The sequence below is a fragment of the Perognathus longimembris genome, chromosome 2 (assembly GCF_023159225.1).
Source record: "Perognathus longimembris pacificus isolate PPM17 chromosome 2, ASM2315922v1, whole genome shotgun sequence".
In the NCBI taxonomy this organism is placed as follows: Eukaryota; Metazoa; Chordata; class Mammalia; order Rodentia; family Heteromyidae; genus Perognathus; species Perognathus longimembris.
Window position 1 is genome coordinate 87464223 of NC_063162.1, and position 144179 is coordinate 87608401.

Here is a 144179-nt window from a genome sequence, read left to right on the forward strand (position 1 = left end):
TGAGCATATTAATTCCTTTTTCTTCCTTTGGCAGTTCTGGTGTTTGAACTCATGGCCTTATGCTCATTACTTGGGTGTTCTACTGCTTAAGCCAGACCTCCAGCCCATGAATATACTAAGTCTATGACTGAAGTGGTATTCTTATGAATGTTGGGTACTTCAAATTTGTCATCTACTGTTTTTGATCAAAGGAAAGATTGAAGTGTGTGTTTTGATGGCTGTCTCTGAGGGCTGCCAATCTCTGTGGCAGGGGCTGTATGCGCCTTCAGGGATTTAAGGCCCTGGGAGGAGTGGCAGCAGCAGGAGCACAGTAGTAGGTTTTCTTTTCCTTCCACACCACCCACGTCCACCCTGTTTCCTTTCATATTTTAAGAAACATGAAGAAGGATGAAATAAAGCAAATAATGCTTCCATCACCTCTTTGAAAATGAGGCCAGCCTTAGGCAAGTGCTTATTATATGTGGGGGAAAGGATCTAAGTTGCACACTGTGGTAGTGACTTTAAAAACCATTACCTTCTACACAGAGTTGAAGGAATATACAAGTGAAAGAGTTGTGCTAAATTAGTGGCACCATAGGTGTCTTTTTGTCTGGTTCTCTGACATCAATATAAAGAATAAACTGCAAAGAGAATGTATACCATGACTCTTCTAGTAGAAAATGTGTGTCACAAGAAACCTGGCAATGTTCATTTATGTTAAGGGACTTAAGATATTGGGATAAGAGGCAAAGGAACTCCTGCATTCCTCTTAGACATCTCCTGAATTAAAGAACAAAAATTGTAGATAAGGCAGGGTAGAGTAATGAGCAATATAAAAGTTTGGTTGGAGACATACTATACCAGACTTGCACTTCAAGTGTGACATGGACTCCTGGAAATCACTGTTTTGTAAAAAGCCCTTTCTGTAAAGAGCTGCCCATCTCCGCCTGCTAGCCAATGCTCCTCTGCTAGTGGATATTCCTCTGCTAGCGGCTACAGGCCCAGAGCTAAACCACCTCACAGCAGGGTCTACTCTTTTCCCAGCCAGCTGGGAAATGGCCACCATAACTAGGCTATCTATATATGCAATCTCACTCTTACATCCCCCAACTCTGAAGTCAAATTCTCAAGTCAGGCAAACATTTTACTTAGGTCCGAGAAACTAAACCACACGAGAGACTATACAAAGATAAAGGGCATCAAAGGACATTGCCACAGCTGATTTGATACCCTGTCCTTGCTAAGTCCTAGATCTACCTATAAATTAAACACTCCCCCCAGCCCCACCCTTGACCTTGGGGCTTGATCACTGTCTCTGAGTTCCTTTTTCCTCGAGGCTAGCTAGCACTCTACCACTTGAGCCACAGCTCCCAATCTAGCCTTTTTTTGAGTATTTTGTTGGAGATAAAAGAGTTTCCTGCCTGGGCTAACTTCGAACTGCAATCCTCAGATTTCAGCCTCCTAAGCAGCTAGGATTACAGGCTTGAACCACCAGGGCTCAGCAAAACACCATGTTTTAGTAAATAATCTGTACAAAAAATTTTACCAGGGTTCTCACAAATTGAATATTTCAATCAATTTTTTCATGAAAGATTTATAGGAAACTTCTGAAAAATGCATGCTTAATTGGACTGAGGGAAAACTTATACACGGGCAGTAGTATTTTTCTTTTATACAGGATAGTAATACAGTTACTGGGACAGTGGCAGTACTGTTTTTAAACTTTTTCATCAGAAATCTGAACAGTTTTGTTCAGCTTTGATTTTTAGATGATGAATGAACATTTTGCCTCTTATTGTGGAAAAACAGTTCTTAAAATTTTGTTTTTGGAAAAACATTTCTGCAATCAAAGGGAACATATATTTAAAAGAATGATATACTGAAATGAACTGGGGGGGAGAGGCAAAGATTATTAAGAAAAAGTAAAGCCACATCAGGGTTTTCACATCAACTAATTTTCACGAGCTCTAAGAGAGCTCATGCTGCTACACAGAACACTGCACAGTCACTGGGCTCTACTTGTGGCTGCAGACCCAAGAGATGGCTTAAAAAAATTTATAGACGAGACAGGAGCTGTCATGTCAGCAGTATTTTTCAAAGAGGAAACATAGCTTCAGGAAATATTTACCTTGTACTTCAAGTATAGATGTAGATATGCTGTGACATCCCATCTGGTTCTTCCTGCAAAGACTAAGTTAACCATTGGACCGTATTTATAAGCTTTATACATGTCTCCCAAACAAGGTTACCAGCACCACTGCCCACTCTCCTATTAAGGAGATCAAGACCTTATGTTTTAACTGGTGGTGATTTTTGGTATTGTGTTAGGAATTTATTTCTGATGAGATTCTATTGTGGTGGCTGCTGCTCACAGATGGAACTTAAGACCTGGAGCATGATAAGCATTTTAGCATGCAGCTGGACACTGCGTCCCCACCCTGATGATTTTGTGTGTATACGATGTAACTGGGGCTTGAACTTAGTGCCTTTTCTCACACAGCTTTTTTGCTCACAGCTGGCACTATACCACTCAAGTCATACCTCTACTCCAGCTTTTTTTTTTTTTTTTTTTTTTTTGGTTAGTTGGAGATAGTCTTATGGACTTTTCTGCCTGGCTGGCTTTGAAGCCAGGACTCCGTCTCCTAAGTATGGATTATAGGTGTGAACCACTATTAATGGGCTAGTGATGAGCTTTTCATGCTGTGCTCTCTTCTCTCTTTTAACTTAGGTCATTAGGTTTCAGAAGATTAAAAAGGAAATTTTAAGTATCGTCTCATATTTACATGAATATTGTGGTCTCTGGCTTGTTGCTGGCTGAAGTGTCATAATGACAGCTGTTTTTTTTTTTGTTTTTTAAATCAGGGCCTGGGGTTATTGCATACTTAGTATGTGAAAGATCTTGGGTTCAATCCTCAGTACCATAAAAATAAGATTGTATCTCTGTTTTGTGGTAACACTAATGACTATTTCATGACATTCAGAGAGTTGTTTTAGAAACATTAACTTTCAAGCTATAAATGGCATTTACCTTCACTATACTCATTCAATTTGTGGTGGAAATGAGCAAGCAGTGTGGCTAGCAGGAAAAAAGAACTGTTGCTTTTGACCTTTTGTGTGTGTTGATAAAAGTCAGATTTATCACATCACTGAATTATTAGCCAATTGTGGAGAAGCAATTAGAGATATAATTCTCACCTGGATTTTGAGGTTCACTAACTTGACTGAACTGTGACTGTGTCTTCCTACCTGTTAAACTTATTATGGCTTTAACAGTGGGGCTGCAGCAGTAAGGACCAGTGTCTGGATTTGGAATGGTATTCTAGAATGGAATTCAGTGGTCCTATTAACACTCCTGAAAGAGCAGAACCACCCTCACCTGGGCTGGACCTGCATCCCTGGGGCTTTTTTTTTTTAATTTAATTTATTTATTAATTGAACACAAATTTTTTTGACAAGGTGTTGTGCAAAAAGGGTACAGTTACATAGTAGGGCAGTGTGTACATTTCTTGTGATATCTTACACCCTGTTTTTCTTTCCCTTCTCTAGGTCAGGTAGACATATATACAATATACAATGTATCAAGAACATATACAGTAGCCACGTGGCCAAGCCCAAGAAAATTCGCCTAGGGCTTTAAATGTAATGTCGATATCAGACAATATTAGACAGTAGTCTTATATGAATGTACATACATAGCTTTTGAGCTACTGTATTCCACTGAGAGGTCAATTTTTGACCTTTGTATGTTGAGTAGTTGTTTGGTTTTAGTTACATACTGTTGGGTCGCTGCCCCAATCCTGTGGGAAATACCATTTGACAAGCAGTTTTTGGTTTCACAGACCTGGTCTCTACTGTACTGGGACTGTCTTAAACTCCAAGACAGGGCCTGAATATTGTTTACCATCCATCGGCTGCATCACGTCAAGATGACATGGACTTTTACAGGAACTAGAAGATAAGCAAGCTCAATGTAAGCGAACATATTTAATAAATAGCCTAAAAGATTTACCACATCATAGTTACAAGTGATTCCTGGTCTTATAACTTAAAGCTATATTAACAGAAGCTCTATGCAGTATGGGTAAGAGTAAAGATAAATGAAGGTATAAATTTTCACCAAAAACCAGAGTCAGAATTAGGATGCTACCAGTGCAAATACACTGTTTTTATCATGATGGTGTGTTTAAGACAGTCCTGCAGGGTGTTGTTCAAGCTGTGTGAACCATGCTCCTTAGCTGGCAACTGGGCCACTACCATTCTTTGTGGTACATGTTAAGGACTCATGTTTGATCCTGGGCATTTCACAGATGGTAACAGGATGAAATATGAGAAAAAGAATATAACTTGTAAAGAGTTAAAATAAAAATGCAGTTTAGAAATAACCCTACCTTAAAACACCAGAGAACTGCCACCTGCATCAGGCCTATCATACATACTTCCATAAAAACTGAGACGATGCCGAATTATTGGGGAAGTGTATTCTTACATGCTTGTGAATCATATATCCAGTTACGCTACACATAATAATGCCATCATTTAATATACTGAGTTTTCCCAGGAACTCCAGATACATTATACATGTTATTACAAAAGTTCTCACAGCAAATCCCTTAGAACAAGAGGAGGGCAGATATTGTAATCTTTTAAGACTGAATCATGGCACAAATTCATTTGAAATTTAAATAAGCTTTTCCCAAGAGGCTTCTATCTAAGAACTCTGTATTTTCATAAGGAAATTAAGTTAGAACAATAAAACGTTTTCTGAATTTAATTTCTCATATATTTTCCTGAAAGGAGATTAGTATCAGCTTCAAGGTAGGACCAGAGCCTTTAAAAACAATCAAACTATTTCTACTAACTTAAGGAGCAATGAAAAAATTTATGTGGGTGAATATATTTATATTATTCACATACTTTTGGAGAATGTCAAATATTCTACGCATAGCTATGTATATATATGTACATATGTATCTATACACATAGCTACAGCTACTCAACATTTTAAAATGAAATACTTATGTACATAAAATTTCAGATTTCCATTTTCATACTTAGTACAAAGACTGATTATTCTAAAATTATTGACTCTATAATCTGCGATTCTGAACAAGAGTTTTTCAGAAGTTATTCAAGTAAAATCTAAGTAGATTATTCAGATTTTGAGTGTGCCAATTCAAAATAATAGTTCTATGCCGATCTTACCCTAAAACTTCAATCTTTGTATCATGACACAGGTTATACATAAAAAATTTAAAGTAAGGATTTTATTGTCATTAGGTTATTAGCATGGGCAAAACAGTATCTGGTCATGTTATGCCATTGGATTTTATTGCTGATTTGGGTTAAACTGTGGGTGTATCCTAATAACCAATTTGCAGTTTTAAAGAAAACTTCTCATGGGTTGTTACAAATTTACTAGATTCTACAATCTAGGTTGTAGACTCCTGCTGCAGTAGTCATATTGGGTTTCTGATCACAATTTCTGTTTTGGAAAACTATAGTCAGCTTCTGAATGAAGTTGGTCAAAATAAAATAAACACCTGATGTAGTTAATATTGGATATTCCCTAAATACCAAGAATAACAAGAATGGGGGTGTCATAATAAAAGCTGGGCCATAATGAAGGTAAAAATTCTACTTAAATGGCATCAAATATATTCCACCTTTTACAGCTAAATGTAGAGTTAATGCAGAGGGTCACCTCCAAGGTGATTTGAAAAAGAACACACACAGGAACAGTCATGCCGAGTGTTGGATGTGGATCTGGCCACAGGAATCCTCAGGTGTTATGCACCAGCACACCTTCTTTACCGATGATCAATTATTCAGTTATCACTGTGAACCACTTTCTCTTCAGTAAAGCTATCATAAGGAAGTCTACTATCTCAGACTTTTCCTATAAGAGGAAGACAATCCCTTCATCACATTACCTGGAAAAATCCTGGTGGGGCCTCTGAGCCCCTGGCCTCAGCACAGCACTGCTGTAGGATGCTGTGTGGATAAGCTTCCGTGCTGCCACAGGCATGCCAAGGCTGTGTGAAAAGCTTTCCTGCAGCAGCATGCAGGTGTACCAGGGAGACACAACCCATTTCCTAGGTGTGTAACCGATAGTTCTCTTAAGCATATGGTGTGTGGAAACATTAAATCACAGGCTTTCACCTCACTACTGTGCTTTGATTCACATTGTTTTGAAAAGCCAATATTAAGGGCAAATACAGCTTAGCACTTTCCAAAGTTATCAAAGGGGAATGATCTACCATGTCACCAATTTTCAGGTTTTGGATAAATAATTTGCATTCTGGCTATAAAACCAATAAAAACAAAAATCCTACAGATTTAGATTTCCACTTTAAACAAATACAGTAGCCAGGCATCTCTGTCACCAGAGTCTCATCAATATTTAAACACCTAACCCCTTTTTAAAGTATGAAAACTGTATATGAAAAGCTAGAAGTGATACCGAATATGGTTATACTAGGTTATCAACGATTTGGACCTCTAAAGGTTTTAGAAAAAAAATTATACTATGCAAAAGTCCTAAAGGAAAACAGAGGTGAATGTGGGAATATGTTATATGCATCTCAAAAACTTTATCCTAGTCATCAAGAAAAAAGTACATTTCCTAAAAGAAATGTCAAAACCCCTCAAACCATTATTTAGTACATATTTTATAATATATATAAAATATGACACAATTTATATAATGTATCTACTATGTAAGTATATATATAGACAAATATTTCTAATTTTTGTAAATTATCCAATGAATTTGATTTTCCCATACAACAAATATAACAAGTACCCTAACACTCACATCACATTCAAAAATCATATGGATCCTTCACAAAAACACTTCCAATGGTAAACTTAGAGCCATCTTTAAACAGCACAGAAATTTGTAGGCACAGTTTTACTGACCATACCCTTAAAAAGTGTGAATTTGTATTTTCCAGGATAAGGCACCTCTCAGTGTGCATGACCTGGCTTGAGATTCTATATACGTCAGTTAGCATCAGCATGTCACAGCAACAAATGAGAAGAATAATCTCGTAAGAGAGTGCAAGGGATTGCTCTTCAATTTTTCACTTAAGTTAGAAATGAGGAAAAAAACCCCACCTACTTACTGTATAAATTAGACAGTAATAAATCACTGAAATAATGTAAAATATGTGACACTGGCAAGACTTTGGATATCAGATTTAGATGGTAGGAGATTAGCCATAGCACTGATTTTAAAATCCTGCTTCTGTAAAAATTTGATTAAGAAGGAAAGGCTGATAACTACTATTTTCTTCTAATAAGAGCATCTGACCCTTGACTAGTTACTGAACTAGATGACAGCTTTACAAAACTATTTCAAGTATTCATTATCACAGTGAAAATGTGAGACCAATGTTAAGAGTGAATGATCTGAAAATTCCTGATGAAAAAGGGTACTAAATCAAAACATATACAAAATGCTTCAACGCATTTCTTTATGTGATATGAATAGAAAGATTATCCATAAAAAGTTAGAAAAATTAAGATAAATTATATATTAGTACACCTTCTCAACCACATTTTATATAAAAATTCAGAATAGTGTACTGTTATTTCAATCTACACAATAAAAATGCCTTGACTTGGCAGATTATCTTCTATCTGTGTATGTATTTTCTCAGCAGAAGGTTTATTTGTTGAGTCACTGTTTAAGTTTTATTTTAACTGTTAACCTGTTGCATTATCAGTAAACCCAGCTGATTGGAACCCACTGTGGCTCCATTCTCAGTTTCTCTGTGGCAGTTTGTAGTTTCTCAAAGGCTTTGTCAAGATTGTCATTTACAATGATCAGATCAAAATAATGGTTGTAGGCTCTCTGAATCCGGGCACTTTCATCCACTGTTTTCTTCAAGTCTGAATCCTGTAAAAGTTTTAAAAGAGAATGTTCATACTATAATGTATATTTACTCAACTCAAAAAGCAAGTAAGAAATACATCCAGTGGTTGTTTGCTACAATCCTTTCTAAAATTGTACTTTTTAATCTTTAAATAGTTACACAAAGGAATTTCAATGCAAGTGGTCAATTTGTTTATTATGATTCTGATATTAATCTTCAAAATCTGTTCAGTATAAAAAAATAACATTTGGGGCTGGGAATATGGCCTAGTGGTAAGAGTGCTCGCCTCATATACATGAAGTCCTGGGTTCGATTCCTCAGCACCACATATATAGAAAAAAGCCAGAAGTGGCACTGTGGTTCAAGAGGTAGTGCGCTAGCCTTGAGCAAAAAGAAGCCAGGGACAGTACTCAGACCCTGAGTCCATGCCCCAGGACTGGCAACAAAAACAAAACAAATAAACAAAATAAAAAATAACATTTGTTCATCTCAGTTTTCTCCATCTACATTCATGTTTGTACTTCTGGGTATGCCTTACCTTCTGTTTTGCTGACAACATAGGATTCCTAGGTAAAAGACTGCTGACTATAATCTTGGGGTGTATGTAAGGTAATGAATGAATTATTGAAGGTGAGAGGTTTCTAAGCCCTTTCAAAAGTTTTTTTTTTAATCTTATGGGCTATGTAATTCATAGAAGTCACCTAACTAAACTAATGGATTCTGTACGAGCAAGTAGACCTTTTTGTAAAATTCCATGACTCCATAGCCTACAAATATTTACTGAGTTCCTGCTGTTTCATAATGGGCTGCAATAACAAGGCAGAGAAGGCTCCTTCCTGCCTCTGTCGAAGAGACATAATGGACAAATAAACACATACAAATTGTGAGTTGTAAAAGGTATTATAAAAGAAAGGCATAAAGAATTTTAAGAGATCAACTTGAGACAAAGTGACTGGAATGACAATAAGCAAAGGGCAGTTCACTGAGAAGCAAAAGAAAATGTGCAGTAGAAGGAACATTCCAGGCAGAGGGCACAGCTGTGTCAAGTCCAGAAAGGTCATGGCCCTAGAGTACTTAGGAAACTGAGATGGAGGTTTGGAGGTTGAGGCCAGGTGATGAACAACTAAATGTGATGTGGGTCTTGGATGGGAATGTGACATGATATGAGTGAATGCAGGAAGACTGGTGGGTGTGATCTAGTCAGAGCAAACGGTTACCTGGGCTCAGAGCGGGTGGCTCACACCTGTAAACCCAGCTACTCTAGTGGTTAAGATCTGAGAATCACAGTTCAAAGCCAGCCTGGGCAGGAAAGTCCTTAAGACTTATTTCTAGTTATCTATACATGTGTATAATTTTCACTTATATTTATGTATTTGTAAAATGAATTAGGTTAATGTCATCAGAAACCAAGACTTTCAGCATAAGAAGTAAAAATGCACATACAGGGTTAAAGAAATAACGTAAAAGTAATATGAAATCAGAAATGAAACTATGAAGTTGAACTAATGATGTACATTAAAGCAAAAAAAAGAAACAATTTCAGACCACAGAATAGCCTAGGAACAATGCCAAACTGAGTTGACTGCACCCTGAAGATTATCTCTGAGTACCATTTCCCACTAAAAGGGATCAGAGTATTTGTATGGCTAATTCCAAGTATGGGCCAGGAACTGCCTAAGAATAACCTAAAACAGCCTGTTATTCTTGGAAACAAAAAATCATCAAAGAATAATAGAGTTGTGGTTAAACACACCCGAGCTGAAAACAGGATAAACACCAAAAAGACCTAAAAAATACAGAGGAAGTACTGCAAGCCATACTAAAACCAGATTATTTGGCTAAATATAATTAATGGGATATATATCAGAAAGCATTCTGTGTGTGCATGGGTAGGGGACTCTTCATAGTAACCATACCATTGAGTGGTAGTGTTGATGTACTTACTCTCAGACAGTTGTGTTTGTACAAGGCATAAAGCAAGTAACCTCTGTGATATTTTAACAGTATTGAGAAGAAAGAAGGAACTGGAATTATGAAAAAAGTTTTGGGAATATCAATATGAATTGAACAAGTATGATAGAGAAGCATATGTCAAGCTCTGTCTACATGAAAAAGTCTAGTTAAAAACAATGATTAACCCTGTGACAAAGTGCACTCTTCTTCTTAGTCTTAAAATAGAATTTACTCTAGCAGGAACCTGAGCAACATGGGGAAATAGCCTGGTCTACAATAGGAAACATACAAGTAAAGCATGACATATCTGTCATACAAGGTAGTAAGAAAGTTAAAGTCATTAGGTTGATAAAGGTGTCAAGTCAATGAAAATATACTTCTAATGGTCAATGACAGGACAATTTAGCTGGGTGCCAGTGGCTCATGCTTGTAATCCTGGCTACTCAGGAGGATGAGATCTGAGGAACACAGTTCAAAGACAGCCCAGAAAGAAAAGTCTGTGAGACTCTTATCTCCAATTAATCATTAAAAAGTCAGAAACAGAGCTGTGACTCAAGTGGTTGAGCACTAGCCTTGAACAAAAAAGTTCAGGGACAGTGCCCTGCCCCTGAGTTCAAGCCTCAGGACAAGCAAGGAGAAAATTAAAAAAGATAGGGCAATTTGAATATCAGTAAGCATAGTAGCTACAATAGAGTATAGTATAAAGGAAAGCATATCAAGTAAATTTGAATCCATGTACTCCATAAATGAAAACCAAAGAAAACTAGCCATTCAGGCTGAGGGAACAAGTTTATTATTCTGAAAGATAGATGACCTATAAAGCAACAGTATCAGACGTACTCTGCTTTTCTCCTATGAATTGTATCTCAGAATAAGAAACGCATTGGGAAAAACTCTTCCTGGTTTTAAGAAGTACTCTGCTTGGATGCTGATGCCTCACTCCTGTTTGCTACTGAGGAGGCTTCAGAACCGAGAAGGTTTAAATCTGGCACAAATCTTTAAGACACTTATCTCCAATTAACAAGCCAAATAAAGCTGGAAGTGGAGGTATGGCTCAAGTGATAAGAGTGCCAGAGTGAGTGAAAAGTTGAGTAAGAATTGAGTTGAGTAAGGTCCTTAGTTCAAGCTCTAATATGGGCACACACATAGACACATATACACACATACACATACATACACATACACATTGTGCTCTGATTTATAAATGAAGAAAGAATGACAAATTTAGAGTATTACTACTTTGCCACCCCTAAAAAAAGTAACTGATTGAGGTAAAGCTTTAAAATTTGCTAAAATCATTAAATGAAATGCTATTAGGGAACTTTATAGATCACACAGACAATATATGAACCCATGGCTTGACCTTACTATAGTAGAGAGCCTGACATATGCCTAATGATTTAATAAAACAAGTGCTAATAATGAACGGATTTTTAAAAAACCAAGAAGCAAACTTGAATAAGCATCATGACCAAGTCTCTCTGTCTACCAGTGAGTCAATGGGAAACAAATGATAGAGCCCAATGACACTAGGGGGACAGAATGAGGAAGACTCTACAGGACACAGGACTTAATGTTTTGAAAAAAATCAATCACAGTGTCCAAAGAGAGGACAGGGAGGAAGTTAGTGGGAATTTATAGATTAAGAGATTGAAATGGTGGAATAACAATAGCTAGACTAATGCTGCCACTTGACAACTAAAACATAGGCAAAAATGTGAAACAATAGCTTGAAAGAACTACATCAGGCAATGAGGGGCAGAGATAAGAAAGAAACAAAGGAAACTCTGAGATGACTCCAGTTCAACTATGCCTTGAAAAGAGTTTCCACAGGGGGAAGTCCAGGAAGAGCCCAAGGTAGTTGAGAAAGGAAGATAGTTAAGAACAGAAAACCAGAGGTAAAAAAAGCACCACCTAAGAACACATTTGTTCCTATCAGAATAGAAAGCCTGAAAATTTATTGGTCTTATAGAAATAGAGCATCAAACAGGTTTCAACCATAATAGAATACCCTAGACTGAGACTCACTCATGACTTACACCTCCTAAATTTAAAAGCTAGACCTGAAAAAATGGGCTAATTCCAAATAACTGCATCTTAGAAAACTCATACCTAGCATAAAAAAAAACTATCCATAGACAGAAGTGCAAAGAAGAACTGAAATTCCTCTATACAACTACTTAAAGATAATAATATTAAAAAAAAGTAGGAAGCCAGGTGCTGGTGGCTCATACTCCTGTAATCCTAGGTATTCAGGGGTTTGAGATCTGAGGATTGTAGTTCAAAGTTAGCCTGAGCAGGAAAGTTCATGACACTTTTAGCTCCAATTGACCATCCAAAACAAAAACAAAAACAGAAGTGGAGGTGTGGCTCAAGTGGTAGAACAATTAGTGCTGAGCTAAAAAAGCTTAGGGACAGTGCCCAGGTCCTCAATTCAAGCGCCAGGACAAGCATGGGAAAAAAAGTAGGAAAATACAGACCACAATTCAACTGTTCATTCTAAGTGACCCAAGAAATGATAACATTAGAATTAGTAGTAGGCAACAACATTAAGCATTTATTGTAAGTATATTTCATATATTTCAGAAAGTAAAGACATGGAACAACTTAAAAGAGCTAAAAGGACTTAGATCACCTAACTCCAGGGCACATTATCAGCTCTATAGGATAGAAAAAGGAAACTGGGGGTGGGGGTGGGGTGTAAGGATTTTTAAGGTGCACAGGGAAAGTGGGAAGGTGATGGACATCAGTAGTTTGGTTGACAAGTTTTGTAAATGCATGCATATGCCCAAATTTATCAAATTGGATACTTTTAGACAAACAAGAGATAACTGTAAATCAATTATACCTCAATCAAGCTGAAAAAAAATGAGAGACTAAGAAGACACTAAGTAAGTGCAATGTGTTGATCTTGTTTGGATCCTGATTTGAACCAATCAACTATAAAAAATTCTAAGATTTACAAATTAAAGAAGATATATTAACATTAAAATACTGGCTATTTTTTTTAAATCAGCAGTGTTATGATCCTGTTCCTAAAGAAGTTCTTGTGTTTTAGAAGTAAATACTCAAGTATGGATGGCTTGGATATCAGAGATTTGCTTCAAAACAACTCAAGCTGAAGAAGAAAGCAGGGAGAGAATGGAAACAAGAATGACCAGATATTATTAACCTAGGAGATAGGCACACGAGGGTTTTTTTTTGGCCTTTTCCAGAATATATCTTTATATTCTCTAAAATATGAACAAAGAACAAGAGAAAAAGAGAAACCTGTCACAGAAATGAAACGACAGAACATGGGACCTTACTAGAAAGAAGCCATCTGATGAACATGTTTGCTAAATGTCAGGCTGCATTTCCTTACTAGTCAACTGAGAGGGTTGAATTACTAGGCATATTTTAATATGGTCCTTTTCATTTTATAAAATACAGACAACTTTTGTTTTAAAATTAGGATTCTCAAGTGAAAACAACACTTTCAAATTCCAAGTCTAGTGAATTAATCTTTAGTCTATAATACCTTGTTCAGTAAGTTTAACTTCCAAGTATGATTGGATAGAAGGCAGCGTACTCAGGAGGAAAGAGAAAGGAAACTGGGGAAAGTGAAAGGGCCTGCCTGCCAAGCAGCACTCACCGTCAGAAGCTTGGTGGTGATCCCTGCATCCACCACAGCCTTGTGCATGGCACGCAGTGTCTCCAGCTCAGGGGCAGCAATAAAGACCACGTATGGCATGAACTCCGAAGTCCTCAACACTTTCAGCGCCTGTGCAGAAGCACAATTAGAAACCAACTGATAAAGCACTAGAATCTAAAGTATATTACCATTTAGTGTGAATCAAAGTCTACTTGTCCTCCTTCTAAGAATAAAGGATATAATTTATCATATCATTTACCATCTGCCCTCATTCTACCCTTCGGACTCCAACTACTTCCCGGAAGCAATGGTCCATTTTGTTGTGAATTTGGTCAGAAAAATAAGTGAGTGTTATAAACTCTAAGACAACTGTCAAATTCTGTTAACATCGAAAAAACAGAAATAACTTCAGTACAGAACTGACTATACATTCAATGAAGCTCTATGCAGCAACTACTATTTAAAGAATAAAAACAGCTTTTCAGAAACTGGCAATGACGAGATCAAGAAAACTGATTAACAAAAATGCTGAAGAATCTACATGTAATCTTTCCACTCTATAAAAAGTGACAAAAAATCAATTACAGTATGTATGTATCTGCATTTAAGGCATACTAAAATGACTAGAAAGATACACACCAAGTTCTTATTTATCTGAGTAGAAAGGCTAGTCTGAGTGCAGAGAAATAGGAAATGAGACATATATATGGAAAGAGAATATTCCTTATGTTGCAGCTTGTAGTTTTAAATTTAATTTTTCCTGACATATGCACTCATGCATTACATAAACAAGTGAAACACTGAAATTTTATTTAATCACAAGATTTCTATTGCTTTTAAGCCCCTATTGGCTAATCAGAAATTTATTTACTTAACTAGCTATTGGTGCATAATGATGTTCTCTTATTACCAAAAGTCAAGAGAGAAAGAGTTGTCTTTCCTCTTTGAGAAATCAAACACTCCCATCTAGCATATGCAGAACAAAAGACTCCCCAGGAAATAAAAATTAAAAAATAGCTCACTTGTGGGTTGACATCCAAAATACATGTCCGTCCAGTTTGGACAACTTCAAGAATAGAGTCGATCTTGGTTCCATAGAGATTTCCTTCATATTCCCCATGCTCCAAATACTTTCCAGCTTTAATATCTGCTTCCATCTCGGATCGGGACACAAATTTATATGCTTGGCCATCTTTTTCATCCTCCCTTGGCTTCCGTGAAGTAACTAAGTAGAATAACATTCCAAATTTGTATAAAGATTATAAGGTGTAAAAATTAAGACTAATATACACAAAGTAGCCTGTATAGTTTTTTTTTTTCTTAGTACAGGGTTGGCAAATTACGCATTACAGCTAAATCTGACCAATTTTTTATTTTTGTAAATACAGTTTTATTGGGCCACAAGCTATTCTCATTTATGCATTTTCTATAGTTTTGTTCCCATTAAATTAGAGCTTTTGTGATAAAGACTAGATCGACTACAAAGTCTAAAACGTTTACTAAGTGGTCTTTACGCAGAAAATGTTTGCTTGTTTCTGAGGTTTCTGCTGGTTTAAGAGGTAGTAAACAGTATAAAATTTATATAAAAATGTGACTTCAGAGGGAGAATGGGGAGAGAGAAGGGCCAAAATACTTCACATTCATGTGTGGAGATGGAACAATGAAGCTTGGTGAAATTGTTTTTTGAGGAGGGCTAAGGAATGATGGAATGGTTGAGTCTCATCAAGGGGTACTGTATATACAAATATGTCAAATGAAATCCTGTTGTATAACTGATGTTAATTAAATTGTGGGGGGAAAATAATTTTGAAACTTAAAAATTATTGCCTAGAAGCAGTCATAATTAAGCCCACTGTTAAGTGAATCTTAGTAAAAGTTTGAGGTCAATTGTATGTATCTTTCCAACTGGCTAGCACACTTTTTTCCCCTAAGAAATCTCCTTTTTTTCTACTTTACTGTTTCCTAATTGAGTACCCAAAAGATGAGAAAGTCGCCCTTTCTTAGTTTGTAATACCAATTTTCGGAAATGTAATTCTATCTACAGATCACCTGTTCTTTAACTTCCTCAAGACTTGCCTTTTACCTTCCCATTTATTGATCTTTCCAAACTTCAAATATTCTATTCAGAGATGGAGTTAGCCACCTCATTATTGTTATGGCCTATTAGCCTTCCCTACTGTTCCTGACATGTGCTTTCTGAACTAGACCAAGTCCAAATTCAGAAAAGGATCTCTTTGTATATTTTAGAACTTTGAATAATTTTAGACATGTTAGTCTGTGGTGGGATGGACTAGTAACCATCTTCCAAACTATTGCAAAGATGTATTCTCAACCAAGTTTGGCTTTTAGAAGGAGATTTTTATTGTGTATTATTTTAAGCTTATCTGGACCTGGCTCGATCAGTTATGTATATTAAAAAGAAATCTGGAAGTGGTGCTGTGACTCAAAGTGTTAGAGCACTAGCCTTGAGCAAAAGGAGTTCAAAGAGAAGTGTCCAAGCCCCAAGTTCAACCCCATGACCAACCAAAAAAAAAAATCTATCTTATCTATATTAAGTGCCTAAAAATGCAGAATGTATATCTGAACAAATCCTTAAGTTCAATAAATTAAAATTAGAAAGCAATCTAAAAAAGTTGGCAGTTTCAAAATGAAAGACATCATAAAAAGTTTTATATGAACAAAATGACGCTTCCAACTCAGACTCAACAATAAGGCTGGAATTATAATAAGATCATTTGTACAGCAGGACTTCTTTTTGTCTCCCTTTGTTCTACGGAATAACTAACTTCAGGAATCTGCAAGATGCTATGATAGCTTTTCATTCAAAATAATATGATCCCTGTTTCTGGAATCCATTCAAGGCATTATGATAAAATTTCTAAGGCAACTTGAAATTACCTAAGTAAATACATATTGATACATGGCTCATCTGAACATAATCTTAAAAATGTTTTTGTTGTTTAATTTTTGTGAAGCCCTCCAGTGAAACCATGTATGGGAACGTGATGCTTAAAATCAAAACAATGTATATTGTGTAGATGTTGATAGCTCCCCCTCCCCTCCCTTCTGTTCTGCTTTCTTTTTGCCAGGACTGGGGCTTGAACTCAAGAACTTGCTATATCACAGCTTGCTTGCTCATGGCTAGTGCTCTACCACTTGAACCGTCCCTCCAGTCTGGCAGTTTGCTGGTTAATTGGAGATGGAGTGTCACTAACGTTTCTGCCTAGGATGGCTTCAAACCAAGATATTTTGATCTCAATTTCCTGAGTAACTAGAATTATGGATGTGAGCCATTCATCAATGGCAAGAACCTTAATTCTTTGTAAAATCTTTTACAAATGATTTTTAAGTACAACCTCATTCTCTACTGAACATACCCAAACAAACAAAACCTAACACAAAAACTTAATGTGCTTTTATAAAATCAGGAAACAAACATTTATACATACCATTTGATCTAATAATTTTATATATGCATACTTTGTAATCATTATCATTTGTAACAAAAAACTCTTCCTATCTGCCAAGCACACATAAAAGAATAGCAGTAATTTTTTTTATAAAGTGTAGCACATGTTGGAATATTAAGAAATGATTAAAAATGTTCAGTTTTTTATGGTAGTAAAACATACATAAAAGAGACCACTCTAACAATTCTTATTCCAATTCAGCACATGTAGTGCATTAACTTTGCTGTGCAACCAACAGCACTATTCATTCCAGAACCATTTTAATACCCAAACGTGGCCCCATGAATAATTAACTCCCTAGTATGCATGCTCCCAGTCACTGGCCAGCACTATTTCAGCTTTTATCTCTATTTCACATACTCTAGGGACTCACATATAGGTGGTATGAGAGGTTTATTTCACTCAGCGTATTTTTTTTTTTTTTTGGTTGGTTGTGGGCACTATCTCTTAGCTCTTCAGCTCAAGTCTCGTGCTCTACTACTTGAACCACAGGGCCACTTCTCATTTTCTGATGGTTAATTGGAGATAAGAATCTCATGGACTTTCCTGCCTGGACTGGCAATGAACTGATTCTCATATCTCAGCCTTCTGAGTAGCTAGGATTGCAGGCATGAGCCACCGGTGCTTGGTCTCACTTAGCATCAAGGATCAGAATCCCATTTCTTTTCAAAGTTGCATAATATTTTTATAATATACACATATCATATATTGTTAATCTAATAATCCATTGATGGTCAGTTGGATTGCTTCTATTTCTGACTACTGTACATTATAATGCCATGAACATTAGAGTATACATAGTTATTTGAATCCTACTTCTCTATTCTGTTCTGAGAAAAACTACTATATCAGATAGTAACTGTATGTTTAATTTTATGTAAGTTTTTGGGCATATCCTTAAAAGTAATGCACAAAGGTTCTGATATTTCCTCATCTTCATCAACATTATTGAAAAATATAATTATCATGCTAGTAGGTATGTAGTGGTATTTCACTGCAGTACTGATTTGCATTTTCCTATTTCCATTAATGATACTGAGTATCTATCTTTTCAGGTGTATATCTAACTTCTTTTTTTTTGCCAGTCCTGGGCCTTGGACTCAGGAGGCCTGAGCACTGTCCCTGGCTTCTTTTTGCTCAAGGCTAGCACTCTACCACTTGAGCCACAGCGCCACTTCTGGCCGTTTTCTATACATGTGGTGCTGGGGAAATGAACCCAGGGCTTCATGTATACGAGGCAAGCACTCTTGCCACTAGGCCATATTCCCAGCCCTATCTGATGTTTTTATAGTTTCTGAAGAAATGTCTATTTAAGCCCTTGTCTCCCTTGCCCTTTTGTGCCAGTCTTGGGGCTTGAACATATGGCCTACATGCCATTCCTCAGCTTTTTTTGCTCAAGACTAACCCTCTATTACTTGAGCCACAGCTCCACTTCTAGTTTCTTGGCGGTTAATTGACAATAAGAATCTCAAGGACTTTGATGTCTGAGCTGGCTCCAAACTGCAATCCTCAGAACTCAGCCTCCAGAGTAACAGTTAGGATTATAGGCATGAGCCACTGGCACCTGGCTCCCTTCGCCCATTCCTGAATTGGGATTTTTGTGTTATTTTGTTGTAATATTAATGATTTCCCAGATACCTTAATGACATAAGAAAAATACTCATGCTTATTCATTTATCAAATATTTTTGGGGCACATACTGTATACCCATGTTACTACAGACCTTAGTCTAGGTGCATGGTTTAAAGAAGTATAAAAGATAAATTTTACTATGGGATCTTTTTTTTTTTTTTAACATAGAGACAGGGGAGTGATTAAAGAACAAATAGGAATCTAAGTCCTTTGTTAGCTGTACTAGAGACTACGTAAGGTGAATGGTCAGTGAAGGCCTCTGAAAACATGACTTGAATAACAAGCCTGGCATACAAACATCCAGTAGGCAGAATGTTCCTAGGAGAAGGACTAATAAAAACCAAAGGCATGGATGACAAGCTTGAGGTGTTTAAGGAAAAATGAGTACACTAAGTAGGGAAAAAAGTATGCAAATATGATTTGGATAATGTGATTATAATTCTGTAATTGTGAATTCCATAACTGGAAGATGTGAATGTTTTCTTTATGCTTATAAGCAGAATGTTGAATTGTGTCTCAATTGCAGTCTCAGAATTTCACTCACATCTTAAGAAGGTACTAGAGAATGTCAAGAATCTTCAGTCTCATCTTTCTGAGTTATCAAGAGGTAGTCAACCCGGTTATGGGTCATTTACCTAACCCCTCTACTTTATGTATTTTCAGAAAGAAGTCATTGAGGTAGAGAGTCATAGGTTCTTGTACTCTTACTGTTTAACAAAGAAAGAATGACTTTCCAATAGGCTAATAAATATATGTATGTGAGTATCCAAAAGATAGCATGTATGGATTCTGCTGAAGGTGCTGTGTATGGAAATATAGTAAAACCAAGTTAGAAAAAGGAAACAGTCCTCTAAATCCACAGGCTCTTCAACTGCATATTATACTAAGTATAGGAGGTAAATACTTAGAGGAAAAAACAATCTCCTACAACTATACTGATCATGTATAGATTTTTTTCTGCCTTTTCCTTAGCTGCTTGCAGCTACACTAGAGTATTACTTATAGCTATAATAAACAATCAAGAGACAATTTCAAGAATACAAGAGGATATGCATAGAACATATGCAAATACTGTGGCATCTGAGCATCCTGAAGATAAAGTCTGTAGAAATGGAGATGAGGTGTATCTTGGAACCAGGGCAGGTATAATTCTAGGAGTAATGGGCAGAAGCTTTGGCAAAACTCCAAAGAAACAGCTGCAGAAACCAATATTGCTTGAACAATAACACAGTATAGAATTCTCCATGGAGTTTCTAAACAACCTCAGAATTGGCCACATTGAAGAGAAAGTATATTCAAGACATGAAAAAAACTTCAACAGGCCAGGTCTCACAGGACAATATTTTGTCTATTGTCCTTTAGTGCCCACTTCTTCCTGGTCTGCTCTTGGAAAACCAAAAGCATTAGAGGAGGATAAAAAGAGAAAGGGCAAAGCTGATCAGGAATGAGCTGTGAGGAAAGCAGAAACTGGGTTCATGACTAAAGTTTTCAATGAGTCTAGCCTTTTAAAAAACAACTATCATTTAACAAAAAACTGAAAATGAATAGAAACTTATAGACTCTCTCAGGGGCTAAAATAAAAAAGGAAGGAAAGATCTGATAGAATATCTGTGTTTGGATAAGAACTGGGCCTCTTGCTGATTGACTTCAAAAATTCAATGAAATAGTTTCTAACCATCAGAGAAATAAAGTTTATCTATGTGTTCTAACAGGGTAGAAGGAATTGTGGTAGGTAGATTGAAGCTGTTTCCTCAAATACAGAGAAAGTATTTAATGAATTATGGACAGATGCTAAAATCACTGGGTGAAGATTTGTTGAGAACAGTTACATAGTTTCAAAGTATTTTTAAAAAGATTACTCGTGGGGCTGGGGATATAGCCTAGTGGCAAGAGTGCCTGCCTCGGATACACGAGGCCCTAGGTTCGATTCCCCAGCACCACATATACAGAAAACGGCCAGAAGCGGCGCTGTGGCTCAAGTGGCAGAGTGCTAGCCTTGAGTGGGAAGAAGCCAGGGACAGTGCTCAGGCCCTGAGTCCAAGGCCCAGGACTGGCCAAAAAAAAAAAAAAAAGATTACTCGTCAGTCACATAAGAGAGTTACCTTTCACAGCGGAGAAAATTACTAAACACTAAACTTAAATCAATTGTCAACATTAATATTAATAGGACACACTGACAAGATATAGTCCAGATAAAATATTGATATTCAATAAAATGTAATTTTTGTATTTCCAATAATCTATCATCTGAATCTACTTATGAGGAAACAATCAGGCAAATTAACATTGATGGAATTTACTTAATCAGTATTCATATTGAACCAATACAAATTCTAAAAGGCAAACAGTAGTAAAATACATTAAAAAAAAACCCAACCCAACTATATGCTATCTACAAAAGACACATTATATTTAAGGACACAGATATTAGACTGCGAATCAAAAGATTAAAAAAAACACAGGAAAATGGTAATATAAAGAGAGCTATATACTCTCATCAGAAATAGACAAAAAAAGTTAATAGAAACAAGGAATATTTTATCAAGAAGACACAAAACAATTGTAAGCAAATATTCCTCTAATAGCAAACTGCTGAAAGACTGAAGGATAAAATAAGCTATAGAACTTAATACCCTATGTGTATATATATATATATATATATATATATTTTTTTTTTTTTGGCTAGTCCTGGGCCTTGAACTCAGGGCCTGAGCACTGTCCCTGGCTTCCTTTTGCTCAAGGCTAGCACTCTGCCACTTGAGCCACAGCGCCACTTCTGGCCGTTTTCCGTATATGTGGTGCTGGGGAATCGAACCCAGGGCCTCATGTATACGAGGCAAGCTCTCTTGCCACTAGGCCATATCCCCAGCCCCAATACCCTATATTTTCAATGGTGGAGAGAACAAATAGGTAAAGGAAATAAGAGAAAATAAAAGACTTAAACAATACAACCAACTAGACCTGACATATCCAAAGAGTAACACACCGTTCAACAATAGAATACATATTTTCCCCCTTCTCCAAAACATACAATTCTCAATGAATTTAGGAGAAATAACCACTATGAAACTGTTATAGATAATAGGGGAATATTAAAAATTTAAAAGCATGGAATATGAATAGAGGGTGAGTAAATTCAAAGAATTGAAAAAAAAAGTATGTGGAACTCAAATGATATATTCTCCAAAATAACCAACGGGTAAAATCACAAATCATAAGCAAACTTAGAAATTACTTTGAGATGGAGTTGGTGCTGCCTGCTGTGAAGCTGCCCAGACTCTAGCAGAGACCGAGCTGCTGGGCAGCATGTCCATATCCCCTAAGAAGGAAAGTTTCTTTGGAGGCCTTTGAGCCTTGAGTGTCTTAGGAAGTACTGTAGGGAACATGGTTAGCATTGTGGTAAGTTCCAATGACATGAGCAAGTATCAGGTGTCTAATGGAAATCTACTGACAGCTGTGGACCAGCTGAAGAACAGCAACAAAAGGAGCAAGAGTATATGACAGAGTAAATCACTCAGTAAAATCTCAGGAAATGGCTGGAATTTCTTTTCTTTTACTTCTGACCAACAAGCTAGGTCTCTAGTTCCTCTATATAACTTCTCCCACATAACTGTTTTTAGGTAAGATAAGTGTCATTTTGAAGGGAGGAGGGGTTGCAGCAGGGTAGTCATAGTGAGAAACCAGTTTATTATTAGATCTGGCTAATTAGTCTGTGTTGGACTGTTATATATTCCCAGAAAAATTTAAAACTTTGTAGTCATCTATGTGAGGAGAAAAGAAAATCCATTTACTTTTATCTATTTATGAAAAAGAGAGAATGGACAGAGAGTATTTTAAGATGAATGAAAACAAAACCACAGCACATTATGACACAATAATAGCAATGTTAGTAGATGTTTAGTGGGAAGTACAGTTTAAAATGCCTATTAAAAAAAAAATAAGATCTCTGAGGATCATGGTTTGAAGCCAGTCCAGGCTTAAGAAAGTCAGTGAGGCTCCTATTTCCAGTTAGGCACCAAAAAAGCTGGAAGTGGCTCAAGTGGTAGAGCATTAGCTTTGAGCAACAAAACCCATGCACAACACTCAGTGTCAAAATTCAAGCCCTAAGACCAGCACAGAGAAAGAAATAAGGAGAAAAACAAACAAGATCTCAAGTCAACAACCTAACTTGCCATCAAAGAACATAAAAAGAGCAATCTACATCCAAAGATCAAGTAGAAATGAGGAAATTATAATAAAGACTATACTAAAAATGAGTCAGTCAAGAAATAAGAAAAGCATATAGAAAATTAAGAAAAGCAGGTTTTGTTTTAATTACAAAATTGACAAATATTTAGGAAGGTAAGAGAGAGAAAGAGAGCAAATTTCTAAATTTAAGAATGTAAGAAGCTATTACTCTGGATTCTGTAGCAATCCTGAAACTGTTTGAAAAGAAACTGGAAATACTTTAATAATTCTGTGAATATATGACAAACCACTAAAGTGCACACTTAAAATGGATGGCTTGTAGGTTTATGAATTATATCTGAATGAAGGTGTTAAGAAAAAGAACCAAAGCTGGGAAGCTGTAGGCTTATTCCTGTAATCTCGCAACCCAGGAGGCTGAGATCTGAAGATTGCAGTTCAAAGCCAGCCTGGGCAGGAAACTCTGAGACTCTTATTTCCAATAAAGTTTACTCAAGAAATAAAAATTAAAAAAGCCAGAAGTAACGCTGTGGCTTGAGCAAAAGAAGCTCAGAGACAGCACCCAGGACCTTAGTTCAAGCACCAGGACTGGCCAAAAAAAAAAAAAAAAAGAACCAAGAAAATTGGAAAATAAAAAAAAAAACAGTAAAAATGTACAGTATGTGTGAAGAAAAATTGTTAGCAACATAGTTCTGCAACCTTACTACCTCTAAATTCTGTGGAAGTGAAAGCATATAATGGAAATTTTAGTTTTTGAAAACTTATGACACCCTAAGACATGCTATGTTAAAGCTAACTTGAGATAAGTGATTTCTCAGGCAGAAGCCACAAAGATGGGAAAGGGGAGTTATGGATGAGAACTAAGTGGATTTACTCCCTAAGAAACTTGAGGAAACAGTACAAAACTAACAACTGAGAGGGATTTATTGTGTACATGGAGCAAGTAATCTTCATCTTATTCCCTTCTTTATCCTCAGGATTATTATCTGGAGAAATTCAATAGTTACAAAATAAAATTTCTTGCACAAACATTTTGTATTCCTCCAGTAAAGCAGCTAATTCCTTATCTCTTCTCTAAACTAAAGCTCAGCCAACTTACTCCAAAGCATACAGAACTGCACCACTGGTTCTAATGTTTTACTTCTAAGTCTGGATATACAATCTGGGATCAGTCCAGCATAAGAGGAAAAACACAGATCTGCCATGAATAAATAGAAAAAAAATAGTGAAAATAACCAGAGACTTTAGCCTATACAAGTAATTAAAAATTAAGTACTATATTTAGTATTGTTAAAGGTGCAGAGAGATAGCACAACAAAAAAAAAAAAGGAATGAAAAAAGATAACACAGGGGTAAGAGAACAGTCAGAAAATGAAAAACATCATTACTACTGATTGTCATGTAATCTTTCAAAAGGCAAAACAAAACCCTAAAAGGATAGATGATGGCTTTTTCCCCCTTAAAAGTACAGATTGAGAAGAGAATCTAGGATGTTCAATATCTAAGGCTAATGAATCTTCTAGAAAACAGGGAGAAATCAACAAAGAAATAATAAGAAATTTGTCCAAGATTGAGGGACACAAAATTTCATGCTTGGTATGTTCACCAATCATCATAGTAAATGAAAAAAGATGCAGCATTTAGGTGTATTATTAAAATTTTAGAATATTTTGAAAAATAGTAAAATACAACAATGGAGCTTTAAATATCTGTGAAAGAAAAAACTGATCATGTATGAAAAAATGAGAACTAGAAGGACATTAATTTTTCAATAGAACTGGATTCAGAAATAACATCTTTTAAGTTTTCTAACCCCAAATTTCTATTCTCAGCTAAGTAATCAACTAAAGTGAGGGTAGAAAACATATACCCTAAACTACAGATAATAAAATTATATTCCATATACTTCTTCTGAGATGTACCCAGGGGGGAAAATGATGACAAACCAAGCATTTGTGGGGTTTGGGTCTGGTGACATGCTCTAATAGTCATAGCTACTTGGGAGACAAAGATTAAGGAAGATTTAGTTTCAAGGCAAATGAGCTAATAAGATCCCTAACCCCAATCTCAACCAATAAGCTGAGAATGGTGGCAGGTACCTACAATCTAAGCTAAGCAGAAGATAGAAGTAGGAGATAATAGTTTGAGGCCAGTCTCAGGCAAAAACATGAGATCCTAGCCCCAAATAATGGAAAAGAGGCTTGGGGTATGGTAGAATGCCTGCCTAGCAAGTTATGAACCCTAAATTCAAACCCTAGTCCTATCTCTTCCTCTCTAAAAAGGCCATCTGTGAATGACAGCTTTAACCCAAGACAACAAAAGGAAATGCCTCAGTGTTAACAGCTGGGCACAGAACACACAGGGTTCTGACACAAGTGTGACTTAGTGGATAAATAAATCTTTGGGTCACAGAGCAACAACAAAGAATTATAACACCCATTCACATAAAAGTCAAGTAAAGAGAGAAAGAAAAAAATAAAAAACCTCTAGTGACTGCTGGGTAGAGGGGAAAGACTATTCAAGAAGTAAAATTGAATTAACCAAAAATAAAGTTATCTCTATATCTTAAGAGTAGTTAGGAAGTCAATAGTTAAATCGGAACTGGATAAAGCAGGAAATAGCAGAATAAACACACTAAGAAGAGATATGGAAAACTACCAAAAGAAATAGCAAAAAGAATGAAAAGCAAATGTTCTGCTAAGTGGGTCAAATGCAGTCTAAAAAGACAGGCAATTATTTTTTCCATGATATGTCTTTAAGAATTAGTTGTTAAATGGACTATGAATGCATTAGTTGATAAAAATAAAACGTCTTTTTTCCCACATTTAAACCTTTAAAATACTCTGGACACAGTGAAGTTTTATTTTGTTAACTACTTAACTGAATTCAGTAATTGGCAAGGTAAACAGTGGAATGCAAAGCCTGAACCTGAGGGGCTGTATAAGTATACCAGAGGGTACACAAGCTTACTTCCCAAACTGCTGATAAGTTCAGCAACAAAGCTGCTTATTCACTGATAATTTATTACATCTTAAAACACACTGGTGGGGCTGGGGATATAGCCTAGTGGCAAGAGTGCCTGCCTCGGATACACGAGGCCCTAGGTTCGATTCCCCAGCACCACATATACAGAAAACGGCCAGAAGCGGTGCTGTGGCTCAAGTGGCAGAGTGCTAGCCTTGAGCGGGAAGAAGCCAGGGACAGTGCTCAGGCCCTGAGTTCAAGGCCCAGGACTGGCCAAAAAAAAAAAAAAAAAAAAAAAAACCACACACTGGTGGACAAAAGAAAGTGTTGCCTTCCATAGGGGAAGTATAGACATTAAGAGACCTAAAAGAATGTGTGTTAAAGGGAAGCCCAAAAAAGGGACTTAAAAAGGCAAATGGCTTATAAATTCTCATAGCAAAAGCTCGTGCATCCCATAACCAAGAGACAAATGTATAGTAATCATTACTATGTCAATGATATAATTCGAATTCCAGTCTAATCATATACCTATCATTTAACTTTCCATGTAAATATGTGAAAAAAATTATGAGTGCTTGATTTCCTTAATGGCTATACTTCTCATAAATATTATCTCATTTTACACACCCATCCCTGCCTTTAATGAATGGTGTCTACTGTGGAGGATAAATTGCTCTTGATGTGCAATCACATCAAGATCTTGCTTATGATCTTGCAGGACTGAGAGCCAGACCATGAAAACTCACAAAGCTACTGCCCCACAGATTAAGTGTGTGTCGGAGGATCTAGTAGGTTTTCTCTTTTGACTCTTTGCATTTAACTCTAATATTTTCAGGTTAAATAGGTTTTTAGTCTAGAGAGTTAACTGCTATCAGGAGCAAGCCACAAAGCTAAGTACATATAGGATTACTAAATTCTTCAAGTATTGCTTCTCCTTTAATTATTTACTTAAAATCAAATTCTAACTTACTTAAAATAACAATGAGTAATAACAAGAATTCCTCCATCTCCAGGCCCACACTCTTTCCTGGCAACAAACAGAAAACACACAAGACTTACATGGCACTGTAGTTCCAAATCGACTGGGATTCAGTACTATGAACCTGTTTTTCAAGCTTCGTCTGCCCACACCCTGAGCTCCTATCAATACTAGTGTTTTTCTCTGGAACGGGGGCATTTTGGCAACCTCCTCATATATCTGGATTTCATGACGATCAAATTCTAAATGAGCAACAAAACAGAAAAAAAATTCTATTCAGTTTCTTTTCCTGTATATGAAAAGACTCCACTATCTGTCTGATAATGGTTTCCTTGTCTTGATTGTTAAGTATCACTGGAATTGTGCATGTGAAGCCCCAATATGTTTTTATAAATTTGGTAAGGTATAATAAATTTTGTCTTTAGATATATATACCTGCTCTCATGTACTTGCTCTTAAAAATTTATCTAATCAAGCTAGAAAAATCTCCATGTTTTCTCCTACCTTACCAAATATTCTAGATCATTCATGGCTCCTTATTATCAATTTGGCCATAAAAATCACTGCTTCCATACAAATAAAATACAGATCAGTGTATGCAGATTACTCTAAAACGCATCTATGAAGCCTGGAGAACAAAAGCCTATTTTACAGAGCTACTTAAGTTGCACAGATGAGTATGTCATTCTGGAATGCAGTATAAAATGTGTACAAACAACATACTGGTATTATCTCCTTTAATGCTAAACTTTTTTTAAAAATATTCCACTTTATTAACAGTGCAGAACTGAAATATTTTCATATGGTGATTTCCACAATTTATCTTCTTCCTTCCTTCATTTATTTATTTATTTTTGAGACAGACTTTAACACTAAACTATATCCTTAGCCCCTTGGTCTAAGGTTTTGTTATTTTGTTTTTTTAAACTACTTTTCAGCTTTTAAGTATACCTGACAAATAGGATTGTATTTAAAAACTACACAACTTGATGGTCTGATTTATGAATGCATGTGATCTTATAATAAAGATAATTAACATATTACCTTATAGGTTACCATTTCTTTCTTTTGAAAAAAATGCATCCTTAAGACCAAAAAGTTTAAGAAAGAATCCTACTAATCTACGATTCCTTTGATCTAGTGCTATTTTCCAAAAGTTGCACAGACAATGATATGGGAAATTTGTCCTTAATCATAATTAAAACTATTCATAAAGGCGTTCTGTCCTTTAGAAATGGCACATAAAATTAGTATTTCAAAATAATTTGAAAAAATATAGTATTTACTACAGTGCCTCACATTGAACAAGCAGAAGCCCTAACCAAGTTATTTTGTTAACTATACCCAAAAAATAAGGCCCACATAGTATTATACAATACCAGTACAACATTGTATTTACTATTTTCTTGACCTTCCTATGTAGCCTAGGTTGGCTTCAAACTTAAGATTTAAATAATTTCTGCATCTTATACTTTCCTATGTATTCATATGCCACACCTGCAAATGGGTACTATTATAAATTACATTCATTTTTTAATTTGTATTAAATTATGTATTTTGAGTGTGTACCATATAAATTGGTGACATAAAGATACTTAGACTACACTGAAGAACATTTAAAAGTATTTACCTGCATTTCTGGTTGTGAGATACATCATCTTTTTCTTTTTTTTGCTACTTAAAGTTCCACAGAAAGGTCCTAAAGATGATAAGACCAATATAGTTTAAATAATCTATCAAAATATGATAAACTATGTTATGGGGGCAGAATGACTAAGTTCCCAAGGGTAGCAGGGTGCTGATGTTACTCTACCATGGGGGCAGAATGACTAAGTTCCCAAGGGTAGCAGGGTGCTGATATTACTCTACCAGTAGGTGGTAGAGGGGGATAAAAAAAAAGATGAGTTTCAAGCTGGGCACATGGGTGCTATCATGGTTCAAGACTGGAAGCCAGCCCAGGCAGAAAAGTTTGTTAGACTCTTATCTCCAAATCAACCACTAAAAAGTCAGAAGTAAAGCTCTGGCTCAAGTATCCCAGGGCTATCCTTGAGCAAAGTAGCTTGAGACAGTGTCTAGGCCCCAAGTTCAAGACCCAGAAAACACAACACACACACACACACACACACACACACACACACACACACACACACACACACACACTTTCAGGAAAGAAAGTAAAATAAAGCAGACAGGAGGGATAAAAATCTACTTATATTGTAAAGAAATGCCTTTGTACATTTAGATGAAAGAGGCAAAGGAAGGTAAATACAGGGTTAATAAAATGTGTGGACTTTATTACCTGAATTGTCCCAGTCTCTTCTAACAAATGCCTTTCTCTTTTCTTCCAGGAACTGGCTTGGAATGAGACCAGCACTGCCTCCCTCTTTCACATGGCTAGCCTAAAATCAAATTAATGAGTTATATACTTCAGTGACGAAAATCTGAGCCCATATTCTCGTAAAAGAACAAGCAATAGTCAGTTCAAAAAAATTACACTTACTCTTAGAAACAACTATTAAAATTCATGTCATTGTTGGTTAAGCTATTTAAATACTTCAGCATTGAGGAACTAACTGGCACCTGAGACTATATCAACTGGTAGCAACGTTTTGAAACCATTTTGTTATGCAGGCTCTGTAAGTTACTAAAACTTGAATTCATAGTATTAAGTTTGTAGAAGAAAAGGAAAGAATATATGCTTTCCACAATGTATGTTAAGAGGACATTTTATCTAGTAGTGTTAAATAAGATATGTACTAGCACCCTAAATCTTACTATTACTGGTATTTCCTGGGGCACATCAATGAAAAACTGCCCATCCTAGGAGGATAGAGTGTAGAGCCTAGTTGTTCCTTTTCTTCTTTACGTTTTTTTTTTTTTTGAGACAAAGTCTTGCTATGCAGCTAAGGTGTTGGTTGAACTTGAATTTCCTGCTCTAGCTACCAAGTGCTGGAATCATAGGCACTATGCCTAGCTGAGAGTGTAAATTTTGACTATCCTAAGAGGAATTTGAATATCTTGAAAGGTAGTAAAATCAAATAGGCAAAACTTCATCTAGTGCCAAAATATTTTCAAGTAAAACTAAAGTAAGTGATATTCTTACTGACTGCTAGAGAATGGAGTGCTAGAGGTTTAGTGTCTTTATCCTTAACAACTGGCACAGAAAATCTGGTCTTATTTGCAGTGGTCCTGAACATTAGAATTCAAGTAAAAGCTAACAAAATGCAGGTAATACTGATAGGATTTAGAAAACTAATGAAATGGCACTCACAGAAAAGAAGGAGAAACTGGAAAAAAAAATCAAGACAGCCATAGAAAGCAGATTTTAAAAGAGAGCTTTACATTGGATTTCTTAATAATATCAAAATTATGAATTCTAATTTACCTATGTCTTAATCTTTGTACCAATATGGTCTTAACTAAGAAGTACTAGTAAGTTTGTCCTCATTCTGGGACTTCCTACTACTTTCGGAGATTTCTGAAAGCAGTCATTAGGAGAAAGGAAAAGGATCATCATCACAGAGACCTAATGGAAGGGGACAAAGTTTGATAGCACAAATCTCTTTCTATACTCACAGGTTTCATCTCAAGGCCAAAGCCAACGCTGAACAAAACTGATAAAGCTAACCTTCATTTCCCAGTAATTATGCTTTACTTGCCATGAATGTACACAAGGCAAGGACTACTATATCTACCATAACAAATTCTTAGTTAAAACAAACCTAAACTGAACACTGGCAAGGGATAACCCCAAGTAAATTCTTCTTGTCCAACACCATATTTTAATGCAATCATCCATGTGTAAGAATCAATTAGTCTAATCCCAAAGGGGATAGTACCACAGGTGGGTTAATTCTGCATTTATTAACAGCTACTCACAAATTCCCTCTCAATTTGGTCTTCTGTCATCAAAATTAGTAGCCATGAAGTAGGAGCTGTTCATGCGGGAAAAATCATTGGAACAAATGCTAATACTTTCTTCCTGCATATTCAGATACTGGCCAGATCTAAGATTAAAAATAGAAAAGCAGTTGAAGAACTTTTGAGAAGCATACTAACCTGCCACCAATTTGGATCTTCTCTGTTTACAATCTGAAGAATTTCTCCTTTGGAAAACTTCAATCCTGCTTCTTTGCAGGGTATCAGGTTATCATTGTATGGATTATAATCAAAATGACACTTCACAAATACCTAAAACACATAGTACAATGAAAAGTACCACATATGTATCATTTGCCACTGGACTTTAAAATCCTTTACAAGCCACTGTGATGTATTTAGTACTTCAGATAAACTGTTTCAGACAAATAAAAATCATGTTGTTAGAATATTAATAGAATTTGGCATTACATAATTAAAAGTACTAATGCTATATTAAAATTTTGTTTGCATTTTAAGTTCTAATCTTAAATCAACAGTTTGATAATCATTTCATTCCATCATTCTTTTGCCTTCGCCTATCTTCTCACTTGATTCTCCAAACAACTGCATACTTTTTAATATAAATAAATGTACTTTCCAATTAACATCCTAAAATAGCATGTAGTTATAATAAGGCATGTATTTCAGATACGTTGGGACTGAATTGGAGAAGGCATCCTGAATCCAAAATTAAACATAGAAGTTCATGTGTATGTCAGACCTAAAATATATTTAGTAACTTTTAGAAAAAGCTAAAAACTCAACTTTCACCTCTAGTATTATTTTTAAATCAGATTAAAATATATTTTAAAAAACCTATTAGGTTTATTCTGATTTTTATGATCAGTTAAATTTAAATAACGATCACTTGAATTTAAATAGCGTTAAGGGGCCAGGAGTTTGGTCTAGTGGTAGAGTGCTTGCCTAGCATACATGAAGCCCTGGTTTGGATTCCTTGGTACCACATACACAGAAAAAGCTGGAAGTGGTGCTGTGGCTCAAGTGGTAGTCTGCTAGCCTTGAGCAAAACAAGCTCTGGGACAGTGCCCAGACCCTGAGTTCAATCCCCAGGAATGGCAAAGATAAATAAATAAATAAGATAAATTACAGTGTTAAATTAGAGAAGACAAGTACTAAAGACTTGTAAATATTTTCCAATTTCAAGTCATTTAAACATATACATCTCTTGGTTTTGCTTTATTAATAAAATTAAAATCAGTTACAACTGTTACTTCAGATCTCCAATATCTGAAATATTTTGCTTATTCACTTTCATTTGAATCCTACTTAAGTGCTGTCAACATTTGATGGCAAATTTAGACCAACTGTCTTGTTAGAATTAACTTGGTTCCATACATATTCATAAAAATTCAAATTTTATCTTCTAAAGAACAGTCTTAGCATTAATCAGCAAGTACATTTTAGCAGCAAAGCACACAATTAGTCAAACAATGTTATTTTCATATTTATCACACTTCTTTAATCAATTTATTCAAATGACACAAGTAGATACAGTACTTATTAGTATGATGAAAAACTAATGATTGATGTACAGTAAAATTATTTAAAACTACAGTCTAGGGGCATGTCATAAAATTTTAGTTATTTACAATTAAGTAACTAATAAAAAACATTGTGAAGTTTTACAGTTACTTTGAAAAGGTAAAAATCAATGCTTAGAACTGTAAGCCAATAATTGTTTCCCAACATATAGTTTAGGAAGTAACTTTATAAGCAAGTATACAAACAGTATTAAAATTGCTAAAATGTGATATTGGCTAATATCACAACAGCATGCAGCTCAATGTTTTGGCAGTGAGAAAAATCCAAAATAACTAAGTAATCAGTGTAAATTTAGTTGACTAATAAGACAAGAAAACTGAATACCAGAGATTTTGGAGCAATATCATACCTGACGGACACGTGCTGGTTGCCTCTCCATACTGATGCAACTCTAGAAATATATATTTTAATTGCATAAATAAAGCCAGGTTTTTAATTTATAATAAACTAAAAAATATAAATCACTGGCTCATAGTATTACTTTACTCACTTGTATTACTGCACGCATTTCGACAGATGTATAGTGAAATGATGGTTGAATTCAATTGTACTATCAATGTACATACGTGAAAATGGAAATAAGTAACTTGATGGGGGGGAAAGACGGAGGGGGCAGAATGATGGAGGAGTGATACTGATCAAGATGTACTATATTCATAAGTCAAGGGGCTGGGGATATGGCCTAGTGGCAAGATTGCTTGCCTTGTATATATTCATAAGTCAACAATGTTGAACTGAAACCCCTTAGTAACTATTTAATGAAAAATAAATTTTGGAATTAAAAAACCTACCTCCCTAATTAATTGCCCCAAGGTTATGATGCCTGCAAATTATAAATGACAGAAACAATAAGTTGGAGGCATCTGAGATGAGGCAAAGAAAAGAGAAGCATGCAAAGTCATAAAAAGACCAATACACTCCTCAAGGCCCAGGACTGGCAAACACACACACACACACACACACACACACACACGCATGCACGCACACACGCGCGCGCACACACTCACACAAAAATCCAGTATTCAGCCAGGCATGATGGTACACATTTATTATCCTAACACTCAGCATACTTAGGGAGGAGGATCTTGAGTTCAAGGCTAGCCTGAGCTACAGTGAGAACTACCTCAAAACAAAAAAGACGCAATCGGAATTTAAATAAAACCCAAATGTCTGATATAAAAGCAATCAAGCAAGCATACACACAGGCATACACACACACACACACACACACACACACACATCATGTGTGGTTTATTGAATTTATTTCTTCTGCAGACTGCAGGAGATGAGTGAACTTTTTTTGTTGATTTTGTTTTTCTTTGGTACAGATCTTACAAATTAGCCCAGAATGGCCTCAAAACTCCCAATCCTGTTTCAGCTTTCGGAGTACTGGAATTATAGGCATGCATCACCATAACACACTAAAAAATTATCCAACATGGAAAACTAAAATCTACAGTAAGAATAGGCTATCTATAGAAAAATAAAGAGAAGGAATAAAAATAAAAAGTCAGTTATCTTCTTCATGCCTTATATAAAAATGAAGAGTAAATGTATATGTCTAGAGGTAAAGCACCAAGCCATAAAATTCTAGAAAAAAAATCTTTATCACACACTATTTCTTATGAAAACAATTTATAAAAGGAAAAACTGATCAATTTGTACTTTCTGAATGACATTGATAGAGACAGAAACATTAGAGAATGGAAGAATATCTCTGCAAATCACAATACTGATGAAGTACTTGCACCCAGAGTACATAAAAACAAGTAATTCAATATTTACTATTGAGTTCAAATGTTGAAAGCACAGTAAATTAAAATCACAAGATAACACTGTGTACCTAATGCAACAGCTAACTAACTGTAACAATGATGTGAACGAAGTAACTCCTTTTCATACAATACCTGTGGGAATGTAAACTGGAAGAACCATTTTTAAAAATCATTTAATTTAAAAAAATATCAACATATATCCACTAAGACAATCATTTAACTTGTAGGTATTTACTCAAGAGAATTACATTTAAATGTCCATAATAAATTTATCCATAACAGCTGCAAATTGGTAACAACAAAAGTATTCATTAGCTGCTTAACTACCACAATAACCTAGCTCTTACAATTACTAAGCTCCTGCTTTTCTGCCTCAAAGGTAGAAAACAAATAATTGATATAAGCAATAACTAAAAAGTAGCAGCATACCAGGGTCCCTGAATTTTAAATACTAAAGATAGTGGTGTAATTCATATTCTACATAAAAAAATTAAAGACAGTAAAAAATTTGAAATTTTATTTTTTTAGAAGTTGAATCAATCTGTTTGCTTCCTTGAAACCTCATCAAAATTCCGAATGAGATCACCCTCCTTCTCTAGTAGCAAGTGGTGCTTTTCCATCCCGCTTCTGCCAGTGTCCTGAAGCTTTTCGGTGCCAAGATGGTTTAAGATCCTGGGGGACAGGACATTTCTGTCAGCTGCTTTGTTTCAGCATGGATTGAAATGGTTCAAGTTTGTTTGCCAGAGATGTCTTAATGCTGGTGATTTTTATCCCCTGTAAAGTGAGAGGTGGTCCATTCCTAATTTCTTTAAGGAGAACTGAAGACTTTTTACTATAATTTACAACAAATACTTTAGATCTTATCATTTGAGGGTAGTTCCTTTTACCAGTGCACAACTGTGTCTGACAGTTGGCAAGTCTCTTGGTTAATGACGGGCTCTTTTATTTTGTACGAAATAGAACTTCAGCTGGCACTTGAAGTTTCTAACAGAACAGAAGAATCTAGTTTCTGATTTTAAAAGGAGAGCTTCCAACAAAGGCTACTCCTAAGAATATTTTCATTTAATGTTTTTTTTTAAATAGTATTAAGGAGATTTTCTCCTGTTCCTAGTTTACTAATCTTTAAAATAAAACATGAATAGGTATTAAAACGAATCAAATTCTCTATTGGAGCTACTATTCATGTGCATACACAGGGATTTTTCTCATGAAAAATGATGCCACTATACCTGCAATAAAATCAACTTAGAGATGGTATTCTCTTTCTCAGATTTGCTAATACACTGCTAGAAATTTTTACATGTATATCCTTGAATAAAAGAGACCTATAATTTCTTTTGCTATAATGCTTTTGGTGTCCAGATTTTGATGGCCTTAAAAAATGAGTGAAAAGAATTTCTATCCAGTAGGCTCATGTGCTAGATATTCAGTCCCCAGATGGTGAAGCCTCTCATTGAGATGTGACTGGATCACCACAAGGGCACTTTGTTAATAATTACTCCACTGATAAATTCATATTGAATGATCTATTAGGAGGTAGGGTAGGCTGGAGGAAACAGTCACTAAGGGCTTGTCTTTGAATAGTTGATCTTGCCCTGAACCATTCCTGTTTGACTCTGCTTCTGGGCCCCATGAAGTGAGCAACTTTGCTCCTTCATGTCTTTTTGTCATGATGTTTTGTCTCACCACAGACCAGAAATAATGGCAACAAGGAATCATAGAATGAAATAACTGAAACTATGAGACGAAATAAATCTGTTTCTTTTAAATTTTCTTTCAGGTACTTGGCACAGTGACAGAAAACAAATGCCGACCTTAAGATGATTTACTGACATCCTTTGAAAAACTATCCAAAAAGAGAGCTCCAAGCTTCTCTCTGCTCTCATAGCAATCCAGAGCAAGAGATGTGAGAGGCAACACAGGATTACACACTTTTTCCATGGTGAAGTAGTCAGTGTGTCTTTAAACCTCAAACAATACCAAACTTCATAATTTAATGAATTTTCCATTTTAACTAAGCCCTTAATATGTAATATGGCCATAACTTTTGCCTGAGGTGAGCCTTTTTTAGAGGAGGGTAGGTGGGTGGGGGTGCCAGTCAGGGGCTTGAACTCAGGGGCCCGGTGTCATCCCTGAGCTTTTTGCTCAAGCTTTTTTGCTCAACTGGTGCCACAGCTCCACTTCCAGCTTTTGGTGGTTAACTGGGGATAAGAGTTTCAGACTGTCCTGCTGGGGCTGGCTTCCAACCACAATCCTCAGACCTCAGTCTCCCGAATAGCTAGGATTATAGGTATGAGCCACTGACATACAGTAAAACTAGCTTTTATTTCTTTCATGATTATATGGACAAAAGACCCATTCTTACTATAGATTTTAGCAGTCTAGGAATAAAATTTTTAATTAATTTTTAATTGGGTGCTTTCCCCTTTTTACTTTAAGGAAAAAGCATTTCATGGCTTCTGATCCTATGTGTTCCTCTTAAGCTTTGGAGCCATTATTAAGCAAAACAGGGCTAATCTACATACTCACACTGTATTATCTTGACAAAGTAGACAGGTATTAAGAGATTAATGAAGGAATGTATACAGCACGGATACAGTGAACAAAGGGATGATTCAAGTACTGAGCAGTACTGAACTATTAATAGTTCATTACTCAGAATAGTGTGCAGCTTAAAATTTATGCATTGTTTACCTCAGGAATTTCCCACTGAAGAGAACATCTCCATTGGCAATGAGGGAAGGAGACTACTGTACTACACAACAGAGGTGCTAGTAAAAGATGTGAAGAAACTCAAAGCCCTTCCTTCCTCATAGAATCTGTTAGTAGGATGCTCTTGACTTTCCCAGGACAGTCTTGGTTTATGCCTAAGCTCCAACATAATGAGTTCTTCTGTCCATTTGTTTTTTAAAGTCCTACTCTGGATATGTCTTAGCTTACCTTCAGAAGTCTATCTCTAGTCAAGTACCTTTCCTTTTTCCTGGGGCTTCAACTCAGGACATGGGAACTGGCCCTGAGCTTTTTTTTATCCAAGGCTACTGCTCTACCAGTTGGGCCACAGATCTACTTTTGGTGTTTTGCTAATTAAGAGTTTCACAAACCTTTCTGCCTGGGCTGGTTTCCTACCATGATCCTTAGATCCCAGCCTCCAGATTAGCTAGGATTATAGATGTGAGCCATTGGTGCCTGGCTTACCTTTCCCTTTTAATGGTAGACTAAGCCTGCTCCTGATTCACAGATTTACGCCTGTGATTTACACAGATATACATCCCCCTTTGTTCCCAGCTCTAAAGGCTAAGTGAAATATAGAATATAAGACATTATGAGATGGGAACGATTTCATGCTTAAGCCAAGGCTTAAATAAAATATCCATACATGTCATGCAACCTCATTCATTAGACACAAACTCTACCTAGAATCAAACATTACAAAATTTATTTTGCCTATAAAGCTCATCATAGCTACAGACTATAGAGGGGAAATTTTTTTTCTACTGTACCTATAACATAACAAAAAGTAGTACATATTAGATTTTAATCTTCCAGTCTTCTCAATTACAATAAGTCTTATGCAGTTATAAAAGGAAATAAATGTGTCAACTGAGAAACAAAGACAACCTCTAAGCACCAGGAGTTCTATTTATATGCTAAAATATATAGTTTAAAATAAGCATCCAAGGAATATTACTTTCCTTTCCTATCTCTCCCTTCCTCCCTATCTCTTCCCTACTTTCTCCTCTTTCTCTTCCTCCCCCCTCCCTTCCTTCCTCCCCTTTCTCTTCCTCCCCCATCCCTTCCTTTCTCCCTGCCCTTTCCCTCTCTTCCCCTTCCCTCATCTCATCTGATGATCTCACCTCTCCTGTCCCTTCCCCTTTTTCTTTTCTCTGAGACTGGGTCTCACTATGTGGTATAGGCATGTGTCCATCACTCAAGGAATATAATTTCAAGTAATTGTATGTAAACAAAATGAGGCTTTTCAACTCTCATATTATTGACATGCAAATAAGATACACTAACAAAAGTTAAAAATTCACACATTAAATAACAAATTTCTGGAATAAACCTTAACATTTGAGGTACCAATCTAAAACACTGATAGATAACTCCTATTTGTATCTGGACTTGAAAAGCCTCTCTTCAGTGCCAATCTTCCTTCCATAATTTTCTCTTCCTTTCAATTCCTTTCTTTTTTTTCATTATAAGTCCATTCTTCTTCTGTTCTGTCATTATCACCACACAAAGGCACTTGTTGACCCAGATGGTTTCTATCACTAGAACATTCCCTAGTTCAATTATCTATTCTATCTAAAATACAGATCAAATGTGTAAAAGACAAGTGTCCAACATTTTCTTCAATCCATTTTTCCTTCTGGCTTTATTCTTCCACTAGCCTATTATAGGAACACAACCCTGGAGGCCCTAGTACACACTTAGAACACCACATGTTAAAAATGTTCACATGACTAATAAAAAGTTTTAAGGTTTTTCTGAAATCTAGCTACAGGCTATTATAATAACAGAGTTTCTACTGTTTACAAAGAAATGACATTATTTCTTTCATAATAGTATTAATTGCTTAAAAATTCAAATATTCACTCATGACAAAATAAGCCACTTCAGAATAATTAATTCAGACAGTTGTTCTGCTCTTTAGCCAAAGGGAAAAAAAAAAGCAACTGATGATTACATCCAATACAATGGTTAAAGGAACAAAAATGTTAATATGATCAAAAATTTATTACTAACCTGTTGAGGAGTAATGGTATCTCTGTAACTTGGTAAAATTTTTAGGGTGACACTTCCACTAATATTTTTCAGTAATTCTTGTAATTCTTTTGGATTATTTCCAACCTCATGGCCATTGACTTCTTTAATGATATCTCCCACATGCAGCAGACCTTGTCGATCTATCATTCCTCCATGAAGGATTCGGGCAATTACTAGATCATTATTTTCAACTCTGAATGTAACACCCTTTAGGAATAAAAAATAGAAATAAAAACCATTTATTTTTTAATTTATAACCAGTATGTAAATATGCATGAGTATATAAAAGCCAGTTTAAAAAAAAAACCGAATTGTTTTTACTTTCCTCATGATTTCTGTCCTAATAGTTTAATCCTATCAGCTTAGTTTTAACTGTGACAATGTATTATGCCAATTAGACAAAAGGACTTCCATAGTAAGGTTAACCCTAAAAATGAGGCCAATACCAGTATGTGAGCTATATTCTACAGGATAACAGGAAGCTTGATACTGAGGCATTCAGATACGCTTATCCCTGGCTTTTCCTTTTATTTTACATCACTGTTCTTTGTTACAGTCCATTAATGAAAACATTAACTAGAAACAGTAAACTTCACTATTCACAGTATAACATCACGGCTTTAAGTTTTAATAATAACTTTCTTATTTTTTTACTCCCATTAATAAACAGTTCAATTCTTCAAAGAGCAGAAAGAAATGGAACATTTATCTTCTAAACTTTTTGCTACTCAATCACTTTGGTTTAGTTTCATTGGCTAAAAATCAGTTGAATGAACAAGAGCTATGTATTTATACACAGGTCTGCTAAAAGAAACATGAATTCAATTTCACAGTAATATGTATAAAAGACAAAAGAAAAATAGTGACTGAACCACAAATTATATCTCAGATTTAAAGTGGCACTAATGTGTCTACTCACCAATGGTTCCCCAGCTCTTTTGTGAATACCAAGAATACGTATGGCATCGACTGGTAATAACTGATTATTGATAGAATTATTCATTTCTGGACTTGATGGAGGTGAATCATAACACTTTGATGCCACAATATCGTGGGCTTCCAAGAGTGACTATAAGAAGTCAAAACAGCCGAGGTTATTAGCTACTGATGGAACATGTTACTAAAAATAATTTGTTAGTTCATTATCACCATGGAGCACCAAAAATTTCAAGGTACACACACATGATTAAATTCCCAAATGTAAATCAAATCAAATATATATAATTTTAAATTATATATGTTATCATCAAACAATTTGTATTCTTATTTTAGATTTGAAGGGACACATAGGATTCAGTAACTCATTTTTCAAGCAGCATGCTCACTGTAAACTAAATATGGGTTTTTAAGTCTGTTTCATGGAGGGCCTTGAATTTCCCTGCCATCAGTGTCATTCTCCTCATTCCACATTTATCATTAATCTCTATCAATAAGGTACTGTAAAAATTTAAGTGACAACTTTTTAATATTATGTCTCTATGTTAGTACATGTTTCAACCATACACAATGTCTGTTAAAGAGCTGTTTAAAAGAAAATAAAAGTGGGCTGGGGATATAGCCTAGTGGCAAGAGTGCCTGCCTCGGATACACGAGGCCCTAGGTTCGATTCCCCAGCACCACATATACAGAAAACGGCCAGAAGCGGCGCTGTGGCTCAAGTGGCAGAGTGCTAGCCTTGAGCAAAAAGAAGCCAGGGACAGTGCTCAGGCCCTGAGTCCAAGGCCCAGGACTGGCCAAAAAAAAAAAAGAAAAGAAAAGCCAACAGCTAACATCAATAATAGGAAGTATTACATGTCAATAAAAGTTTTACTCTGTTAAAAACACCTTTTTAGTAGGACAACTGTAAGTCAAAATAGGCATGTACTGTCATCATGGATGACTGTATCTAGCTTTTTAGGAATTACTTGAAAAATCTTGTATACTAAAATTTTTTTCATTTCTTATTCTAAAGGAATAGGTTGTACTATAATCATACATGCTCATCATAAAACTAAATTTAAGTCAAAGTGAGGTGATACATTGGGGAGGTAGAGGCAGTAGAATTGTGACTTCAAGGCTAGTCAAGCCTACATAACTAGAGTTTACCTAAAAACAAAAAAAATCAAATAAACCCAAAGTTAAAAATATTTTCTTCAGAACAGATAAACTACAAATTAAAAACAATAAATCAAATAGAACAAATATCAATAATCTAGATTTTGGCTTAATTAGTAATGCTGGTCATTTCATAAAGTCATTTGCAAGAGACTAAAAAAATTCAAAGAGGGGCTGGGAATGTGGTTTAGCAGTAGAGTGCTTGCCTAGCATGTATGAAGCCCTGAGTTTGATTCCTCAGCACCACATAAACAGATAGGGCTGGAAGTAGTGCGGTGGCTCAAGTGGTAGAGTACTAGCTTTGAGCAAAAAAAAGCCAGGGATGCCCAGGCCCTGACTGAGTTCAAGTCCCAATAGAAAAATAAAGGGGGAAACAAATCAGAAAAAAAATTCAGAGAATGAACTGAATAATTTATATGGAAAAAAACTTCCTAAGAATGTTTAAAGTCATTTAAAGTTCCTATAGGCAGTATTTTTCACTTTTACAATCTGAAACCCCACGTACACATTGATAACTTCCAATTTTGTATCTCTGGCCCAGAACTCTCATGTACTGCAGATTCATACACTAAAAATATATCCTCTACTGACTAAAGTCATGACAATTTGAAAATCAAAAAAAAGTAATTATGGAAGCTTGCAACACTGAACTAATGAAAACTCTGTAGGTTCACAATGCTACTTTAGAAACAGAGGGAATAGGGAATCATTTGTTATCATTTGAAACTGCTATTTTAACCAACTTGACTTTGAAAACTGGTAACAAGATCAAGCATTTCTCTGCTTTTTCAGTAGGAAAAACACTACTGTCTAAGCCTATTTGATGAGTAACATTAATCAAACAGCACCTAATGCAAAATGAGAGAACTTGAATGAGATATTTTTGTGACTTTTAATGAAAATATGGAATTAGGCAAGGATTATTAATTTGTGTTCATTATAGGGCAAGTGGTTGATAGGACATAAATTTCTACACTGTGAGAATAACACACGAGATTGTTTTCTAGTAGAGAAGATTTTAAACAAAGGATTAGACTGTCATTTCCCTTAATAAAGGGACCATTTTTAGCATCAACAGTTGTGTGGCAACCACTTGTTATATACATCTGATAAAGTCCAACACATCTTTCATCATATCACGTAGGATGTATTCTAGCTCCAAATAGTAAACTTTAATCATTGACCTTTTAATTAGAACTTCTGCATATAGGAATGAAAAGGATAACAATATAGCAAGGAGCTACCAGACAAATTTAGGAAGGGCATCAACCAGACAATGCATTGGTCTCTTTGATAGGTCAATATAATAATCAGGAGGGAAAGGAGTAGTTTAGTCAGATACCATACAGATTATCTGGGTTGGAAAGTTATATATACCCTTCCTGCCGGAAACAGATTTCCTACTGCCTTCAGGATAAAATCCAATTAACTTTTTATGCCTTGTGAAAATTTAATCATTTGGTTCTTTCATAAAGAGTGTATCTGATATGTGTCCATGTTTTTTGTACTTAAGACAATGGTTTATGTAAGAGCCTATACTTTTATATTTTGCAATAATATTACTGGGGGTCACAGAGTCTTTAACCAAGTCAAAACAAAGGGTGTTGGCAAGCCATTTTCAGATTATAGATCTTATTCTTCCATACTACCAATACCCTTTCTCCACTAAGATGCAGTAACAGTTACAAAGTTGCTATATATGGCTGGATGTATTTCTAGGGCTTCTATTTTCTCCTATTATTCTATTTTCCTAATACTCCCCAGTACCACATTATCTTAATTATTACAGGTTTAGAGTAATTTTTCCTGTTCTTTCTTCTGTAAAGTAGATTCTTCCTTGGGAAACTGATTAACTCATTCAGAGGGAAATGCTTCAATTCCACTTTTTTTTTGTATCTGTGGAACAAAGTACGTTATGCAATGGTTTCTATCCTTACTTCTTTTGTTCCACAGTCTCCAACAATACCCCCATCTTGAAACACAATGCTAAAAAAAAAAAACCAGTTCATTAATGGGCCAAAGGAGGAACGGCAAAGAGTGACAGTAAAAAAGAATAAATCTGTTCTAATGAGGAACATACTGCTGTCATGTGGTCCCATAGTGAATCAGGCTTGCTATTTCTTAAATTGTACAAAGAAAAGTCCAAGGTGATGAAGTTCTTCCTAACAGATACTATACATTTATACAGTGTATCTGCTTATGTACCTTCAACAAATAGATATAAAAACACTTGTTGGAATTTACAAACTTATAAAATATGTTCATAAGTCAGCTTCACAAGGAAAATGACCTTCAGCTGGAGCTTAACTACTTCAAAGAAAATTTTGGGGTGAGGAGTGACTGGGAAGTTTTACCTGGAAATGAGGCTCTTTGAGTATACCAACCAGCTCTGCTGCATTTTCATCCACATTTACCAGAGGAGTGATATCTTCAAGAATTTCATTGACTAATTCCAAGTTATTGTCACTGACAGCTTCTAATTTTGAATCTTCAAGCCTCTCATGAGCCTGAAAAGACAAGAGAATTACTCAAGCAAAAGTGTTTGTTTGGCTCTAGGTAACAGTTGCTTGGCTTATTTCTTTTTCCTAGTTTCCAATACCAGTAAACACGGTTTACTGGTATTGGAAGTAGGAAATTCAAAGGGAATACCAAATTCGAGAGACACAGGGTAAAAAAAGAGAAATAACTACAAAAGCAATACTTGCAAAACTGTTTGGTGTAAGTGAACTGAACACCTGGGGGGGGGAGGGAAAGGGGGGGAGGGAGGGGGGCATGAGGGACAAGGCAACAAACAGTACAAGAAATGTATCCAATGCCCAACGTATGATACTGTAACCTCTCTGTACGTCAGTTTGATAATAAAAATTTGAGAAAAAAAATAAAAATAAAAAAAATAAAAAAAGGTATTGATTGGGATTTGATTAAAGTCAAATTTAATATTTTAATAAGAGGAAATATTTGGATTTATAATATGTAAAATGATAAAGCTTAGTTACAAGTCACAAAGGATTCAGTTTTATTACTACATCTGAGAAGACTGATCAGATGACTAAATATGAAGCATGCTATAGCCTCTATTCACCAACAGGAAATTCCTAATGACTTCCTAGCCAAAGTTTGAATTCTAGATATAATTGTTTCATTAAATAATTATCCATATCAAAACAAACAACACAGTCATAATCATTATATAGACTTATGCTCGCAAAAATGGTAAAGATCAGTCAAATGTGCTGGTACATGCCTATAATTCCAGCTCTCATGAGGTTAAGGCAAGAGAACTTTTAACTTAAAGTCAACTTGCGTTAGATAAAAGACTGTTTAAAAAAATCAAAATGCATAAAAAAATAAAGATCATTTAGGAAATCTTAGGATCATATTTTTGTTTTGAAAACCAGAGCTTTAGTTTAGTACCTGCCTAGCATGTGTGAGGCCTTAAGTTTAATCCCTACAACTACAAAAAAATTAGAGCCAATTCAGAACAGGTGGTTCTTGAGTATGGCTAATAGACCTCATAATTTAAGTAGGGGAATGAGCCCTTCTGTTTCTGTAATGTTTTAAATAACACAACCTTTCCCACAAAAATGCACTGTGAACTTGAGTATCTTTTTTTTTTTTTTTTTTTTTTTTGGTCAGTCCTGGGCCTTGGACTCAGGGCCTGAGCACTGTCCCTGGCTTCTTCCCGCTCAAGGCTAGCACTCTGCCACTTGAGCCACAGCGCCGCTTCTGGCTGTTTTCTGTATATGTGGTGCTGGGGAATCGAACCTAGGGCCTCGTGTATCCGAGGCAGGCACTCTTGCCACTAGGCTATATCCCCAGCCCTTGAGTATCTTTTTTAACAGGATAGTGAAGCAGACTTCTAAATTCGAACAGAATGAATGCTGAGCAGTCTCCATCTTTAAGATGCTTTGCTTTTCTAATAAATGGTGGTAAATTTGAAAGAAAGAAGATACTTCATAGTTCACATATATTCTTTTTTAATTTTTTTTTTTTTTGGCCAGTCCTGGGGCTTGGACTCAGGGCCTGAGCACTGTCCCTGGCTTCCTTTTGCTCAAGGCTAGCACTCTGCCACTTGAGCCACAGCGCCACTTCTGGCCGTTTTCTGTATATGTGGTGCTGGGGAATCGAACCCAGGGCCTCATGTATACGAGGCAAGCTCTCTTGCCACTAGGCCATATCCCCAGCCCTCTTTTTTTAATTTTTTAAAAAATATTTTATTTTTATTGTCAAGGTGATGTACAGAGGGGTTACAGTTACATATGTAAGGTAGTATGTACATTTCTTGTCAAACTTCTTACTTTCTCCCTCATTTTCTCCCACTTTCCCTCCTCCCCAATTCCCCACTTATTTTTAATATCTGAAACTATTTATACATTTCTTCTTCTTTCTCCTTCTTTTTTGTCAGTCCTGGACATGGACTCAGGGCCTGAGCACTGTCCCTGGCTTCTTTTTGCTCAAGGCTAGCACACTGCCACTTGAGCCACAGCGCCACTTCTGGCCATTTTCTATATATATGTGGTGCTGGGAAATCGAACCCAGGGCTTCATGTGTACAGGGCAAGCACTCTCACATATATTCTTTTGTCTCTACCCCAAATATGGTTTACTCTATTATTCACACTTTGCATTAGTGTGGTAAATTTGTTGCAACTGATGAACCCAGAATTATACATTATTACATAAAACCAATAGGACATTGGAATTCACTCTGCATAACAATTCCAAAGGCTGTGACAAATGTCATCTGTGAACTACTACAATACAGAGTAAATTCACTGCCTTAAAAATCCACCATTTTAACTATCCATTCCTGTTTATCACAATTGTACCATCCAACTACTGATTTCTTTAACTGTCTCAAATTTTTGCTTTTGCAAGGTCAAAGTAGCTGGAATAATCTCGTATGAAAAATTTTCAGACTAGTTTCTATCACTGAATAATACATATTTAAGGTTCTCTCATGTCTTCCTATGGCTTGGTAGCTTATTTCTTTTTATGGCTGAATAATAATCCATTATATTTTGTTTATCCATTCACCTACCGAAAGACGTATTTCACTCACTTCCCAAGTTTTGGCAATTACAAATAAAGCTACTATAAACATTTATGTGCAGGTTTCTGGATATAAATTATCAAGTCATATGGGTAAGTACCACAGAGCACAATGATGGACAGTGTAAGACTGCTTAGTTTTTTAAGAACCTGCCAAAGGCAAATTAGTGCATCCCTGTAATCCCAATGACTTGGGAGTTGGGAGACAGAGGGAAGAGGATCCTGATTCAAGGCTAGTCTTGGTAGCAGTTATTATGAGAACTGGGGGAGGAGGAGGGGGAGAAGAGGGGCAGAGAGATTGCCAAACTGTCTTCCAAAATAGGTGTATCATTTTGTACTACTACCAACAATAAATGAGAAGATTCCCTCGGACTCAGGCTTTTGAAATATTGTTTCTAGTGTATAGCTTGGCTTTTGATTAATGGTATTTTGTGAAGTTTTTAATTTTGACCAAATTAATTTACAAAATTTTTTTATTATGCAGCATGCTGTCTTTTTTGAAGTAATGTGGATGTCAGCTGTATTTAATCATTTTATTATATATACATGTACAATAATACAATTATTTGGTAATTTGTTAAAACAGCTTTGTCTGATCCTAAATCACAAACATCTTTTCTTTCCTTTCTTTTTTATTGTTACTGTAGAGTTGATATACAGGCAGGTTAGTTACATGAATCAAGTAATGAGTACAATTCTTTTTGAAGCATGTATCCCCTTCCCTCCGTCTCTCACAGTTTTTTTCTCCCTTTCCCACCCACAGTCTCTAGTGAGTACCACTGTTGCATTTGACCACCTTTGTTCCACTTTTTCTGTGCCCCTCCCCTAACCCTCTCAAATACAAATAAAAGGAAAAGAAACAAAACCAGCAATGTTGGGGCTGGGAATATGGCCTAGTGGCAAGAGTGCTTGCCTCGTATACATGAAGCCCTGGGTTCGATTCCCCAGCACCACATATACAGAAAATGGCCAGAAGTGGCGCTATGGCTCAAGTGGCAGAGTGCTAGCCGTGAGCAAAAAGAAGCCAGGGACAGTGAGTGCTCAGGCCCTGAGTCCAAGCTCCAGGACTGAACAAAAAACAAAACAAAACCCCAAACAAAAAACAGCAATGTTGGCAACTAAAAGTCTCATTTCCTTTACTTTAATAAAATATTATTTTATATGATCATATGCACATAACTATCAAGCCTTTGTCAACCACTCCTATGCATATCCTCCATTGGCCTCAGTGTGTGAATCTCTAGAGTCCTATATAATCTATCATGTCTCAGTGTATGTGTGTATTTTAATCAATCATTATGTTTATTCATAGATTTATAGGCACCTTGTAGTTACCACAAATGAGGGAAACCATGCAACCTATGATTCTTGGGCTCTAGCTTACTTCACCTAATATAATTTTTCCAAGTCTTTCCATTCCTTACTAATGGTACAGTATCATTCTTTCTAATGGATGAGCAGAATTCCATTGTGTATATATACCACATTTTCTTGATCCATTCATCCACTGAGGGGCATCTGGGTTGATTCTATATCTTGGCTATGGTAAACAATGCTGCAATGAATGTAGTTGTGCTAGTGGCTTTACTAGCTATGCATCTGACAGGGGCCTCATATCTAAAATATACTTAGAGCTCAAAAATTCAACCCCCTCCCCCCAAAAAAACATAAATCCTCAAAGACTCAAGAACCCAATCAATAAATGGGCTAGAGACTTAAAAAGAGACTTGTCAGAGGAAGAATGGCCAACAGACAAAGTGTTCAACATCTCTAGACATAAAATAAATGGAAATAAAAATTGAGATACCATCTCAATCCAGTTAGAATGGTCATTATCAGGAAAACTAACAACAAATGCTGGTGGAGATGTGTCCAACTACACTGTTGGTGGGAATGTAAAGTTGTTCAACCATTCTGGAAAGTAGTATGGAGGCTCCTTAACAGACGAAACACAAAGCTTCCCTATAGCCCAGCAATTCCATTCCTGGATACTGTGTGTGCACGCGCATGTGTGCATGTTGTGTGTGTGTGTGTGTGTGTGGACGCACGTGTGTACTTGAACTCAGGGCTTGAGAGCTATCCCTGGGCTTTTTTTCTCAAATCATACCACTGGAGCCACAGCTCCATTTCCAGGTTTTTCATTGGTTAATTTGAAATAAGAGTGTTATCTCAAGGAGTTTCCTGCCTGGGGTAACTTGGAACAGCGAACCTCAGCGTTCAGCCTCCTAAGTACCTAGGATTACAGGCATGGGCTACCTGCACTCAGCCTACAAATACCTTTTCTGTATGTGTTCTTTTAAAAGGTTTGATGGTCTTAACTCATCCTTTCCGATCAATTTATTCTGAGTTCCCTTTTCATTCAATGTGAAGAAAAGGAAAATATTCTTTTTATTGCATATGAATATTCAATTGTCAGTTGTTCAAACAATTTAATGTGAAAAGATTCTCACCTGCCCACTGAATTCCTAATGCATTATTCAAAGAAAAACTGGTAGAGTATGCACATGGTGGTCTCTTTCTGGACTCCCTTTTCTGTGCCCTGACCTAGGTCAATACTAAATTGTCTTTATTTATCCCTAATTTAAACTACAATTTCCTTTTTATTTCATGGTTAATATATACATGATAGGAAGTATTTCCTTTTCTTTTCTGTAAGGAATAATGTAAAAATAGTATTATTTCTTCTTCAACTGATAGAATATTAGTGAAGACACCTGAGGCTAGAGCTTTTTTTGCAGAACAGTTTCAAAATACTCAATTTTGAAAAAACAAAACTTACAGAACCTTTGTAGTTATCCTGTGTGAAAATTTGTCATTCAATTTCATCTAAGTTGTCATATTTATTGTCATAAAGTTGTTCATAATATTTCTTCTTACCCTTGCAATGCCTGTGGACTTGTGATATGCTCCCTTTTATTCTTGATGCCAATAATTTGGGACCCAAATCATACTAATTTTTCATCTTGTTGATGTTGACTATTATACTATTATTTACTTACTTTTTGTACTAGCTAAGACCCCCTAGTGTGAAATGATGCAAGCATGCATCCTCATCTTGCCTCTGATCTTAATTAAAAGAGCAGCATTCTATCTTCACCATTAATTAAAACTTCTTTCTGCATATTTTGGTTTACACTCATTCTCTTTCTATATTCTTCAGGATGATATCTAGAGCACTGATTTGTGACATCATTGTTCTTTTCTAATATAGGCATTTTCCTCTAAGTGTTGCTTTGTTGCATACCTCACAATTTCTGATGTATATTCTCATTCTCATTCATATAAAAAACAGTTGTTTTTTTTTTGCCAGTCCTGGGCCTTGGACTCAGTGCCTGAGCACTGTCCCTGGCTTCCTTTTTTGCAAGGCTAGCACTCTGCCACTTGAGCCACAGCGCCACTTCTGGCCGTTTTCTACATATGTGGTGCTGGGGAACCGAACCCAGGGCTTCATGTATACGAAGCAAGCACTCTTGCCACTAGGCCCTATTTCCAGCCCTAAAAAACATTTTTTGTGATCTCTGCTTTTTTTTTTTTTTTTTGGCCAGTCCTGTTGGACTCAGGGCCTGAGCACTGTCCCTGGCTTCTTCCCGCTCAAGGCTAGCACTCAGCCACTTGAGCCACAGCGCCGCTTCTGGCCGTTTTCTGTATATGTGGTGCTGGGGAATCGAACCTAGGGCCTCGTGTATCCGAGGCAGGCACTCTTGCCACTAGGCTATATCCCCAGCCGTGATCTCTGCTTTGACTCATGGTTACTCAGAAGCTTAATTTCTAAATATTAAAGGATTTTTTCTCACATGATTTTCAGTTTACTTTTGCTATGGTCCATATTAGTCAATAAGATCAGTCTACTATAGCATGCTGGGTATGGACTTTGTTCAATAACCTGCATATTGTGAAGGCCTATTACTTAGAGGAATTCAAAGGATTAACTGTTCTTTGTGGACTATGGAAATTTTGTTCAGCATATTGATTTCTAGTACATCTTTCCTAGGGGGCTAGAAGTTTATTTTCCATATAAACGTTTAGTTAGGTTAGTACTCACCAAAGCTCTATGTTCAACTACTTCCTCCTTGCATTTTATACCCCACAAATTCCAATTACCCAGGACTTTCAGAATTTCAAGTTCTATCAAGACGACAGTTTGTGTTTCCTCTTCTGCTTTTCAAGCTAAAAGTATCTATAAATATTTATAAATATTTTTACAATTTCTTTCTCTCAGGGGTCATAGGCCTATACTATCTATTGTCCAATGTCTGGAGGTAAGATATTCTCTTTAGTATGGTACCCTTTCTAGGTGTTTCTGGAGAGTAATTTTAGCCTTAATTTTTTTCCTTTTATGGCCCAGGTAAAATGTATTCATTCTTGTTCTTTTACTTTTGAGAGTTAATTTTAAAAGATTTTAATATGTTTCTGATATTTTATATTCCACTTAAGCTATTACTTTTACCACTTCTGAACAATTAGGTCTATCCATCCTTTTGGAGTAATATCTTCACCTACTTTGTATATACATATATGCATAATATCCATATAAATGTAAATATGTGTGTATTCAAAAACATATAGGCAAGTAATGGGACATGTCATTTTAAAATCGGTATTACATTTACCAATTAATACTTTTTCTGTTATTCTTTCCATCAAAAAAGTTTTTCTTACATTCCTTGTTGAGAAATGATTACAAACTTTCTCCAACTCTGGAAATAGTGTATTTTGTTTAATCACTGAAGGTTGTTGGAGGTTGCTTTTGCGGGTTAGAATGCAAAGTTGGCATTGTTTTCTTTCTGGCACTTTAAAAATTTCAAACCACGGTGTAATCACTTTCATAATTCCTATTTTATTGCTACCCACTATTCTTATTTCTCCTTAAATATAATGTCTTTTTTCCTCTGATTGCCTAACAACTTTCCATTTTGCCTTTGAATTTCAGGAGTTTAACTAGGATGTTTCTTGATTATCTTGCCAGAGGGTTCATTTGGCTTCCTAAATTTGTCAGTTAATGTTATTAATTAGTTTTGAAAATTCTTGGGGCATTGTACTTTTAACTATTTCTTCCCCTCTTTCTATTTTTACTAATTATATGTACCTTAACTCTTTCCATTATTTCTAATACTGGTGTTGTTCTATTGTTTCTGGTGTTCCATTATTTCTAATACCGGTGCTGGTGTTATTTTGATACAGATCTAACAGTATTTTATATATTTTCACTCTTCTATTAAAACAATTAGCAAATTATTTTAAGATCCATGTTTACAAATTTCAATGCAAGTATTTATGTTACTGCTTCTATTATTTTCCCCCAACTACTGGCCATATAATTCTGCATCTCAGGACAGCAATATATGCCTCTCTTTTTTTGTTGTTGTTTCCTACTTACTGCACTGAAAATATTGACCTGCGGTGATTTATTTTCTCTTTACAAGCAGAAGTCTTCCTTACTACTGTGATTTCTTTACCTATAACGTGGGGATATTTACTGATAATCTGCTTGAATGTTGGCTACTATTGAGTGATTCTGTTCTTCATTTAATTTATTCATATTTTTATTGTAAAGGTGATATACAGAGGGGTTACAGTTGCATAAGTCAGGTAATGAGTTTCTTTTTGAACAGTGTCACCCCTTCCCTCGTTTTCTCCTAGTTTTTTTCCTCAACCCTCTTCCTTCACATAGTGTATAGTTCATTTTCAACTTAGTGTCTAGTGAGTATCACTATTGCATTAGTTCACCCTTTGCCCACCATTTCTGTGCTGCCCTTTATTTAATTTTAATCAACAGAAAAATACAGTTGCACCTTACCTGATCAACAGTGGTTAAAACATTTAAACTGTGAAGAATAAAGAACTAATATTCTCTGAAAGGCCACTGCACTATCACAAATTCAGCTTTTACTCAGTTGTTATGAATATACATATACACCAACACTGTTACTGGAGAAAGAACACAAAATGTGAAAGCACAGTCCTGACTTGAGTGTAGGAAACCTATTCTAAATTGTATCTGTCATTATTAGCAAAGTGACCTTAGGTATAAATAATTTTAAGTTTTAGTTTTCTTTACATAAATATATCGCAGGGCTAGGGTTGTCACTCAAGTGGTATTTGCCCTGAGTTCAAATCCCATTCCTGCCCAAAACAAACAGGCAAAAGAAAACAAGTTGTTACAAAGATTCAGAGTAAGGCTTCTAGTTCTGAAGCATTTTTGAATGCAAAATAGTATATTTAAAAAGACCTTTGTAAGTTATAAAGTAGGTTGTAAAATGCTTTATATATTATGTTTCTACACCTACACATCAAAAGTGTGTATGAGATAAACAAACATGGGAGCCAGAATGAAACTGATTCATGGAAAACAAAATCTAACAATAGTATGACACCAAAGGAAGAGGACAAATTATTTTACAAGTACCAATGAGAACCCAGGACAAGCCATCTAAATACGGGTTTAAAAAGCTCCTGCTAATTTCTACTGGTTCTGAAGGGATCACTTATCTCCACACAGACAAAGATTAATGTCTATGATTAAAAGTACAATGTGAAAGTAAATAATATACTACATATTATTACTGAAGTAATATTATCTAATGAGAAGATTGAAATAAAAATGGCTAAAATAAAAATCCCAGTTGAGTGAGCTGAAAGAGGATTTCTTTTTACCTATGATCCTTTGTTATCACATGACATTAACATGAATAATTATGTGAATAAAATGAAGACTATGCATTATTAACACACTCTTAATAATAGAAAACTTTGTAAAGGGCATGATTTTTCCAAAACACTTGACAAAAATAGACTAAAAGAGATCACAGGAAAAAGTGAAAATAACCTTCTAGGAATGCAGAACAACAACAATAAAAATAGTGGCTAGTGCTGGTGGCTCACACTAGAATCCTAGATACTCAGGAACTTGTATGAAAACAGACAGGTGTCATAAAGAAAATGAGTACCCTGTTATTGTTGAAAATGGAGATAAGTAACCTGAGCCCATTATAACATGATTGTGCTGCTATGATTTCTCCAAAAATCAAAATCGTCATTTAAATTCTGTATTTATAAACAAAATAAGTTAGGCACCGGTGGCAAATTCCTATAATCCTAGCTACTCAGGAGGCTAAGATCTGAGGGCTGCAGTTCAAAGCAGGTAAGACCATGACACTCAAAATGGTAGAGCACTAGCCTTGCACACAAAAGCTCAGGACAGAGCCCAGGCCTTGAGTTCAAGCCTCATGATCACTCCTCCCCTGCCAAAAAAAACAAAACAAAACAAAACAACAACAACAAAAATAATAAAAAAGGTAAAAGTGTCCATATTTTTCCATTCATTAAAATTACATTTTGTGGTATTAGTATTTGCTAACTATGCTTAAGGTATATTAACCAAATTCTAAGTAATATTGAAATGACTGTAGAAAAAATTTTCAAAACAATTCAGTAAACTTATAAATAAGCCGACATACCTTAGCAAGTGATTTTACTATAGGATTCTCCATAATCCCTTTAAGGAAAATGAGGTCTATTTCTTCTGCTCCTGTAGATGAGGGCAGCTCAGTAAGGTTTTCCAAGACTTGCTGCATTGCTGTTGAGATAAAAACCACATTAAGAAAAAAGAAAGAAATAAAGCTACCTAAGCCACTATAGAATAAGACATTAATAACACTTTTGAAAGTATTACTCATTTAAAAAACTGAACAGTTAAACAATACTCATTTCAAATTAACTTCCCATGAATTAGTAGCAGGATAGATTTTTATATATGCAAATTAGGTTTTATTAGACTACAACTTGCACTGGCCCTATGTTTTTCAAATTTGAAAGCAGTACTCAGTAACAAATACAAAACTGAATAGACTAAACAAAAGTTAAATACATTGAATCAACAATTAAAAGTCACCACAAGTGTAGGATCAAGTTTTACTGGTAAATTCCACCATTTATCACAAAAAGATACAATAAAAGTGAGTACTTCCTAACTCATTCTATGAAACCAGCTACCTTGACACTAAATCCAGAAAAATCAGAAAAATTCAGTCAGTATCCTTCATATATATGAATATATATACAGTTAATATCCTATGTATTTATGCATTCAACACAAATATCTTTTATGAAAAATATGACATATATATACTATATACCAGATATTACATATCATATATTCTTTATGAATATGTATGACATATATATGGTTTTATATCATAATGTATATAATAAAGAATATATAATACACACGTATGTACATATATACATATATGTGTGTGTGTACGTGGTACTAGGGTTTGAACTCAGGAAATCATCCATGCTAGAAAGATATATTGCCACTTGAGTCATGTCATGCCCTCTCCCCCCGCCCTTTTTGCTTTTTTTTTTTTTTTTCTCAAAAGGGCCTTGATTTTTGCCTGGATCATGATTCTCCTATTTTTGCTTTCCATATAGCTAGGAACCCAAGTGCAAAATACCACAATCAAGACTCTTGGCTGGAGGAAGCTCAGTAGCAGAGTGCTTGCCTAAGCATGTGCAAGATGCTGGGTTTGATCCCTAGTGCTGCAAAAAGAAGGGTGAGACATTCAAACAACATGAAACACTGTTAACAAGCTTAATGAATTAATAAGTCCTTCATGTTATGAAACATATCATCAGTGTTCAAGTATCAGTTGTATTTAAGATTTCTAGAAAATGTATTTTCTATATTGGTTCTTAAAAGAGATTATCATTCTTACTTGTGTTTAACTGGTAGAAAAGTGATGGAGATAGACTCTTTTAAAAACTGTCATACAGTGTTACTGATTCTTGGTCAGATGGAATTTAATTCAAACACTGACAGGAATGCCAATATTCCATGTTCTGGAAAGGAAATCTTGCAAGCTGCTAATCTTAGTTTTTAAATTTGGTAGACTTCTAATAAAATGTACAACACACTTTCAATATGATTTTAGAATACAATAAGGAGAAAATGTGAGAAACTTTTCATAAAGTATATGACAGGACTACTTCCAACTTACTGAAAGGGAAGTTCAGCAGAACTCTTTATCAATATTAAGGACAACAGAGTCTAAGCTATTACTGGGAAGTCCCTCCTGCTGTTCCTTTGCTTAAAATGGAAATGTGTCGTTTTATGTTCTCACATTTCGAACAAATTACTTTCATGGTTTAAAAAAATAAGACAAAGACAACTAATGAGAATTAAGACCACAGAATGTTAAAACATGAAATAAATGCATAATAATGACTCAGAAACATGTATCCACAGGGCAACTCCAAGCACCAGTGGCTCATACCTTATAATCCTAACTGCTAAGGAGACTGAGATCTGAGGATTTCCTTTCAAAGCTAGCCTGAGCAGGAAAGTCCATGAGACTCACTTTCAATTAACCACTAAAAAGCTGGAAGTGGCACTGTGGCTGAAGTGGTATTCCATTTGCCTTGAGCAAAAACACTCAGGGACAGTACACAGGCCCTGAGTTCACAGGAAGGGCATGAAAAAAGAAAGAGAGAAAGGGAAGAAAGGTGGGGGGGGGGGGGAGGGAAACTAAAATGAAAATGAAAAAGAAAGTAGCTCTGCATTGAGAGGCTTGTGAAGTTGGGACAGATGCAGACTGGTAAGGAAGTGTGCTCAAATTACTCAGATTCAGAAAAAAGGAAAGTCTCAAAACTCAAGTTAGATTTATTTGCAAGTCATTCTTCTCCGTGATTACTACAGGATAAACTCAGTTTGATTTGGTAACACAGATCAGTTATTATTTGTACTACAGAAAACATTTAATCTAGAGTCTTCCACTACAAATATGAATAAACTAAGAGTCTCCATACACATGAAAACTAGCACCACAAATGACATCAAAGTCAACAAGCAGAAGCACTTTCCTCCAAAAATCAGAACTAAAAAGGGGAGGGAGGGGGTAAGAGGAGAAAGAAAGATTAGGACTACATTAAAAATTGCAAAGATAGGGCTGGGAATGAGGCCTAGTGGTAGAGTGTTTGCCTAGCATGCATTAAGCCCTCTCAGCACCACATAAACAGAAAAAGAAGTGGCACTGTGGCTCAAGTGGTAGGGTGTTAGCCTTGAGCAAAAAGAAGCCAGGGACAATGCTCAGGCCCTGAGTCCATGCCCCAGGATTGGGGGGAAAAAAAATGCAAAGATAAAGTTGGAGAGTCCTATTTTAAAAACTGGCAATGAGGCACACGCCTCTAGTCTTGGCACTTAGGAGGCTGAGATAGGAGTGCTATGTGAGGAAAACCTGGGCTATACCCCAAGTCCTTCCTTCCTGCTTCAAGAAATAAAAATAAAACAAAAACTAATTTTTTAAAAGGTACAGAGGCTAGGGGTGTAGCTCAGTGGTAAAACACTTGCTTAGCATGTCTAAGCCCTGGTTTCAATCCCAAGCACTGCATAAAATAAACTAATTAAATTTTAGAAAAAGAACTATAATGGAGAAAACTGCTGTGCTTCATCAAAGACCAAGATGGGAAAGGTAATAAATGGCAAGTCCAGAAATACAAAAAAAATTAATAAAATGGGAAAACTCAATCAAAATACAAATAAGTGACAAATTGAATCAATAAGCCAAAAAATAGTGGCTATTTCAAAAAATCAATAGAAACAGACAAGTACCTGGCTAGTCTGACCAGACATAAGTAATAAGAATATGATGAAAGATTAATAGTAGGCGTTTTGAAGCTTCAAAGGAAAACACAAGTAACCATTTGATTTGAAAAATCTAGTTAATACATGCTTTCTAGGAAATTGCCAATGATCAGATTTTAGGAAAAATGAAGAAAATGGCAATATATCGCAGTAGAAGAAATTGAGAGATTATCAAAAAGCCACTTTGAAAAAAAAGACATGAGGTCTGGACCGATTTAAGGATAAAACTGAGAAAGAAATAATTCAAGTTTTAAAATCAAAGCATATAAAGAAACCCAAGTAGGGGCTGGGAATATGGCCTAGTGGCAAGAGAGCTTGCCTCCTATACATGAGGCCCTGGGTTCAATTCCCCAGCTCCACATATACAGAAAACGGCCAGAAGTGGCGCTGTGGCTCAAGTGGCAGAGTGCTAGCCTTGAGCAAAAGGAAGCAAGGGACAGTGCTCAGGCCCTGAGTCCAAGGCCCAGGACTGGCCAAAAAGAAAAAAAAGAAACCCAAGTAATTCTGATGGAAAATTTGACCTTAGTAATAAGAACAGAAGGAAAGCAGAGCCATTTTATATCCAGTCTAGAGAAAGCATCCCACTTTGTAGAGAAGTGTTAGAAAGTCAGGGAGCAGACAAGAGTGCCCAATAAGATAACTTTTTTTGGTCAGTCGTGGGGCTTAAACTCTGGGCCTGGGTGCTGTCCCTGAGCTCTTTAGCTCAAGGCTAGTGCTCTACCACTTTGAACCACAGCACCACTTCCGGTTTTCTGGTGGTTAAGGAGATAAGAGTCTCACCAACTTTCCCACCTGGGCTGGCTTTGAGCCTCGATCCTCAGATCTCAGCCTCCTGAGTAGCTAGGATTACAGGCATGCAATACCAGTGCCTGGCAAGATAATCACTCTTTAAATGTTCCTTTTAATCTAACTACTTATAGTCTCATTATTGAGAGTTTGGCTAAATGACTATCATAAGAACAAGAGAAAAAAATAGGTTTTGTAAATAATAGTAATGACCAACAAAGGCTAAATTGAAATGTGTATGGCTTTGAGTGTGTCTCAAATGATAAAGCTCCTCCTGTCTAGGAGGTACAAGGCCCTCAGTCCAATTCACCCCTAAAAAACCCACTCCTCTCCTCTCAAAAAACATTTAGAAGAAAGGACATTATAAAATTATACTTAAGGACAATAAAATACACCCATTAAAAGATACTAGGCTCTATAGTAAAAATGCTGATACTCTTCAAATTATTATTTTTAAAGAATAAACCCTAATCAAAATCCTAGCAGGATTTTGGGGTAAGGTTATTATAAACTATAAAGCTAGTCAATATAAAAAATATAAAGCTATTAATACATTTGCTTTCAAAAAGCACAACTGTAGAGGGACTACCTCTGCTGTCAATTAAAAATAAAACAGAATAAATTAAATTGCCATAGCAATGTAGTAATACTGAAACCAAACAGCTAAATTAAATTTAGTGTATGATAAAGGTGATATTTCAAATCAACAGGTAGTATTCACTTTAACAAAGTAGGCTGACTACTTGAGGATCTCTACTAAAACAGCAGCAAAGTACCCATAAAAGTCAGAAAGTTTCGAATTGAAGAGAGAATGGCTAAAATGGAAACATGAAACAAAAAATATATTTCACAGCAAAGTGTCAGGAGTAGGAACTTGAAGCAAAGGAAACAGGAGATTCCAGTTCTGAAGTATTTCTAGAATATTAATCCATTTCTCTCCATCATCACATAATGAATTTTAGACAGGATCACATCTTGCTCAGAGTACCATAACAGCCTATCTGTATATAAAACATACATATTTATGCCTATCTGTATATAAAGCTATCTATATCTAAAGCTATCTATTTCTAAAGCTTTTTGTTACTGTACCAAATACCTGAGATAAAAAGAGAAAAGGTTCTGGTTTACGTTTTTTGAAGGTTTTTACACAACCACTGGTCCTGTGGCTGTCAGCCTGTGACGGCACTTCATGGAAGCATACTGTGGCAGGGCAAAGCCATTCACTTCATGGACACAACTCAGAGATAAAGATCAGTCTCCTACCATACCCTCAGAAGCCATGCCCCAATAAAAATCTCCCTCTAGATCCTACTTCTTAAAAGTTCTTCCACTTTTCAATTCCACCATGAGCTGAAAACCAATCCTTTAACACATCAGCCTTTGTGGATATTCATAATCAAAGCTACAGCAACAACCTATGGTTGTCAATATTATAGCAAATATAGTAAATAACGTTTTAGTGCATCCGTAGGTCAATCACTAACTTTAGCTATATTATCTAATCCCAGCCTTGCTGCAATGCCCTCTCCCATGGCTAACACACATCTTCAGGAGCAAATTTCAATGTCCCTGGCTATAGCAATTAGGACAAACTCTTAATATATATTTTCATAGGACTTGGTGCTTCTGATTAGATAGTTAAATATCTGTATTCAATACTAAGCTTCCTGTTTAAATTTGATTGTGTTCAGAAATTCAGTCTAGTTTACCGCAATTTGTTTCCCCAAACAACTGATACCCTTTGGCACACTGTAAGTTCTTGATAATAAAATTGTTTTATTTTGTGAATCTATATTATCAAAATCAAATGATGCATTCCGATTTATAAATAATACTATATCATGCTTGGAATCAGCAAAGTGTGTTACAATTTATAGAGTAGTAATCTTAAAGCTATCAACTTCCCACCCCAATTGTATTAATCCATAAAGAAGTGGTATCTAGGGCCGGGAATGTGACTTTAGTGGTAGAGTGTTTGCCTAGCATGCATGAAACCCTGGGTTCAATTCCTCAGCACCACATAAACAGAAAAAGCCAGAAATGGCACTGTGGCTCAAGAGGTAGAGTGCTAGCCTTGAGCAAAAAGAAGCCAGAGACAGTGCTCAGGCCCTGAGTCCAAACCCCAGAACTGGGAAAGGAAGGAAGGCAGGCAGGCAGGGCAGGCAGGCAAGCAGGCAGCCAGCCAAAAGCTGAGTCCAAGCCCCAGGACTGGCAAAAGAAAAAAAAAAAAAAAAAAAGAAGTGGTACCTTGAAATACTTCCTGCTAAACATATTTCTAACTTTCTATAATAAATTATGTAAATCAAATTATCCTATATTCTTCCAAAAGTTTCATATAAAAACTGTTTTTCAAAAGCATTTCTACTCAGTGTTAGAACTCAAGTAACTAAATGGGCTGTACTTAATAAATTAGGACTTAATAATAAATATTTAATACTGAATATTCTTTTGCTATCTGCTTTCATCTACTTAATTCAAATAAAAATATCACAACTAAAAATATCACAACTAAATTAAGTTATGATTAAAAATTATGTCTGCCCTTTGGGCTAAGAATATAGCTTAGTGGTAAAGTGCATACCCAAGGGCCCCAAAGTGCCTAGAAATTATTTAGGTTATTTTTATGTGCCTTTATGGGACATTCAAGAACTTGACTATAGCAACCATAAAGAATTAACTAAAATCAATGCAATATTTTATGCAATATTTTATGCAATATTTTATGTCCTATATACATGGCTACAATTCAACAAGATTCAATATAATATAGTAATATTGTTTTGTTATTAATTTTGGTAGTACTAGGGTACTCAACCATTTGGTCTACATTCCTAGTCACCATTATGAACATCCATACTTTCTGCAAGTGAACCATGACATAGTGAAGGACAACTGTAGTGGTAAATACTAGAATCAACAATTCAAAAGATCCGTGATTTTTAAATTTTCAGATATTGTCAACTGTCTTTCAAACAAGTGGTAGTCCATCAAGAGGACCTCAATTTATTATTTGTTATAACACACAGCTTTATAAGACACTCAAGATACAAACACTGACATGCAATACAACATGTGACTCAAGCAGGGAAAGAATCTGAATTCTAATGGCAGTCCTGTTGTGTTTTGTTTAAAAAAAAATCTAATCATGTATTTACTTCCTGACCTGTAAACTATGACATTAATAAAGCTTTTCAAATTATATAGTAAAATTAAGTGAGTCATTTACTAAACATGTAAAATGCTCACTCGTTAATCTGTATTCTCCAACTCTATTTCCTTAACCCTCTCTCTCCTTTATTTGTATTCTCCACCTCTACTTCTCTTATTGCAATACATTAATTATTCAAAGTATCAAAGAGAAACTAATCTCAACCACAGCAATTTACTTGTTTTCTTAATTTAAAACCAATTAGCTTAAAAATTCAAGTAGTAGGGTTCTACTCATCTTTACTGACCACTTTGCACCTTGTCATCTTTTAATGACAAGTTTAATTCAGAGAGGAAAGCTATCATTTATGAAAGAATATATCAATATTCCCATTATAAACCAGGACCAAAGTGGCTAGTTCACTTTCTGGCAACCTTAGAAACAATTGTTTCTATGCAATGCACCCAGAAAAAAGTCCTCTTAAAAAAAGAAAGGTAGAATTCAGTAATGAGAATTTAAAAATCACTACATCTAGACAATTAGAAAGTACAGAAAAATAAAAGAAGCACAAAATATGAAGATGGAACTTAAATTCCTTTTAATATATTTATTTAGGCCTTCTGTTATCATCTCTCAGATCATTTTATTCTGCCAGAAAAATGTGTATTTTCCCTAAAGATAAAGGTAAAAAATCCAAAATCTTCTACAATGCAAATATTCTCAGGACAATCAACATATATATCCTTGTTCTATGCATCTGTCCAGTTGTGCACTGTTCTATTTCTCCCACATACTTTCATAAGTTTTCACTCTTGTGCTATTGTAAAAATATTTTATATTTACTGGCCTTGTAGTCAATAATCTTAGTCAATTTATTAATATAAATAGTTCATCCGTAGAAGCCTTTGGATTTTCAACATATACAAAGATGTCATGTTTACTCTCCTTTACCTATGAAGCCAAATGAACAATTTTCTCTGTGTGTGCATGCCTGTGTGTGCGCGCGTATGTGATGGTGCACGTACTAAGGCTTGAATTTAGGGCCTGTTACTGCTCTACGTTTTTTTCATGATTGGTATTGTAACAGTTGAGCCACAACTCCAGTTCCAGATTTTTGCTGGTTAATTGAAGAATCTAATGGATTTGTCTGCACGAGCTGACATGGAACTGCAATTCTCAGGTCTCAGTCTCCCAAATAGCTAGCTAGGGTTAAGGACAAGAGTCACAGGTGTCCAGTTTGTGGGGAAGTTGTCACTGATTTAATCTCTCTTTAAGACAAAGGAGTAACTTTTTCTTCTTTTGCCAGCTTTACAAATTTATGCTCTTTATAGAATTTGGTAAATTTATCTGTTCACATTATCTATAAATAATGTTCTAAGACCAACTGAATGTGGAAACAATTTACATATCATCACTTATAATCTTTCATTATGCAACTATTTTAGTTAGATTTACCAACACAATTAGCCTTAACCCTCCCTCATTAGATATGATCAATTATTATTTAAGCTTCATATAATAAAACTTGACAACACATTAAATTACCTGTAGTAAAACAATATTGTGAATATTTACCATTAAAGCAGGATAATGATTATTAAGAGTCTCATGTCAGTTCAAGTCAATTTTGCTACCAATAAATCAGAAAAAAAGATGCTTTGGGGGACCACTTAGGATTATAGACCTATACCCTTTTACATATATTTTTGCTTTTCCATTTCTGAGAACACAGAAATAAATCTACCATCATACAGTTTTCCATATACATATCTTATGAATGTATATCTTACAAGAATTTTATGTGAGTATATATAATTTTTTTAAATATCAGTGAACATTTGAATCTGAATATTTAGCTTAAGGATGTGAACTGAACATGTGTATTTATTACCTACACATTATATTATTTTTCTTGTCTACGTGCAATTTAGGTTGCATCCCATTATTTTTGTTATTGGGTAGGTTTCATAGTTGTATGGGTATGTCTATGGAATACATTTAGAGAAACAGAATTTCTTTATCAGATAGTGAATTTTTAATATAGAGCCAAACTGGTATTTCAAGAAATAGCAGCTGACACTGTAAACTGACAGAATATATAGTTTGGTAGATTCTAACATATGTATATGCTTATGGAACTGGAATCACAAGAGAGTGAATACACTCTTCACCCTCAAGAGGTGCACTTGTGCCTTCCTTGTCTCCAGTTCCTACCACTCCTCCTACTGCACAAGGCAACCATGAAACTGTCACAACAGTCTAGTTAGGTTGTTTAGAATTTGCATGCATCATAGCACTTAGGGAAAATAGTCTTCAGTATATCTAGTAAGACCTACCCAACTGTCAGGTCTTTTGTCTGATTTATTTTTCAGAGCCATATACTAAAGTCCTCTATAATTAGTGAGCTTCTGTCTACATTTCTTACATTTTCTGTAACAAGTGGTTGCTATATTATTGGGTAAACAGACATTTATAAATGCTATCTTGTATGAAAAGAAGTGTACTATGTCATTGTTAATGCTCAGGATTTTTTAATGCTAAGAATTTTACTTTGTCCAATAAAGATACTAGCTTTGGGGGCTGGGAATATGGCCTAGTGGTAGGGTGCTTGCCTCATATACATGAAGCCCAGGGTTTGATTTCTCAGCATTACATATATAGAAAAATACAGAAGTGGTGCTGTGGCTCAAGTGGTTGAATGCTGGCCTTGAGCAAAATGAAGCCAGGGACAGTGCTCAGGCCCTGAGTCCAAGCCCGAGGACTGCCCCCCTTCCCTCAAAAAAAGTTTGATGGGAAAATAGCTTTGTTCTTTGTTCCATTTACCATTTCCTTTTATCATTTGCCATTCCTGTGGTCATCTCTACCTCTAATCATTTGAGAAAATTTGTATGAAATATCTATTATATGCAATATAGTTTATATACAATATACAGTTGGTTTTTTTGTCAATTAAAAATCTTTTTCTTTTAAAATGTGAGTTAATTCCTTTCGAATTTATAATCATTATGTTTGCTTTTGACATTGTATATTTTACATACTTTATTTTGTGATATTTGCAGTATGTTTTATGAGAAGTATACCCTCCCACGTTTATTCAAGGATTTGGGGGGGGGGTGATTTAGGAAAGTTTGTGGTTCTGTTGTAGTATTTATCTTTATATACATGCCCTTCCCAAATAATGTTATTACATTTTTGTTATTCAACTTTATTGTGTGGTTTATCAGGGCCTTAAAAAAGATGCTTTAACACTGAGCAACCATGAATACATTTTTTTTTATTTTCTTCTCTTTTCTTTATCTGCATTATACCTAATTTGTAACGTTTATTTGTATCCTTGTCTCCCTTGGGTAAATAACAATTGCGGATTGCGGATTCACTTTGTAAGTGTGTGCTCAACTTCATTAGAGATCACTAAACTCTTCAGGATTTTCACAATGCTTTTCAGATCAGTACCACATATGTGCCACCTACTGGCCAGTATGGGATTTGGTAGTGGCTAACTATTAGTACATATCTTATAAAGTATGTTCTTCAGGGCGAGGTTCACAATGTACATAACAACTCAGGAGTGAGCTTAAGTGCATAAACAACTTTAAAGGATCGTTTTCCATACCTCCAACTTCTGTATAATATGCCCCATGCTTGTGGTTTCTTGGGATGCCCTTTCCCAATCTTACAGTCACAGATCTGGTACTTCATTCATGTCTCTCTGCCACAGCTGACAAATACATTTATATCCAGATTTAAACAGTGGGACAACTCATAAAGAAAAAACCTAACAGGGTTCTGTTATTATCTTTCAGGAACCACAGTTCTGTCAAAGAAAGAGGCAAGTCCCCATCTTGGAGTTTTAAGGTCTTGTGTTGGGCTGGGAATATGGCCTAATGGCAAGAGTGCTTGCCTCGTATACATGAAGCCCTGGGTTCGATTCCTCAGCACCACATATATAGAAAAGGCCAGAAGTGACACTGTGGCTCAATTGGCCGAGTGCTATGCTAACCTTGAGCAAAAAGAAGCCAGGGACAGTGCTGAGGCCCTAAGTCCAAGCCCCAGGACTGGAAAAAAAAAAAAAAAAAGATTTAGGAGAACACAGAAGAATGAGGGAGACCAGAGATGAGATTTCTGTACTACTGCTGGGCATTAGAAAAGCCCTTTCCTACTTTTCAACTCAGAACTTCAGAGCAGATGCCCAAGAATGGCATGGCTGCATAGTAGGTAGTTCTCCATTTGGTTTTTTTTCTTTTTAAAGGAATTTCCAAACCATCTTCCACAGTGATTGCACTAATTTAATTTCCATAAGCAGTTAATAGGGTCCCCACCACACTGTGACCCTGACATCATTTATCATATTGTTAAACAGCATTTGCTCATATTTATGATGCTGGCCAATGTTACTAAGGTGAGGTGGAATCTCAATTTTTTTTTATTTCTATTTGTTATGGCTAAGAATGTGCACTGGCCATTCTTGCTTCTTGGTGTCATTTTTTTTCAAGTTTTTTTGTTTTGTTTTGTTTTTGGTCCTTTTCCCTTCTTCCTCTCTGAAATCTTACTACAAATATACTTGACAGTTTGACATCTAAGAAATTAGGTCTTGGAGGCTCTGTTCACTATTCCTTTTTTTTTTTTTAAAGATATTTTTCTTTAATGACCTTTAAAAGTAAATTCCAATGAAAAAAGACCATAAGATGTGATAATTTTGTCTAGTTATATTGTAGAACATTATTAATCAAGATATTTTTTATTTTATTATATTTATATATTTTCTTGGCATTAAATACTTAAGCCACATTTCTAATTTCTCACTCGTTATATAGATTTTAAAATTCAGAATGACTGTGGTAATGAAAAAGTAAACATCAACACATAATCTATACTTACACTAACAACTAATGTCGGTTCTGTCCACTATTCTTACAAACCTTTTCTTCTTCTTCCTTTAGACTGATAATTTATTTTTCTTCACATTTCCCCTATCATCTCACATCTGCTGTAGAGGTTGCCTATCCAATGAATTTCTCATTTCACTGTATTTTTTTTTTTTTTGTCTCTTTTGGTACTACAGATCAAACCCAGGACATTGTACTTGCTAGGCAAGTGCTTTGCCACTGAGCTACATTCTAGCCCCACGCCTATCTTTTTTTTTTTTTTTTGCCAGTCCTGGGTCTTGCACTCAGGGCCTGAGCACTGTCCCTGGTTTCTTTTTGCTCAAGGCTAGCACTCTGCCACTTGAGCCACAGTGCCACTTCTGGCTGTTTTCTATATATGTGGTGCTGGGGAATCGAACCTAGGGCTTCATGTATAAGAGGCGAGCACTCTTGCCACTAGGCCATATTCCCAGCCCCGAATTTCTCATTTCAAATACAGTACTTTTGAAATCTAAACTTTCTATTTGGTTCAAACATACTAAAATAGCAATCTGAAGACTGTTAAACCCAACAGATCACCCAACAGGTGATCAGTTTCTATTGACTTTGGGGGGCAGGGGGTTATGGCTCACATTTCTTTCCCTCCTTTGCCCTCCCCTCCTTTTTTTATATTTAGCAATATTAGTCAAGTACTGGGATTCTTACTGTTTCAAACTTGCAGAATCTGTTTCCCTCAATTATGTATAGTCAGAATGTCTGCCAAGTTCAGCCTGGCTCCCCTACTACTGTGCCAATAGCTTAATGATCAGCCAATGACTCAAAGGTTGTCCTCACATACTTTGTGCCTGCAAGTCTTTGACCTGCAGAATGTTTGTATGTGTGTGGACTGGGAAGCTCAACCAAAGTTATAGTTCTCCTTTAGTGTTCACTTGAATTTCCCCATGTGAAGAGCTTATCTCAGACCTTCTATGGTTCTCTCCTTTCTAGGATTTCCTTACTACATAAATACCTGCTGGACCATTGTTCACACAAAGCCAAGTCTGTAACATAAAGCCAGCAGAGTAGCAGGTTTTCTACATCTGTGTCCAACCAAATCCACCACTTTTCACCAGCAAAGTCATAGGTGTCTGTGTTCCCTTTCATTCCCTCCTGGCTTGCATCAAGGCACTGTCAGACAATTGTCTTCAGTTCAGGATACTATAACAAAAATGTCTATCCATTGATGCCATATGGGTATACCATACTTCATGACTTAAACACTCCAATCACCTTCCAAAGACCCCTACTCCAAATACCACCTTGTTGAGAAACAGGGTTTTAACATATGAAGGAAACAGGAATAAGCATTTAGTCCACAGCACAGAGAAAGCTAAAGTTCTCATAAGTAGAGCTGAGAGGAGAGAAGAGGTATATGAGAACAGCTCTAGGCTAAAAAGCCACAGACTCCCCATCCTGTTCTTAGCTCAAGCTCCAGTAGTTTTACAAGAACACTTCTCAATTTTTTGAACTGCTTTTGGTCAATGTCCAGTATATTTACATGGCTGTTTAAAAAAAACAATTTTATCCATTTTATATTTGCTTTATGCAGAGGCCAACTACCAACCTCTTCGTGTCAACATTACCAGAATTTGAGCAGTGTTTTTAATAAAAGAGTTTCAAAAATTGTAATTTTACTAAATCTTATAACCTTTGTCTCAAGTAAAATACACGACCATGTTGCAGGTAAAACTCCTAATGAAACCATTTACTGTAGTGCTCACTGTGGCATTACTTAAAAACATAGGGGAAAAAACCAGAATTAAAGCCAGTGTTTCTCAGCAGGAAAACAGGTAAATAAACTATACACATCCTGTAAATTATCTATAAGGTAAAAGAATAGCATGGTTTTATAGGGACTATTATGAAAAGCTCTCTAAAACACAACTTTCTGTGGGAGCAGAAAAGAAAGTTCTATATAGTACTACACCACTAATATGCTATGGAAAGATATTACAAATATAATATTTTATATATTCACAAAAATGTTTATAGTAGGGCTGGGGATATAGCCTAGTGGCAAGAGTGCCTGCCTCGGATACACGAGGCCCTAGGTTCAATTCCCCAGCACCACATATACAGAAAAACGGCCAGAAGTGGCGCTGTGGCTCAAGTGGCGGAGTGCTAGCCTTGAGCGGGAAGAAGCCAGGGACAGTGCTCAGGCCCTGAGTCCAAGGCCCAGGACTGGCCAAAAAAAAAAAAAAAAAAAATGTTTATAGTAACAATATATAAAAGTAACACCTAATATTTCTTACAAGTATAAGTATGTAAACCCACAGCTTGGGCATACAGCAAGCAGTACTCATGGGGAAGGAACAGAGATGGTGTTAACTTAAATTATTTCACAAAATTAATACTTATGTACTGCTGTGTAACAAACTGGTCATTTAAAACCAACCTATGAATTATATACTCCTTTAAGAGTCAGCTTCATCATAATTTCTAGATAAATTCAAAAGGAAACCACTTTTTTCTAAGTAAACATTCTTTTATAGAAGATTAGTTATTAGGCAACATTTCTTAAATCATAGATATGTCTCTCTGCAGGGTTATTTTCTATTCACCCATAAATATCCCATGACTTATGTACTATTTTATACTTTTTATCATGAGTTTCTTTCCTGGTAAGCCATTTCAATCTGTCCTATTAATGTCTTTAATGACTGAACAGGTGTACTTTACCTATAAAACTTCTTTAAGACCTACAGTTAAGAATTACAGTAAATGAAACTCAACAATTTCAGTTCTTTAACTTTAGCTCCTATAAACCAGGTATTTTTACCAAAGGTCTCACTTCTAATGTCATCACACTGAGGTACTAATAAATTTTAAAGGGACACATTCAGTCCCTAAGTTACTTAAATAAAGCCAAAGACTCAAAATATTCATACTTTCCCATTTCCCCAATGGTCTTAAGTGAAAATATATGGAAAGATAAACAGAAAGAATTGTTTACCAGTGTTTATCACAGTAATTCCCTTTGCCCATGGTTTAATTATCCATGATTAACTGTAGTGAAATTACCAAATGGAAAATTCCAGAAAAACAAAACTCAGTAAGTTTAAAATTATGTACCATTAACACAGCACATGAAATCTTGCACCATTCCTTTAGTTCTGACAGAAACACAAGTCATTCCTTTGTCCAGTATATTCACACACTATATAGAAAAACTGTATATGAGGTTCAGTACCATCCACAGTTCCAGACATCTAGGGGTCTGGGAATATACACACCCACATATGCTCTTCTCTTTATTATAACATCTCAAGGAATAAGAGCTTACTCTGGTTAGAGTTCCAAGTATAGTGTCTTATAAACCAGATACTAAAGAAATATTTAGTAAATAAATGCACAATGGTGTCAAGGATTATTAGTGCTATGAATTATCTATTTTAATTCCAAGAGCTTTCAACTCTAGAGCAAAATTTTTATATAAACAACAACTGAAACATATCAAAGTTGAATACAAAGTGAAATTTGCTTGGGTTTGCAACAGCATCAGTATCCTCAAGGAATCAATTCCTTTCTTGATGATCTAGAGACTTGAAGATCTAATGAAAAACGCAGACTGAAGCAAGGTGTAGATGGTTATAACAGCTACTGGAGATAAAGCTAAAGTGTGTACTTCATCACAGATCCCTGTACCCAAAGCATCAATTAATTAGTTTAATTAATTAAAGTTGAAGAATAGTTTTCTAGCAAAAACTCCTCCCCAATAGGCTCCAACATTTTGTTTGTATTTAACAAGGTGTAAATATTTCCAAGATACACTGAAGTCATCATGCTCTAAAATGCAATGAAGAAGTGTTTGCCATTTCAGAAGGCATTAATTTACAAAGGTAAGGTTTTTTTTTAAGGGTTTTTTTTTTTGGAAAGTTATGTAATATATAGACAAGGAGTAAGACCTCAAGAGGCCAAACTTTAACTTAGGCTAAACTAACTTAGAAAAAACATTCTTCATTTGTAGAACAGAACCAAGGTTCATAAGCTAGCTGCATAAGAAACTAGAGGTGTGGGGAGTAACAATAAGGAGAAAAGGAAAACAAGCTCTCACCAGGCCAGAGGTGTGGCTCACTGAGGTGGCGGAGCACCACCTGGACAAATAAGCTGAGATAGAGAGGCTCTGAGTTCAAGCTCTGATGCCAGTAAAAACAAACACTTTGAAAAGGATTAGGCTTTCTAGCTCTCCTTGATGATCCTGCAACATCCACCACACAAACTTATTTTCTGTAAAGGGTAAGGGGAGATGTGTCTCTAGACCATGGAGAGTGAAAGCATACGGAAAAATGAAATTATTAAATGTGGAGAAAAACCTCTCTACCTCTTCTCCCTCTTGTCTATCTGAAGCCTTCAGCCTGGTCTTTACCTTCTAGGCAAATGTTAAATCCTCTCTAAAGAATATGGTCTAGGACATGAAGATCAGTTATTACCCCAAAACAATCCTGCTGCAAGATGGCCACAGGAGAGCTCAACATGCCAAGCTATAACCAAGTACGGATAGTTAAAAATAATTTTCTGGCTTGCTTATAAAGTTTCATAAGAGTATGTACCACAAACATTTTCTCAGAAAAACTTAAAAAAACAAAACAAAAGGAAGAACGAAAACAACTGCCAGGTGCCTATGGTTCAGCCTTGTGGATAGAATTTACTATCCACTACAGAGGATGAGACCTGGAGGACTGGTTTAAAAGTCAACCTGGGCAGAAAAGTCTGAATTCTATCTCCAGTCAGCCAACAAAAAGCTGGAGACACCACTCAAGTGATAGAGCATCAACTCTGTAAGCAAAAAGTTGAGCAAATGCAAGAGGCCCTGGGTTCAAGCTCTGGTACCAGCAAACAAACTAAACAATGAAAAACATGCTGGCTCTAGAACATGAAACAAAAGGGCAAAAGAGATGAGGGAAGATGATGCCAAAACTAGGAGGAGAATAAGGACAGGTGTGGATTATTCTACTTCTGATTCAGAGAATAGAGAATGTGTACTGGACAGCTCCGAAAGCTCCAGCAGTGACATCCTTGAGAAAACCAAGTTGGTAAGTTTGATTAAACAGACTCAATATGCTTAAATTGTTTTACAAAATAGGGGGGTTAGAGGTGGAATTATTAATACTACATGTGAGAAACAAATAACTCTAAGAAAAAATAGAGGAATCAAGTATGAAACAGTTTATTAGTAGGTCACCTAATCTAACTAACAAAATTACAAATACAGTTATGTTGGAGAGGGTTGAGTGACATGAAGTGTTTATTATACATATATGTAATAGAAGTAGAAAAGAAGCTAATTTGTCATAACCACACTGTCAAACAAAAAAAAAATCAAAAGCTATCAACATAAAAAAGTCATTTACTGATATGGAGCTAAAAACCAAAAGTACCAGTTTTAAAACTTCAAAGCTGTAACAGTAACAAACAAAACCAATAGTTTTCAGCATAAAGGATCCCTGGCAAAGGAAGCTCTTCTTAAAAATCTATAGATACAGAATTTACAGGTTCTTAAAATTATGGCCATTCTCTATAGTTATAAATACAAAGATTTAATCAGCACAAAGGGAAACTATTCAGTCAGTCTAATTTAATACTTTACCTGCCATGTTTAATGTACTGTCAACCTAAATCTGTTCCTTTGCCTGGAAAACTACCAGTTCCCTTTAAAACAAGGAACAAGAGCTTAAAAAAAAAAAATCATTGGTCTCTAATCAAATACAATTCAGCTTGGAGCATTTAGTATTATACCGCACTAAAATGATAGACTAGAAGAATTTGAACAATTTACTTTTCCCTCACTTGACATGTAGGTTTTTGCTCACTTTTGCTTATACCTCCCTTTACAATGCTAGTCAGAGCACTGCAAAAAAAAATATATATATATATGCACACACATACATACATATCATACACTATATACATACACTATCAAATGATATGGTTTGATAAAAATCATAAGCACATACATATTATATTGCAATGCATATAATATCAAAACCATGTTTTATATATTTCCCGTGTGTGTGTGTGTGTATGTGTGTGTGTGAAACAAACAAATTCTCTTTTCCAAAGCTCCAATGCCACTTAGTCATCCCTTCTGGGCAAATGCTCAGGTAAAAATATCACATCACCCACAGAATCCTTCCAGGGGGCAGTCAAACACAGTCCAAATATTAGAAAATTGATCCTATGTATCCAGATGGAAACCTTGCACATAACAGCTTTTACTATTTATTTAACAAAGTTAAAAAAAAAAAAGGGAAACAAGAGGCCCTATCTTGGTGAAAGCCCAGGTCATATACTATTCAAAACAAAGACTATTTTAGGTTTTCACCATGTTTCTTATCTCAAAGACTTTCTGGTTATAATAGAGCCATAAGTAAATCTGTTCCAAATGGTGAAAAAGTTCTCTAAAGAGATGGACTTAGAGAACTGAACACTCATTGGCCAAATACTGAGGGCAAAAGCACCTACCCTTCCCCCTTACTTCCACAGCTCCTTCCTCCATTTCAGTGCCTTTCTTCATAGTCTTATCCTCAAGTGTTTCAAGATTCTCAGAGTACCCTGTCCTACAGAAATCAAAAGACTACACAATTCCATCCTTGTCCCACCCTGAGTTCTCTCACAGTCACTAATTTCAACAACAGTTAAAACTGAAATAACAGCGTCATAACTTATTCACTAAGTGTTAGAAATAAGTTGTCTACAGATTTTGTTAGAAGGGAAAGAAAAGGAAAACAGGCTGTCTTTTATGTTTTACTAACTTTTCCCTCCACTTGTAAAATTAAATGCACATCTTTACCTCAAATCTCAGGAGAAAATAATGCTGGCCTTTTCTCTCCTACCTGTGCAATATCAGCCCACTGCAGAACCAGGATCCAGTTCTTGTAACCTCAATATTTTTTTATTTGATACTTCTTTATCTATAATACATCTTCCTCCCTCTATTTTGAAAGATCTATGTTTTGAACTCCATTCCCTTTTTGTGAATATCTTTATCATCTTTACATAGTTGTACAAGGGCGTTGCCTTTCACCAAAGCAATTTTTGAATACAGTACATCCTGATCAATGTCACCCCTTCCAATATTCTCATCCACCCCTCCCAACCCAACCCTTCCCTTATCTTAATTTTAGGTTATGTATTGATTTTTTTTGTAATTTAGTGAATCAGTTTATGTGTACAATGCATCTTGGTATGTGTCACAACTTCAACATCTTCACCCCTCTTTGACCTACCCCTTCTCACAAAATTTCTCAATTCTGTGATATATACAACAAATTTTTGCCTACATTCTTCTCCCTGCATCCCCCTTCAGTCTTCTACCCTGCTCCTTTTGGTCCCATTCCCCCTCTTATTTCTACTAGTACCTACTTCCTAGTACTTGTTTTGTTGGGTTTTGACTTCGTCTTTCTAAAGAATACTATTCCTCTCTCTATAGAGTCTATTACACTTCGGTTAATTAATTTGTAACCCCTTTCTTACCATCTACTGTGTTCACTTGTAGATTTATAGGCACCTTCCTCCCTTTTTTTTTCCTGCTTCTCTAGAGTTGTCAATACTACATACACATCTACTCCGTGTGTGTGTGTCAGAGAGAGGGAGGAAGGGAGGGAGAGAGGAAGAGAGGATGAGGGAGAGGGAGAAGGAGAAAGGGAGATAAAGGGAGAGAGAGAGAAAGAGAGAGGGGGAGGGAGAGGGGGAGAGAAAGAGAGAGAGAATATGAATATGAATATGAATATGAATATGAATATAGGGATGGAGCCCAGGACCTGGGCCCAGGAGCCCAGGATGTTAGGCAAGTGCTCTTATTTCTATAAAAGCCCCATTCCCAGTCCTCTGGAACTTCTTGAGTAAGATTAGGAATTGCCTGGCAAACCAATCACTTATCTGGATCTCATTCTCTTAAGAACAGAGAATCACTCCATCGGTATCCCTCAGGTTTTCATTCTCTTAAAAGACAATTTACCTCTGGGGCTTCAACTAGTTTATACCTGATGAATTCCCATCTTTATTACAGCACTCACCTTTAACCAACTGCCTTCTAAATGTATTTCCCCTGGGAGACCTGAAGATGGTCTTTAATATGCTATTTTCAAAACTATTCACCTATCCTACCAAGCCTCTCCTAATATAGATCCTGCATCTCAGGAGGATTATGACATCACCATCTTCCCATTCTCTCCAAAGGTCAGAATTACAGCATCATCCAATTTTTTTTTTCTTCTCTCTAATCATCAAGCATCTAAGTCTCCCCTAGATCTTTATGTTCTGCTTCTCAAAAACCATAGTTTCCACACTCTATCTTTTGGTGTAGCGTTTTCCCCTGTATAATTAAAGAGCCTCTGTCTACTAGTTCCCAATCTGTCCCAGTAGTCCATGCTCCATTCTATACCCATAAGTATCATTTGTGTTGCACTGTATGTAGTGCTCAGACAGAAAAAAAAATGCCGGAGCTACAGATTTTTAAAAAATTCAGCTAAATATTGCTGTTCCTGATCTGCTTTCCCAATATAGTAGGTGTGCTCTGAAGAAATTTTGTTGATATAACCACTAAAAGGTCAAAAGATTCATTAGTTATAAGCAAATACATACTATTATAATTGAACAGGAACTGTCTGTTTTTTCCTCATTCAATAAGCACTAATAAACATAAAATATATCTACAGAATCACTGATACACTATACTAAATACCCCAAATTTTTTTTGTAATAGGTTTGAAGGCAAGGTCTTTGCTTGCTAGGCAGGCTCTCTACCACTTGAGCCACATCTCCCACTCTTTTTGTATGGTTATTTTTAAGTGGGGTTTTGCTCAGTGCTCCAGTCAGCCTGGCCTATGATTTCCTACTTGTACTTCCCCATGTTGCTCACCCAGCCACTGTGCTTCTCTAATAACTGGAATGACAGTCCACACCACTGTGCAAAGCCATTGGTTGAGATGGAGTCTTATAAATGTTTATGACTGGGCTGGCCTTGGACTGCCACCACACTTGATTTTGAATGTTTTTAAATGAATACATCAAAAGAAAGGTTAGGCCACCCTATTCATGGACTTATTACACGACAGTTTTGACAAAGCATGGTTAAAATAAAAATTAAAAAAAATTTTTGAAACCAAGATTTTTTAATTCCCATACATACATTACACAGCTTTGTTAATGCAGAGAAGGGCTGGCCATCCTGTGTTATCATCAGTTGTGTTTAAATAATGTGATCTACTGTTTCTCTGACTTAAATTTTGCAAAAAAAAAAGTCTCACCAAAAAGCAAACAGTATCCAAAAAGCAAGGTAAAAGTTTATGTGCTTAGCTGAAGTGAGAGAGGGAAAATTGTATATCTGTTGAAAGATGGCAGTAGTGAACTGCAAGCACCCTGAACATTTGGGATTTTCTGGTGGTCTCCTTGGAACCATGCAGCTGCAGATATGAAGGGTTTATTCTACATAACTTTAAAAGGATGAAATTCACAGACAGATTCTGTTTTCAAAGTTAATACTTATTTTATATATGCACCTGCATAATGTCTTAGAATTCACAGCAAAGCTTTCTGTAATTTTTTCATTGCTGAAGAACTCCGGGCCTGCTGCATATTAGACAAATGCTCTACTGAACACTATCCCCCAACTGCTAAAATGGTTCTTAAATTCATTGATGATCAACAGGCTGCAGAAAAGCTACCTGACTTCAATTGCCCACCTCTCTAACAGGTCCACTGTGCTACACCACTACCATGTCTCCTGCAGGAGTCACCTGACAAGTTCCCTTACATTTATTCTAGCTCTCAAAATCCTGTTCTTCATAGTGTGGCTAGAAGCATCACTTAAAAACATACAAGATTCTACTATTCTCCTGAAAAAACTGTCCACAGGCTTCCCACTTCATCTATAGAGTTGTTCACACTCTCACCCTGCTAGAGACAACTCAATCTGGCATCCCATCTGTGTACCCCAGTGTAAACTCAATCTTACAACTTCCTGTCCCATGTCCACTAATCTTCAGTCACATGGGCCTCCCTTCTCTTCTTCAAAGGTGCCAAAGATCTTTCACTGTCATTTGCTTCTCATCTTTCCTATCATTCACTTCCTGTTCCCACTACATGAAATGACTTTTCCAGAGATTCACATGCCTTTTCCTCTTCATTGTCTCTTGATAGATATACCTCCCCAAGAAAAAAAGGCCTGAAACAAGAAACAATCTCCACCAGCCCCTCCTCCTCAGTAAGTCGCTCTTCCATCAGCTCTTTTCTTCATCACACTCATCTGAAATGACCTTTGTTCACTTGTCTGTGTCCCCTCACTCAGGATTCACTCATGGACCTGTCTCCTTGGGCATTCAGACTATGCTTTGATACACAACAGGTGCTCAGAAATTTACCACTGTCCAATACCTCTCAACCTTCAAGCTCATATTCTTGCACCTATATTTCCGTAAGTGTTCCACGAGCACCATAAACTCAACATTGCCACAATTTATCACATTACTTCCTAAATCTGGCCTTCCTTCTGCATTTCCTTTCTTTATTGATGGGACTGTGTTAGCTGTTCCATCTTCTTTATTCCCTCTATCTAATCTGGTAGGAATACCTCTGAATTTTGTATCCTGAATATTTTTTCAAATAACATCTTTCTCTTTATTAACACTGTGAATACTTTAATTCATACTTCTCATCTTTCACATTAAAACCTAGTTTCTATTTATTTTCCTTCATCTATTCATGCTATGATTTGAATATATTTTATTATGTCCAACATGCATATTGGAGCTTAAGAATATTACAGGTATAAAAACTTATTCTGACTGTAGTATTTAGAAGTAGAGATTTGGGGAAAGTATTAGATACAATAACCAAGGTGAAGACTCCATGATGAAACACATGCAACTTTGTAAGAAAAGGGAGAGAGATCACAATACTTTGCAAGCTATCTCTTATCATGTGATACCCTGCACTGCCTCAGTACAAAACTCTGCCATCAGCAAAATATGGTCTCTCCATCTTGGACCTCTAGAATTGTGAGTCAAAATAAATGTCTTATCTTTGAAATGTACCCATTCTGTGGTACTGTGTTATTATCAACAACAAAAAATGGAATGAGTTGGTCCTCAACACCACCAGCGGAGTTAGACTTCCTAAATATAAATACCCATGCTTTTCCCCCTAATAAAAATCATTTACTAGTTTCCCATAATTTATAAAACTCACATTTTTTTAATGTGGCAAGAGGGGCCCTTAAATCCTCTTCTGTTAACTGTCCAGCCTGAACATTCCTTCTTAGTCCTCCTTACAAGGGTCCTTTCAATTCCAGCCACACTGGGTCAACTGCTAAGCCTAAAACCATGGCTTCATGCTGCTGGGACTTCACCCAAACCGTTCCAACTGAAGACTTCCCTGACACACTAAAGGCTGCATACCAATCACGGGGATGTACTGTACAGTCAGTATATATTATTCACATAGTCAGTATTTTGCTAATTAAGCTACTGACCTGAACTTCTTTGTAAATCAAAGCTAATGCTCACAGAGCTTCTGTGGTCATTTGTGGATCTACACAAAAGTGAAAGCTTTTGAGTAGGCAAACATTTCACAGTCCCAGCTAAGGATGAACAGGCCAACAATGCTGCTTACTTGTTTCAGTTCTCATAGTGAATACAAACGTCCTTTTCAGTCTACTTATTGTTATTTTTTGAGTTTGCTGTTAAGTAAGGAGGTCAGGTCTGGCCAGCTCCATCTTGGCCCACGGTGAATTGTAAGGTCTGGCATCTTGTCTTTATGGGTGTGCCTGAATCCCTGGAGACAGAGGAGGGCACTTGGCCTATGGAGCCTGTGAGTCCAGTGCCTGGGACTCAAGAGTTTCCTGTGACCCTGTCCCCTGCCTACTTACACATAGACCAGGTCATGCACCATTATGCCATGCCATGTGTCTCCGTGTTCTTGTCCAGTGTCCTGTCTCTTAGCACATATCTGTTCACCAAGGCATCCCACTTCAGCTCTCCACTGGAGCTGAACTGGTTTGTTGGTATTGTTTTTGTTCTTTCTTTCCTTTCTGGCCTGTTTCCTAACAGTGTTAAGTGTTGCAGGCCTTTGTAGCAACTGGCTGCCTGCAGACTGCTAGTATTCTAATAAAGACTCCAAGATTTGATCCTTCAAAATGTGGCTTCTCTGATAATTTACCTTATAACAGCTGTCTAAAACGGACCCTTTCAATCATACTACTGAAATGCTATCTGGTATTTCTAATACAGAAGCCTGTATGCTTACGGAGAAAATATGTATGCTATATAAGATTCCTTCTACCATGAGTTATAGTGAGTCTGAATATTACATTAAATGTGGTGTCTATGTACAGAAGCACACATTAAAACAAGGTTATATATTAATCTGCTGATGAAATACTGGCTAACAGCTTACATAAACCTAACACTGTAATTCCTCCAGAAGAAACAGTTCAAAACGTGACAATCCAGTGTTTGTAGGAGCTTTACAAGCTATAACTACAAGTAATGAGAATGACTGTATTTTAACTTATATGTCTATCTCAAATACAGGCTGAGGACAAGAGTCCGAGTGTCTCATTTATTTGTACTCTAACTCTTGTGGAAACCAAGTGAAAGGTGTAGGGGAACCCCCCTTTTTTTGAGTCCCTAGAAACTGCAGGCTTAGACAAAATAGTGAGCCTGGGGAAGAGCAAACCTAAGCTGAATAACAGGAGCCAAAAGCAGCTTGCCCTAGGCAAAAGGAAGGAAGGACGAAGACTACTCAGTTTAAGGGAAGTTCCAAGAAGAGAAAGATTTAAGGCTAATTAAGACCAGTCACACCCAGAACCAAGAACTGTATTGCTTTGATTGCTTTGTTTACAGAGTTTACTGGAATTGTAATCACTAACAGCAATTCTGCTTCTGTATGTCTGCCTGCTGGCTTTGCCTAACTTGCCAGACCACCTGTGTGTGGTGAATGTGATTCTTACCCCATGACCACCTGAGAGTGGTACAAGTGATATTTGCCTTTAAAAGCCCAGCCCTATTGGCCCTGTTTGTGACCCTCCCAGTGGTACAGATGCAGTGCACAGCTAAAGACTCCTAGCCCAATTGATTGAGTGCTGGTGACTATTGTCATGGGTTCGAGGCCCACCTGAGCATCTGGTATACAACACTCTTAGTATTCTGACAGACACAATACAGTTAATATTTATTAAAAGAAAATTTAAAATTCTGGTTTAACTCACTGTAATGTCACTTGCCCTGTATATTCAGACTTCATGGTAAAATCACTGTGTAAGTTAACAAGGCTACACTGACCTCACCTCACTAAGGCCTTGCTCAGTTGCAAAGCTAATGATTTAAAATCTAACTCCCAACTCCTGCCCTTTCACCTCTTTTTAGGCCAAAGGACACTATGCTCTTTAACTTCACACTTAAAACCACAGTTAAATAGAAAGTGACTTACGTTGGGTTAGACCATAGTCCTAATTAGACTAGATCTACGAACTAGTAGACAAGTGCCCAGCAAAGTGGAGAGTGGAGCACATTTTCCGATAGACTCTCCCTCCAGAAGTCTCACTCAAAATAACAAAAAAAAATTAAAATAAAACAGTAGTAGAGGTAAGACAGCTAAAACAGAAAAAAAGTAGCAAACAAAAGCTTTAGGAAATGAATAGAAAAGTCAGAAAATAAGTGAAACTTGTTGGGTATCTGGCCAAAAATAGACTTAATAATCTGATAACAATTCTCTTATAAAGCCCTAAATAAATGTAAGGTTTATTAAAGTAGGTAGCTGATAAAAGAGAACGCCACTGGGGAACTGCTGGCCTATGGCCAAGGTGATGTATGGCTGGAGAGAAGGGGGGACCCCTCCCCCAGCCTTGTCTAGGGCAGGGGCCAGGAGGTGTGGCCAGGTGGATTAGGATGTGACCTCAGGGAAGGGGGAAGTAACTGCCTCCAGGTATGCTGGTTTCCCAGGTGCAGACCTGGGTGCAGACTTAACCAGGTGGGGGCATCTGCATGTCACCCTACCAGGGTGGAACTTACACTAAAATGCAAAATAAAATATCAAAACATTATCTCAAACAAATAATTATAATATGTTCCAAGAGGCTGGGGATATGGCCTAGTGGCAAGAGTGCTTGCCTTGTATACATGAGGCCCTGGGTTCGATTCCCCAGCACCACATATACAGAAAATGGGCAGAGGTGGCGCTGTGGCTCAAGTGGCAGAGTACTAGCCTTGAGCAAAAAGAAGCCAGGGGCAATGCTCAGGCCCTGAGTTCAAGGCCCAGGACTGGCAAAAAAAAAAAAAAAATATGTTCCAAGAAAATTACTACAGGTCAACATGAAGCAAGCGATAAACTGGTAAGCAGGCTAAGAAGCCATGACAGTTCTTGAGTGTTTGCTGATTCAAGAAGCAGTAGTTTAGATCCTGGCTGAGCAAGATGAAGAATGGCAACTCAGATCCAGGTGGGTCTAACCACCACTTTGTATAAGTAGTGGTGTAAGAAATGGGAATAAATGAGAATACTGGCCAAAGAGGACAAAGAACACGTACTCAGCTGACTCTCAGGAACATAAGGTTCATTCAACAAATGATTCATATCCAAAATATACAAAGTGCTCCAGAAACTAAATACCAGAAGAACAAATGACTAATAAATGGGCACATTGATTCAACAGAGTTCTCAAAAGTATAAAGATATATATGAAAATCAAAACAGCCCATATTCCATCTTACCCCAGTCAGAATGGCCATCAAGGAAACAACAGCTAATGCTGGCAAGGATGAAGAAGGTGGTCCTATTCACTGTTGGTGGAAATGCAGATGTGTAACTAAATATGGAGACTCCTCAAAAGACTAAGGATGCCTGGATGTGACATTTCAAGCTTGTGATTCCAGCTACTTGAGTGGGTAGTAGAGATTGAGGCTGGAAGCCAGCACTGGCAAATGGCACTGGGCAAGATTCCACCTCAACTAATGGCAGGGCGTTGTAGTACTTGGCTGTTAAATCTAGTGAGTGAGGTACAAGTAGGAGGATCTCAGTCCAGGCTGACCTGAACATAAAATGAGACCCTAACTAAAAAATGAGCATGGAAAAAGGAGCTGGAGGCATGGCTCAAATGGAGAAAAAATATGCTAGGAAGCAGGAGGCCAAGTTCAAGTTTCAGGCCTACCAAAAAAAAAAATTGCCAGGCATCCGTGGCTCATGCCTGTAAGCCTATCTTCTCAGAAGGCTGAAATCTGAGGATTGCAGTGTGAAGTCAATGGGACAAGAAAGTCCATGAGACTCTCATCTCCAATTAATCAAAGAAAAAGCCAGAAATGGCTGTGGCTCAAGTGGTAGAGTGCTAGCCTTGAGCAAAAGGAGCCTATGAACAACACCTAGGTCCAGAGCTCAAGTCTCACAACCACCGCCCCAAAAAGAAATTAAGCATGAAACTGCTATATTCTTGCTATTCTGTTCTTGAGCATGTACCTAAAGGAATATCAGTGAGCACAAGAATAGAGACACCTGCACACCTATGCAGCATTACTCACAGTAGCCAAATTATACAATCCAACTAGGTATCCAACAATCAGTGAACAGATAAAGAATATATATACAATGGAGTGCTATCTAGTCATTTTAAAAAAGGAAACTAGGTTGTTTACTTTAAAAAGTGTACGGAATTTGAAATAATCATGTTTAGCATGACAGACCAAGCTAAAAAAAGGCAGACATCACATGTTCTTACTCATTTGCAGAATCTAGACCTAAAATAATAATAATAATATGGGTGGGGGCCAGTGTGTCATCCTTGCTAATTGGGAGGCAGAGATTGGGGAACTATAGTTCAAGGTCAGTTGGGAGAAAAAGTTAAGATCCTATCTCCAAAGAAAAAAAAAGCTGGGCAAGGAAGGTGCTGTGCACCTGTGATCCCCACTAAAGTGGGAAGCATAAATTAAGAGGATATGGCTCAGATTGGCCTGAGTAAAAAGTGCAGGAGGTATGGCTCAAGAGACAGAGCAACTGCCTAGCAAGTTAGAATTCTTGAAATCTAGTACACCAAAGATAGTAACAGCAATATGATATGATTGTAAAAGGGGGTATTGTTTAGTGGGGCAAATCAGTGAGAGTGGAAATGGGAAAAAAGAGGGTGATATATGTGTTTCAAATATATATATGTATATATGAGAAATAGCATAATGAAACCAACTAAAACTATTAAAAAAGGATGGGAAGGGAGGACAGGATAAGGGAGTTAATTTGATGAAGGTACATTATATATATATATATATATATATATATATATGGATGGATGGATGGATGGAACTATCACAATGAAGTCCTACTGTATGGTTTATATTAATAAAAATAAATACAGGGGCTGGTAATGTGGCCTAGTGGTAGTGTGCTTGCTTAGCATGCTTGAAGTCCTGGGTTAGATTCCTCAGTACCACATAAACAGAAAAAGCTGGAAGTGGTACTGTTGTTCAAATGGTAGAGTACTAGGCTTGAGAAAAAGCTCAGGGACAGTGCCTAAACCCTAAGTGCAAGCCCCAGGACTGGCAAAAATAAATACACACACATACACACATACATACAGTTCTACTTGTATGAGTTTATAGCATTTTTGTGTACAGAAAAACTGTAAGACAGCCAACTGAGCTGATGATGAGGCAGATATTTGTCTTTCTTAAGGCATTCACATATTTCAGGTTTTGTCCAGATAAAGACAAACTGGAAAACACAGTGATATAAAGCAATCTGTAATTCTCTCATTGACTAGTCTGGCCAATACATGAAGATGGATTTGGTAACTTTTTAGGCAAGAACCAAATCTCCCACTGAGATCTATTGTTAGTAAGCAACACACACACTCAATATAACCAATTTTATGATTTACATCATTGTTACCTTTATTAATTTGCTCTTATTAATAGAGCAATTCTTAAAGTACTCTATTAGAATAAACCTTTTATTGCGTAAATATTTTAAAACACACAATTTATATATCAACAATCAAAGGGGGGGGGTTCAGAACTTAAATATAGTTTCCTAGTTCAGAAAACCTTAAGCCGAAAAGCTACAATGATCCTAGACAGTACCTTTCCCAAAGTACCTTTGCCAAAGGAAAAAGCCTTAGCCAGATCTCTGGAGGAATGTGCCTCAGCATCAGGCGGCACAAAATATCCATGAATAAAAACCCAACCAAGCAAGAGTGTACAATTCAAAAATCACAGAACACTCGGTTAAAAAGGTGAGATAACTGAAAACTAGAAAAGTAATACTACCACGGAGGAAAGCCAATTGAATAATCTTGCAATATAAGACTTCAGAGGTAAGCACAGCTCTCCTCAGGGCAGATTCTCTCTGGCTTCTCTTGAGAAGTCCATGTGTTCAAATATTTTTCCTTTATAGTATAGTTAGTAGCTATGTGTAAAGTCAGAAACATAAATGTATTGTTTTCTAAGACATATGTATATATATATTTTTAATTACAATGCTGCCCTTTGTCAAGACAGCACATATGAGGGCATTCTGATTGTGTCAGTGACTAGAAGATAATAAGGACACTAAACACTAACAGTGTTCAGGATGATCTGCACTGAAACTAGGGGATTGCTAGAGACACTGGTCATGCATGAATTGCTGAGAAACACTTCATAAATATAAAACTAAATCTCAAACTCTGAAAAATAACTAATGCCACATTGCTGATGCATGCTAATAAATTAACTCCATGAAGACTAGGAATAGAAACTTTTAACTTATGCTATATATTCTTCTACACTAATTCTATTATGTAATATCAATAACTCAAGCTTAAATTTATCCTAATGGGAAGAGTGAGCTATCTTATTAATCAAAATATACGGGGCTGTCCAGAACATTGAGGATAAAGCAATGCATCTGGCTACCTGGACCTCCTAGGCTCACAGAGCAGTCTCTTCAAATATTCCTGAGGTAAAACACCTGGAGCATTAAAGTAGGCTCACATTTATGTGACCAACATCCATGTTTTCAGTGGCTGACAAAAAGTCCAAAAAAGGGGCTGGGAACATGGTCTAGTGGCAGGAGTGCTTGACTTGTATACATGAAGCCCTGGGTTTGATTTCCCAGCACCACATATATAGAAAATGGCCAGAAGTGGCACTGTGGCTCAAGTAGCAGAGTGCTAGCCTTGAGCAAAGAGAAGCCAGGGACAGTGCTTAGGCCCTGAGTCCAAGGCCCAGGACTGGCAAAAAAAAAAAAAAAAAGTCCAAAAAAGAAGTGAAGACTCACAACAATAAACATGCAAATTTTAGTGTCAGGTGGGATGGTTTGTAGTGCCCTACAAGGGCATATCACTTATGTCTATCAGTGAAGCAGAGTTTGGATTTGACAGGAGACCAATACAAGAAATACATGCAGAGATGAAAATGAGTATCAGTATCATGTATGTGAGCAAACAGGAAGTGCTACTATAAGAAAACTCTCATTCCAGAACTGTGCCTCCCACAAGCAACAAACACTGCACCCACATATCAGACTCCACCATGGCCTCATCACCACACTATGAAGATTCTTCTGTGGGAAACTTCCTATTTGTTTTTGCCACACACCAGCTAGTACATTTACAAAGACTGCGCTTATATTACTAAATTAGAGGTAGGATAAGGACAAATAAAATAATTCTTTAAAACCATCTCTTCCTATTATGGATATTTTCATTCAACTTTTATCATTATGTTACAATGAATTATTTTGCTGCTTAACACAAACAATAAAGCCCCCAAATCCTTACATACATTGTTTAATTCCAGAATTTCAATGTTTTACATTTACCTAAACCCATTATAAACCCATTCTATATGCAGCTGTTATATATGGAGCAATCTTCAAATACAAGCAGAAATGAAATTACCCTAGCAGAAATAACTCTGAGATAGGTTTTCCATTAAGTTACTTGTTGTTTAAACTTTTTAATACACATTTAGAAAGCAGAATAAATTCAAATGCCATGGCCAAACAAGACACCCTTGCATGCACAAATGCACAGAAACAAAAGAAAATATGAATGAACTTTAATTCTGGACTCAAAATCTAATTCAACCCTGACCTGGAACATAAAAATACTCTTGCAAAACAAAGTACTTAAAGAAATCACATCAAGAGGCCTTAGAATTTAAACATGAAGTAATCATTCAAGAGTAAAATTAGTAAAAGAGAGCACAAGATAAATAAACATAGCAGAAAAAAGTTACCCTTAGTAAAGGTGGTTAAAAATATTTGAAAACATTTATCTAATCAAAATGTTTAAGTTATAAGATATAAAAGAATACAATAAAAAATGAAAATATTTTATTTTAAAAGCTACTGGAAGGAGAGTATTCTGATTAAGCCTGGGAAAAAAGGAATGAATACATATCTCTAAAAACTGCCCGGGGATGGAATTGCCTTCTCTGTATGCCACAATGCCTCAACCTAGGCAGTACTGGCCTAGGCAAACACTGTGGAATACTGTGGCCAGTACTGTGGAGTGGGCAACTGCCCTATTATTAATTATTTAATAAACTGTGGTCCCTACTTACAGTAAGTCAGGAGCACCTTCCACCCTGAGTTGTAAAAGCCAAAGCTGTCTCCTATCACTGCAAAATTCCAAAATATAGGAATGACCAATCAAGCTAATTGATTAGTTTTTTCTTCCATTAAGATCCTTCTACTTTTCTTGCTCAGTTTTAATGATCTAATAATCACTTGAATTTCTAGAGGCAATATGAATCCAAGATATATGTTATATGGTTCCTTTATGAAATTAGGAAAAAGATGTCAGAGAGGAAAGCCTGTAATCAAAACTAAAACTTCCTCACAATAAAAATCAAGCCAGAAGCCAGATGCCAGTGGCTCACACCTGTCATCCTAGCAACTCAGAATACTAAGATCTAGACAATTGAGTTTAAAGCCAGCCCTGCTAAAAAAGTCATCAAGAATCCACATCCAAAATTACCAACTAGGCCAGAGTCATGGCTCAAGTTTTAAGAACACCAGCTGAGCAAGCAAGCAGAACAAGCCTAAGGCCTTGAGTTCAAACTCAAACACTGGGGAAAAAAAAAAGCAAGCCACATACAAACTTCTCACACATTTCCACAATAGCAAATACTGTAAGGCACAGGTCAGACATCTGAACTGCTTTGAAAATGTTTTAAAATTCTCATCATAGCCCTTATTACCATTAGTATCTTAAATCTCTAAGATCCCCTTTCCTTAGTTTTGTTATAGTGCTGTTACCTTTTCCATTTCCTTATATGACAAAACTCACATGGCTCATTCATCATCATATCCAAGTAGGTGGTCTCAAAAGGACTTTTCCATCCTTTAATAATAAAGGACTCAACTGTAATTGAGAACAAACTGCTAATAAAATCTAGGATTTTTTTTTTTTTTTTTTTTTGCCAGTCCTAGGCCTTGGACTCAGGGCCTGAGCACTGTCCCTGGCTTCTCTTTGCTCAAGGCTAGCACTCTGCCACTTGAGCCACAGCACCACTTCTGGCCATTTTCTATATATGTGGTGCTGGGGAATCAAACCCAGGGCTTCATGTATACAAGTCAAGCACTCTTGCCACTAGGCCATATTCCCAGCCCAAAATCTAGGAAATATTAACAACTTATTTTTTTTAATAAGGGCTAAGGTGTAACCTAGAGTTAACATGCCTTGCATATGCAAGCATGCTGTCACTAGCAATACTATATACACAGATACATACAGCCTGCATGAATGAGCCATTGGGAGATCTCAAGCCTGAAAGTCCCTGGTGTCAAAGTATGCACCTCTAAGCCACTTGATTTGTAACAGTGACATAACAGTGTCCTTGTACTTAGCTGTGACTCTCTACTCTCCACAAAGTCTTTCCATCTTTCATTAGTTCATCTTTAACTAACATAGCACTCAAGCCTATGCTGGTCTCCTTTTCACTATAATACACACAAGCACAAAGCTATCCTGAACATGATGCAAATATTCCAAGGAATGCTACATTAGAAGAAAACATTTGGTCTTCTATCATCTGGAAATGCTTAAATGTCTCTTCTTAAAAATTTACCTTTCCATCTATTTAATATTAACTTATTCTTTTCTTTAATGCTCTTTGTTCTTTTCTGCACAATCACATTATCACTCCCCTCCCCAATGCTTCACTAAAGTTAGTATCCCATCTAACAAACACTTTATTTTCCCTTTGATTATTTAAAACCTAACCAATTTATGACCCATCCTGTGGGTCAGAAATTGTTTTAGAACTAAATGCATCTTCAAATCCACCTAAAAATTAATTCAACTGAATAGGGAGTCTCTGCATGGGTGAGAGTTTCTTTTTTTTGAATGCTTTTAGAATTTAAAGTCTGCTACTGATGGTACAATGCTATTTATATAATACATTATGTTCTTCCCTCACATGTTTAATAAAAAATTTATAAGCATAGTCTATGTTCATAGAATAATGCTTGGATGGAAGGAAACAAAGACAGTTTCTTCCTTCTCTCAAATTAGATATATACAAAGGGATCTTTTTAAATATATGCATTAAAAATTCCAGAATATATGTATTTACATTTAGTGATATATTCTATTTGAAAAGTAAGCAATTCTAAGCTGTTCTTTCTGGAGACTTTGGGAAAGGAGAAAACCTGGAATAGGTGGTAAAACAGAAGGAGAAGAAGAGCTGGAGGAATAGAGTAGAAAGTAATCACAGTCAGCACTCTAGAAAACAAAAGCAGAGACAAAGCCAATCTGCAGCTTCAATCAAGAATTGCAGGGTCTGTTGGGAAGGAAAGAATGAATGCAACAGAAAGCCAAGTAAGTGTTCTGTTGTTGTGTTCTGGTGAATACTGGCATGAAATTATCATGAGTAGAAATGAACTATAAATACTTACTTGGCTGTAGCAAGCTGAGGGAGATAAATTAAGGTTACTAAAAGCTTATTTTTTAATCTTAAGCTTCCAACTTATACTACGTATTGCACAGAAGTCAGAATCAGAAAAATCAAGAGTCTGTAACTTGAAAGGAAAAACTGCCCTCACAGAGGTGATTTTAGTTTGTTTTGTTGGTTGGGGTCCAGACTGAAAATTCTCAAAAGCTTCTTTCAACAAAGTAGTGACACATGGAAACTAATTGAATACTACCTGTTATTTCCAAATTGAATAGCATGAAGTGTCAATAATCTGATCTATTCCTAATAATATTTTCACTGGATGAACAGTAAAAATTTTAAAAGGAATTTTATCAGTTGATTTATAATTTTACTTCTCAATTTTATTTATGCTCTAAGGTCTTACCTTCTTTTTTATTTTTCTGAATACTTATTTATTGTCAAAGTGATGTATAGAGGGGTTACAGATTCATACGTAAGACAGTGGGTACATTCTTTGTGCAATTTGTTACCTCCTCCCTTATTTCTCCCCCTCCCCTCTCTCCCTTTTTACCTTCCTAAATATGTTTTAAATGTTTTCATTCATCTTCCTTCCAAATGATTAGTCATTTAAAATGAGAAAATAAAATAATTTGAACCAATATGTATAAAAGTATGTATGATCATTTCTTTTCTAAAGTAAGCAACTTCAATGCTTTCAACCTTTTTACTCAGTTATCTAAATTTATGTCAAAGATTCAGCTTGAAAAATATTAATAAAATGGTAAATAATAATTTTACATAACTAAAGTTAAAGTTTTCATAGAAAATTTTTATAGAAAATATACAAACTAGCAAAATAAAACAAGAGAATTCACTTGAAGACAGGCACATGTACACATACCTGAAATGCTAAAAAATTTAAATTATATAATATACCATTTATGGTCATATGAGAAATGCGGTCATTTTCTTTAATCAAAATAAAATGCTACACTATCAAAGGCTAACTTCTGTAGAGTTTTCAAGGGAGAGCATGGGATTGTGTCTATTGGATAAAATTTCAAGTGGAAGAAATCTTTGAGGTCACCTCATCCATTTTGCCACCAAATATTTGTCTTTGTAAACATTAAAAGGTCCTATAAGACCTTAACTTTAGTCAGCAGTACATAATTTATTGAACTATATTAAAAATAAAACTACTTTTGCTAATACTTAGGTAAGACCCATCTCTTATAATGTACGGAAAAAGAAAGTTATGAATCAAGCAAAGGCAGCAACAAACATGTTTATTAAACGTGTATTATTAGCCACTGTAATTTAACACCACACCATATAGTAAGAGATTTAGTGAATACCTAAAATGTACCAGCCTCTGTGCTATAGCTTATTTGCATTATGCAGTTAAAATAATAGCGAGGCATGGTGGCACATACCAATGATCCCAGAACTCAGTCAGGAGGCTGAAGCAGGAGAACTGCCAATTTGAGGCCAGGCTAGCCTACAGTGAGACCTTGTCTCAAAATAAATAACCCTATACAATAAATAGAACTCTTATTTTAGAAAGGAAGCATACTGATGTTAGCTGCAACCCCAAACACCTCTACCAGCTATGTACTGTGAATAACACAAAAGAGCCAGAGCTCAGGAAAAAAAAAAAAAATGAGGCTATCATGCAGGTCTCTAACTGTTCTCTGAATGCTAAGAAACAAAATAAGATATGGTACTCAATTTTAAGGAACTGTATGATTTAACATTATAAAAACTACGTAACTTGAGGGTAAGGATGGGAGAGAAAAAAGTAGAAGGGTAATATCGATCAGAAAGTCTTTTCCTCATTACCTGACTTAAAGAATTATAACTTCTATACAACTACTTAATAATAAATTTTTTTAAAGATCCTATGAGAAATTATTTTGATAGCAAATAATACCTATTATAGCTAATGAAAAAGCAGTGTTTCTTTTAACAGGAAAGCAACTCAAACATTAAGCTAGTAATATTAATAAAGTACGTATAGTTAATATCCTATAATTTATAAATTTTTATTTTAGTACTAAACAAAATTTTCTCAAGCAGTCAAGAATCTGCAAATGTAGTGGTGGCCCTCTCCATATTTCCAGGCTAGAAGTCATAATAAAAAAAGCTTCAGCTGAAGATAATACTCTAAGTCATCAGAGAGCTATTTTTTGGGGGTACAAAATAGGATTGTTATATGTGTGCGCATGTATACATATATATTTATAATATTTGACATAAGTCTGAGAGTTTTATTTTCTTTCTTTGGAATGACTTGGAATCAAAGTGACACACTGACACTGATACACACACACGTTGAACTGCTTTATAATTAAAGGTGCAAGACAAGTATAAACAACTGAGTCATAAAATACCACAAGTGGAGATACTATACTTACATGACTTCAAATCTCAAAGCTAGTTATCAGTAATAATGCATTACTTAAGAATGATAGTCTGAAAGCTCCTGGCAAAAGATACATTCTCAGGAAAAGACTGACCCATGAGTACATATCTTAAAGTGATAATATATTGTTTAACCTAGTTGTGACTTTTTTTTTTTTATAACTTCACTTAAATCAATTTCCATCAGCCAAAAACTACTAGTCCTGACCAAATCAGATTAGCGGCTTCTTACTTGTGATGTATGTGGACACAATTTCTGGACTGCTTCAAAAGCCTATTGGCAATGCTATCTTTAGGATAGTGTTCCTCAGCCTCAGCACTGCTGGTGTTTTTTGGGAAATGTATATCCCCGTGCTGGAATTTGAATTCAAGGCCTTGAGGTTGTCAGTCACCAGTAGCAACTCTCAGTTGTGACAGCCAAATGCGCCGGGGGGAGTGGGTTGGCAAAATCTTCCTTGGTTAAGAAACACTAAATATAAACAGGGGATGAGGATGGAATGAAAACATTTCCATCAATCCTCCCTTCTCCTTTCATGAGCCATCTCAAAGCATCACTATGGAAGGCCAAATAATGGCTGCCTAAAGAAAGCTATCTTAATTTCTGGGACCTGTGAATATTACCTCATTAGGAAAAAGGATTTAACAGATGTAATTAAGTTAAAGCTGTTGTGATGGGGAGATATGAGAGACAGACTGATAGGCACAGAAAGAGGGGTAGACATAGACCGAGAAAGGAGAAAAACAGATTTGAATGCTGCCCTTGAAGAATGGAGGGATACAGCCACAAGCCAAAGTTAGCACTCCAAAAGCAGCAAAAATTGATTCTCATCCATCCTTGATTTTGGCCCAGTGATGCCAATTTCAGATTATCTGGCTCCAAAATTACCAAAGAAATTAACAGAATCTTTTTTCCCCCTGGTCCTGGGGGCTGGGTGCTGTCCCTGGGCTCTTTTTGCTGAAGGCTAGCACTCTACTACCACTTGAGTCACAACACCACTTTTGGCTTTTTCTGTGATTTATTGGAAGTAAGAGTATTATGGACTATCCTGCCCAGGCTAGCTTCGAATCATAATCCTGTTCTCAGTCTCCTGAGTAGCCAGAATTACAGGCATGAGCCACCAGCACTCAGCTGTATATTGAATTTTTATTTTTTTGTTGTTGGTCATGGATCTTGAACTTAGGTGCTTGAACTGGGTGCTGTCTCTGAGTTCCTTTTGCTCAAGGTTAGTGCTCTACCACTTTGAGCCACAGCTCCACTTAAAGAATCTTACAAGGATTTGGAAAACCTGATTTTAAATCCACAATGAACAAATGAGATAAAACTGTGGAAAATATTTAGCAAAGCTACTGAACCCTACTGAACAAGAAAAAGGTTAATATTCAAATAGTAAAACTGGATATACAAGCTTAAAGAGGCTAAGAATGAAAGCACATACTATGTCATCCACTCATATAATGAATATATGTGCCAGATACATAAGTGTTATATTACAATTTGTCCTGTATTGGGGAAATAAATTGTAGATGAGACCAATGATGGTTTCTTGGGCAAAGAGCCTAAGCATTATAAAAAGAAACAAGAAGGTAAAGGAAGGAAAGCAAAACAATGGGAACCATTGAGATACTTACTTATAAAGGCAATGACCTGGTAAGAGCTGAGATTAGGTAGGATAGATCAAGTCCTAGGGGTATGATTATCTGAATGGCACAGGACCCTAAAGCAACATTGAATGATCTGGTTGTTAAATAGGCCATTCCATGGGATGTATTATTTTACACTCCAGTGGTTCTTGAGGACTTTTAACAATATAAACAATGCTCCTGCCTCAAACCAGACCTACAGAAGTTAGAATCCTTCAGAGAAGGATATCTATAACCAGAGTCAGTCTATGGCAAATGGCCAACAGAGCAAAATTTCGTAAGTATGTGTTACTGAAGTATGGATTTAACTAAATCAGTGTAGCATTTTCCTACATTAGTAACTTCCAAAATGTAGCTCTGAATTCTATCATTTCCCTAAATTCATCTCTGGCCTTTAACTTTTCCTGTCCTAAGGATACAGGCTTTAGCTGATTCAAAGAGACATTTTCCTCACAAATTCTGTTTAAAAGTTTACCCATTTCTTAGTCTTCCACCTACCTTTTAACATCTAATCTACATAAAATCTGTATTTATAAAACAAAGTATTAAAAAGTTTCATTAATATACTACACAATGAACCAAGCATCTATAAAACTTGTTGCCCATTTGTTTTAGTAAATACTCTAAATATATTTATCAAGGTGAAATTCCAAATAATATTTTTTATGAAAGATTTCTTCTAATAGCATAAAACTATGAACTGGATCTACAAAACTAGTAAATTTAGCTCTTTCAACTCAATTTTAGTGCTACTAAGTACCTTTTAAAAAAGTGCTAGGCTCAAGGAAGGATACAAAGTTTGTGGAAGTCTTAGCCATTCAGAAACAACAGAGGCTGGGGGTGTGGCTCAGTGGTAGAGTGAACTTGGCATGAGCAAAGGCCCTGGATTCAATCAGTACTCAAAACAAAAGAACAAAAAATGCCCCCCCCCTCAAAGATACTAGAAACAACTTCACAAGTACTAGAATAGAAGAAAGGAAGAGCTGCTACTTGAACAGAGAATAGGACCTTAAAAGGAACCTCTTTGAGTGGGTAGGGAGAGTTAAAAGGGGAAGGCCTGCTGGCTAGTTTTCATGAGTACAGCCAAAACACAGCAATATGAGTGCTCATATAAATAAGTTGTCTGTTAGCTCTTCACTCTCTCACAAACATCTACACATCATCTTATGCATATTTTCAGTCCTTTCTATTTACCTTAACGCTCTTCTAAAATGTCAAACATACATCACATTCTATTGCTTTATCTTTCCATCACCCATGTTAGAACATTTGTTAACCTCTATCTTCTTTAAAATTATGATCAAATTTTGTTGGTCTCCAGTTGATAGATGAAAATAGTCCCATGGTTTTAATGTGAGGTTCAATGTCTGAAAATATGTTTAAGAACAATTTGGATTCATATGTTCATTCCTTCCTTCCTTGTTTTGTTCAGACTGGGTCTTCCTATTTAGCCCAGGCTAGCCTTAAATTCAATAGCCTCCTGCCTCAGCCTTCTGAGGGCTGGATTTACAAAGACAAGCCACCACACCCAGCTTGGATTTCCTTTTCTGAGAATTATCTGTTCATGATCTTTGCCCACCAGATGGTTGGTCTTTCTCTTATTGGTTTGCAGGTACTCTATATATTATACTCTTTGTATATTAAGAAGTTAAGTCGTTTTCCTGTAATACAAATTGCAAGCAGTTTTCCGGTTCTTTATTATCATCACCACCATGCTATTTTTGTTGTTTCTTTCCTTCATGTATCTTGCTTAACCAAATGGTAAATTCTTCCCTTAAAAGACAATTCTTTTTTACATCCCTAGTAGAATGTTTTTCAATCTTTAGACTTAAAGATCAAATAAAAAGGTGGGAGACAAGTGTTTTGAGGAGTGATTGAACATTAATAATCACAATTACCCCATTAAATACAGCTATAATAATCGCAACCAAATTATAACAATATAGTGTAATAGTTTGTTAAACTGGATAAACAGAATAAATGTGCAGTAGATAAATCTGTCTCCATTTGTCTGAACTGGTACCATGAAACTACAGATGTGGCTGGCAGCCATATTTTCCATTTAAGGAACAGGAAGTGGTCCTTGGTGGCTAAAGAAGGAATGAATGGGGCTGGGGATATAGCCTAGTGGCAAGAGTGCCTGCCTCGGATACACGAGGCCCTAGGTTCAATTCCCCAGCACCACATATACAGAAAACGGCCAGAAGCGGCGCTGTGGCTCAAGTGGCAGAGTGCTAGCCTTGAGCGGGAAGAAGCCAGGGACAGTGCTCAGGCCCTGAGTCCAAGGCCCACGACTGGCCAAAAAAAAAAAGAAGGAATGAATGAAGTAAATGCCTTGTAAGGAATAAAGAGAAAGGATGTAATCAGTGTGCCCTGCTGGCCTGGATCTCAAGTCCCAGCTTTGGTTCCGTAAGACATTCCTTGCATCTTAACAATAAATTTCGCCAGTTAGCAAGAACTTTAATTACTGATGGCCAAAACAGCACACTTATTACATATGTTTTCTATTCACATCATTTTATAAAGTACCTTGATTTCAACACCAAATCCATAGGAAGGTCTTAATTTCAGGTTTTTATAAAGGATTATCTAGGATTATCTATGTGATGATAGTGTTATGCTAGGAATTGGTCTAAATCCTGCTTTATGGTGAGAGTATATAGATAACACAACACAAAATTTCATAAAGTGAGATGGTTTGTAGAAAAATTTTACCAGGAAAAGCGTAATGATAGATAGGGTTCTATGATTCTGAAAGGGTGATTAAGTGGTAATTCTCTTTTGAAAAGATAAGATTTGAACTGAAATATGCAAGATAAAAGCAAGGCAGTCATGCAATGATGTTAGAAGACTCGCAGAGAGTACAAAACCCAAAGTCAGGTAAAGCCATAGCATTAACAAGGAACAGGAACTGCAATGCTAAAAGAATGTAACAAGATGGACAGATGATAAAGAAGTTAGGAAGCAACAGATCTAAATGGAAAAGGCAAAAGATCTAAATGGAAAAGACAGAAGTTGCCAAGGTGAGTAGGGATCAGTTCATGACTAAGTGATTAAAAAAAGATTTGAAAATAGGCTTTAAAAAATACCTCCCAGGCTGGGAATATGGCCTAGTGGCAAGAGAGCTTGCCTCATATACATGAAGCCCTGGGTTCGATTCTCCAGCACCACATATCTAGAAAACGGCCAGAAGAGGCGCTGTGGCTCAAGTGGCAGAGTGCTGGCCTTGAGCAAAAAGGAAGCCAGGGACAATGCTCAGGCCCTGAGTCCAAGCCCCAGGACTGGCCAAAAAAATAAAATAAAATAAATAAATAAATAAAATAAAATAAAAAATACCTCCCCCAAAGTAAAATTCATCGTATTGTCCTTCTCATTTGCCCAGAATTGCTGAAAAGTCTGACAGGTCTTTAGAAATTTCAGGGTACTGGTGGCTCACACCTGTAATCCTAGCTACTCAGGAGGTAGAGATATGAGAATTGTGGTTCAAAGCCAGCCCGGCAGGAAAATCCTTGTGAGATTCTTTAAAAAAAAAACATAAGTCGAACAGTATGGCTAAAAGTGATAGAGAACTAGCCTTGAGTAAAAGAGCTCAGGGACAGTGCCTAGGTCTTAGTTTAAGCCCTATAACCAACGAAAGAGAAAGAGAGTTTATTGTGGTTATTTAAAAAAATCCCGAAGTTATCCAGAAATGATCATATTCCTAAGCAGAAAATATCTCTTCTTGTAAGATATATTTAAAAAAAGAATACAAGTCAAGCATGATGTTTCATGTCTATAATACTATGCTGAGATCCAGAGAGGATATCAAGGTATGAAGCTAGCTAGCCAAGACAAAAAGTTACCAAGACTTCCATCTCAACTAATAGCTAGGTGAAGTGGTACATGTCTGTCAGCCCAGCTACTGAGGATGTTAGGGGGATGGAAGTTCCAGACTTAGATCTAAAGATTGGGGTTCAAAGCCAGATCAGGTGAAAAAAAAAATCTGTGAAACTCCAGCTCCAATTAACCAGTAGAAAACAAAATCAGGCGGTGGTCTGGCTCAAGTGATAAAGGACCAGCTGTGAGCTAAAAAAAAAAAAGCCAAAGTACTGACAAAACCAATCAATCAATTAAGCAAGTAAAAAGGAAGGGCCAGGGTGCGGCATAGGGGTAAAGTGCCTGACTAGCAAACACAAAGCCTTGAGTTCAAATCCCAGTACTGGGAAGAGAAAAATGGGGGGGGGGGGAGGAGGGAAGAGGATTGAGGGAAGGGAGAGATTTAGGACCAAAATCATCTTAAAGAAAAACCTAAAATAATATATTATGGGTTTTGTTCTGTTTGATATTCTGTGAAAGAACTATGATGAAAATTGTAGAAAAGTCTCTGAGTGATTCTATCATAATTCTAAATGCAATATCCTTTGTTCATTGAGTTCCTTATTATTAAGGAGGTTAAATATTGTCAACAGCAGTCCATAAGAGGAGGTACTTCCTGAGTAGGGTGTGAGTTATAAACAAAAGTCATAAAGTACCTTGATCAAGACTTGGTTCTGAGTGCACACACGTGGCCCAACAATTTACCAAAGTGCTAAAATGATGACCAGCTAATATACTCAAAAGAGGGACTTGGTCAAGCTAAGCTGTGAAGTCTCCCCCCAGTGGTCACACACAAATAACAGGAAAACGTGTGGGAAACTCACTGCAGCTCTGAGACTGACCAAAAATATGTGAAACAAAAGTCATCCCTACAATAAAAACATAAAATCTTTAATAAACGTAGTATTGATCATAAAATCTTTAAAAATGGCACCATGCTAGTCGAAATTTGCCATGCTTTTTGCTCTCACGATGTAGTGTTTACAAATGTGAACACTACTTTCAGAAGGAAAGAACCTACAGGTAAGACAAAAACTGATTGTTCTAACAACAATTTAGGGATAACTGACAATACAGCCAAGTAGCCCAGTACTTATCAAATGAGCAGGCGTTCATTTTTCCTGAAAATCATCACATCCTCCGCAGGTTAACTACACTTAGCTGAAGCAGAGTTCTGATACAAATTTATTTATCAAATCAAATGTTTTTGGAAAGAAAAATTCTTTTTTAATCAGTGTCTTTTATATTACTGTAAGCGATGTAAAATATATAAATGGATCCTCTTGTCTCTTTTTTTCCTGTTTATGTGGAACTGAGGAATCGAACCCAGGACTCCATGCATGCTAGGCAAGCACTCTACCACTAAGCTACATTCCCAGCCCTTTTGTCTCTTATAGTATTTATTTTCTTGGTGTTCTTTTATAATGAGGTAGCTTTGATTAGATGAACCTTGTAATAATTTGCAGCTCTCATCAATAATTTACTAATGCAACTTGTCCAAAATGTGGGAGGTGTATAGTAATTTTTCAAGCAAGCAACTTAATTTTTAAACGTTCTTTTTTTAAAAAAAGCAACATGGAGTATTACGACTTTTCTTTTTAATTCCAAACTGAGGAAGAGAGAAAGGGCAAGTAGTTTTCCGGTACAATTTCCATCCAAAATGAGGCTCAGGAAGAAAAATGCATAATTTTCCTTCAAATGTCTTAGAAAAATTATTTATTTTTGAAAATCCAGCAGTTTCCCTAAAGGGAGGAAGGGACAGACAGATACAGATATGGAATCTGTCTAAGGTAAAGCTACCAGACTTGCTTAAACACCATTTTTTTCCAGTGTTGATTTCAACCTAAAATGTCAAACAGTTCACAGCTAAAGTAGCCTCATTAAGGAAAAGACAAACACTCGTTCCATAGTGTGCACTCTATATAGGGTAAAACAGGGCAAGTAAAAGTATCTGTGTATTATGTAACTTGGTCTAGAATAAAAGAATCATGGGCCTCAGGGAGTAGCAACACACCCTACCAACATGTACTTTAGACAAATACTTAAATGATGGAGGTAAATACAAATGACCCCAAAACGACCCAAACCACAGAAATTCTTTGTTTACATAAGGCCCCAGAAGACAAACGATAATCAGGCCATAATCACGCCTGGGTAGTTTAACATTTATATGCCAAACTATCTGCATTAAGTGTACTGCGCACCCCTATACATACATTCGACATGTATTTCCCACTGGCCAAGATTTCACGGATAGAAATGGTTGCTAAATCATACTCCAGTCCAACAGCCTTTTAATAAACCCCCAAAATGTTCTCGGCTTTACCACAATGAGAGCAATTCAGGAAACGTAAAGTAAAATTCCAACAATCCCCAAAGGCGCAGGCAAAGGGGGGAGATGCGGCTAGTTTCTGACCTTAACCAGCTGTTTATAAGTAATGCGGAGAAATACTTATGACATCTTCCTAAGTAATTATTCTGAGCTTCCCAGTCAGTGTTCAATTCTCTTCCTCGCCCCCCTCCCCCACCTACACAAATGCACGCCCCAGCTGACGGAAGTCTAAGGGATGTAATGAGGAGATCTAAATCCCAGGAGCTGGTAGGATTGAGAATAAACTCCCAATAAAGTGTTAAAAAGTCCTTCTGAAAAATAAAATACCACCAACCAATCCACATGCAGTCATCACACGGTCGGATCCCTCAATATACTCCCTCCTGGCCCTCCACCCAGCCAAAAAAAAAAAAAAGAGGGGGGTGAAGGCTGGGTGGTGGGGGGTGAGGGGGCAGTAGCAGTCCCAGCACCTTTCCAGCACCGGATAAAAGTACCTGGGCTCCGGGAGCAGGATTTTCGCTACGGTCGCCCCCGCAGCAGCGTGTGCGCGGCCCACCACCACTTTAGCCAAATCAACTGGAATCTCGAGCCTCGGAAGTAGCAACCTGGAGTTGCCGAAAGCCGCCACCCCCACCAACTCTGAGCTCGCCCAGAGCCAGAGGCGGCGGGATCGCCTCCTCCCGGGACTCACCCGGAGGTGTCAGACCCGGCCGCGCCGCTCCCGGCGCTCCACTCCATTCATGCTTCCACGCGACTCCCTCCCGCAGACCGGGTGGGCGCCCCGGCCTCCAGCCCCGAGGGGGCCCCGATCGCCCGCCCGCAGCCCCCAACCCGGGCCGCGCCGGGTAGCGCGTGGAGAGCGCAGGGCGCGGCGGCCGAACAGCATGGGCCGGACACGTTGCCGCGCTCCGGCCCGCCAGCCCGGCTTGCGCGTAGCCTGCGAACCAGGGGGAGCCCTGGCGGAGCGCGCCGCGGGCCAGGCTCTGGGCACTCGGCCCCCTTTCCGCCCCAGCCTGCGGAAGCCCAGGTGCCGAGGGGCGGGGCGGCCCGGGGTCCCCGCATGGCGCGCCGCGGCGAGCAACAGGGCGCCCCCCGGCCGGGCGGCCGGCGCGCGGCGAGACCGTTACCCGGGCGGCGTGGGGGCGCCAGCAACTCACCGGCTCGCACCTCGACCGCCTCCGCGCCGCCGCCGCCGCCGCTCCGCTCCGCCCGCCGCCGCCGCCGCCGCTTTCCCTCAGCCGCAGGCGCCGCCAAGCAGCCCCATCTACAAACTCGGGGCTCGTAGTTGGGAATTGGAAATGCGTCGCTCCTGGGCCCCCGCCTTCTTCTCCCTCCGCCCCCTTCCGCGCTCCCCACTCCGCCCCAGCTCCGGTTGCTGCCACTGCGGCCACCACCGCTGCTGCCGCCGCCGCCGCGCGCGCGGGCAACCTCCCCTCAGCTTTTCTCCTCCTCCGCCTCCTCCTCCTCCTTCTCCGGCTACCCCCGCCTCCCGCCGCCGCCGGGGTGCGCGCCCTCCCGGCCTCGCGCGTGCGCCGGACGCTAGGGAGCGCGCGCTCGGGCACGCGGAGGCGCCGCCGCCGGGAAGCCGGGCCCCGCCCCTCGGGCGGGCACCGGGCGGCCAGGTGGAGCCCCGGGGCGAGCCGAGCGCGGAGCTGCCCGCGGCGCCCGCTCGGCCCGCACCCCGCCTTAGGCCCGCGGGGCTCCCTCACCGCGAGCTGCGCCCCGCGGGACGCACCCAGTTCATGCGGGCTCTTTCAGACGAAATCCCCGCTGTCACAATTCAGCATTTTCTGATGGGCACAGATAGTCCATCCCGCATCGGAGGCGCCTCCCTGTCCTTCCTGAGAGTTTACAGTCCAAGAACCCACTCTGGGAGGTGTGTGGGGTGGGGGAGGGTTGCCACAAAGGAGAAACAGACCTCAGAGAAAACGCCTCTGGAAAATCTTCCTCCTCCCTGTACGCGCACCCCTGGCTGCGGTGGGTGTTCGGCCGGTCCTGCAGCAGCGCTGACTTGTCCTTCATGAATTTTCTCCCAAAGGCCCAACCCCGGAGTGTGATTCACACCCCAAGAAATGGACGGACACTAGCTCTTTTTATAGCACCCAGGCTCCGTGGAAGCCTAGGAGTCGCCTTTGCCCAGACACTCCCTGCACCCAGTGGTTCAGCTCCTCGCAAACATCTGGCCTTCCCAGACCTCGCAGCGAGGGAGAATCCAGCATCCTCCCCGCGCGGAGTGTGGCGGATTGGGATGAGTGTCCGGGTGTGCAGATGACACATTTTGACAGTAGTGCAGATTTAATTTTTCAGTTGAAAGGAAATGAGCAATGCAGTCAGTACAGCAGAGGCTTCTGGCTAGAAAACCACAGCGAGGCACTCAGGGAACTTCCCAACCCCCTTAAAGATCACTGAGAACCCTGGGACTTGTGATGAGGGCTTTTGGAAAAGCTGTCGTGTTCTTCCTAAAATTGAAAAAACAAAAAACCAAACAACCAAAAACCTATTAAGATGTTATTTCAATAGAACACCGTGTTTACTGCAGTCTTTTCAAACCATGAATGTAGAAAGTGCGAGAACTTCTTATGTGACACACGGCTTCCCCTTTGCAGACATTCTCAGCTCTGAGCACCTTGTACAGCCCCTGTAGAAACGTAGCTTTGGGTAAATGTTTGCACGAATGAGTGAATCCATCGTGGCCCTTTGGATTCAGAGATGGAGTTTTGGAATGGATTGTCTCTTCTCTTCATATGCAGCAGGCATAGAGGAGAAGAAGAAAAATCTAAGATGTAAAAGATAGTAAAAGGGCCCCGTGCCCCAAACCATGAGTTTTGTCCAGCTTCGATCAAGCATCAAAGATTAATTTGCTTTTCCATAAGAATCATTAATTTTGCAGACTCTTATGTTAGGGATACTTTGTAAAGTGTTAATTTAAAGAACTTCCTTCCTGGAAGAGCAAACTCAGGGAAGGGAAATTGGAAGCAATGAAGAAAAGCTGAATATGCCAAGAGGTGCAAATTAACTTCAGGCAGGTGCTATGGCCCCCCTTTTGCAGCCAGGCCTTCTGTGTAAATGGGACTGTGCTTGGAGCCCAATAGCAAAGGCAGAAGGGAAGTATGTGGTTTCTTTTCTGAGAATCAACAGACCCTCAGGTCTTTCTTACCACTACAGGCCCCAGAATCTCAATGGTTACTCCCTGCCACAGTCTACTCTAGGTTTCTGGGTTTTTTTGTATGTTTGTTTGTTTTTGTTTTTAATTATCTTCACCTTTCTGACTCCCACCTCACCTGATTCCCTCCCACCCAGCTAGTATGCTTGCCTTGAGCTCTTCTGATCAAGGTGGGGTGTGGACAGTATTTCTAGGTGTGTTGCAGATCTCTTTCATACTGATCCCTTTATTTTAAGAAGGATTTTCTAGAAACAATGTTCTAAACTCTACCCCTCTACCTGCCAGTAGGACAAAGTTAACTGAGGAAGTTAGAGGAGGAAGGGACAATACTATCCTTTATGTAACAACGTGTAAAACCTACCTGCTGCATAGATTGGACTAGCCCTGCCCAATACTACTGTCTGTGAATTGGAAGCACAGGACTAGAGAGACAAGTATCTCATTTACAGTTACAAATCTGGTCTCTAAATAAGAACCACAGCGATTAGATAAAGGTTTATTACTGTTGTAAGATTCAAAAAAATGAAGAAAATGATTTTGCTCCATTAATTGTCTTCAATCATTTTACAGGAAACTCTTGCAATGAAGTTTCTCCTTTAATGTCTATGTTTGATCATATATTTCCTTTTCAGTTATATCATGAAGCAGAACTTCTTTATTGTCCCACATTCTACCCTTCCTCTAAACTTTAAAAAGGTGGGCATGCTAGAGTTAATTTTCAATGGTCCGATTTAAACACTGAAACTCTGGGACATTCTAGCCTGCTAGCTTACCTTCCTAAGAGATCCTTTCTGAGACTATTCATTTCCCACTCCTGTTACAAAAGCTTCATTCTGGAAAAGGAGAATATTAAGATTCAAAGTGATAGTAAGTCTCTATTCCATGTCCTTTGCTTTTCCTTCAAGGTCATTCTTTTACCACACAGCCTAGTATCTCCTCACTGTAGCTCAATTTAAAGTCTACATTTTGATTCTTAATTGCAGAGATCTCACGATTTCCTTTGTTCTCCTTTTTCAAATACATGTGAAGTTTATATAACAGTTTTCTTTCCTCTTCTGATTAGATTTGTTCCAAATGGAGATGTGTGAGTGCCATGTGTATGTGTGTGTAGGTGTAGGTACTGGAGCTTGAACTCAGGGCCTCACATTCTCCCTTTTTCTCTCAAGGCTGGTACTCTACCACTTGAGCTTTTGGGTGGTTCTGGCTTCTGGGTGGTTAATTGGAGATAAGCATTTCATGGACTTTCCTGCCCAGCCTGGCTTTGAACCTGAATCCTCAGATCTGAGCCTCTTTAGAACATAGGAGGATTACAGTCATGAGCCAGTAGCGCCTGGCTGAGACTTTTGCTAATAGTAAAAGCCCCTAAGTTTTAGCAAAAACAGCCCTATCTGCTAGCTTCCCAACTAATCCATCATTAGTGCAGCAGTGCTTCTGCAGGATAGCGTAATGACAAATTGCAATGGACATGTATCACAACGTGCAACCCACTCTTCCTTCAGAATACTTTATTTAGCTTCCCTCTTTTTTTTTTTTAATCTCTGTACACAAAGCTAGGTCAGACTCCTATTTCCTGCCTCCTTGCTAACCTTCCTAAATCCAGTCTCTCCCTTGTCTGCATGCAATGTTGTCCACACTCCACTATGGCTGCTTGCTAGAATCACCCACAAACTTTTTAATAATGTATTAGTGCCTGGGTCCTACCCCTGTATTTGTCTGGTCTGGAGTATTGCCTAGGCACTTTGTCCTTTCAAAGCTCCGCAGGTCATTCTAACATGAAGCCAGAGTTAAGAACTAGGGAAACAAACCCTCTTCCAGTCAACATTTTATATTAAATCTTTTTAGAACACCAGGTTGCTCCAAATTATCTTGAGTAATCAAATTAAAACACTTAATCCTGTGCCTTAAGACTCTTTGCCAATTGACTAGAATAGTCCCCTTTCAAAACAGCTTAAATTTATCTCCTTCCTAAAGCTTCCCTAGATTAGTCTCACCTGGATGCCTGAAGATCACTGTTCCCAAATCTCTGAGTACTCCTACTGGCACTGGTTTACAAACCCTTGGACAACATCTGACTGTGTACAATATTATTTTAATCTTGCTTCCAGAGATACCTGTCAGAGGCTTTTCTTGTAATCTAAATCTTTCTGAAATCTCACTGGTCAACAGACAACCCCAAATAAACTGAAATGTTATTCTTAGCAGAATTTTCTTTAAGCTAGCTATCTAAAAGAGTAACCCCTTGGCATCATAGCTGTCCTTTTAGTGTTTCAAAGCTAGTACAGTTAGAGCCAACAATTGTAAGAACTTAGCTATGCTAGATTTGTTCATTTCTTTCTTGCAAGAGGAGGTATATAGAAGAATATTACTTACACACACAAATACACATACACACCGTTATTCATTGACTTTAGGTATTAGAATAGTTTCCTCACCCACTTGGCCACTGAAACTACTTGTAATATTGTCACAATTGACATTTTCATTCATATGTATATTTGTTCACCAGTTGCTGGGCAGTAAATGCCAGCAATAAAATACCAAAAATATCAAATACTTTCTGATGATGTAGAGCACAAAGCAATTAAAGAATCACATAAATGTCCAGTCAGTGACACAATGGAATGCTGGAGTCTCCCCTAAAGGTCTTTGCTTAGTAGTGCTCATTCCATTTTACTCATTGCACCCCACTTTTTGAACCTTTCCTTCCCTGATACAGAGCAACCTAACAACTCCTACTTCTTTGACTGTTCTATCTCTAACCCCTTACCTACTTGTGTTAACTCCTCCTACTTCTTAAACAAACATGTTCCACTATGAATGGAAGGAGTTTCTGAATGGAAAGTGTAACCAGAGAAAGCATCAAGAATTTCATGCATGCTAACCGCTCTACTTCCAGCATGTATATCAGTTGAGTATTTCCATCCAGACAAGTCAATCACAGCTTCAGTTAGCATGTCTGACATCAAATTTACTGCTTCTGGCTACCCTAATCTATCCCTCTTTGATATTTCCCATGATTATTTCCTTTCCTTCACCTCCTCTTACTGTTTCCCTAACAGGCACATTATTTCATCTACACCCAGTTAGTTCTTTTGATGCCTACCTTCTGAGAGTTACAGGAACTTTCTTGTCCTCCAGCGCCTACGTCTTTTTCCTCTCCTTGCCTGCATCCAATCTATACCTGCCTACATGAAGTCAGTCATTTTATCCCTGTCACCTTACTGCCTATGGGTTTCCATATCCAAAGTCAGTTAAATGATGTCCAACGTTCCTCTGTTTGAGTATTATATATCTTGTACCATTATGTTTTTATTTCTTGGATTTTGCAGTAATGCCTTTTCCTTCATCGCTGCTGCTCAAAAATCTCAAATCCTCATTTTCTTGAAATCTTTTCTGCCACATCTCAAACAGAGGTAATTTCAGTCCTTTGAGTTTCTGTAGCATTTTAATTATTTCTTTAACCCTTTACCTATTCTGCTTCATAATAGATAGCATCAGTTACTTTTTCAAATATTTATCTTTGCATATTTTTGTCACCACCCAGTCCCCAAATCCATCTTGCTTGCAGGTAAGAGCCCAAAATGTTATGTAGGATAATGCCTACTTCATTTGTCGTAGGACTGTATGTAGTAGGCACTCATTAAAACCAAGGTGTTAGTTGATGGAGCTCTAAAATTAAAGGACATTTTGAAGGAAAAAGCGTGTATCTGCGTTGGATATCACTGACTCACACCTGTAATTCCAGCTACTCAGGAGGCTGAGATTTTAGGATCAAGATTCAAAACTAGCCTGGGCAGGAAAGCTTCTGAGACTCTTATCTCTAATTAACCACCCCCCCCCACCAAGAGACAGAAGTAGAGCTATAACTCAAGTAGTAGAGAACTAGCCTTGAGTGACAGTCTTAAGGAACAGTACCCAGGCCCCAAGTTCACAACCCAGTATTGGCATACATACAAAAGCGTATATTTGTGTATGCATGCTACAGTAGAAATGTACAATCCAATTTAAAGCATAAGCCTTAAAACCCTAGAGTTTACTAGCAGCCTGCATATATAGCTAACTCTTTGTAACTCTAAGTAACTCTTTGAGGTTTTCATTTACTGCAAACTTTCACCTCTCCCATTTACATATGAGCTCAGAAAAGGAAAAGATCTCTCCTCCTCAGGTATTAAAAAGAAGATTTTTTTCTTTTTTTGCCAGTCCTGGGGCTTAGACTCAGGGCTTGAGCACTGTTCCTGGCTTCTTTTTGCTCAAGGCTAGCACTCTGCCACTTGAGCTATAGCACCACTTCTGGCCATTTTCTGTATATGGGGTGCTGGGGAATTGAACCCAGGGTTTCATGTATACGAGGCAAGCACTCTTTGCCACTAGGCCATATCCCCAGCCCCTAAAAAGAAGATTTTTAAATGACATTCAATTTAAAAAATGACATTAAAGTGGAAATAACTGTAAAAATGTATGTTTTTCTAGCAGCTTAGTGAGAGACCCTGAGGATAAAACCAACTCTTGAAGAGGAATAATTAGCACTTAAAGATATTTGTGTTCAATGAGTCACTGAAAACTGATCAGGATTAAGGACAAAAAAAAAAAAAAAAAGAATGGAAGTGGGTGGGTGGAAGTAGCTGTTAGTATGTGTTGGTGTGTGATAGCCAGGGCAAGATTTTTGGTGCTGTTCAAAACTAGAAGATAATGGGCAATTTTATTCGATTTATTGATTTTGTATCAGTACTGGGGCTTGAATTCTCATTCAGAGCTAGTGCTCTACCATTTGAGTCACACACCTCCACCTCTGGCTTTTCTACCCAGATAGCTCTGAACCATAATCCACAGCTCTCAGCCCCCTGAGTAGTTAAGTTTACAGGTGTAATCCACTAGAACTTGGCAGTAATGGCCCATTTTTAGGGGAAGCCTGCCATCTTTATGGCTCATCCTTTGTATGTAACTAGCAAAATGTGAAAGAATGGGTCTTTAAAAAATCCTGCTTTGGTAATAATAGGGAATAGCAACTATCTGTTGAGCTTACACCTACACAATAGACACTGCTGTAGTCCTTCAGTTAGAGCATTCCCACTGGTATTGTGATTATCCTTGTTTTCCAAACGAAGACGCAACCGAAGAAAGGTTAAGTTCACCTGCACAGCTTCAGTGCTAGAAATGTTGAAGGCACCTCTGGGGCAAAGCTTCTACTTGTTCCCATATTTCAAACACAGACTGCTTTGTGACTCTCCAGTCAATTCAACTGGAATGTATTATAGTACAAGTCACTACAATGAAGGGTTCTCTATGTTATTTAACTCAGTTCATCAACTTGATCTGCAAACTCACAGTGTATAGGTGTGTGTGTGTGTGTGTGTGTGTGTGTGTGTGTGTCTTAGTGTTATAGAATTGGTAGAAAAGCTGTTTCTGTTGTTAAAGTATAAGTACCAATTTTTCTAAAGTGCTTTTAAGATAAAAGACTGATAAATGATCAGTAATTTTAAAATAAAGAATAGTACACTAAAAGGACAGGATTTTTGGCGCTTTTTTTGGGGGGGGGGGAGGAGTTTAATACTGGGAATTAAACCAAGGCCTGTATATATATGATAGGCTACCATGCTACTTTTACTCCAACCCCAAAAGAGTTTTTTCTTAGTGAGATTTTTATTCATTTAGTAGAATATGACTGTTGTTTAAAAATGAGCACATGAATTGAAGATTGTTTATACTGATACTGGTCTTGAACTCAGGGCCTAGGCACTATCCCTTAGTTGTTTTGCTCAAGGCTGCTGCCAGCTGCTTTTCCAGTTTTTTGATGGTTAATTAGAAATCAGATTCTCACTAATTTTCCTCCCTGACCAGGCTTCGAATCTTGATCCTCCAACCTCAACATCCAGAGTAGCTAGGATTATATGCATGAGCCAATGGCACCTGAACTTCTGAAGACAGTTTTGTGGTACAGTAGCTAACCAGGTAAGAAACTAATAGAGAGCATCAATTTTAAACTTAAGTATAAATTCAGTTCTGTACCAGAAATGAGCAGCACTTGCATTAAATAAATACTTTCAAGTATACCTTACATGAAGCATCTATAACAGAGCATTGAAAAACAATTGCCTGATTGGGCTTGTTTTCCCCCTTTAATATCCATTTGCTTTCAGCTTCTTAGAGACTGTTGGATACAGAGATGCCCTGCCCACTCACCTTCAGCCTTCAAGGAAAGACTCACTACTCCAGCTTTGAGGGAGCTGTCAGGAAAAAAGCTTTCAGCTGTCAGCTATCTGGGGATTGTCTCCGTTGCAGAAAACCCACAATGCTAAAAGATATGAGCCCTTTCCAGGACAGTCCAAATCAAACGATTCACAGAGACAGGGATATAAAGGCCCAGTCACATGAGCCCTGTGTGCAAGTCCAAAAGGCCACCCTAGCTGCGGAGTTACTGTGGGTTGCTGCTGAGGCTGTCATTTAGGCCTGTGTTGCACATTGATTTCTTCTTCTGTCCCATCCTGCTACTGTCTCCTTTCCACATAGGTGCTGATCCAAGGGCACCTATTAACATGCATACCAAACTGCCAAGAATTGGTCTCTCAGACAACCAAGCAGGTGACAAAAAAAAAAAAATCCTTCAGATTCTTTCATAATACATTGCCATTAGGGAGACATAAGCATGTCATTTATTTTCTAATTCAGTTGTTTTTAGGGAGGTTCTTGCCTGACTGGATCGATTTCATGATTTGTAGTATAATTTGTGTGTTTGTATTTATACATTGTTTTATAAGGTCTTCTATCAACATAGATATTCATTTTGGTTTTTACTCTAAGGGATGCAACTAAGTGCCAGAAGTTGTGGACTTAGAAGAAGAGTCTTCTTTGTGTCTCCAGTCTGTTTGGGCTTGCCATATGAAAATACCTAGAATTGAAGACTTCATAAAGAACTGAAATTTATTTTTTTCTTAATTCTGGAGGCTAGAAGGTCCAATATGAAGGCATTGACTCATTCAGTTTTTACTGAGGATTGTCTCCTTCATGTATGGCATCTTGCTACTTGCTACTTACTATGCCCTCAGATGCTAAAAGGGGCTAAAAGCTCCCCTGAGGCTGTTGCTAATCCCATTCACAAAGATTTACTGTCATGTCTAGTCATACCTCTTAAAACTGCCACTCTGGGGGTTAGGTTTCTGAATGCATTGTGGGGGTGGGGGGACATATATGTTTAGATCATAGCAATGAACTTATAACGAATAATGGACATTTATTATTTTTATCTAACCAATATTTTTCACTGGGGCAGCCTCTCTCATCCTTTAGGGAAATACATCTCTTACTACTTATTGCATTACATTTTTCTGGGGCTGCTAATTACTGTACCCTTTCCATACCCCTAAACTGTAAGACCCTGGATGGCCAATAAGAATGCCCCATCCTCTCAGCCACAGGGATTGCTTACCTAAATCAGGAAAACCATGGATTTTTATATCTACTAGAGAAAAAGTGTGTGTGTGTGTATGTGTGTGTGTGTGTGTGTGTGTGTGTTTCTCAAATAGACACTTGGAGAAATTCAGACAAGGAAATATTTAGTCATGGCTGAGGCTGGCTTTACTTGTGGCCTTTCCTGGTCATATATATTCACCTGACATTTTAATTTAATTTAATTTAATTTTTTGGAATAATTATTTATTGTCAAAGTGATGTACAGAGGGGTTACAGTTTCATATGTAAGGCAGTGGCTACATTTCTTGTACAATTTGTGACCTCCTCCCTTATTTCTCCCTCACCTGGTATTTTTAAACTGAAACTAATTTGAGTTGGGTTTCTGTCACTTGTAACCAACAGAATTCTGACTTAGACACAATTGATTTGGAGAAGTTATGAATTTACAAAATGTCAAGTCATAATATAAGCAATTCTTATAACAAGGACACAGCTAGGTAAATAATTGCAAAGACACTGATATACTATAGGTAGTTTACATTTAGTTTATATACTCCAGTTTCTTAAATTAAGGAATAATGATGAAAGTCCACTCAATTCTAAGTCTCCATAAAATTCTCACAAGTTGAATGGCAAGCCTGTCGTTGAAACCCTTTACTAATTGTCTGGTCACATATAATCCATGTACCATAATTTATTATGGTATTTGTATAATGATGTAATGATAATGGTATTTATATATGTTATTTCTATACAGAGGCAATGATAATGGTAGAAGAATATGAAATCAGATCTAGGTTCTATATCTAGACTCATCACTTGCAAACCGAGAATTCTCTGGAATGCTTTTCAGGAGACAAGTATTTCTTTCATCTCTAAAATGGATATCCTACCTTGCAGGGTGTTTTAAGGGTTACAAATTAAATCAATAAAATGCCTGCTACATTAGCTTGCTCAAAGAAGAGAGTAACTATTGATTATTACTTTTTTCACAATAATTGCAAAAGAGCAAATGACTATTTGCTAATTATCTTCGGTGCATAATTATAAGCTAACAATGCTTTAAATTAGGTTACTTTAATTCCTAAACAAGACAAAATTTCCACTTTATCTACTATTGTTAAACATTGGTCTGGTTGTTCTAAGTGCAATAGGACAAGAAAGATAAGAAACATATAAGAGATATGGTATTGATAATGGAGAGACAACATTTCCAGTATTTATTGGAAATTTAATTGTCTTTCTAGACAGTCCAAGGTAATAATTAAAAGATCTAAAAGAACAAAATGTGGTATAGATACACAATAGAATTTTACTGATCCATTAGAAAGAATGATATTGAATCATTTGTAAAGATATGGAAAGACCTGGAAAAAATTATATTAAGTGAAGTAAGTCAGGCTTAGAGAGACAAAGGATGCCTGTTTCCCTTATATGTGGAAGCTAGATTTAGCTTATAAATGTAAAAGTAAATACATTGGGTGATATGTAAGTGCATGCATTTACTGAAACATGGTACATTTAAGGGAGAACTCAAATCATGTAATTCCTTAGAAAGGCAAAGTCAACAAAGTTCAGCAAAATAAAACAGTGTCCTAGAAAGGGGGTACTGCAAAGGGATGAGATAGGGCCAAAGGGAAAGGGGTAAACAAATGAAGAGAAGAGGGGAAGAATGCAGTCATGAATCCAATGTATATCCTACAAAATTAAGAAGAGTGACGGAAGAGGTAAGTAGGATAGGAATGGATGAGAATGTTGAAAGGAGTGACATTGATCCAGATATACTGTATTCATAAACTGCTTTGTTAAATGGCAACTCCTTTGTAAACTACTTCAAGAGTAAAAAAATTTGAAAGATAGATCTGAGCAAAATTTATAAAAAGGAATTATTTTCCACATATAAAGCTGTCATAGGAAATGAAGCTGAACAAAAATCATGCACAATTCTACACAGCTATAAGAAATGATAAAATAATGACATTCACAGGGAAATGGACAGGACTAGAACAAATGTTGAGGGGTGAATGAGACAAGCCAAGAACAGAGAGACAAAAGGCGCATGGTCTCCTTGATATAGGAGTGTTAGAATCAAATTGCAGAGACACGACAAAGCAAACAGGACCCAAGATACCAATATATAGAAAGACCAAAAACAGGACAGTTTTGGGAGAAATGCACCAAAAAGTAAGACCCAAGCACTACTTCATATGTACCTAAAATGATATACAGACTGAAAAGAACTCCAAAGATAAGGAAACAAAGGACTCTTCTTAATTGGTCTTATGATATTTAGAGGACCCTATATTCTTTACTTCACATATGGTGTATACACATACACATCTGAGGGTAGCTGGGAGGAGGGCACAGAATGAGTGGAAAGGGGGTTAAAAAAATACAGTAGAGGAGGCCCAACAGCTGCAATGGACATTGATGAAAGCTAACTAAGCAACTCAAGGGCAGTGGAGGAAGGGAAAGAATGAGAGAAAAAGAGGGTACAAGTTATACTAAGCAAAAGGATAGAAATGTACATATCGTGCAACCTGGCAGAAATTGCTTTATTGTTAATGTTCATACAGTTCATAAGCATTGTAAACTAGAATGAAAATGGCCATCATTGGGAAGGTTAAAAAAATGGGGGCAGGAAGGTGGGAGAAAAATGAGTAAGGGGGTAACAAGCATGACAAGATATGTACTCACTACCTTACATATGTAACTGTGATCCCTCAGTATATCTTGACAATAAATAAGTAAATAAATAAATAAAATAATTCACAATTGCAACAAAAATGTACCTTACTAAAAATGAAAATATAAGGACAAAGTAAGTGAATCATATGATATTAGAGAAAGAATAAACAGATGAATGGAACAAAATAGAAAATAGATCCATGTATTCATGGAGATTTAGAAGTACACTAGTTACTATTTCTAAATGGTATTTCAAATTACAACCCCCCAAATAAATTCCAGATAAGCTGAAGGTTTACATCTAAAAGATAAAATCATATAAAAAGCTAAAAGAGGACTGGAGGTGTGGCTTATATAGTAAAGCACCAGCCGCCATGAGCAAAAGCAGAGCAAGAGGGCAAGGCCCTGAGTTTGGGTTCCAGTACCAGCACACACACACACACACACACACACACACACACACACACACACACACACACACACACACACACACAAAAAGGAGCTAAAAGATAACTTAACATTGTACCAAGATAGGAACTATAGATCAAAGACAAATGATGACATTATGAAAGTTTCTGGGGAAAAAGGTTCCATAAACCAAGTTGAAAATCAAATAAGCTTAGAAATAAAATTGAAAGCCATGATAAAACGTTAGTCACATGAATCAAATTACAATAAGCTAATCTGCTTTAAAAATTTTTTAAATGGCAAATGTCAGCTAGGTTGAATTAATGTTCTCTAGGACTCTCTTTTTTTGTGTATGTGCCCATTCTGGGGTTTGAACTCAGGGCCTGGGTGTTATCCTGAATTTGTTTTTTTACTCAAGGCTAGTACTCTACCACTTGAGCTGCAGCCCCACTTTGGGCTTTCTGGTGTTTAACTGGAGATGAGATTCTCAGACTTCTCTGTCCTGGCTGGTTTTGAACAGAGATTCCTCAGATCTCAGCCTCCTGACTATCTGGGATTTAAGGCATAAGGATTCACTTTTAACACTTGATTTATAAGGGTGCAAATGTCAAGACAGTAAGATCTGGGTGCTCAAATACTTCTTGAAATTTAAAACTGAAATAATCAGGGAAGTTTTTTTTTGAGCAGAGAGGATTATTTAACCGAATCTAGTTTCCAGAGCATAGACATTGAACAGTCTTGTGCATACACAGATGGGTGTTTAATGAGGACATTGTACAGAATGGTAACATTCACACAATATGCAAAATATTTTATAATCATGTGGACTCTTTATGACAGCAAACGTGACTGATTAGATCAGTGTCATTTGCATATCATTATGTGCCTGATGTTTTTCCCTACTCACATCTTAATCATATCTTAGTATGCTAAAAGAATATTAGCAGAATTATGGCAATTTTTCATGTTATATCCATCATAGGATTCAACAGATAAGAAATAGTGGTAATTTCTTGTGATGTTACTTTTAAGTTCTTGATATGTTGTTGTGTTCATTAACAATTAGTTAATAAAATTAGTGATAATTTGATGATGACATATTACTCTAGAAATTTTATCCTATGATTCCCCAGTCCTAACTAAATGTAGGCCAGTGAAAGACTTGATTTCTATTTCTTTTTTTTTTTTTTTTTTGGCCTGTCCTGGGGCTTGGACTCAGAGCCTGAGCACTGTCCCTGGCTTCTTTTTGCTCAAGGCTAGCACTCTGCCACTTGAGCCACAGCGCCACTTCTGGCCATTTTCTGTATATGTGGTGCTGGGGAATTGAACCCAAGCACTCTTGCCACTAGGCCATATTCCCCAGCCCTGATTTCTATTTATTTCCTGGTACAATTATTTGCAAGGTATGTGCTTATTTAACTCATTCAACTAATCTAATGTCAGGCACCTAATGTCAGAATGCATGCTATGATCAAAGGTACAAAAGTAACTAAGACAGATATAATTCTTGTTTTCATGGAGCTTGTAGTCTAGAGAAACAATGAAATAAGCAAGTATTTTAGATTCAACACAAATGTCTAACAGGAAAAGTTCATTGCTGTGGCAGTATTTAATAGAAGCTCCAGGTTCACCTGTTGTTACCCTAGGACAGGGGAATTATTTTCAAGTCCTCATAAACTATTCAAATTATTTTTGAGTACCAATTATATTTCAAGTATTGTGCTGAACATGTATATTTTAAGAAATACATAGTTGTCTCATTTATGAATAAGGAAGCTATAATTCAGATTATTTAATGGGATAACTATTATATAGTTTAGTGGTTAAAACATGACCTTGGAGCCAGACAGCTTGGTAAGTATTGGTTCTGCCATCAATTTTCTGGGTAAACAACTTCCTTACTATATCTGAGCATTAACTTGTTCCATCCATAAAAACAGAAATAGTAGTGCATTGATTAATATACATGTCACTAAATTAGCACATTATCAAGAATATGGAAAAGGATAAACAAATTTTAACAATAATTAAAATACAAAGGACCAAATAGCCATTTATTAACCCATCAAAACACTTATTTCCTTAGTATGCACATCAGAATCATTATATAGTCCATTTTATACCATAAGAACTATCTTTATGGCCCCCAAACTTTCCAGAAGTATGAAAATATTTGAGACTTAAAAAACTACTTTACTAGATTTCCCAAAAATGAAAAAGAAAAACATGACCATATTAAAAGGTAAAAATTGTGGTATTAAATATCTACAAAATATTACTATTAATTTAGTTTTTTATATTTCTTTATATGAAACAAACTTGGTGTACATCAAATTTTCTACTTGGAAGTAATTTTGAACCTTTAATAATTACATTGAAAAACTAAACCAGTTACTTTTAGGTAAGTAATTTTAATAGAAAATTACAAAAAAATCTTTTTAAAATATAGTGAAAAGTCATATTAATCATGAAATATGAGTTCATTTTGCTATTTGGCTTAAACTAAAATGTAGTTTTGATGAGTTAGCGTTTCAATGGTTTTATTTCTTAGGTACTTCCTGAGCAAGGCTATTAGCCCTAAATTTAACCTTCAGTGAACCTATACAAGTAATTATCATACTACAGTGTAATAAGAGATGTAATTACATTTTATGCATAAAATATGCAAGGCTAAAGTTGCATTTTCATACAAAGTAGAATAGCAGCAGAAATGAGATAGGTTCAATTGTATAAACCATCTAAAGATTTCTCAGAGTTGGAAAAGCTTAAGGTGAGACCTAAGGAATGAATAATGAGCTGTGAGTTAGACAAATTACAGAGAGGGAAAAATTTCTGAAATAGGGCTAGGAAACAGAAAAGCAGGAAGCTGTAATTTGGTTCAGTGCATACAGTTTGGGGAGCATCTAGAAGGAGAGAATGGAAGATTAAGCAAATGATGAACAGTGGAGGAAGGGAGTCCTGTGGACTAGCTTTGTTCTGTGAGCAATGGTAAGGAGATGTAAATACTTTCCTTAAAAATCAGATTTCTAGGCTGAGATCTAAGGATCACAGTGTGAAGCCAGCCTGTGCAAAAAAGTTCAAGGGAATCTTATCTCCAATTAAGTACCAAAAAACGAAACAAGCAAATAAGAACAAAACAAAAGCCAGTAGTGGAGCTGTAGTTCAAGTGGCACAATGCTAGCCTTGAGCAAAAAAACTCAGGGATAGGACTCAGGCCCTGAGTTCAAGTCTGCTGAAAAATTAAAGTTCTCAGCTACTGTAAATGTCAATGTAATAACATGAATGTGTGGTGTGTCTCTGTTTTAGGCTGATTTATATGCCTAGGAGTGCTGTAGCAGGATTATTAGGATTTTCCTTATTTGCTTTTCAGCACGAGTATTTGACATTGGAGCCTCGTGCTTGCTAGGCAGGTATGCTTACGTTTTTGAGGAACCTCCATACTAATTTCTATAATAGCTTCCCAATAGGCAAGTTATAGAACCACCCAGGTGCTCACCAACAGATGAATGGATAACATGTGACATACACACAATGCAGTATTATGGAGCCGTAGCAAAGAATTAAATGGATAGAATTACAGATCATCCTATTAAGTAAAATAAACCAGACTCAGAAAGACAAATATTGCATTTTATCTCTTTTTTTTTTTTTTTAAAAAAAGGACAAGAAAATAAAAGGGAGATGATTTTGGGGGGAGAAACACTGGGATAGAGAAAGAATGATGGGAGTTTGAATATGATTGAAGTTCATTACCATATGTGCCTATGAAAATGTCATAAAATCCCCATTAGAATTATAAAAATAAGAGGAGCTGAGGAATAGGGCTTGGCACAGTGGTAGTTCACAACTGCAGTCCTAGTGACTCAAGACAAGGAGACTTGGAGAATTGTCGCTGGAGGCCAGCCTAGACAAAAAGTTCACCAGATTTCCACTCAACCAATAATAGCTGAGTAGAGAGGTGCCCATCTGTCACCCCATCCATGCAATGAAGCATAAATAGGAAGATTGTCGTCCAGGTTGGCTTGAATATAAATGTGAAACTATTAAAAAATAACAGCGTCAGTAGCTCACACCTATAATCCTAGCTACTTAGGAGGCTAAGATTTGAGGATCACAGTTCAAAACCAACCTAGGCAAGAAAGTACATGAGACTCTTAGCTCTAATAAACTGTTGAGAAGAAGCCAGAAGTGATGCTCTGGCACTAGCCTTGAGTTCAAAGAGGCTTAGGGACAGTACCTAGGCCCTGAGTTCAAGTCCCAGGACAGACAAGAAAAAATAAACAAAAACAAAACAAAATTAAAAATGCTAGAGGCATGACTCAAGTGATACAGTGTCTGCCTAGTAAATTCAAGGCTCTGAGTTCAAACTCTAGTATCACCAAATAAATAAATAAGATTTCTAGACTTTTTTTTTTCTTTTTTGTGCCAGTCCTAGGGTTTGAACTCAGAGCCTGGACACTGTCCCTAGCATTTTCACTCAAGCCTGGATCCACAGCTCCACTTGATCCACAGCTCCATTTCTAGTTTTTCAGGGGTTTAAGTGGGCATAAGCATCTCAGAGACTTTCCTGCCTGGCCTTGCTTTGAGCCACCATTTTCAGACCTCAGCCTCCTAAGTAGCTAGGATTACAATATGAGCCACTGGCCTCCACCTCAGTTTTCTGGTCTTAAAAGGGTACTCTGGTGGTCATGTGGATGTTCATTTTGAGACCTAGGACCTTGTTAGGGGACATTTATCAAAACAGACAAACAAAACAATGGATGAGGGAAAGCAGCCTTGTTCTGTTTTCACTCATATGTTTCTCTCTCAAACCCTCACAGTGTGTCTATGAAGCAGACAGAACCCCCAGCCTAAAGAGGACTCAGCCTCAGAAATGTTCAGTTAACTATCTCTGTAATCTTATCTGAGTGTATGGGAAACAGTGTGTACTGGTATTAGAATTAGGAAATTCAAAGGGAATACCAAAATTGAGAGACAAAGGGTAAAATAAGAAAAACAACAACAAAAGCAATACTTGCAAAACTGTTTGGTGTAAGTGAACTGAACACCTCAGGGGGGGAAAGGGGGAGGGGGGAGGGGGGTATGAGGGACAAGGTAACAAACAGTACAAGAAATGTATCCAATGCCTAACGTATGAAACTGTAACCTCTCTGTACATCAGTTTTATAATAAAAACAAAACAAAAAAAAAGAAATGTTCAGTTACTGTGCACAATGCTAGCTAGTCAAACGGTATATGTAAAATGCAAGCTCAGGCCTTTCTGATACCAATTCCTCAGTGTGTTTCTCTCTGTCCCATGCTGCCTTTCCAGAGACAGACCATGAACACTGGAGTTAAGGCAACTACCACCAATGATCAAAAGCACAAACGAGCTTGAAAGACACTGAGATGACATGGTCTCCCACATTTGATGTCTGAATGTGGCAAATGAAGAAAGGGTCTGGCAACCTCTCACCTTCACAAATCCCTCAATCCTAAAATAAATTTTTTTAAAAAAGCACATTGCTCTATGTGGAGCAACTGTACCTGACCAGCATCGATTTCCTTCACAGTAAGCAATAAATACAGATTTGTCTTGTTATTTCAGGAACTCATCTGGTGGTCTCATCCTCCTGACACTTGCACTTTATTTTTTTTCCTTTTGATTATGTGAATATATTGCCTATTCAATATATAAATGCAATTGAAATTAAATACAATTTTATCTCATAAAAAACAGAAAGGATCTGCGATAATTCCCAGATGGGGACAACATGGAAGGCTATGGAGAAGCTTATCTTGAGTAAAACAAGGGATTTCAAAGTACTGTGTTAGAAAAGAAAAATGGCAAAGTCACCTTTGGAAGGGGTACATAGAGCAGAGTGGATTGAAGATGAAGCCTTGAGGGCTTTGCCTTTAGACATGGGGTTGAGAGGCAAGGTGTCTGGCTTTGAGGTCTAACTTACCATCATTTCTTATTTTTAAAACAAATATAAGTCTCCAAAGTGGGAATTGAGTTTGCTACATAAAAAGAAAAGAAATGCTTTCTAGTTCAGAGCAGGGTTTGAATCAACATTCATGGCAGAGGTTGCTAAGATTACTAATGCTGGAAGGACATAGTCCCTCTCCCAGTACTGTATTCAATCAGAGCCAGTCCTGACCTCTGACCTTAAGAGTTCATGTGTTCAGGGAGCCATGAAAATCCTCTGGGAGGTCAGTATCTGGATAAGGATTTCCTTAAGTAGCTAAGCCTAGAGTCATCATCACTGCTCAGAAAGGGTAGGTACACTGGAGAATATTTGTGTGGACTATTTAAACTTATTTTAATCTACTAAATAAAAGAAGGTTATTAGGATGGAAAAGGATGAAATAAACACAAATTTGTCCTTATATTAAAGAATTCCCTTTCTAGGAAGAAAAGCCAGTCATGTGTATGCCTTAGAGTGCCTGCTGCTCTTGGCTTTTGACTCTTCCTTTCTCTCTTTCTCTATCCCTGCATACCACCACCATCATCCACCCCAATTTCTTCTTTTGAAAACTGAAATATTTTATTGAGCCTCTCAAACCTAGAGGATACTCAGAATGTGCCTGACACATTTTTGTGATGTTGTTTTTCTGGGTCAGAAATAATTAAAAGGTTAGACAGATGTTGAAGTGGTTGAGGACTTTGACTGTCTAAGTTACGAACCACAATTAAAGCAACAAAATGAAATTGTTGGCAAATATAACGAGATAAAAATTTAAAACTGAGTCCAGGAGAACTCGATAAATAAATTCAAAGAAAGGGGAATTATAAACTCTGAAAAATAGCTGTATCAGGTATGGCAGGAAAAAAGTCATTATATATGTTATTTAAAAAAAAAGACTAAAAGGAGAAAAAAGAATAAACCACAGAAATAGAAAAAAATTCATGAAGCAGACATGAAAAGGCAATTCACAAAAAAATGAACTACTGGGGCCAATGCATGTTTGACCTCATAGGAGATCACAAAAGCAAATTAAAGCAAGAAACCAATTTTCACCTACAAATTGGTTCTAAATTTTTAATAACAAAACATAACATTGTTGAGAGTATGGGGGAAATAGACAGTATCACAAACTATATTTGGAAATAGAAGCTGGTATAAATGTAAATATTCCTGGTGTACAATTCAACAATGTTTAAAAAATCTTAAATAGATGCATGTTCTTTGAGCCTGGAGTATTTGTACTGACTTGAGAAGATTCATCCAAAGGAAATAACCATAGGTAGGCATAAATATTTGTCTATAAAGTAGTTATATGTTAGTATATTTATAAGAATGAGCAATTGAAAATAACTAAAACCTCTAAGTTTAATAGAAATGTATGTTATGATACTAAAACAAATGATTGTGTATGTTCAAACAATTATGATGCAAATGTGATAAAATAATGTTTATAAAGTGCTATTAAATTAAAAGTAATGACTAAAAATAGGTGTCATAGTATCCAAATCTTGCAAAAATATGTGTGTATGTTTATAGTTCTATGTCTATGTTTATTTTAGTATCTATAAGAGTGGGGGATAAAGAAGAAGAACGTCCTTGAAGGCCATTATTTTGATTGTCTAGCTCACAGGATAGCCCCCAAGTTGAGATTAGTTGTTAGCACATACCAGGTTTTCAAAATTCTCATATGAGATTGATGAGTTAAAGTCTCTTCATTTTTTTTCTTTATGTTTCTCTAGCATTTAAAAACTTTCTGCATAATTTACAGTTTTTTAGTCAAAAGAGAATAAATTCTAATTTTGACAATATGTGAAGGAACAAAAGTAACTTAGAGACAGAATCTAAGAGCTTATTGGCCATTTATAAGGGCTCATGAAGTTTAATTAAACACCCAGTTCCAACCAAGTAGAACCAGGAAATATTATAGGGAGGTTGAAAATATTCGTGATTAGCACAGAAAAGCAATACAGACATGGAAAAATATTCAACATCCTTAGCCATCAGGAAGCACAATTCAAAACTACTTTGAGAATCTACTTCATTCAAGACAATACAGCTATCATCAAAAAAACAAATATCACGAAAATGCTGCTGAGAAGGGGGGCAGGTGAGTCTTATCCATTGCTGGTGGGAATGTAAATAAGTCCAGCCACTATGGAAATCAGTAGGGAGGTTTCTCAGAAGATGAAAAATAGGACTCCCATATGATCCAGCATTACAATTTCTGAGAATATGCCCACAGGAATCAAAGTCACCTTTGTGACTACCAAGGTAACTGCATACCTTTATTTATGGGAGAAAGGGCTGGGAATATGGCCTAGTGGTAAACTGCTTGCCTTGTATTTATTGGGAGATTACTCACAATTAGCCAAATAATGAAAGTAGCCTAGGTGTGCATCAACAGATGAATGAATAAAGAAAATTTTAAAAATGGAGTTTTACTCAACCATGAAAAATGAAATTATGTCACTTGCTAAAAAATAGATGAAACTGAAACAATCATGTTAAATGAAATAAACCAGTCTCACATTCATTTGTGGGAGCTGGGGGAGGTAATGAAAAATGGAAAACAAGGTCTTGAAAATAAAAGGAGGGGTGGGCTAGGGATATGGCCTAGTGGCAAGAGTGCTTTCCTTGTATACATGAAGCCCTGGGTTCAATTCCCCAGCACCACATATACAGAAAATGGCCAGAAGTGGCGCTGTGGCTCAAGTGGCAGAGTGCTAGCCTTGAGCAAAAAAAAAAAAGCCAGAGACAGTGCTCAGGCCCTGAGTCCAAGGCCCAGGACAGGCCAAAAAAAAAAAAAGAAAGAAAAGGAGGGCTACTGGGGAAGTGAAAGAGGAAGGAAAAGGGAGATGGAAAGGAGGGTAAAAAGAGTAATAGAGGGGGTGAATATGATCAAACTACACTCTCTACATGCATGAAAATGTAGCAATGAAAATGCATTACTTTGTATAATTAATATGCTCTAGTTTAAAACGTGATTACATTTCAGGAAAGGCCTCTTCAGCTGTTTTATTCTACCCTTAATGTGATGATAGTATTAGCTTTAAACTTTTGAATCAAATACCTGAGAGTTGTTCTAAAGCTTTTCAATGTGACATTTGTTCAAAGTTCATCCTAATATTTGTTTAAATTTTATATTGTGTTTCATAATGTATCAATTTAACTCCATATAAAATTGCTTCTGATCAAGTCAGGTAGATTCTTTGGCAATATTTTCATGTTATTTCGTGGTGTATAGTCTCCATACCACTCACTATCTATTAGAGAATGCCTCGGGAAGTATGAGGATGTGGGGTTTGTGAGCAGGATTAGAGCTGCCTGGAAACAGAGTCAAGGGAGAACGTGCAGGCAGGAGTTTGGAAAGGGGTAGGTTGATTAATTGGCATCAGTAAGTCATCTGCTTGGCAGACATAACTATGAAAAAAATCTCACAGGATGAGGATTAAATTAGATATAAAGTGTGACTATATTACCCGACATATAATAAGCTCTCAATAAATGTTGGCGGGAACTAATTATTATTACCATAGAGAGATTTCATATCCAGATGCCATTTCATTGAATAATTTACTGGTACTTTGATTCAGTGTGCATCAAGCTTCATGTTCATATGACTTTTCAGGCAGGTTTTCCTCATTAAAAGTGAGTGATCACAGTAGCTGTGTACAGCCACCTTTCTCTCTGGAATTCAGTGAATGACTCCATCCTAAAATACTGTCCTTCTTTTCATGAGCTACATAGTCAAATTTCTTTCCTGATGGAGTTGTGAAATAGACCTTGGAACCAGTCATTTTTATGTAGGTAATACTTGTTTTTGAGGTATATGTAGACCATGAGTCTTTCCTAATCCATAACTATAGCTTACTTTCCTAAATACACTGACAATGGTCTACTTTCCTAGCAGGCCAACAGTTCCTAAAACTGAAGATTTCAGAATATTTTGGCCATGTGCCATAATAAAAATACCTTTACAATAGAGTCCAGAATAAGTGGGGTCTGGGAATATAGAGTCACCCATTGAAGTTACAAGTACATTAGTTATATAAAAGCAGCAGAGAAAGCAAACATCACTGTCTTGGCATCCATAGGTGAAAACTAATTGAGTGTCTCTGCTTCATCCATCTTCCTTCCTTTCTATTTATTCAATCCACTAGCTTGAATTGCATTGGTCCAGATCACTCACATGTATTTTCCACTTATAAACTATAGCCAGCTTTAATCTCAGAATACAAGTATGGGTCCATTTATTGTGTATATCTCCTGCAATTGTTGGCCTTTCCTGGATGATGATTGGTGATGCTAATGATTATGATTATTTTGGTAGTATTGGGGTTTAAACTCAAGACCTTCTATACTCTAACACTGAGCCATTCCTCCAGTCCATATATATATATGTATATACGTATATACGTATATATGTATATATATGTATGTATATATGTATATATGTATATATGTATATATGTATATATGTATATATGTATGTATATGTATGTATATATATGTATATACATATATATGTATATATACATATATGTATATATATCTTGGTGGTACTGGGGTTTGAATTCAGGGCTTCTTGTTTGCTAGACAAGTGCTCTATTGTTTAAGCCTTTGAACCATACCCCAAGTGCTTTGTCTGGACTTATTTCAGGACAGTTTTACTATTTTTGTTCTATGCTGGTTGATAAGTGAGCAAAGGAGTGACATGGTTAAAAAAGAAATGTTCTCATTACCTGACTTATGTAACTGTAAATCCTCTGTACATCACCTCTACAACAACAATAAAATACATAATAAAAAAAGAATATATGATCCTTTGACCTAAGTCTACTTGTTTGTCTTCGCCTTCTAAATTCTGACCTCAGCTTCATCCAGGGGCTTATAGTGTCCTCCTTTTTTTTTTTTCTGTATTCTATGTCCTCATTCATTAAACAGACAGTTAACATGCCAGGCACTGTTCTCCCGGTCACCTACTCCAGTTCTCCCATACTCTGACCATTCCAAGCCACCCACCTCCATCCTCCAGATGGTACCTTTTCTGTCCATTCTGAGGAGGAGTAAGTACTTTGGTTTAGTGTGTGTGTGTGTGTGTGTGTGTGTGTGTGTGTGTGTGTGTGTGTGTTGGAGAGTTATTCATGAATGATTAAGAAATCTCTCCTTGGAAATGACGTTTTCCTTGTGATCATTTTCAGGACACAGGAAAAATAACTTTTGAAGTCAGAGCGCTTTGAATTCCAATTTGTTTTCTGTCACCTATTTGTTGTATGATGATGAACATCATTTTTCTCATTTGCAACTTATAAGGGTTTTTTAGAGACTAAATAGAGTAAATAAAATTCTTATGGGGGGGGGGATTGAGCTCAGAGCCTGGGTGTTGTCCCTGAGCTCTTCTGCTTAAGACTATTGCTGTAGCATTTTGAGCCATAGCACCACTTCTGGTTTTCTGGTTAATTGGAGATAAGAGTCTCACAGACTTTCCTGCCTGGGCTGGCTTTGAACTCTCATCCTGAGATCTCAATGTCCTGAGGACATGTGTGAGGCATCAGTGCCCAGTGACTTCTATTTAAATTCTTTATCAGGCACTTAATACCTGGTGAATCAGTCACTTTTTTCTGGTTAGTAATCCATAAATATAATATATAGAATATAGCATTATAATACTAAGGTCTCTGAAATAGTCTGTATCAAGAACTTCAAGTGCCTGCTTAGATATAATCTTAGAAGAACCCCAGAATGTCCCTTACAATTTTATAGATGAGGAAAACTGAGGCCCAAGGAAATTAAGCAACACACCCAAAGTCACAAAATTAGTAAACTGAAGTTAGATTTGAATCCTCAAACTAAAAAGGGGTTATAAACTCCTGAACCTATTAGTATAGAATCAATTGGGGGTCAGAATACTGCACAGAAAAAGTTCATATTGCTCCGTGTGTATATCTGTACCCATGTGCTTCTTGCCTCTCTCAAAGGTGAAGAGTTTAAACTTTTCTCATTACCTCTCACCTTCTTCTAGGTTAAAAATAATTAGGAAACTCTTAGGTATCAAGTAGTTGGGAAGAGAAGATAAAGTTCACACCCTCATACAAAAAGCATTGGCAAACCACACTGTGTTTTCCACTCACATATTTACATTATTTTGCAGTGGTTGCGCGGAAACATTGAACAACCATTCCAACTCAAGATAAAGTTGGTGGGGGATAAAGTATAAGTATATAGTTTGCTGCTTGACTCTCCTAATTCCTTGCCTTGACGTTACAGATTCTCAGACACATTTTTTGTCAATTCTATAAATGGCCATTAGGTTAGTATGTGCCTTACCGCTGTACATCTGTTCATTCTGGATAATAGTGAGTGCTTTTCCAGCTGTTCATTTTCCTACCTTCTCTCTTTGTTTCCCTAGAGCTTGAGCTTTTAGCATTCATGATTTTTTCCAAGCTGTTAGACTTAATCCAGCATTATTGTTGTGGCATTTCAGAGAACTCAGACCTGTCCATTTTCAGACCTATATTAAATGTGTAATACATACCTCCTTTTGGAATTTAACACCTGGCAAATAGTTTCAATTTCCTCTATTTAATGCATGCACTTTTCTTTTCTAATTTTTTTGAATATTAATACATGTACCTAATTCCAAAGTCAAACCTATATAACAATATAGCTTTGAAGAAGTCTTGCTTCCTAGCCTGATCATTCTACCTTCCTCCCTCTTTTCCTTGAGACATAATTATTTGTATGTTTTGAAACATTTAAAAAAGTATAATACACAATGAGGTGAAGTATTCACAAAATTGCACAGTCTGATGAATCTTCAGAAACTGAATAAACTCATGGATCTACCATGTAGGTAGACAAATAGAATCCTACCAGCAGTCCCAGAAATTATCCTTCAGCCCATTTCCAGTTAGTGCTCCCTTTTTCTCCCAGACACAAATGTGCTGATTTCAAACACTGTGGATTGGTTTTGCCAGATGTTGAACTACTAGTGGAATAATATAGTATGTGTTTGCTTATTTCACTCAGCATTATGTTTATGAAATCCTTCCAGGCTACGTGGAGAAGTGCTTCCTCTTTTCCCATTTCTGTTATTATATTCTTTGTAGCATACCCAGTACATAATTTACCCATTGATATAGATAATAGTTCCTACTTTGGAGCTTTAAACTATTGTTCATGTTAAAGTGGGTCTTTTAATTCATGTGTGCATTGCTGTTGTGTATTGTCAGGAGTGTATTACTGGGTTATATAATATGTGTATATTCAGCCTTTAGTAAATATAGCCAAAGGGGTTTTTAGAAGTGGATGTCTTGATTTATACTTCTTCCAGGAGTAGATAAGAATTCCATTTGTTTCTCACTTTTACCAATGTTTGAAAAGTTCTGTCTTGTTAACTTAATCTACTTAGGTGGGTATTTCTCTGTGCTTTTGTTTGGCTTTCTTCTGCAGTGTAGTTTTGTTTTATTCTTCTATTTACTTTTGCAACTATAAACATGTACACGCATAACTTTTTATCACAATGTTTTTTCACTTAGATATTGTATTTGGAGATATATTTCCTAGAGGCTGTCTTATTTTTCTACTGTAAGTGCATTGCAGCCAGGCCTGGTGGTGGCTCATAACTGCAATCAAGCTACTCAAGAGGCTGAGATCTGAGTGCCCTGGCAGGAAAATCAGTGAGACTCATATCTCTAACTCTCAAAAAGCCAGAAGTAGAGGTGTGGCTCAAGTAGCAGAACACAGCCTTGAGCAAAACAGCTAAGGGATAGCCCCCAGGCCCTCAGTTGAACTCTTGTGCCAGCACTAAAAAATAAAACGAAATAGTACACTGCAATATATACATGTGTGCATACATCTTTTCATGTTTTTTTTTTCTATTATACCTGTGGGATACCTTCTTATAACTGGTATTACCGGGTGAAAGACAAATTATTTTCTTGTTTTGTTATATATTGCCAATTTTTTTCTTCATAGGGATTAGACTATTTTATGTTCCCACAAGTGATTGTGAAACAGGTATCTCTATACTTTATACCACAAATTTTCTCCTAGAATACTGAACAAGCAGGGAATTAAGACACTGAGAAGCTCTTTTTAGTAAAGAATTTTCAAAAGTAAAATAGTTGATGATCTACAACAGTGCAAGCTTATAACACATTTTAATACTCTAAACATGTATATATTTAAATTGAGTTAAGCTTGTAATATATTTTATATATGTTTATGAGAACAATTTATTGGTAGCAGAGTAAAGATATTTCAGTTATAAGAGTAAGAAAAAGGGCTGGGGAGATAGCCTAGTGGCAAGAGTGCCTGCCTCGGATACACGAGGCCCTAGGTTCGATTCCCCAGCACCACATATACGGAAAAACGGCCAGAAGCGGCGCTGTGGCTCAAGTGGCGGAGTGCTAGCCTTGAGCGGGAAGAAGCCAGGGACAGTGCTCAGGCCCTGAGTCCAAGGCCCAGGACTGGCCAAAAAAAAAAAGAGTAAGAAAAAAATAAAGCATTACTTGATTCATATAACTGGAAGACTGACAAGTTTCAGGTACAACTGTGTACATGGACTCAAACCAATACTGTGTGTGTATGTGTGTGTGTGTGTGTGTGTGTGTGTGTGTTATGGGTCATGGAGTGCAGGGCCATGCCCCTGGTAGGCAAAGTCTATGCTTGGCAAAGTGCTCTAACACTGAGCTACAACCCTAATCTCAGAAGGTTTAAACTGGTAGGTTTCATGTAATTTCCCATTCCCCCTGTAGCTTACAAACTCTCTTGACAAGATGCCATCTCTTGTTAAGCATTCATGTTTGCCACTATAAAAGAATTCACTGTGATGAAGGTCCCCAGTGAAAAGGTGGTGGGGCAGCCCAAAGATGACAGATCTTTTAAACTGTAGAATCTTGCTGGTCTCTAAATTGAAATTTAGAGTATTTCAGGGTTTGTTAATCATTTTTTTTCTTTTTGTTTTTGGTCATACCTGAGTGTGAACTCAGGTTCTTGTACTTACTCAGCTTGCTTGCTTGATGGGCTGGCACTCTACCACTTGAGCCACACCTCCATCCTATGTAGTCATAAATATTCTTGTATTCAGAACTTCTATTTCTTTACTGCTTACCTGTATATATAATATACTTTGACATGTATGATCAAATGTTCCCAGCATACTTAGAATAGTATGCATTTTTTATAGCAATCATTAAGGTTTTTGTTCAACCACACCTGGGGAATACCATGAATTTTAATTTGTTAGGTTATTACATTTAATTTGCATGAGACAATAAATTCCTGTTTGATTTATGGTATGTATTCATTGTGTACTTAATATATAGCTCTTTGCTGGATTAGCATCTCATGTTTTCCCACATTCTTTTTTAATGCCTACATATTTTGCTTTGGGTTTAAGGAGAGAAAAAAATATGAAATCAAAGAAAGAATCTATCTCTTATGTGCCAGTGGTAAGTCCTTATACTTTTTCTCTATGCTAGGTCTATGCTTAGGGTACTCTGAACAATTAGTGAGGCATCAAAGGGTGACTGGGGTATTTTCTTTAGCTCTTCCACTAACTGTTCTCTAAATAAATGTACAATCTAAAGACAGTGTGCTGGCCATGCTAACTGGCAAGGCTTGTCTAACCAAACTGTCATTCCTAAAGCCCTTTTACATAGAAGATCTGAGCTGTCACTAGCTGTTCCTCACAGATCGCTATGAATTTAGCACTGAATCAGCAGCACCAGAATGACCTGAGAACTGATTAGAAATGTAAGTTCTCAGGCACCACCTCAAACATACTATAGTAGCAGCTAAGTGTAGGACCTAGTAAACTGTGTGTATGCATGTTTCACTGTGATAAAATACACAAAGTATAACATTTACCATATTTTTTCTGTTTGTCAGTGAGTATTACAGATTTTAATTGCCCAATTTCCAAATATATACTAATGTGCTTTGATCAATTTACTGCATCTATGATTGTTATTGCCTTTCAAAATTTCACATATTAACCATTTTAAGCATGTGGTTTGGTAGTATTAAGTTCACTTACCTCATTACATAACTAGTTTCTAGAAACAACTATTTTCATCTTGCAAGACAGAACTCTGCTAACAACTCTCTATCCTCTATCTACTCTCTCCAGCTCCTGGAATTGATCAGTTTTTGTTTCTCAGATTGACTAGCAAGTGTCTCATAGGAGTGCAACTAAATGTTCCTTTTTGTGACTTTTTTCCTTTAACATAATATCCTTAAGGTTTCTCCATGTCATAGCATGTGTCTAAATTTCCTTTATTTTTGAAACTGAATAATATTCTCTTACATAAATATGCTACATTTTGTTTATTCATTCATCCTATGAGTGCTCTGGTTACCTCTACCTTTCAGGGATGTAGTTTCACATTGCCTATCAGATGATTCTCATTCCTATACAAGTAAAGGTCTGATAAACAGGACTAGAATTGTTTCAAACTATCCTTGATGTAGCAAGTTACTTTGTATGACCCATGTGATTCAGAGAAAAGTGTGTAATTCATCTCAGAAGGATGTAGTATGGATTATCACAGGCCAGATAGAGGATCTAGCCATACTTGAAGTAAAACATGGCCATTTAGCTAAACAAGAAAGCATATGGCTACACAGTGTTAGATGGAGCTAATCTCATCTATGAAATTGGACTGGAATTAAAGTTTGCCACATTAAAAGTGATGCCATAAGCAAAAGAAAAACTGAAGAAGCCAAAGGCCACATCCCATAAATAACAGGAAGGTAAATAGCAGCCTTCTGTATTCTCTCAGGGTAGATTCAGTGAGTTATTCGTGGAGTTGACAGGTACTGCTATTTTGAACGAGCTGAATTCCTCTTGCAGTTACTAAGGAACATTTGTGGTTATGTAAACTTCCACAAGACAGAGCACCAACTGGCAGCCTGGGGTAGTGAGTCAGGACCAAGGGATGAGGCTCATTTAGCCATGCTAAATGAGCTTTGGGAATGGGAGGTTCCATTTTCCCACAGAATTCTAGCTAGAGAATTCTATTTGCAGAAGACTGAAGTATTTAGATAGGCTAATGATATGATTTAATATAGGAATGTTAATTCTTGCTCAAGAAATGACTATATGCATTTGATTTGAATGCAATTTACTTGGAAAGAGCAAATTACCTAAATGATGATAGACTTGAGGCTTAATGTGTAGGTATTTAAGATACAGATAGTATAAGTGAATTGACTGGGTGAATAAGTGACATAACAAATAAATCAGTTTTACTTCTATTCGCAATGTACCTAATATGTGAGCTAATACGAAGTTGCATCATGGCATTTAAGTCAAATGATGAACCATATACAGGATGGTACTCCTACAAAATTATAACAGCTGGAAAATTGTTGTCTAGTGACATCATGGCAGTCATAATGTCCTGGTGTAACACATGATTCACATACCTCTGACGATGCTGAGCATCTTAAACAAAAGTGCACTACCAGCACTTTTAATAAATGGATGGTATAAATGGATGGTGCATAAACTTGTGTACAGAACATGATGCTTGATAATGGCAGCAAGTAACTGTGTTATAGGTTTAGGCAGTTGACTTTTAAAAATCATTATTTGAGAGTGTTCTCTGGCTTAAAACAAAAGTGCTCACTCTGAAGCAAAATTCTTATGATATGGGCAGTAGCCTCACATATGTAATGTTGCCTGCATCCCTTGATTGTATGCTCAGTTATCATGTGAATATAATCTCATGTTGCTTCATTCATGACCTATACACTTCAACCATTTGGACATGTGGTGAGCTGTGCTACCTAGGTTTGTATAGATATACGTTATGAAGTTCACACTAGGATGAAATCACCCTACAGCCCTTGCATTCTTCAGAGTACGTTAAGCAACCCAAGACTTTACAAAGATAATCCAGTCAACAGATTCTCCAGTGAATGAGTTAATAAGTAAACAATAATACTCTTTCAAATGTGTTGATTTTCTAGTTAAAACTATTAAATTAGCCTTATAGCCTAGGTCTCAGTTTATGCATGTGTATAGTTAAGTGTGAGGAAAAGTCATGAACTGTCAAGGTAGACAGTCTTACCATTTTCTAATTCTATTTCTTATGCTTTATTTTGGAGAGAGGAGTGTTTTTATAAAGTAATTCATTCAGCAATATTTGAAAGTATGTATAAGTCATGGTGCTATGATTTTCCCATAACTTACTAATTACTTTCCTTTTCCATCGCTGTAAAATACCTCTGATAATGTCTCTATAAATGGATCATTGTAAAACTCAGACCGAAATAGTAAGTACTACCTGGTGATGGTGGCTCACGCCTATAATCTTAGCTACTCAGGAGGCTGAGATCTGAGGATGGAGGTTCAAAGCCAGCCTGGGCAGAAAGGTCTGTGAGACTCTTATCTCAACAATTAATCAGTAAAATTATCTGAAGAGGAGCTGTGGCTCAAGCTTTTTTGCTACCAACAAAAAGTCAGAGTGGTGAGGCCCTGAGTTCAAGTTTCAATACCAAGACAAAAATAAAGTAAAATAAATTTAAAAACTAGTCAGCACTCTTTGAGTCCTAACATACCTCTGACCAGGAGTTAGGTTCTCTTCTACTTTCTTAGAATCTCCAACCTCTAAGGAGTGCTCATCAAATACCTGTACTGAGAGCTACTTTATTTTGCTACCTTTGTAAAACATCGCCTGGCAACATTTATGGAAGGATCTCCAGGCCTGGTCACCACGCAGCAATACTGTGCAAAAAAAAAAAAAAGGTTTAAGAAATCATTTCAGAGGCATTTAGTTATTTAAAGACTCCAGTCTTTATACACACATCCGTCCCATGTGACAGAGAAATGGGACTAGCAGATGTTGCCTAATTTTTCCTTTTACCTAGGGATTTCATAGTTTCCGTTTTTCAATTTCCAACAAAGTATTAAGTGCTTTGTATAATTTGTTTCATTTAACTAAGCCTAAAAATGTATTTAAACTTTAGATCAGCCTTGATTATTTGAAAACAGAAACTGAAGCAAGGTGTGCATGAGCTAGCACATGTTCTCTTTTCAGTGGTTTCGGTGATGGTGGTTTCTGGGCAAACCAACTCCAAATTTTTGACTTTTTCACGGTTATATTTATATAGTCAATCACACTCTATCTCCTCCTCCCATCATTTTCAAGTTAGCCCATTTGTTGGGTCTAAAATGGTGAAGAATGTCTTCACTTACAAAAGGGTGCCATGTCAGCACTACAGCACATGGCACCATATTTTGATTATAGCAGAAGAGCACCTTGACACCCACAATAAACACATGGCTGAATATGTGTCTCTAAGCACCTACTTTGAGCATCTTACTGCTTTCTGTATTTATGGGTTATTGCTCTGTTGCTCTGACTCTAATTGAATCCAGCAGATTTCACTGGGCACCGATGTATAAAACAGATGATATTTCGTTTGTGATACTGAATGATGCCTACACACTTGCATACAGGAGAAAAAGAAAGCATGAAGCCAAATATGGTAATACATGCCTTTAATTCTTCCACTTGGGAAATTTAGGAAGAAGGATCACAAGTTTTAGGCCAACCCTAGAACCATGGTGAAATTCTGTCTCAAAGAAACAAAATAAACAAAACTAAACAAAAGAAAAGCATGGTTTGCATGCACATATACATTGCTGGTTTTCTCCAGAAATACTGAGAACATTATCTGACAATAGCAGACGGACCAATGTCATAATGAATATGGTTTCCAAACAACATCTTTTGTTATGGGGTAGTATATTTATACTCTACATGACAAAATTAATTATGTAAGACATTTAGGAATGTGTTCTAGAGATGTGTTATCTCCCTGTGGAACCCAAGGAGGCAAGTTCTTCTGGTCTTTCTTTTCAAGAGAGGCAGGCTCTGAAGATCATGGGGCTATCCACTGAATAGTTCTTTTTTGTAGGCATAGCATTTTCTTTGTCAATGTCATCTAAGCACTCACCCCATCCTGTATTTTTCTAGAAAAGTACCTCTGAAAAACTGTCCAGTTGCTCTCTCTTCATTGTCCTCTAAGACCTCGCCCTGGGAAATTCTTGTTCTCTGTACTCTCCTCTTTTGTTTTGAGGAATATATCTTCTGCACGACTTGTACCTGAGCCTTTAAGCATATTTTGAACTCCAGGATTTGTCCACGTTCAGTCGATGCTCTATACTGATATCAGCTCTTCTAGAAGTGCCAATGTAACCATGTCAGTCACAGCCCTGTGGAAATCTGGAGTGGTTTCTGTCACCTTCAGAATGCAGTTAAGATTTCTAAGCATGTCACAAAAGACTTCTCTATCACCCCCTGATTCTTCCTGATCACCCAGCTTCCATTGCTGCCCCCTGGAGTCACCTGTTCTGTTCTTTAATCATATTCAAATCACAGTTCTGTCTTTTCTGCTTGGAGTACACCTTCTTGGCTTCTTCACTTGATTGATGCAAGTGAAGCCTGCATCACTTGATAGGGAATTCTACTGGTGAGTGCAACCTTCATGGAATTCCATGATGAATTAGTTGCCTTCCATCCATCTTTCTCAGTACTCTGCACTTAACACTGTCACATCACCCACCACATCCCCTTACTTGAATATTCTCTGCCTCTCCCATTAGATTTGCCCATCTCTTCTGTAACTCTAGCGATTAAATTTTTCCTTCTACCTGTTGTGTCTCTGGTGACAATAGCAGTGTTTGATGTTTAATAGTTTCTTGCTAAAGACTGGTTACAAGAATTACTTTTCCATTCACTGAGTCATTTATTTGTGCTTATTCTGGGCAACTTTATTAAAAAAAAAGGTATTTTACCAAATGACTGGCTATGTTAGTAGTACTCTATCTAGGGCATCTGTTTCAAAATAATTCTATGTCTAATTAATGCCACTAATAGGGCCTTTTATTAGCATTAATATCCCATTGAACTGCTTGGGTCACAATATTTTATGCAGTGCAGCAGCTTATGCCAAAACATAATGATGAGAACAGATTCTGGATGCCTCAGCAAGTATTTCAGAAAGATGTTCAGTATACTTAGTTACTAGTATAGGTACTCCCAAGGCCTACCTTTGTATGGATTCTCTCACAGATTGGAGCTATTTGAGCAGAAAGTACATTTGCATTGCATTATTTGATAGTTAAATGAAATGCTTCCATGTGCATTGCTAAAAATGTAGGTTCCTTCTTCAAGAGCTTGTACCTAGACTCTGTTCACACAAGTACCTTCCTCATTATCACCTTGTGGGAAAAGTGAAAAAGCTATTAGATCTCAGGCTGAAAATCTTGGCTTTGAATTTTGGAGCTGTGCAGTCAGAAAACAGATTTTTCTAGTGTGACAATTAACTGTGTCCCAAGGCTGATCTTTCTTATTCTTAAATTTTCTTTTGGGCTACACAAAACTTAGTGTTGCAATAGCTCTTATAGTTGAACAGTCATTCCCAACTTGAGCATCTTTACATGTGACTATATCTGCAGACACTTTTGGTTGCAGCAATTGGAAAGGATTGGGTGAGAGTAGTCACAGAATTTTGATAGGAGAGGCTAGGGATGCTGCCAAGCCTGCTACAAGGCATAGGAAAGCCTTCCACACAAATTATCTGACCCAAAATGCCAGTAATGCTGAGGCTATGGAACGTGTACTAGAATGAAATAAGAAATTGTATAATTAGAATTGTAGGTGAGGATTTGTGAAGCTCCTGATTGATTTTTTTCCTTCCTTGGTATATTGTTTCTTTAAAAGTCATTCCCAGAACTGTCTGTGGCTCTTTCTCTAGGCAATTTACAATGGGACTATTTGCTTCCTGAAGCTAGTAAGAGATCTGCTTTTGACCCACTGTGCTAGATGTCTTATATAATGTAACAGAATCATGGCAGTGATGTTTATCACCTTTGCTGTATTCTAATGATTCTATTTATCAATTGCAAGTCATAGATCTTGACTGCACTCAGGTGGAGGATACTATACACAGATGTGACACCAGGAAATAGGAACCATGAGGACCACTCTAGGATGGATCTGTCCAACATGCTATTGCTTTGATGGCAGGCATGTTTTGCACTGAATTTACCAGTTAATCTGAAGTAATTTCAGCCATGTAAAATGTGTGAAATTGGAAAGCAGATGGAACAGCCATTACTCTCTCTGCTAGTCATCACAGTCAGATCAATGATGGAATGATGGAGATATACCAGCCAATTCCAGTTGTCCTGCTCACCTCTATTCTGTGTCCAGTTCCTCTTCCTAATTATTTACTTAAGACCTGTCAAAGCCTCCCCCAGATGCTGATATGCAAAGACAATGGCCACTGAAGGCAATGTCTTTCAATCACCCTTCAATGATTGTCTCCTCTACCTTCAGTGGCTGAGCATCTTAGTCTTTCAGATTGACCAATTTAGTGACTCCATCACTACTTCTAGACTTTCATGTCTCAGATCCTCTTACAACTGTGTGAGGTTACTTTTTACAAGAAGTCCTTTTGTCCATAACTCCCAGGAACCTGTGCTCTATTGACCAAAGCCTGACCAATGCAGACAATGTTTTCCATTGTAATCAGAAGACTTACCTGAACCCTTTGTGCTAAAGACAGGTACTATAACAATTAACATATCATAGTAAATAACCTCCTTGAATAACTAATTGATGTTAATGATAATTTAAAAAGCATATAAACTGGGCTGGGAAGGTGGCCTAGTGGTAGAATGTTTGGCTAGCATGCATGAGTCTCTGGGGTTGATTCCTTGGTATCACATAAACAAAAAATTTAAAAAGCATATAAACTGGGCACATACACCAGGATAATAATCCTATAATCTTGACTATAATCCTAGCTACTCAGGGGCTGAGATTTGAAGATCTCAGTTTGAAGCTAGCCCAGGCAGGAAAGTCCAATTAACCACCAAAAAACTGAAAGGAGAATTATGGCTCAAGTGGTACAGCAAATGGAATTTGTCTCTCTCCTTTTGTCTGAATTAAAACTAGAAATGGAATTAAAACTTCAGGATACACACACACACACACACACACACACACACACACACAGCATAGCATACTCTAAACTTAGAGTATGACATCTTGACTTTATTTACTGCTCTATCCCCAGGGTTAGGTGTGGGACTTAGCATGTAGTAGTTGCTCCATAAATATTACTTGCATGTATAACTAGTAATAAATATTATTTATATAGTTAGTTTAGGTACTATATACATGCAATATATGCATATGTGTACATGTAAATAACACATACTGCATATATAATGCATTTATTATACAATATACACTTCTATTATATATGTGTGTGTGTGTATGTTTTTTCCCCCTTATCTCTTATTTTAACATTTAAATGCCCTTCATGACTAACTTTACACCTAAATGTTTCCTATCCAGAATGTCCTTTAGGAAAGGCAGGGTAGACAACTGCCTAAGCACTGAAGTATAATTTCTAATGCCAAGGGAAGTCTCCATAGTTCCTAGTGTTGTCCCAACTATATCAGTGTACATATAGTACTTACACACAGATAATATGAACATATCTATATGAACATGTCTATATCTATATGTCACTCTGCCTGCAAGATGTATTTTTTCTCCCTTTCTTTCCCTGAGGCAAATTGATTTTTTAGTCAAGCATTGTCTTCAGAAGCTCAGAGTTCGTGTGTTATATTCTGATACATGTGGAGGACAAATACACTGTCCATAGGAAGAAAGTTCCCCATTTTCTTTAAGCCCCCACTGGGCAAGTGCCTGTCTTCTCCATACTTATTTATTTATTTATTTATTTATTACTATTTTCCCATGTTAGATGTGTCCCTATCCAAAAATAACTCTATTTACTATACTTTACAGTTTTAAAGGTTTTCATAGAAATATGTTTTTCAAGAATCAGTTGATTGCAGATTTAAATTCAAACATTTCCTATTTTTATTGGGTGTTATCTTTGCTCTTTGCAAAGAACTATCTGGGATCTGTAAGTACCTAAGAGACAGTAGAGACTAAGGAAATGCTCTCGAGGTATTAGAAATTACCATGTGCTTAGCAGGCAGCTGTTTACTTTATCATGCTCAAAGAATGTTTAGAATAAGAAACTAGTAATATGCCAAGCCAAAGGTATTTAAATGCTTAAATGAACAATAAAGAAGAGACTCCAACATTTGTGTTCAAAATAAATACATAAAGTTTATAGGAAATGTAGGGCAAAATTAAGAATAAGGCCTCGGGGTTGAGGCTATACCTCAGTGGTAGTATACTTGCCCAATTCATGAAAATTCCTGGGTTCCATCCCTGGCTTTAGAAAAAACAATTATAAAGGCCAAGGACTATATCTAGGTCTTAGACTATGTGCATTAAATGTAAGGAGTAACAAAAACGCTTTGAGCACATAACTGTTTAGAAAGAATACCTATTTGGGGGAAGAAATCACCTTTGAACATTTGTCATTTTAGCCTAAGAAAGTCATAACTAGAGACTATTATTAGAAAATTCTTTTTTATTTTTACTTTTGTTGTTGTAAAGGTGATGTACAGAGGGGTTACAGTTACATGCCAGGTAATGAATACCTTTCTTTTTGATCAGTGTCACCTCTTCCCTTGCTTTCTCCCAGTTTTACCTTTCCAACTGCCCCCCCCCCGCCAATGTTATATAGTTCATGTTCAACATAGTGTCTAATGAGTATCACTGTTGCATATGTCCATCCTTTGTCCCTCCATTTCTGTGCTTTCCCTTTGCCCTCCCTAAAACAGATAAACTTATAAACAAAACAAAAGGTACAGAAAACAAAAACAGCAACAAAGGGGAGGAGTCTTGTTTCCATTTCTTGGAGTTCATTTGGATCAACATCATCTTAATGATGCACATAGCTATTGAATTTTTTGTCTTCTCCTAAGAATATCCTCCTTTGGTCTCACTGTGTTAATGTCTAGAGACCTGTATAATTGATCACATCCAAGTGTAATTTTTTGTCTTTTTCCATCTACAGTGTTTACTTGTAGATTTATAGATACATTCTAGTTACCAAAAATAAGGGAAACCATGCAACCTATATTTCTTTGGGTCTGGCTTACTTTGCTTAATATAATTTTTTTTCAAGTCTTTCCCTTGCCTTACAAATAGTACATCAAAATGAACTCCAAGAAATGGAAACAAGAGACTTCATTGTTGTTGTTGCTGCTGTTGTTTTTGTTATCTTTTCCTTTCATCTTATTTATTTGTCCTTGGGAAGCTAAGTGGACACAGAAAAGGTGGCACAAATTGTGAACAAATACAACAGAGGTACTGACTAGACATTATGTGGAAAATGAACTATACAACTTGTGGGTGGGGATGGGAGAGAGCAGGGGGAGGGGTAATATGGTAATGACTTATGTAACTTAAGCCCCCCTGTACATCACTTCTACAATAACAGTAAAATATATTTTTTAAAAAGAAATGAAAATCAAAACATTGACATTTCATCTCACCACAGTTTGAATGCCATTATCAAGAAAACTAACAACATTAGAAGACTCTTGTCTATTCCTCTTGTGAGTGAAGTAACAGGGATCCAGAGAAACTAAGTGCTTACTTGGGCCATATAGGTAATTAAATAGGGCAGAATCTCAAAAAAAAAAGTTATTGTTTATAGACATTCCTATTGAGTTGTTACTCCTGAGCTGGCCCATTGCATCTTTGAAACATTAATTCAAGGCCTTGGTTCATTTAGGGAACTTGGTCTGAAGAACTGTGGAATCTTAACTAGTAAGAAAGACTAGTCTTTTCTGAAGATAATGACTTCATGCTAAATAGTTCATTTAACTGGGCAGACATTTCTGAATACCAAAGGCCATATGATACTATGTAAGGGTTCTGTCACCACCATTCTACCTTTGGTTGTACGGCTTGGTTTCATCCTGCACAGAAGTTTAAGAAAACAAGAAAACTCTCCTTTACCAATAGCATCAAAAATTGCTTAGAAATAAACTTAACAACAGCGATATATAACATAGGTGCTAAAAAATAACCACTGAACATTACTGAAAGAAAAGAAAATCTAAATAAGTAGAAAGACATCTCATTCATATCTTAACAAAGATGACTTAATAAACATTCTAAAATTGATCATGGTGAGGGTTTTGTTCATGACCTTTTTTGTTCATGACCTTTGGTTTGTATGCTTTAAAGTGGTTTAAAGTATCTGAATTACATTGCAATATAGTTGTTACTTTGTACAAAATATACATAACTATACAAATATATAGATCTACTTTATATTATTTATTTATTCATCTGTTTATTTTTGTGCCAAATTGTGATTTGAACTCAGGGCCCGGTCTGTTTCTCAGCTGATTTGCTCAAGGCTGGTCCTCTACCACTTGAGCCATGGCTACACTTTTCACTTCTGGCTGGTTAATTGGAGAGAAGAATTTCATAAATTTCTTTTCCTGGTGTGGATTTGAAACAAATCTCAGTCTCCTTAGTAGCGAGGATTAAAGGCAAGAGCCACCAGTACCCAACGTTTATGTAATTTATTTACATGAAGTACTTTTTGTATTGAACAAAAACTGACAAAGTAACAAAAAAATTAAAATGCTTTCCAAGCATTTCTAGTGTGCTTGCTGTGTAGATGCATTGTGTAAAGACCAAAGGTTTTTCCCCTTTAGCCCCTGGGAGCTCACAGTTCAGTGGGTAGATTAATCCCTTTCTGTGGAAACCATGAGCAAACTACAGCCAACACATAGACAAATGGCTCTCTTTTCGTCAGTTACTAGTTAAAGGCAAAGCAAATCCAATGTCTACTTTGAAGTGTCTCACTCCTCACATTTAAAAATTTTAAAGGTCCCTAATCTCATCATCAACTTTAAAAATAAGTAAAGTTGAGCTCTTTGTTATTAGCATACAGATACTGGGGACACTTTTTGCAAAATAAGGATATTATTTTGGCTTTTCTTCTTCATAGCCAAAGGCCTTTTGTTCTTTTCAAGACAATTATGACTTTAATGGTTGAGTCTAGAGCAGTGGCAAAAATTTATTAGTGCTTTCCCACCATTTAGGCCTGGATTGTAAAATAGATATACTGCCTTCAAGCCCTGATAACTTCTACTATTCCCTTCACAATAATTTGTACCATTCCTTGTTTTGGTGCCATGTTGTATAGACAGAGCTTGAGTTGAACCTACATATACACTGGTGCTCAGGTGAGGTGCAATTTCCAGTCCCAGAGAATATTAATTCAATGAGGAAGACAGAAGTAATTGCAGAGGGAAAAAGCTAGATGCCATGACAACTGTTAACCTTTGGAAACCAAATGTCTATGTCAGGTGACTTTTACACTGAAAACAAGTTGTGTCAGCAGCCAAGTCTTAGAGTGGTGGGAGGTTCAGGAGTCAATGGCTGGAGAGAAGGGTGTAACAGATGTGAGAAAGTCCTAGCCAAGGAGTCTGGAAGACAAGAGTATGTATTCAGAGGTAGGTACTGAGATAGGAAATAAGACCGATGAATTAGATGGGAAAGGAACAGGTAAGATGTATAGGCTATAGAGAGAAGTTCAGACTTCATTCAGGGTCAGTGGTAAGCCACTGGAGGCTTTAAGCAGTGGAGAGCTGTGGCCAGATTTTAAAGAGATCCCTGTGGTTGCTGTGTAAAAAACATCAAATCTGTGTTTCACAACAAAAATTTTTTAAAACAAGGGTTCCATTGCATGTTTTCACTCAAAAAAAGACCGTTTCCAAAACTTAGTTGAAATTTAAGATGTCTTTAAAGAAAGTAGAAGTAAAAATGCCACATTCCAATGATCCTATTTAGCGTATTTTTTGGCAATACTTTTTCTCATTCCAAATATTGGTATTTTGAAATCCAATTTAAAAGACCAGGAACAAAGACACTTTTTAACTTCTAGGACAAATGCCACAAGAGCAAACAAATGAGCACCAAAGAACTCATTGGAGGGCCAGTGAATAGGGTGGGTGGTTGGTGGCAGAGTTTGTGGTACTGGTATGCTGAAAATTCAAGCACTTCTTTGTTGACTTTCATCTTAAGCAGCACCTAAATTCGAGTCCTAGACTTATGTGACTAATAGTCACCACTTTTAAGCAAATGCAAAATTAGATTAGTATTAGAAAAAGAGAGGATTAATCCCTGAATAATATAAAACAAACTGACAAAAGAATGACACACTGAGAGGAGGAGTCCAATGGTACAGCTCCTCTGAACAACTAATGAACTGTTTAAGAAAATGAATACCGGGAAGTACATGTTTGGGTGTGTGGGGAGGGCAATGAGGGGGTGGGGAATACAAATGAAGGGAAGAAGAGTGAGCAAATGAAGTCATTATATTCAATGTACATTATGTAAAAATTGAACTGTGTAACATGAGGGTAGGAATGAGAAAGGGAACTATGGGGCAAATGATTGAAGGGGGTGACATTGATGAAGATCCACTGTACTCATAGCAACTCTCCTAACAACTACTACTTGATTTTCTTCCTTTTCAGTCTTTTTTTTTTTTTTTTTTTGGCCAGTCCTGGGCCTTGGACTCAGGGCCTGAGCACTGTCCCTGGCTTCTTCCCCCTCAAGGCTAGCACTCTGCCACTTGAGCCACAGCGCCGCTTCTGGCCGTTTTCTGTATATGTGGTGCTGGGGAATCGAACCTAGGGCCTCGTGTATCCGAGGCAGGCACTCTTGCCACTAGGCTATATCCCCAGCCCTCTTTTCAGTCTTTTTAAAAAATTTGGTCTTGGGGCTTAAACTCAGGGCCTGAATGTGTCCCTGAGCTTTTTCACTCAAGGCTAGTGCTCTACCATTTTGAGTCACAGTGCTACTTTTGGTTTTCTGGGGGTTAATTGGAGATAAGGGTCTCATGGACTTTTCTGCCTGGCTGGCTTTGAACTGTGATTCTCATATCTCAGCCTCCTGAGTAGCCAGGATTACAGGCATGAGCCAGTAGCACCCATCTCCTTTCAGTCTTTAATTCAAGTTCATGTTGACATTATATTTTATGTTAGAAGTAGTACAATTTATGGAGAGAGGGGGGGGAGAGAGAGGGAGAGAGAGAGAGAGAGGGAGAGAGAGAGGAAAAGATGAAGAGCAAAAGTTACCTGTAGATAGTCCACTTGTCCTTATAAATCAATGGTTTTTGTGTGTTTGTTGGAAAGAGATTCAGCCTCATTATGTAAACCAGGCTGGCCTCAAACTCTTGATTCTCTTACTTCCAGCCCTGAGCATTGAGATTACACCATCACCATGCCTAGCACAAGTCACTTTTAATTACAGAAGAATCCTATAGTTTATTGTGAGGACTTAATACAACAGATCGAATCTTATTTCTCCAAAAGAAACAATATTATACATCCATTCTTTATATAACAGTTGGTCTATAACTCCAACAGTCATGTTTTCAGAAGGCCTAAGTTAGGACATATGACATGAAAGTAGACTCATGGAACAAGGACAGAAACTTTTGAGATCATAGCTGTCTGTGGAAATTTTAGGATGCACTATTTGTTACTGGCATATTCACCAGCCACCTGGCATTACTAGTATTACAAAAGGTTTCCATTGTGACTTAAGAAAGGCAGAGTGACTGATCTGTCAATAGTCCAAATGCATCCATATTCATGACATTACATTGCACATGCCATCTGTAGAAACCAGTTGATTTTCCCTTGGGATTATGATTTATATCATTGTTCACACTCTACTGTAGTCTCTTTATGGACCGTTGCTTACTAGTAGTGTTTGTTGCCAATCAAATGTTGCTCCCTTTCCTACTTAATTTTCTTTATTGCCTGAACTATAGCATAAGAATCCGTTTCAGTACTCCAAAAATAAAAACAGAATAATGACCTTTTCCTGACATTATGATCATGCACTTCTTTTTAAAGTAAAACTTATAATTAGAAGTGACAAGTGCCAATATAGTCTAGTCAGGATCTTTTCTCATATAAATAAAGACAGGGAAATTAGTTGAAACAGAAAATGATTCCTAAGGCAAAATGTGAAATATTTCCTTTAAAGTAATAACTACAAAGGAAAATACTAATCTCTTTCAAAGTGCTCATTTAGATTTGAACCTTATTTTAATGAGTTGTTGCATTTTGTTTTCCCTAGGAGAAACATATTTTAAAAGAATTTCTGGGTGTTTAGCAGATTAAAGTAGTAATTCTTGTCATATAGGAGATTACACTTGATTATAAGAAAGGTCATTTATTTCTTTCCTGTGGCAAATATTTACCAGGTATTTATTAGATGCCTGGTATGGCTTTAGATTTTAAAGTATAAAGACATCAAATAATCATTTTCTTATTTGGAGAAGCATATCTTTTACTTTGTGTCTCTTTCCCTCCCCTTTTCTCTCATGTACATACTCATATACTCTCTCTCACACACACACATACACACACAAAATAATAATAAAATGTATTAACAGATGAATGAGAGCAGAGTGGGAGCACTGATGACGGCATCATTAAGGAAAGAGCTCTGAGCAGGAACACTTACTTGATAGAAGGTAGCTTGTAGGATGAGGACAGAGAGGGAAGATAGAAGAAAGAGCATATGCCAGGGTTCACGAAATGGCCCAATATCTCATGGGAGATAGAGTTGTCATATACAAATTCTAGGGTGACATAAACATGCAGATGATAGTAAATACCATTGTTGAGAAGGTTGAAGCAGTATACCTTTTTTGAAAGCAAGGATCCAATGATTTGTGCAAGAAAAGATGCTCATCGATGTATTATCTCTATTAACAAAATGATCAGAAATACAGGGATGAGTAAAAGAATTACAGTGCATCCACACACTAGAACATTTCCAAAGCCACAAAAAGTTACGTATTTAAAAATATTAAGAAATGAGAAAAATTGCATGTAATACTGAATTTGAAAAAAGAAAGCATGAAATCCATGAAGAAACAATAAGTAATTGTTCCTTTGGTGGTGACAAAGTAAAAACCAGCTGTACAGACTGTTAAAAAAAAAAAAAAGAACCAAACAACACATCATTGGGTCTTTTGAACACAGATTTCTTTGGGGGTTCATCTTCTCTCACACAACTCTTTAGAAGCAAAGAGAGATGTGGAGAGACTCAAGACCAGCCCTTTTCTTATAGAGACCTGGGAAGTGATGGTTTTCTTTTATGTTACTTAGACCTTTTCTTAGTTTCAAAGTCATGTCACACACAGCCCAATGTTCATTCTTTTCTCAGATGCTCGGCTCCAAATCTTGCCAGACAAAATTTCCCAGCATTGTACTGTTAGGCTTTTCAAAAGCATACCACAAGCAGAGCAAAGCATCTCACATTTCTAAAATATCTAAGTTGCATAACATGGTCAACCTCTTTCTTGAGGGAACACATGTTTTGTGTTAATATTGTGGTCAGATGCACATAGTATAAAATTTACCATTTTAACCATTTCAAGTAGAGATTTTAGTGAGACTTAATTCACTCACAATGTTATGCAATGGTACTACAGAGTTCAGTTCCACAAATTTTTCATCACCCCAAATGGAAGCCCTCTGTATTACATTTTTGAAGTTAAAATGATGTGTGATTGACCATAGTTGAGTCTAAGAACTTCTGCAATTCTTCCCTTCTGAAAGAAGATAAGCTTTTTTTTGTTTGTTTCTTTTTTTATTTTTTAGGAAGATAAGTTTTTGTTTGTTTGTCAAATGAAAATTACATCTTTCAGAAGCCACTAATCCTAAATTAAATCTGGTCTGTCTTCAAAATAAATTGAAGTCAGTTGATGAAATTGTTCTGAAATAATTAATATATGAAAATAGTGGGATAAAATTTAAAATATGAATAAGTATACAAAATGTTGAACACAACCCAATAAGACTTTACACATACTTGTACTTTGTTTTCCTTTCTATTGACAGAATGTTGTTTGAATATTTGTATTGAGTCTTTGAAAGCAAACAGCTGAAGCAAACAGCTGAGTTGGGCTGTATGGGGCTGCCTGTAAAGAAAGGCCTTTCATTCATGTTTCTGTCATTTATGAGCCCATGCCAGAAATCTGGAATGTGGCCTTTGCTCATCCAATCTCATTGATCAGACACAAATATTTGTTGAGTGTTCTACTGCGTACTGTTCAAAGTTCATGTGATACAATCAGGAAACAGCTACAGAAATCTGTGCCTTTTTATCCCAATTATTTTAGCCATTTATAGTTACTGTTCACCTTTACCACATGACCGCCTGAAACTCAACTCCATTGTCCCATTTTACCCTTCATTTCATGTGATACCTCCTAACTCTCTTGTCTTCATTCACTTATTTAGTATATAATGATCAGATGATATTGTGAGTCAATATTTTGATAGGTAATGGGTTACCATAACTAGCAAGGCAGGAGAAGTTCAGCTTAGTGAAAATGACTACTATTCAATAAGCATGCAAAATGACTATAGTGAATGTAAAGGGAAAGTTGTGTGAGCATGTGCACACCTGTCTGTGTGTGTGTGTGAGAGAGAGAGTGTGTGTATGTTTAAGGAAGTTTTATAAGTGAAAGTTACAGTTTCACCCTAAAGTAAAAGTCAAGGTGAGATATAAATGAAAGATTTAAATTGGGGACAGATGAATTAACTGCTTTTTATTTTGTTGTTTTCTGGTACCAGGGTTTGAACTTGAGGCCTTACAGTTGCTTAGCTTGCTTGCTGGGCTGGCACCTTACCACTTTAGCCATATCTCCATCCCAGCTTTTTTTTTTTAACTGATGATGAAGTCTAATAGCTATTTCTGCCTGGGCTTTCTTTGAAACTTAATTCTCCTAATTACAACTTCCTGAGTAACTAAGATTACAGGTATGAGCCACTAATGTTTGGCTGAGTCCATTGTTGTAGGCATAGAGAACCACCCATGTGGAGTTCCAGGAGAGTAAAAATGAGCTGGATCCCTTGAGAAAACTGGAATATTACCGTGAATAGCATAGAAAAAACCAAAGAAGTAGAGGTGCTATCGAAACGGTACGAGTTCTTCAAATGCAACCGAGCAAGGACTTGTGGTCTCTATAAAATATTTTGGCTTCTTTGTAAGGGTGAGAGGATGTGAAGCATTGCTTAAGCAGGGAAATGACCTTACCTGATTTGCATTTTTAGTTGATGTGTGAGAATGGATCTCTGGGGAATTGATGTAACTATTCCAGAGAGAGATGATGATGACTTGAATGTGGAGGTTA

The 144179-nt window shown here is 36.9% G+C and overlaps 1 protein-coding gene across 6 annotated transcripts; it reads right to left on the reverse strand.

Annotated features, from left to right (window-relative positions):
- Nucleotides 1–3944: 3944 nt before the first annotated feature.
- Nucleotides 3945–98708, reverse strand: Pals2 (protein associated with LIN7 2, MAGUK p55 family member). Of its 6 annotated transcripts, XR_007210040.1 has the most exons (14): nucleotides 97910–98029; nucleotides 53302–53420; nucleotides 43148–43300; nucleotides 39619–39768; nucleotides 38679–38906; nucleotides 32507–32548; nucleotides 30733–30864; nucleotides 28973–29072; nucleotides 28304–28372; nucleotides 26754–26915; nucleotides 14466–14668; nucleotides 13444–13572; nucleotides 6341–7879; nucleotides 3945–6307 (listed from the first exon to the last, which is right to left on the reverse strand). XR_007210040.1 is itself a non-coding variant. In XM_048339675.1 (13 exons), the coding sequence occupies exons 2-13, from the start codon at nucleotides 53416–53418 to the stop codon at nucleotides 7703–7705; spliced, it is 1662 nt and encodes a 553-aa protein (XP_048195632.1). In that variant the 5' UTR covers nucleotides 53419–53420; nucleotides 98573–98708; the 3' UTR covers nucleotides 3945–7702. The 6 variants fall into 6 exon arrangements, 5 of the variants coding, with proteins under 5 accessions (XP_048195632.1, XP_048195629.1, XP_048195634.1 ...); XM_048339675.1 differs by lacking the exon at nucleotides 97910–98029 and adding an exon at nucleotides 98573–98708 and having other exon boundaries at nucleotides 3945–7879; XM_048339672.1 differs by having other exon boundaries at nucleotides 3945–7879.
- Nucleotides 98709–144179: the final 45471 nt, after the last annotated feature.

Excerpts from the sequence above, each read along its gene's own strand:
- Pals2 (XM_048339675.1), bottom strand. The coding sequence starts at position 53,418 with ATGCAGCAAGTCTTGGAAAACCTTACTGAGCTGCCCTCATCTACAGGA. Across the intron at positions 29,073-30,732 it reads AAGATCCAAATTGGTGGCAG|GCTAGCCATGTGAAAGAGGG; the intron begins GTTAGTATGCTT and ends ATTTGATTTTAG. Across the intron at positions 28,373-28,972 it reads AAGAGACTGGGACAATTCAG|GACCTTTCTGTGGAACTTTA; the intron begins GTAATAAAGTCC and ends TATCATCTTTAG.